Source organism: Hemitrygon akajei, chromosome 8 (assembly GCF_048418815.1).
Source record: "Hemitrygon akajei chromosome 8, sHemAka1.3, whole genome shotgun sequence".
Classification (NCBI taxonomy): Eukaryota; Metazoa; Chordata; class Chondrichthyes; order Myliobatiformes; family Dasyatidae; genus Hemitrygon; species Hemitrygon akajei.
This window is the reverse complement of record NC_133131.1, coordinates 106908154-107052332: the sequence shown is the minus strand read 5'-3', so window position 1 is coordinate 107052332 and position 144179 is coordinate 106908154.

Here is a 144179-nt window from a genome sequence, read left to right as displayed (position 1 = left end):
GAATAAATGTAGAACGTCACTGTCACTATAAAACTTCAGTAACTTGTCTTTCTGTTTCTTTAAGTCATATACAGTGGTAGTTCCAACACCATATTCTTCAGCAAGATGCCGCTCAGACACACCACGATCAAGCTTCTGCAATAACTCCACTTACTGCGTTATTGATAATGATAAATGCTTCCTTCTCTTTTTCTGATTGTTACCCATAGGGGTATCTGCAGCTCTTTTTGACATTTTCATAGTGAAATTAAACACAAAGTCAACAGTGAACACAAACTATCAGCAAACAGCAAATGTATGTGTAACCAGTACGAGCGTTGAGCCAAAACTGACGTCTGGCAGCCTCTGCTAGTGCTGCCACATCACACCTGAGTAACGTCAGCTTTTGGCAAAAAAAAACTTTGGTTTTTGGAGCTTTTTGGATTTCAGAATTTCGGATAAGGGATTGTGGACCTGTATATATATTAGTAGATAGTGGGATACGAAAGAATATTGATGAACAAGGGGAGAATTTTCCCAGAAAATTGCAACATACAAGGTAAATGGTAGGGCACTGAGGACTGCAGTAGAACAGAGGGATCTGGGAATACATAATTCCCTAAAAGAGATGTCACAAGTAGATAGGGATGTAAAGAGAGCTTTTGGTACATTGGTCCTGACGAAGGGTTTCGGCCCGAAACATCGACTGTGCTTCTCCTTATAGATGGTGCCTGGCCTGCTGTGTTCCACCAGCACTTTGTGTGTGTTGTTCGAATTTCCAGCATCTGCAGATTTCCTCGTGTTTTGGTACATTGGCCTTTATAAATCAAAGTATTGAGTATAAGAGTTGGAATGTAATAGTGAGGTTGTATAAGATATTGGTGAGACCGAATTTGGAGTATTGTGTGCAGTTTTGGTCACCTAATTACAGGAAGGATATTAATAAGGTTAAAAGAGTGCAGAGAAGGTTTACGAGGATGTTGCCGGCACTTGAGAAACTGAGTTACAGAGAAAGGTTGAATAGGTTAGGACTTTATTCCCTGGAGAGTAGAAGAATGAGGGGTGATTTGATAGAGGTGTATAAAATTAGTTTGGATGTTACATTGCAACTTTACATAACACTGTTTTGGCCACAGTTGCAGTTTTGTGTGTATTTTTGGTTGTCACATGATGGGAAGGATGTGATTGCACTGGAGAGAGTACAAGGGAAAATTACCAGCATGTTTCCTGGATTGGAGAATTTCAGTTAAGGAGAGACGTGGTATGGGTCCAGCTTTATTTTACCGGGATGAAGGAGGCTGAGGGGTGATATGATAAAGGTTGGTAAAACCATAAGTTTAAACTGCCTAGATAGTCAGAATCTTTTCCTCATGCTAGAAGTAGCAAAGGCAAGAGGGCATTGGTTTAAACTGAGCAGAAAGAAATTTAAAAGGGATCTGCGGGAAAAGATTTTATGCAGAAAGTGGCTGATATCTGGAACTTACTGACAGAGGGATGGGGATGGTAGGTACAATTATGACTTTTAAGAAATACTTAGACAGAGACTTTGGGTGTGAATGGGGGGGGGGGGGGAAAGAGAATTGAGGAATTGCCAAATATTTTGTGTCCAAATCAGGACATAGTGAGCAATTTATGTGTATCAGAAAAAAAGGCCAGAATGGGCATAGTAAACTGAAGGGCCCATCACAGAACTCAATATATAAAAATAGAGGAAAAAGATATTGCATTCCAAAGCTGAGTACTAAATATGTACTAGATTTAAAGTTGTATTAAAGCAAATGAAAAATATGCTGGAATTGGATCAGCAAGAAATCATGGTACATATAGGATTTAAAAAAGAAGGAATTGGGCATGAGCAGAAAGAGATGAGATCAGATCTTCAAGGGTTATAAGCTTTAATTGCTCCTAGCATCATGTAGGGTTTAGCATAGCAACAGCAAGGTAGTAGAGGCAGATGGAAAGACCATGTGGATGGAAAAAAATGTTTAGGAGTCACTTGAGGAAACATTTATGAGACATCGACTACAATGCTATCCTTGGTGTGAACATTATTAACTCCATCTCACAACAGTCAATTCATCCAGGTTTCCCATGGCTCCTGATACAATGGTTTGCTACAGTTACAGTCCAGATAAGATAGTGCAGAGTTGTGATATTTATTGAGGTCATGGCTGAGACATATTTGTATTTTTTAGATTAGTAGGGATGGTTTTGGGGACAGCTCAAAGGAGTCAGGTTAAGTCAATGATGAGGGGGAGCTAGAGGTCAGGAGCAGTAAGTGAAGAGTCAGTGGCAGTAGTCCAAATTGAAGAGTTCCACAGTCAAATACCAGTGATCTGTGGGGCTTGGGGGCTTGGGTTGGCAGGCACTGAGGACAACGACCAGCCATTCCCATGGTTGGTGGGTCCTGAGAATGAAGGACTGGTGGTGTCCTAGATTAGCAGAGGTCTGTGGGCCAGTGAACCCCTTCCCTGTTGGTGGGTCTCCATGTTGGAGGTCTATTGGAATCCAGAGGTTGAGGCTCAGAGATCAAAGTCTCGTGCTTGGTGAGTGCTAGGTTCAATACCAGAGGTTGAAGCCCAAAGTTGGCAAGTATGAAGGTAAGGACCCAGAGGTTGAAGCCTCTGGGTCAGCACATCTGGAAGCCAGAGGCCTGATAGCTGAAAGACCAGGCCAGGGACCGGTGTCACAACCATGGATTTGGCAGCGTAGCGGATTCAGAAATTGCACCCGTGAATATGCTTGTATCAGCTAATTATTATTTTATTGTGGTGGTATTTAACTCCATTCTTTTCACCTTAGCGCTTGTCAAGTCTTGAGCAAAGCACAGTAAAGTTATGCTACCTGTTTGTATTCAGCCTTGCCTGAGGACTTGGACTGTCGAGTCAACTGATGCTGAAGACTAGTGGTACTCGTTGAATATTTGGTTATTTCTTTCAGCCACAGTGTTGAAATCATTTTCCATTTGAGAGTTTTAGTTAACAGCCCTGTTTAGTGTTTTCCTTTCCCTATAAACACTATTCGCATTAAAGTCTGTGAAATATCTACCCGCTTCAGTGTTTCTCTCTCTCTCCTCACTTGGGCCATATCTGAACATAGTGGCAGCAAATACTGTCACAATGAAATAATAATTAGCTGACACGTGCATATTGACGAGTGGAATTGCTGAATCTGCTCCGCTGCCAAATCCGTGGTTGGGACAACTGGCGGTTGAAGGGCTGATACCTACAAGTCTGAGAGCTCAGGACCAAGGATTGGAGTTGGAGGCCTGTGACAGTCCGTCCTGGGATTGGAGGCATGTCTGTGTGCATGCCTGGGTGGGTGTGTGGGAGGGAAGGAAAGGGACTTACCTTTCTGTTGTTATTTTGCTTTATTACTGTTGCGGGAACTATCCTGGCTAAATCTAGCTGTAAAGATTTCACATACCAATCCATAATATCATCATCCAAATGGTCAGGAGGACCCCATAAATGCTGTAACTGTGACCACCAACAAGTCCAGCTGTGATAACAAGAGAGGAGTCCCCTTGCTGTTGACTACAGTTTATGTTATTGCCTGGGTCAAGGCTGTCCCATTTCATCTGCACTTTCCACACTCTTCCTTTCACAAGTTTGCATTTTGCTTCTGTGGGAGTTGAAATAACTAATGTGAGGCTGCTCAACACAATGCTCCATCACTTCTCAAAGCAGAAAATGAGATTTGGGGTTGATATAAAAATCTTAACTCTGTCCATTGGGAGAACATAAAAGCCCTATACAGGTGACAAAAATAATGCCCCACCTCACAAATTACCCACTCCTGTCTCGCCAAGACTACTCTGCCCCATCTCATCCCATGTGAATTCACCTTTCCCACACCCGAGTTTAAAAATGACAGTATTATCATCATTGAACAACACAGTATAGCAAAATGAAATGAATTAAAGTTAAAGAGCAATAAACTGACAGATAAATAAAATCATTGTTGAAGTTCTTACACTCTTGCTATTCACTAAAGCAAAACCTCCCACCTTCCTTGGCCTTCACATTCCAATGATCTCCCACTACTCAAACCAGACATCATTATGTTCTTTGTGTGTTTGATATGAAATATGTTGAAAGCCACCTGCATTTTCCTATATCCAGTCGCAAACATGTTGGACTGGTGTTTGGCTAAATGAATTACTTTCTGGAATTGGATGGAAAAATCGATACTATCAGCACTTTTTATGAATAAAATTAGCATAATAACAGAATGCTGGTTGTTGTACTTGCCCTAGTCCCCAGTTAAATTAGAAATCGATAATGCTCACAGTTATTTTTCAAAAGAAATTCAAACGTGTTTTGATTGAAGGAAAACAAGATTTTGAAGGTATGTCATCCAGATTTTTATAATGTGATTGCACATAAAGGATTAAACCCTTTTTGCTTCTATGTAGATAATACTGGCTTAAAATTTAGAAGAGCCTTCATCTGGATTAATGGGGAGAAAAAAAGCATTATTTCCTCCAGAAATAGTAACTGATACTGTAAAAGTTAATTGTTTTCAAGAAAAAAAATAAAGTTGGACAGGTATGTGGTTTGATATTTATGAACATAATTTGAGGCCTTGTTAAAATGCCATAAGAATCAGAACTGCTTCTGAAGGGGTTTGGGGTGGAAAAATATATTGTTGAAACATGTGATCAAGAAGATTGGTGAGCAGTTTTACTGATGTTTCTGTGGCTCTGTTGATGGATCTGTAATGCCCGTTATGATAGCACTGGATTGACCAGATGACTTCATCAACAGCTTAAGCCCTGAAACACCAGCCTAACAATATCAGAGCTACTCCCCGAGTCTCATCTATCCCTTCCCTGCTTTATCTGCCATTTAAAATAAACTTCTTTACTCTGTTTTCCTGGTTTGACAAAGTGTGTTTTATATGTACCATTAACTCTTACTCATTACACAGACGCTGCCTGATCTGCTGAATGGTTCCAGCATTTTCTGCTTTAATTTCAGATTCCTATCATCTGCAGTGCTTTTGATTTTCATTTCAGTTGGACTTTGTTGATATAGTCAATCACACACGCAGACATCATTAGCACAAGCAGCATTTACTCTCCATCTTTAACTGCAGGAAAGAGTAGGTATTTCAGAAGAGAACAAAACAAGAACACGTTTATTTCGGAATATGATTTTTGAGCCAGGATCATTAGTGAGCAGAAAATCATAAACTAGAGACAGGTTTCCTTTTCTAAAGGACATTATAAATAAGTGTACATTTATTCATATCCATTAAGTTAGATCAGCATTATCAAGACATTGTATTGACTTAGTAAGTTACTTTAATTACTTAAAATTAAATTCCCCAGCCAGGATTCAGGCTCCAGCATCAACAATCACAAGACATTAACAACCAGAAATCAAAGTCTGGATTTATACCCAAGGACCTTGGAATTGCAAAATGGTAATGTAGTTGTTGAGCTAAAAATAATGAAAACAACACTTCAAATTGCAAACAGAGCTACCTCAATCAAAATCTGACTGTGTCTCAGTACTGGGTTTATTACAAAATGGCATTTCATCAGGAACAAAAGTACAATTAGCTCAGAATTTCACAACAAACAAATGGAAAAGGGCAGAACAATCCAGAGGAAGAAAGAAGATAAAGTAACTTCTAGTGATTTTTATTTCCTATTTGAAATGTCACTCCTTTGGAATCAGCATTTTCCTATTTAATGAGCAAACCATATTGAATCCATGCAATATTGAAATTGAGAATATGTGTAGTTTGCAGAGAGATATAGTTCAGTTAAGTGAGTGGGCAAGATTCTGGCAGTTGGAACACAATGTTGATAAGTGCAAGGTCATCCACTTTAGATGACATATAGAAGGTCAGATTGTTGTTTAAATGGTAAAAGATTGCAGCATGCTGCTGTGAAGAGAAACTTCGTAGTGCTTTTGCATGAATGCATGAATTATAATGTCCTTGTGCAGGTGCAAAAGGTTATTAAGAAAGAAAATGGAATGTTGTCTTTATTGGTAGAGAAATTGAATTTAAGAGAAGGGAGGTTATGCAGCAACTGTACAGGGTACAGGTAAGGCCACATATGGAATACTGTGTACAGATGAGGTAGGATCTACCAGCAACACAGAGGAAGTTAACCAGGTTGATTCTGGAGTTGAGGGGTTGAGCCTATGAGGAGAGATTGAATTACTTTGGACTATACTTGCTGGAATTCTGAAGGATGGGCGAGGATCTTATGGAAACATATAAAATTATGAAAGGTTTAGATAACATAGAGGCAGGAAAGTTGTTTCCACTGGAAAGAAAGATGAGAACAAGGGCAATATTCTCAAAATTTAGGGGAATTCATTTAGAATGGAGATGAAGAGAAACTGCTTTTCACATAGTGTCAAAAAAAAACAGTAGAGTAGGGCTTCCCAAACAGGGGTCCATAGACCGTTTGCTTAACGGTATTGGTCCATCACATAAAAAAGGCTGGGAACCCCTTCAGTAGAGGCTTCCTCATTAAATATATTGAAGTCACAGTTAGATAGATGTTTGGACATCAAAGGAAATAAGGATTATGGAAAAGGCATGTAGGTGGGTCTGAGCCCACAACCAGATCTGTCATGGAAGAGCAGGATTGATGGACCAGATGTCTTTATTCTTAATGCTCTTTATTCTTAAGTTCTTAGGCTGCCTTCCTGTTCAGGCTAGGAGAGGTTAGAGTGATCAAAGGAAATCTGCCATTGCAATTGACAGTAGCAAGTGGGGCTTTACCTTAAACATTTGACTTCTCAGTCATGAGTGTGCTCACTATGGACGAGTGAATGGGCCAGGCACCTGCAGCAGCTTAGTGGATCATCAGTGCAAGGATAAATGGGAAACTCTAGTTCAACAGCAACACCTCCACTTCTGCAGGCTCTCTTTCAAATTGCCCACCATCTGACTTTTAAATACAGTACATCACTGTTCTTTCACTGCCAATGGGTTTACAACCTATCTAATAGCATTGTGGGAGTTGATCTTATCTAGCTAGACTGCAACAGTTCAAGAAGATGACTCAATTCCGCTTTCTCAAAATGGGCAATAATACAAAAAAATTAAAATTTATTCCAGATAATTTACTGATAATTTTAGGTTGATTGTTTATTCATTGATTTGTAATAGACGCACATCCATATTGACCCCACTGTGTTAAAAATGTGTATAGACAAGACTTACGTCACCTTCAACAGCATTGACCGATACACACTTCCAGATGTGTATAATTAGCAATATCAAATGCTCTTGGAAGCTCACCTATGGCACAAAAATGTTAAGAGTGTTAACATACTATTCCTTTGTCAGGAAATGAATGTTTTGGGTAGCTTTAATTGGACCATAAATTGGATATCATTAGACATGGCTGATTCTGAGATTCTTTAATTACTTCGGAAACCTGGAAGGCATCAAAAAATTCATACTGCAGGAACTTCACAGCTATTGTCAATTCAATTGGAATCAAGGAAGTATATGACTGATCCGTGTGTTGGTGAACAGATTACTTCTCAAGTATTGATGACATAATTTTCCTTGTTTTTCTAAAAAGTTGATTCTTTGCTGATTCGTAACAGAACAACTCTTCATTCATCAGATTGTCTTGCTACTGGTGTCAAAACAAAATCCACAATATTCAGCTGCAAGCAGATGAAGTCTTTATGAGTTTCAGTTAACTTTATAGTGACTATATTATGTACGTAGAACATACTGGTGCCTTATGAACCAAATAGCTGGCTACTTTCATTTAATCCAGGCAGTCCCTCAATGTAATTGGTATTCAATTATGATATACTTATGTATTCATGATCAGCTGTAGAAAATGTTTTCTTTTGGAAATTACATTAAGAATTAGGCTAGAACCAGAATATAGTTTCTCTTTTCCAGGAAATTGTATTGGTGAGCATGGATGTGTGTTGTCAAAAACTATTGAGGATCAAATAACTATTTCTCAGAACAAAAAACCTTTGATAGACAAATTTATTTGTCTAAGAATGTGAATCTAATTTACAGCAGACTATAAGAAAGTGCAATGAACAGAATTGGTCAAGACATTTCAATAGCTGATTATTCTGAATGCTCTATAGAATAAGTGCAGATCATGTAGCTGTTTGTTGCTGCCTTTTTCTGAACTGACTCTATAATTCTATGATTTGCAAAAATTTAAACAAATGCATTGAATGATTATACCAATTCACTTTACACATACAAGTGTTAACTTTTATTTATATTACTCACAGAGACTTTAAATCATACTTCGTATTTAGATTTTACACAACCTTTAGCTCTCTAGACATTAGACATTTAGTTCAGCCATTTCCTTCAGAATATTCTATTCAAAGTCTTTCCAGAAACTCATGTTATTTATTGAATATTGCTACAATGATGCATTTACCACTATGCATCTTGGTACTATTTTACATTTTGTAAATAAAATAGTTAAGTCAGATTCTGTTCAAATGAAGTCATATCCTTAGATTAGATTAGATAAAATTCAAATATGTGACAGTTTACTTTGCAGATCGCTTCATTGTATTGTTGTCTTCTATCACAATTGAAATTTGGTTTAAAATTCCACCCCAGTGGTCCTCCCAACAATGTTTCTTGTAAAAAGGTGTAAAAACATGTTGCTTTTACATCTTCCCTTATATCATGATGGATCAATGTTTTTTTAAAGTCTACACTCAGTGGCAACTTTATTAGATACCTCCTTTACTTCATAAAGTGGCCACTAAGTGTATGTTTGTGGTCCTCTGCTTGTAGCCCATCCACTTCAAAGTTCAATGTATTGTGCATTCAGAGATCCTGTTCTGCACACCACGGTTGTAACTTGAGATTATTTGAGTTACTGTCACCTTGAACTAGTCTGGCCATTCTCCTTTGACTTCTCTCACTAACAAGGCACTTTCGTCCACGGAACTGCAGGTCACTGGATGCTTTTTGTTTGTTGCGCCATTCTCTGTAAACTCCAGAGACTGTTGTGCATGAAAATACCAGGACATAAGCTGTCTCAGATACTCAAATCATCCATTTGGCACAAACAATCATTCTGCAGCCAATGTCACTTAAATCACATTTTATCCCCATTCTGAAGTTTGATCTAAACAACAAATGAATCCCTTGAACATGTCTGCAATATTTTATGCAATCATTAGCAAAAAGCAATAATTTTTCCAATCCCAACACAGCCAGGTATATCCATAGATCAAAAAAGTGTATCTCAGCAATTTAATAAGTGTTGATTATCAAATTTTCTCATGATTTGCTATGTGTTTTACCAGGAAGTAAACATGCAAAGTTCAGGTAACTGAACAACGTCAATATACATACTGATGACACAACATGAACACATTGCACATGTTCATATGTACATTACAGACATGACATCCATACTATGATAGATCAAACCCAGTTGTGCCCCATCCAGTGTCTCAATGAGTGGGGTTTCCACTGGATTGGATCTAAAAACTTTAAAATCTGAGCAGAAGTATTTTTTGTGTTCATTTCACACATAATAAGCCATATACTTATTATTAACTTGACTTCTACCAGGTCTAAAACTCATAAAGGGATATGACATACAACACCAATATAGCTACATGGATGCTCAGACTGGTTTGACCTTGGATCAAGTTCATAACCACTCTCAGCTTCCTTGCTTTAAGAACCTCTCAGGCTATATTTAATTCTTTCTGATACATCTCAGTGTTCTGCTCTCTTCTGCTTCCGAGAGCTAACCCAACTTCTATCCCAAAGCAGTTAAGACTACAGTTACACTTTTCTTTAACCCGCAAGAAAAATCAGACAGGACACAGGCAATTATCTCCATCCCCATCGAGTACGCATTGGTCCTCATACACAAAACATATATGATGGCTTGTTCTTCACTTGCAAGGATCAAAAGGGAAGAAGGCACGATCATAGGTGGCTGCAGAGGCCAATTCCGGATCTGTAGGATCTTGAGCAGTAGGGACACGGGAACAGCTGAGATGTGGGCACTTGGGTAGTAGGTTACTTCCTGTGTCTCCTCTTCTCTTCAGCAGTCGCCTTTCTGAATTCCTCAAAATTCTTAGATTTTCTTTATTTTCTTTATTAGCCTGTCCAGAATGCTGAAGGACTCTCCTACCCATCTCCCAAATGTCAGCATCCAAACATTGAGCAGCAACTCTCCTCAATAGCTGGAAGAGTGTTCCTTTAATTTTCTATATCCTTTTAAGAGCCAACTCCAGACATTACCCTACTTATTAGGCTAAATGCAAAAATCTTTTGAATGTGCAATACATCAATATAATCTTTCATGCCTAAACCAACAATACTGACTGTGAAAATCATTCTTCTGTCTCCTTCCCCATTCTGATAAAGGTTCATCAGTCTGAAGCATTAACTCCATCTCTCTTCCCACAGATGCAGCCTGATTTCCCAAATATTTCTGTCTTTTGTCAATGGTACCAATGAAATTTTTAACTCTTATCCTGATCAGTATTGGACAATGTGCCCTTTGTTATGGCAGTTCAGTTAATGGAAATTCACCCTTATGAAATTCACAAATCACAAATAGAAGTTGAGATATGGAAGAAGCATTCACTCTTACAGAATTTTATGTGAGAAAATTAAGCACATAATGTATACATAGAACTTAACCAGTTTATAGTTTATAGTTAAGGAAATGCAGGCTGCCACTTCACAGTCAGATTTGCTTCTGACATGACACAGCAATAGCTTCTATTGATATTTGTACTTGATACGTTATCAAACAATGTAGCACCCATCTCTAGTCAATTAAAGCAACCCTTTCACTTCTGGCTACAATTTATTCTTAATTCACTTAGCTATAGACCTGCAATGACTTCTCTGTTGTGAGAAGAACATCCAATAGCAATGTATCTACAACTAGAGATTCATTGTGAAAAAGACGTTTACGTTCTACAAAATTGTATGAACAATTGTTTTCTGAGGATGTAACCACTGAGGATGTAATGCAGAAGTACAGTCTATTCCAGTCAGATTAGTTTCTAGTGATATTGTACTCTAATTTTAGGTTTTCCAAACAGATTGTCTTGCTATCAAGCCTACTGATGTCATACAGTTTCGTTAATTCAGACACCACAAATAAGAAACATTACTGGGTTCAAAATAAAACTGATCTATTTATACTTTTTGGTTTACAGATGAAGAAGAATTTCTGTTTTTCATAAAGATTAAGAGAATAAAATGGTTAAAATCAAGTTTTGTCTTGAAGCAAGTACATCATAATCTTTAATGTTGTAAATGTTTAACTAAGACTGTCTAGTGTGGAGAACACTGTGGAGCAGGAATCAACTTGATCTGCATAACAATTAATTGTGATTTGCTTAATAATTGTACTACAAATCTGCAAAAATGTTGAGAAACATACCACTGAAGTTAAACATTAATACTGTAGAATTATCTATCAAATGAATTACCTTAAAAGTACTAATGCTAAGCTTGTTTGAATTCTGATAAAATGGAAGATTAGGTTGGGGGGGGGGAGGCTTGTAGAAATGAGGGGGAAGATTGTAACATCGGAACAGTAAGCTGCTGGTGTCCGCAGTCATTGATGCAAGAGCCATCTCTCTCTCCCTTGCAAGCCTGTCTGAGGTACTGAAGTGCTGGGTAATGGACTGTAGTTTTGATGGACCCTAGATCAAGATGTCTTTGGGAGCTTTTGCTATTGCTTTCATGGTGGGAGGGGGTGGGTCTTTGATGTTTCTGCTGTTGCAGGGGGAGGGGGCTTTGGGGGCTTTCTGATGTTTGTGTCATTCTTCCTATGGAATTTCTTGTTTCATAGATGTCCACGAAGATTAAGAATTTCAGGTTGTATACTGTATACAGTCTCTTATATTAAACTGGAACTATTTGAACCATTTTAAGTTTGGAGTTGGTACAAATAGCATGTACTCTGCATGCTACCGAATTCCTGAAAACAAATTCCTTCTTTTGTATGAAAGAACATTTAGATTTTCTAAATACTTGGATTTTGGTTATAAATCCCAACGAGTAATGAGTGGGATATTTAAAGAACAAATGTAATAACTTCACAGGAATGGAACATAACATAAAAGTTATGCAAGAGCCTTGATTTTTAGATCAATTTCACAGTTAAGACAAATCCTTTATATATACATTTATAGGCAAATATAGTCGTTTTAGGATTTCTGATGAATTGTTCCATTTTCTCACTTTCATCTTTTGGAGGTTGCAACCTTGTAAAGTTGGTCAATGCAAAAGTTATATGGTGAAAAAGAAACACATCATTACTGAGAAAGGAGAACTATGTTAATGTTATTAGTTGTGAAAGCCATGTGGATTTCTGCATTTAAGCTTAAAGAACGATCATGGTTAATGAAAAGATTAATTTATTAGCTTGATGTATTGCTTATCTGAAGGCCCAGGAAGGAACATCAAGAACATTTGCTTTACTGAGATTTACAGAGCAATGAGCTCTTCAGAACTGTCCTAGAAAAGTACAGCACAGAAACAAGCCCCTTAGCCCATCTAATCCATGCTGAAACCATTTAAACTGCCTAGTCCCATCGGCCTGCATTGGGACCCTCATGTACCTGTTATCCATGGAGCTATCAAAACTTTGGTTAAACATTGAAAGCAAGCTCGCATGCACTGCTTGTGCTGCCAATTCATTCCACACTCTCAACTCCCTCTGAGTGAAGAAGTCTCCCCACATGTTCCCCTTAAACTTTTCACCTTTCACCCTCCACCCATGATTGCTGGTTAATGTCCTACCCAACATCAGTGGAAAAAGCCTGCTTGCATTTACCTATTTACTCCCCTCATTATTTTGTATATCTCTGTCAAATCTCCTCGCAATCTAAGGAATAAAGTCCTACCCTATTCAATCTTTCCTTATAAGTCAGGTCCTCCAGACCCAGCAACATCTATCTAAAATCTATCTGTACACTTTCATCCTTGTTTACATCTTTCCTGTAGGTAGTTGATCAAAATTGTACACAATACTCCAAACTAGGCCTCACCAATGACTTGTACAATGTCAACATATCATTCCATCTCCTGTACTCATTACTTCGATTTATAAAATTTAGCATTTACCCTTGCTAAATGCTTTCTTTACAACCTTATGAAATTGTGATGCCACTTTCAATGAATTATGGACCTGTATTCACAGATCCCTTTGTTCTACCACACTCCTCAGTGCACTGTCCACTGTGTAGACCTATGCTGGTTGGTCCTACCAAAGTGCAATACCTCACACGTCTGCATTAAATTCCATCTGCCATTTTTCCAGCTAGTCTAGATTCATCTGCAAGCCATGATAGACTTCCTTACCTGCAACTTTGCTGATCCAGTTAACCACTTTATCATACAAATCATTGATATAGATGACAAACAACTATAGACCCAGCACTAATCCCTGCAGCACACCACAAGTCACAGGCTTCCAATCAGAGAGGCAACCATCTACTACCACTCTTCAGCTTCTTCCACAAAGCCAATGTCAAATCCAATTTACTACCTCCCATGTGTGACCTTGACAAATGCCTTGCAAAAGTCATGTAGACAATATCAACTGCCTTGTCTTCACTTTCCTGGTAACTTCCTTGAAAAACTCTACAAAATTGGTTACGCATGACCTACCACGCACAAAGACATACTGACTATCTTTAATCAGTCCATGTCTATCCAAAAACTTTATCCACCCTGATTTCCCTCAGGATAGCAACCACCTTCTCCTCTGTAATCTGTTAAGTTTTCCATGAAGTTGGTGCCACTTTGCCTCACTTCTATAGACTCTGTGTCTGTATGCTGAGTAAATACAGATGCAAAAATATTGTTTAAGAACTCCCCCATCTGTTTTGACTTCACACATGGATTACCATTCTGATCTTCCAGAGGACCAGTTTTGTCCGTTGCAATCTTTTTGCTCCTAACATAACGGTAGAATCCCTTTGAATACTCCATAACCTTGTCTGCTAGTGCAACTTCATGCCTTCTTTTAGTCCTCCTGGTTTCTTTCTTAAGTGTTTTCTGGCATTTCTTATACTCCATAAGCACCTCATTAGTCCCTACCTGTCTATACCTGCTATGCACCTCCTTTTTTCCCCTTAACCAGGGCCTCAATATCTCTTGAGAAACCTAGGTTCCCTACACTTGTAATCTTTACCTTTTATTCTGACATGCAGGGTGTCCATGAAGAGGAGGAGGGTTGAAGATAGGAGAAGGGGTCATTGGTGGGGGGGTGGGGGGGGAATGCTGAGAGAGTCCTTGCCAAAGAAGTAGGCTCAAAGATGGAGCCAGCGGAAGAAGAGTTCAGCATCATGGCGCACGCAGAACTCGCTGAGGTGTGGGTGAAGGGGGACAAAGGTAAGGCCCTTACTGAGGACAGAGAGATCTGATGCACCATCAATAACTCACGCCGAGACTTAGGAAGTGAGATATCGGCTTTTATTGACTGAAGAACACTACATCCTGGGGAAATGAGGGAGAGCAGCAGGCCACAGTCGCCTTTATACAGGGGTCTGTGGGAGGAGCCACAGGGGTAGTCAGCAGGGTCTTGGGAGGAGCCACAGGAGCAGTCAGACAGGTATATCTAGTTCACCACATTCACCCCTCCTTTGTTTAAAAAAAAAAATTCCCAAGTATATTTACAGGTTAAGTCGATCAGGTGGTCGAATCGTTCGCTGCGATCTACGGAGCTCCGGCTGCAATTGCACAGGAGCCGGAGGTGATGACGGCACAGGTGCCGGAGGTGGTGTTTGCTCCGGAGGCGGAGAGTGGGTTAATTCTGTCCCAACAGGAGGTGTCAGGGATCCCTCGCGTGTGAGCGAGGGCCCTGGAACAGACGCATACGGAGTCTGTGTGGGGCACGGTGCGCGCGGAGTCACTTCGGGTACAGGGTGCAAAGTTACCGTGGAGTGCTCGGGGTAGTGGTCTGCTGCTCCGGCGGGCGCCAGGTCGCGGACAGAGACCGTGTCCTCCCGCCCATCAGGCAAGACCACGTAGGCATACTGGGGATTAGCATGCAGGAGGTGAACCTTCTCGACCAGTGGTGAGTACTTATTACTCCTCGCATGTTTACGCAGCAGCACTGGCCCCGGGGACGTCAGCCAAACTGGCAGGGTGGTCCCAGTGACAGACTTCCTGGGAAAAGAGAATAAGCGTTCGTGAGGGGTGGCATTAGTGGACGTACACAACAGGGAGCGGATAGAGTGGAGTGCCTCAGGGAGGACCTCCTGCCATCGGGAGACCGGCAACCCTTGTGACTTAAGGGCTAAAAGTATGGCCTTCCACACCGTGGCATTCTCCCTCTCCACCTGGCCATTCCCCCGGGGATTATAACTCGTGGTGCGACTAGTAGCTATGCCCCTAGCAAGCAGGAACCGGCGCAACTCGTCACTCATAAAGGAGGACCCTCTATCACTGTGGACATAGCAGGGATATCCGAACAGTGTGAAGAGCTGGCGCAGGACTTTTATGACCGACGTGGTAGTAGTGTCGGGGCAGGGAACGGCAAAGGGGAATCGCGAGTACTCGTCAATAATACTGAGAAAGTAGACATTGCGGTCGGTGGAGGGAAGGGGGCCCTTAAAGTCAATACTCAGTCGCTCAAAAGGGCGGGTGGCCTTGACAAGCTGCGCAGTGTCAGGACGGTAGAAGTGCGGTTTGCACTCAGCGCAGATCTGGCAGTCCCTGGTCATCGTCCTGATGTCCTCCAGGGAGTACGGCAGGTTCCGGGCTTTAATGAAGTGATAAAACCGGGTGACCCCCGGGTGGCAAAGTTGGGCATGAAGGGCATACAGCTGGTCGAGCTGGGCACTAGCACACGGTCCCCGGGATAGGGCATCAGACGGTTCATTGAGCCTGCCAGGCCGGTACAGGATATCGTAAGTATAGGTGGAGAGTTCTATTCTCCATCGCAAAATTTTATCATTTTTGATTTTGCCCCGCTGTTGGCTGCTGAACATGAACGCAACCGAGCGCTGGTCGGTCAGCAAGGTGAACCTTCTGCCGGCGAGATAGTGCCTCCAGTGCCGAATAGCTTCCACTATGGCTTGGGCTTCTTTCTCCACCGTGGAGTGCCGAAGTTCAGAGCCTTGAAGGGTACGGGAAAAAAACGCCACTGGCCTGCCTTCCTGATTGAGGGTAGCAGCCAGCGCGACGTCAGAGGCGTCACTCTCTACTTGGAAGGGAATGGTCTCGTCTACCGCATGCATCGTTGCTTTGGCAATGTCCCCTTTAATGCAGCTGAAGGCCGCGCGGGCCTCGGCAGAGAGGGGAAAGGTGGTAGACTTGACCAGGGGGCGGGCCTTGTCTGCGTAATGGGGAACCCATTGGGCGTAATAGGAAAAAAAACCCAGGCACCGCCGGAGGGCCTTGAGAGTAGTGGGAAGAGGGAGTTCTAACAGGGGGCGCATACGGTCGGGGTCAGGGCCAATGACCCCGTTCTCCACGACATACCCAAGGATAGCGAGTCGTGTGGTTCTGAACACACACTTGTCCTTGTTATAAGTCAGGTTCAAAGCATCGGCCACCTGGAAAAAACGTTGGAGGTTGGCGTCATGGTCCGACCAGTCGCGACCACAGATGGTGATGTTATCTAGATAGGGAAATGTGGCCGTCAGTTTGTACTGGTCCACCATCCGGTCCATCTCCCTCTGGAAGACCGAGACCCCATTTGTGACACCAAACGGGACGCGCAGAAAGTGATAGAGCCTGCCACCCGCCTCGAAGGCGGTGTAGGGGCGGTCCTCTGGGCGGATGGGGAGCTGGTGATAAGCGGATTTCAGATCAATTGTCGAGTACACCTTGTACTGAGCTATCTGGTTGACCCTATCCGCGATGCGGGGTAGGGGGTACGCGTCAAGCTGCGTGAATCTATTGATGGTCTGGCTGTAGTCCACAACCATCCTATTTTTCTGCCCAGTCCGAACAACGACCACCTGGGACCGCCATGGGCTTGTGCTTGGCTCAATGATCCCCTCCCTGAGCAGCCGCTGCACCTCTGAATGAATAAAGGCCCTGTCCCCCGCACTGTACCTCCTACTTTTAGTTGCCACAGGTTTACAGTCGGGGGTCAGGTTGGTGAACAGCGATGGGGGAGGGATCTTGAGGGTGGAGAGGTTGCAAATAGTGTCAGCAGCACAGCTATCGACATGGTGCTGGGCGGGATGTGGGGTTCGGGGTGTATGTGCGTGTGGTAACGGAGTATATGGCGAAGTCCCACCAAACTGAGGATTCCTGACAGTGAGTGGCGGGTGGGGCCCGTCATATGCCATAGTCACACTTTCGAGATGGCTCTGGAAGTCCAGCCCCAATAGCACAGGTGCGCACAGTCGAGGCATGACCAGGAACGCAAAGTTCCGATATTCTGTGCCCTGCACCACCAATGTCGCTACACAACCCCCCCGGATGTCTGTGGAATGCGACCCTGAAGCCAAGGTGATCTTCCGACGGACCGGCCGTGTCACGAGTCCGCAGCGTTTCACTGTGGCCGGGTCAATAAAACTCTCAGTGCTGCCCGTGTCAAACAGGCAGCTAGTCCTGTGCCCCTCCACCAGGATGTCCATCATCGACCTTGCGAGCTGGTGCGGGGCGCTTTGATCGAGGGTCACGGAAGCCAGCGTTGAACGGGGCGTGTCGGGGGCGGGGCCTGGTGACGCCAGCAAAGATGGCCGCTCACATCCGGGCATGCAAGATGGCGGCTCCCAGGTCGCACACGGGTAGGTAGGGGCGGGGCCTGGTGACGCCGGCAAAGATGGTTGTCCACATCCGGTCATGCAAGATGGCGAGTCGGGGGCGGGGCCTGGTGACGTCGGCAAAGATGGTTGTCCACATCCGGTCATGCAAAATGGCGGCCCCCAGGTCTCAGACGCGGCGCTGCTCGACCCCGGGCGCGGTTTAGATTTACAGACCTTGGCGAAATGGCCCTTCTTCCCACAGCTGGAACACGTCGCTTCGCGCGCCGGACAGCTTACCCGGGCATGTTTCCGAAGCCCACAGAAGTAACAGAGTTTCGTACCTGGCGAATTCGTGGGGTTTGAGATACCGCGACTGGCAGCGGCGTTGGCGAATTCGCTCGGAACCGGGGAATGGCTCGGTTGGACTTCTTCGGCGTACAGTTTCGCAGCCTCTATCGAATCGGCCGTCTCTATCGCGGAGCGTAAGGTAAGATCAGCTTTTTCCAGCAGCCGCTGGCGGATACACACTGACCGAACCCCAGTCACAAAAGCGTCTCGGACCAAGTGTTCCTTATGCTGTTCCGCTGTGAGCGCTTTGCAGTCACAGTCCCGCGCTAGGGTCAGTAACTCGCGGAAAAATTCAGCAGTCGACTCCGTAGGCCGCTGTTTTCGCGTTGCCAAGCGGTGCCGTGCATAAACTGGATTTACTGGCCGCAGGTACTGTCTTTGGAGGGCGGCAAGCGCCTCCTCGTAGGTGGATATGTCCCTGATGAACGAATAAACTTTTGGGGCGACCCTCGAGAAGAGAAGTTTGTGCCGAACAGCCGAGTCGGTGGCACGAACCTCCTCTAAGTACGATTGGAAGCACACCAGCCAGTGTTCAAAGGCAAGAGCTGCTCCAGGGTCTCGGGGGTCCAAGTCTAGGCGTTCTGGGCGTAAAGCGGTTTCCATGTTGTAACTTTCAGTCAATAAAATTGATGCACCATCAATAACTCACGCCGAGACTTAGGAAGTGAGATATCGGCTTTTATTGACTGAAGAACACTACATCCTGGGGAAATGAGGGAGAGCAGCAGGCCACAGTCGCCTTTATACAGGGGTCTGTGGGAGGAGCCACAGGGGTAGTCAGCAGGGTCTTGGGAGGAGCCACAGGAGCAGTCAGACAGGTATATCTAGTTCACCACAAGATCTGCCTCAGAGAGTTGAAGGTTGGAGGGGATGGTAAAGACCTGGCATGGATGAGAGCTGGGATCAGAGGGGGGAGGGACGCTGGTAGTGTCAGTGGTGAGGGGAGGGTTGGAGTGAGAGGAAGATGGAGCCTCTGAGGGTCCAGGAGCTGATGATGGGATCTGAGGGAGATGGGGTTGCAGAGTGGTGGTGGGGGAAGGGGAAACGGGAGTCACAATCATAGCACATGAAGACCTGGCCTGGATTTTTGGATCTCCCCCTCCCCCTCCCACTTTCAAATCTTTTACTACCTCTTCTTTCAGTTAGTCCTGACGAAGGGTCTTGGCCCAAAACATCGACTGTATTTCTTCCTATAGATGCTGCCTAGCCTGCTGCATTCCACCAGCATCTTGAGTGTGAACCTTATGTTTCAGTCTCTTTACAAATTTGTTCCTCTAAATCCCTTGTACTGTCGGGTTGTCTGCAATATACCCTCATTAATGTGGTCATGCCTTTCTTATTTCTCAGTTCCACCCATAATGCCTCACTAGACGAGTTATCCAGTCCATCCCGATGGAGCCTTGCCATAACATGTTGCCTGACTAGTAACACCAGCCCTCCTCCTTCTGCCTACATCTTTTTTGTCTTCTCTGACTGAAGTCTCAAAGAGCTAAAGCCTCAGAATCTCCATTCTGACTCTGTGCACTCTGATGCTGGCCATTGAAACAATGGCCACTCTGCTTACCCCTGACTCACTTTAATTTGTTCTTACTAATGAATCCCAAACTCCAATTGGTTGCTGCTCAAAGCTGTAAAAAAGCTGCTGTGAGTCACTGCCTTTCATAACTGATCAGTGAACCTGAATGAAATACATCCTTTCAAGCTTCTGATCTCTCTGATTGGCCGCTGTTCAAGATTTGTTAAGTTTATTTTGATAAGCTTGGAAATTCCACGTTACTGCTTCTAATTAAGTGGATGCCGGATTAGCACTAATTCTGGGATATTGTTTTTGAGAACATTTTGAGACGCCTCATGTCTTAATAAGCTGGTAAGGAAGGCGGGCTCTGTCGTGGGCAAAGTACTGGAGAGTTTAACATCGGTAGCTGAGCGAAGGGCGCTGAGTAGGCTACGGTCAATTATGGATAACTCTGAACATCCTCTACATAGCACCATCCAGAGACAGAGAAGCAGTTTCAGTGACAGGTTACTATCGATGCAATGCTCCTCAGACAGGATGAAGAGGTCAATACTCCCCAATGCCATTAGGCTTTACAATTCTACCGCCAGGACTTAAGAACTTTTTAAAAGCTATTATTAATGCTTTTTGAGACGGTGATTTAGATGCATATCATATTTTTTTTTACTGAGTTAAGTATTGTATGTAATTAGTTTTGCTACAACAAGTGTATGGGACATTGGAAAAAAAGTTGAATTTCCCCATGGGGATGAATAAAGTATCTATCTATCTATCTATCTATCTATCTATCTATCTATCTATCTCATGGTGTCACTTGGCTGAGCCACCAATTTTCTGTTGGAAATGAATAAACCCTGGCGCCATCTCTACAGCAGAGTCTGACTTTTCTCTACACTTGGGTTCCAACATTACCAGCGTACTTCGTGGCAGACTAGTGGAACTCCGCAGGGTTTGATGGGATCGCTTGTTTTCACATAATATGTAAATGATTTAGATGATGGATTTGATGGTTTTGTGGCCAAGTTTGTGGATGATATGAAGATAGGTGAAGGGGCAAGCAGGGAATATGTAGAAAAGCTTAGATCAATTGGGAGGATAGCAAAGTGGCAGATGGAACATATTAGGAAGAATAAAAGCATAGGTTATATCCTAAGTGGGGAGAAAATTCAGAAATCAGAGGTGCAAAGAAACTTGGTAGACCTTGTGTAGGGTTCCCTTAAGGTTAACTTGTAGGCTGAGTCAGTGGTGTGGATGGCAAATGGAATGTTAGCACTTATTTTGAGAGTACGAGAGTATAAAAACAAGAATGTAATGCTGAGGCTTTATGAGGTATTGGTCAGGCCCCTCTTGAAGTACTGTGAGATGTTTTGAGCTCTTTATCTAAGAAAATAGCTGCATTAGAGTGTTTCCAGAGGGGTTTCAGGAGAATGTTTCTGGGAGTAAAAAGACTAACATGAGGAGCATTCCATTGAATTCTGAGTCTCAGCCAAGTCTTTATCTCCTTCAAATGGTCCCACATACTCACATCTATCTAAGTGGGAACCCAGCTTATTGTTTTACTTCAGGATTGGAATATCCATCGATGCATCACTTTCTCATAATGGTGAAGAATAGCCTAGATGATGCGACTAAGTAGTGAACCAGAACTTAATATCATAGCCTTCTCATTCAGAAGTTCAATGTACAAATATGATACTGAAACAATGTATTACTCTCTGAAGGAATTAGGTGAAGGTGGTATATATTTCATTTTTATTCAGTGATTTCTGTTTTATTGTCTTTTAGATAATAATTTATACACTTAACCATCATAAATTCAAAGACGCATTATTTATTTAATTTTCTGAAGGCCGTTTTTCTATTAACATGAATTGGGTTTACAAGTTCTATTTCCTTTCCATGCTTTTTTGTGGATTTTGTTTATGGAACTTCAGAACTAAAATATCTCAATACATTGCACTGTATAATGATTATTTTTAACAGATATTCTTCAGTGGCTTGTTAACAATGAAAGACAGTGGAAATTCAATTGAATTGCAGAAGTGCATAAATGGCAAAATCTTTGATGGCTCAAGGAATCAAATGGATTCAAGAAGTGGGAGAAGTAATGGTATTGTGCATTTGTTCTAGCTAGAGTTACTTAAGAAAACCAAGGTGAATATTCTCATTGGATTTCCAAAGATAAGTAATCAGGTAAAACGTAGTGAGTGATCACATGCTTGCAGTCTTTGCAGGCCTAGTGTTCCTGAGGTAAGATGCATCTGGTGTACCATGGGCCTCATTCCCTTTGTGGAGTCCATCCAAGCTTCTGTGACCAGCAAAAGGATAGAACGACACATAAAGTAGCAGAGGTGAAGAAATGGGACACGCAAGTGTAGCAACCAAATGGCAGCTCTCTCTGAGTAGTATTTTACTCTTTGGGGATTGTGAATAATTTTTATATTGGCTGTAAGCATTGATCACTTGAAGGATCACTGTACATTTTAGATTTAATTTTGAATATGAAAAGGTATTTGCACATTTCAATAACATTTTTTACCTCCACATGTATTTCATTCTTCCAATTTTCCTACAACCTTAAGTGTTTTGGTTTTCACCTTTGACATTGCATAATTACAAATTTTTAATAAATTTCTTTCTTTCCACAACCCTTGACGACTAGCTGTATAGATTTTGTGTTTATTTGAACTTGGGAAAGAATGGACGTACCATTAGTTCATGTTAAATCCAGAGGGAGGAAAAACAAAAGCAACTAGCTTTGTTTATACTGAGAGGCTACATTTTAGGATGATTTGAATACTATATAAAAATAAATTTGTTCATTCTACACTTTAATTTACAGAAGCAAGAGTGTACAGGTATGGTACCACACTCTAGTCCACGCATATACTCTTTGAGCTTATTGGTATCATGAACAGTCTCTGGTATCGGCCACAGTTCCTACAAGTTGAAATGTTAGAACTGGGGTTCCACGCTCTGCTTACTAATCTGCTAGAACCTTGTAAAAAATCCGGTGGTCAGACCAAGGCAATGTCATTGAAAAACAAGAAATTAGACATGCTGCTTTCATTATTTATGACCTTTTATACACTTTACACAGTTATATGAATTTGTAATCAGCTTGTTTGATGGGATTTGGATGGTAGCCATCAAGTCATTCTGAAAGAGCCAAAGACTTGAACTAAATGTTTCACTTGGAATCACTCCAAAAGACAGCAGTTCAAGTCATAAGATAGCTACCAAAGGCTGTATATGTGGACATTTATCCATAAAAGTAACAACTTATCATGAATACCTTGAAGATAAGTGCATGAAACAACTACATTGAAGCAAACTTACTGAACACAAGTTTGCAAAGCTGATTGAATCCTGTATCATTTCGAATCATAATCACGTTCATTGTCACTGACCTATGTCATGAAATATGTTGCTTTGTGGCAGCAGTACGGAGTAAGACATAAAAATTACTATAAATCATAAAATAAATAAATAAACAGTGTAAAAGACAAATAATGAGGCAGTGTTCAGAAATTCTATTTCTGAAGGTTCATGGACTGTTCAGAAATCTGATGGCAGAGAGGAAGAAGGTGCTCCTAAAACATTGAATATGGTTCTTCAAGCTCCTGTTCCTAATAGTAGTAATATGTCCCACTTAGTGATGGTTTTTAATGATAATGATGTGGAGAATTGCAAGAATCTTTAGTGACAAACCAATTCTCCTCAAACTTCCAATGGTGTGACTTCTTTATGGTTGCATCACTGATTTGGGGCTAAGGTAGTTCCTCTGAGATGCCCAGGAACATGAAGCTGTTCACCCTTTCCACCAGTGATTCCTCAATGAGTACTGGTGTGTCATCCCAAGTTCCCTTACTTGAAGTCTCCAACCAATTGCTTGATCTTGCTGATACTGAGTGAAACGTTGTTGTGACACCACTCAAGCAGCCAATCTATCTCACTCCTGTACACCTCCTCTTTGCAGCTAAGATTCTGCTAACAATAGTGTCATCAGCAAACTTACAAATAACATTTTAGTTGTGCTTATCACACTGTTGCAAGTGTTGAAAGAGTAGAACAGTGGGCTAAGCATACATCCTTGAGGTACAAGTATTCTGCCTGATGGTCGGTGACTAGTGGAGTGCCGCAAGGATCTGTCCTGGGACCCCGGCTCTTTGTGATTTTTATAAATGACCTGGATGAAAAGGCAGAAGGATGGGTGAATAAGTTTGCAGATGACACAAAGATTGGAGGAGTTGTGGATGGAGCTGTAGGTTGTCAAAGGTTACAAGAGGATATAGATAGGATGCAGAGTTGGGCAGAAAAGTGGCAGATGGAATTCAATCCGGATAAGTGTGAGGTGATGCATTTTGGAAGGACAAACCAGAAGGTTGAGTACAGGGTAATGGTCAGTTACCTAAGAGTGTGGATGAACACAGGGACCTTGGGGTTCAAATCCATACATCCCTCAAGGTTGCTGCACAGGTTGTTAGGACAGTTAAGAAGGCCTATGGGATGCTAAGCTTCATTAATAGGGGGATTGAGTTCAAGAGTAGAGAGGTCATGTTGCAACTCTATAAATCTCTGGTGAGACCACACTTAGAGTATTGTGCTCATTTCTGGTCACCTCATTATAAGAAGGATGTGGAAGCTATGGAGAGGGTGCAGAGGAGATTTACCAGGATGTTGCCTGGATTGGAAAACAAGTCTTATGAGGCAAGGTTAGCAGAGCTGGGACTTTTCTCTTTGGAGTGTAGAAGGATGAGAGGGGACTTGATAGAGATCTACAAGATTATGAGAGGCATAGATAGGGTGGATAGTCAGTACCTGTTTCCCAGGGCACCAATAGCAAACACCAGAGGACATATGTACATGGTTAAAGGAGGGAAGATTAGGGGAGACATCAGGGGTAAGTTTTTTATACAGAGGTTTGTGGGTGCCTGGAATGACTTGCCAGGGATGGTGGTGGAAGCTAAAACATTAGGGGTATTTAAGAGCCTCTTGGACAGGCACATGGATGAAAGAAAAATAAAGGGTTATGATTTATTGTGGGTTTAGTACTCTTTTTTTATGAAGATATGGGTTGGCACAACATTGAGGGCAGAAGGGCCTGTACTGTGCTGTAGTTGTCTAGTGTCTAGTACATCTGTGCTAATTGGCAATGAAAGAAAATGCTATTACTAAATCCGCACTGACTGTGGTCTCCTGATAAGGAAGCTAAGGATCCAGTTGCAGAAGAAGGTACACAGATGCAGGATATGAAGCTTGTTGATTAGTACTTAGGTAATGATGGTGTTAAACTGCAAAGTATAATCCATAAATATATATGTATTACAGTTGTCCAGGTGCTCCAAAGCCAAGAAGAGAGCCAATGTTATTACATCCACTGTAGACCCACTGTGGCAGCTGACAAGTTATAGGGGTACCAGATCTTTGTTCAAGCAGGAGTTAATTATAGCCACGACCAAAGTATCATAGAAACATGGAACCACAGAACGCTACAGCAGAGAAACACACCTTCAGCCCCTCTAGTTCATGCTGAACTATTATTCTGCCTAGTTCCATCGATTGTACATGGACCAGGGCCCTCCTACTGCTCCCATCCCTGTACTCAACTGTCACGTATCCCATGACAAGTTGAAAAGGACCAGCAGCAATGGAACACACCTGGAGATCTGGTTTACAGTAAATTAAGACTATTTTTTTTTTTTAAACCGGTTTGATCTTCCGAAATAATTTGGGGTTATACCTTCTCCAGCCTGGAAGCCAGTAACTTGGAAAAAATCTTAGAATCCACATTCAATAGAGATATTGGTCTATAAGATGCACAATCAGTAGGGTCTTTATCTTTCTTCAGTATTAAGGAAATGGAAGCTCTATAAAAAGATTGTGGCAAATTCCCCAATCTAATTGCTTCTTCAAAAACCTTGCATAGCCAAGGAGAGAGAGTAGCAGAAAAACATTTAAAAAATTCTACTGTGTACCCATCTGGACCTGGTGCTTTCCCAGAATTCATTGAGGAAATAACCCCTTTATTAAATTTATGAAGGAGCAGATCGATTTCTTCTTTTCAACTAATTCCACGGATGATATCTCTTGCGGAATACTTTGGGACACCTTTAAAGCGTATATACGTGGACAGATTATCTCTTATTCTGCTGGTCTGAGAAAACGCATTAAGAAGGAAACTCTTTTATTGGTTGATAAAATTAAAGAGATTGACAAGAAATATTCGAATTAAGACTATATTTATTACTACTACGAATTAATATCATTAAAACCGGATAATACGATACAGGTTATAAACTATTATACATATATCTCCGTAAATGTGTGTGTGGATACAAAGTTAATAGTCCCGGAGGTAGATATCAGTCTTACAGTGTCAAGTAAGTTTAAGCAGTTCAGTTCACTTTGTGTTGCGTCGAGTTGAATTGATGGAGAGAGAGAGAGAGAGAGAGAGAAAGAGTTAATTGAGTTGATGTTTACGTTGGCAGCTTTAGTTATTCTTGCTTCTGAAGTCTTTAGAGTCACTTTGTGTGAACCCCACACAGACACAGATGGGCAGAGCCCCTTCTAGGGAACGGTCTACTAACCCACGGCATGGGTTCACCACCAGCAGACCCCCACAGGCAAGCTCTTACCCGCACTGGTAATCACGGGTCGAAATTAATCGGTCTGTGGCCTCCACACTCGTGGTGGTCTTAAACTCCACCAGTGGTTTCTTGGGTAGCTTCCGCATTTCTCCCACACCGTGTCTCCTCTGCCGTTATCAGACCAAAGCCTCAACTTTTATATTCCATCCAAAATTCCACCCGTCCGTTAGCTCAACTGCTCTGAGCTGTTACCATGGCGACTTCCCAGCTCGTGTCTCAGCTGGCACCGTACTCTCTCTCTCAAGATCACAATTAAAAGTGTTAACAAAGCCAAGTCAGAGTCCTCTCTCTCTATTAATTGCCTCCTTGTTCATTAGACTGCTGAATTTTCTAGCAGTTTCTCACCTGCATGACATAACCAAATTTCTCTTAAATGTTGAAATTGAACCCACATCCACAATGTCCACTGGCAGCTTGCTCCACACTCTCACCACCTCATGTTGCCCTTAAATATTCTTTCCTTCACCCTTAACCCATGACCTCTAGCTTTAGTCTCATCCAACCTCAGTGGAAACACCTGTTTGCATTTACCTTTTCTATACCACTCATAATTTTGTATACCTTTATCAAATCTCCCTCATCTCCCAGTCTCCAGTGAGTAAAGCCCTAACCTATTCAACCTTTCCCTTTCAGTCAGGTCCTCAAGTCCCGGCACCAACCTTGTAAATATTTTCTGCACTTTGTCAATCTTACTGATCTTTCCTACAGATAGGTGACCAGAACTGTACACAACACTCCAAATTAGGCCTTGCCAATGTGTTATATATAACTTTAACATAATACCCCAACTTATGTACCTAATACTTTGATTTATGAAAGCCAATGTACCAAAAGTTTTTTACGATCTTATCTACCTGTGGCACCACTTTCAAGGAATTATGGATCTGTATTCCCGGATTTCTCTGTTCTACTGCACCCCTCAGTGACCTACTGTTCATCGTGTAAGTCCTACCCTAGATTGCTCTCTCAAAGTTTAAGACCTCATACTTGTCTGCATTAAATTCCATCAGTGACTTTTCATTCCATTTTTCCTGCTAGTCTAGATCCAACTGCATTGTCTTCTTTGCTGTCGACTATACCACCCCCCCCCCCCACCCCAATCTTGGTGTCATTCACAAATTTGCTGATCAGTTTACCACATTGTCATCCAGATCATTAATACAGATAATTCAGCCAGTTCCATCATGGAAACTAGCCTCCACTGCATTGAGGACATCTTCAAAAGGCAATGCCTCAAAAAGGCAGCATCCATCATTAAGGACCCCGTTCCCTGAGACATGCCTTCTTCTCATTGCTACAGTGAAGGAGGCGTTATAGTTTAAAGTCCAGACTTCAAATAAATTTGTCATATATATGTCACCATATACAAACCTAACAGCCAATTTGGTTAAATACAAGAAACAATAGAATCAATGAAAGACCATACCCAACAGGGTAGACAAAAATCAATGTGCAAAATAGAAATAATGTGCAAATACAAATGAAAGAGGAAAAAAATAAATAATAACAACACACAGCAACGCCATGTACACTTTGAAATTGTATGCTCCTTCATCAGTAATCCTGAAACAATTATTTCAAATACTGTAACAACTTTCTAAAGATATAAACATGAATTTCAGACTAGATAAATGCAGAATATTAAACATAAAAAAGGAGCAATAGAGCTAGTATAGTGAAAAACAAAGCAGCAGGATACAATACAACCAATGGATGAATGTGTAATATATATGTATCTGGGAAATCAACAAGCAAAGGAAATAGATAGTAGTATGATTAAGAGAAAACTGTATCAAACACAATTTACTTTAAAGCTTAAGAAAATCTGCCAAAGAGAGCTCAATAGTATAAATGCAACAAAGGCAATAAATACTTCCACTACACAAATATTAACATATTCTTTTTGTGTAATATGTTGGTCCAAAACAGATCTGGAAAATTTATAAAGATAAAAAAGAACTCAAATTACAAATTTTAGAAAACACTATGTATACTCTAATATATTTAGATTAACACTACTTAGGACAAAAGGAGGAGACAAATAACAGACATAAAAATTTAGACATAAAACTTCTAAGGATATACTTTCATCCATGAAGACAGGGTTGGGCACTCCACGCAAGCATATACAATTCTGATAAGAGGTACACACCACTAAACTTAAATGAAAGCATAACAGCAAAGTGAAGCAATTATCACTATAGAAGAAAGTGTTAACCAATGAAAGGGCATGACCCTCCATGGAAGACAACCCCACAATATGAGCAGACTAGATGTTGATAAGGAAATATCATATGCCTGGATCAGAGTTGGAGATCTCTTCCCAGAAACAGAGGGGTTCCAGGTGGTGCACACAAAAACTTAGCAAAGATACATAATAAAAGGCCAACTAATTCAAGACAATAAATGCAGAAAATGCAAGAGAAACCAGAAACAATCCAACATATTACAGGATCCTGCAGCAGTTTAACTCAATCTGATTATTTACACAGGCACAATCAGGCGGCAAACATTATCTACAAAAATCTTGCTTTAAATTACAAACTCATGGAAGACACCATACCTTCCTATAATACTGATCCAGATTTAGAGTCAGAGTCCTACAAATTATATTATGACTGATCCATTATTCCTGTAGGACAATCCATAATAACTGTTCAGATATAATATTACAGGATAAACAAGCAATAACAACTTTCTTAATAGATATAACCATTCCAAACACAAATAAAATCCAGAAATCAGTAAGTGAAAACATTAGAAATATGCTGAATTAAAAGAGGAAATTGAAAGTCTATGAAACATAAACAGGGTGTGCATTGTCCCAATAGTAATATCAGCAACTAGTATGTTCTCAAAGTCACTACAGAATAGTATTATACAATTGGACCGAAACAACAATATTTGCCTCAATACTAAACACCACTAGAATAATCAAAAGTTCCTAGCAATTGAGAAATGAGTGTGCTTGGCTGTGCCTTTCCTCAGGCTTTACCAGCTTAAGCTAAGAAAAGGTAAAATTAATAATAAAAATAAATAATGAGAAGATGAGATGAGTGGCCCTTGAAAGTGAGTCCATAAGTCGTAGGAACAGTTCAGTGACGAGGAAAGTGAAATTGAGTGAAGCTATCCACACTGGTTCAGTGCCTATTGGTTGAAGGGTAATAACTGTTCCTGAACCTGGCAGTGTGCATCCTGAAGCTCCTGTACCTTCTTCTTAATGGCAAAAGCAAGAAGAGAGCTGACCTGGATGGTAGGAGTCCTCAATGATGGATGTTGTTTCCCTGTGCTAACGCTCCATGTAGATGTGCTCAATGGTGGGGAACTTTACCCGTCATGAACTGGGCTGAATCCACTACTTTTTGTAGGCACTTCCAGTCAAGGGCATTGGTGTTTCCATACCAAGCTATGATGTAATACTCTGTACCACACATCTATAGAAGTTTGTCAAAGTTTTAGATGACATATCGAGTCTTCACAACTTTTAAGAAAGTAGAGGCGCTGTTGTGCTTCCTTTGTAATGGCAGTTACATGCAGAAGCCAGGACAGACCTTCTGAAACGATAACACTCAGGAATTTAAAGTTACTGACCCTCTCCAGCTCTGAGCCCCTCATGAACCTCTGATTTCCCTCTCCTGAAGTCAATAATCACCTCCTTGTTCTTGCTGATATTGATGCTGTGGCACCGCTCAGCCAGGTTTTCAATCTTCCTCCTATGGGAGATTTGTCACCACCTTTGATTCAGCCAGTGACAGTGTTGTTGTCGGCAAACGGAAATACGGCATTGAAACTGTACTTAGTCTCACAGTCATAAGCATTAAGTGAGTAGAGCAGGGGGCCTAAAGGTGTACACTCATTGTTTTAGGAACAGCTTCTTCCCTCTGTCATCAGATTTCTGAATGGACAATGAACACATGTAAACAAACTCACTTTTTTTAAAACTCTTTTTGTGCACTAATTATTTAATTTAATTTTAAAATATAGATTTCTTATTGTAATTTATGTATTGCTTTGTACTACTACCGCAACACAATAAGATTGTTTAAGATCTTGGATCTTAAACCAAGAGGGGGTCCCCTTCACCCAGAGAGTGGTGAGAATACAGTGCTGGTATTAGTGGAGATGTCAAAGTCACTGAGGTGTCTAGATGAACACTTAATTTGCTTGGATATAGAAAACTACTGCCTAAGTGCTGGAGGATAGGATTTATGCAGATGGCTGTCCATTGTTCAGCACAATGGCCTGAATGCTCTGTTTCCCTCTTGTATGACTCTATGATTCTATAACTAATCACCCCAGCTGTGAGTCTATGTCTATAATTGTCTATGATTTTTCACTCTCCTATACCTCAGTCTACCTGCTGGGCATAAAAAAGAGCCAAGCATTTTTGCAAATTATTACACTACTTTGTTTGTATTTTCACTCTATAAACATCCCCATCAAGATACTGACATTCTCACAGAAATACTGGTTTCAACTTTACACAGAAACCCCCATTAATTTTGCTCCTCCTTCTCTGCAAATTAAAAACTGTCTTTTCCTCTCATTCCAGTTCTGATGAAGAATCATCTACCTATATTATTAATCTGTTTCACTTTTACTGATATTGCCCGACCTTCTGAGTACATCCAGCAGATTTTGAGCATTTGCAGTTACAGTTGTAGTTTTCATATCAAAAGAAAGAAATGAGGACTTTAAGAACGTATATTGAATTTAAGCAACTGTACTATATTGGACAGTTATTCATTTGTTTGGTCCTGTTTGAATTTTGTTGAGACATTTAAATAGGTAAAGCATGTTGGAATATGGTCCTAATATAGGCAAATAGATTAGTATAGACTGGCACAAGGTTAGCATGGTTGTAGTTGGCATAAGGCCCATTCTGTATTTTACTGTGCTATGGATCGAAAGTGTTTCCAAACACTTAGCATTTAAAATAAGCTTTATAGGAATGCTCAACTCATTTACACTGAAGAAAATATAATTGAGTAGGAAATAAAATAGTCTTAAATGATGCTGAGGTCAATGTTAAGGTGGATGCCATAAGCTTAAATAGATGAGGGTGCAGAAATCACATGATTGCCTGTGCTATGAAAACTGGAAAGTTACTTGCCAAAGAAGAGGTAAAATAGGTTTATTTTGACATGTAACACAGATAAAGCACAATTCATTCCACATACATTTGTGTTTTGAGTTTCCTCATGTTTTCAAGCTATTTGCTTCTCTCTTCATAAGAGTAATACAATATTAATTATTCTGAAGTAAGATGTACATTCAACAAGAAGCCGTTCCCTTAGAAGTTGCAGATGTGTGCAATGTAATTTATTAAAAGCATTATGAAGGATTAATTAGAAATGGAGCTTAATCTTAAGGAAATAAGTAGAAAGAACATTATCTGTTTAATGAAGTGTTACAGTTAAAAAATCATTGGGATCATGGACATCCTCCAAGTTAGACAACATGCCTGAAATCTATTTGTGTGGCTATTAATACTTTGTCTGATCTTTGAAGAAGGCAAAAATAAGTAGCAGAAGCTGTCTTTAGGGTGAAAAGAATAGGTTGGAATCTTTGCTTGGGAGTCTAGGGACAAAGGGCTTTGATTCATCCAGTGTCTCTTATCCCACCTCTCTTCTTCTTCACAATTAATGGTGGCCATCTTTTTTATTGTACAATGTATAATTGGAATCAATATAAATTATCAATATGTTCTATCTGTTGTTGAAGTCTGCGCATTTTCTCAAGATATGAATGAAACATTCATATGACTGTGCAGATGATGCCTCCCTCCAAATGCGCTGAATAACTTCTATGTCTGGTTTGAGGCAGAAAATGACGTGGTGGCGAGGAAATCCACCCCTCCTACAAATGAACAGGTGCTGTGTCTCTCCGTGGCCGACGTGAGAAGAACCCTGTTCAGGGTCAACCCATGGAAGGCTGCTGGACCAGACAACATCCCTGGTAGAGTGCTCAGACGATGTGCAGACCAGCTAGCAGATGTTCTCACTGACATTTTCAACATCTCCCTGAGCAGAGCCACCATTCCAACGTGCTTCAAGGCCGCCACCATCGTCCCCGTGCCAAAGAAGTCTTCAGTGTCCTGCCTAAATGACTACCATCCTGTTGCACTTACATCCATCATCGTGAAGTGTTTCGAAAGGCTCGTCATGAGGCATATCAAGACCCTGCTGCCCCCCTCACTGGACCCCCTGCAGTTTGTGTACCATCCCAACTGCTCAACAGATGACGCCATTGCCACCACCCTCCACCTAGCCCTTACCCACCTGGACAAAAAAGACACATACGTTCGGATGCTGTTCAGAGACTTCAGTTCAGCATTCAACACAATCATCCCTCAGAAACTGATTGGAAAGCTGAGCCTACTGGGCCTGAACACCTCCCTCTGCAACTGGAGCCTAGACTTCCTGACTGGGAGACCTCAGTCAGTCCGGATCGGGAGCAGCATCTCCAACACCATCACACTGAGCACGGGGGTCCCTCAGGGCTGTGTGCTCAGTCCACTGCTGTTCACTCTGCTGACCCATGACTGTGCTGCAACACACAGCTCGAACCATATCATCAAGTTCGCCGATGACACGACTGTGGTGGGTCTCATCAGCAAGAACGACGAGTCAGCTTACAGAGAGGAGGTGCACCGGCTAACGGACTGGTGCAGAGCCAACAACCTGTCTCTTAATGTGAACAAAACAAAAGAGATGGTTGTTGACTTCAGGAGGGCACGGAGCGACCACTCCCCACTGAACATCGACGGCTCCTTGGTAGAGATCGTAAAGAGCACCAAATTTCTTGGTGTTCACCTGATGGAGAATCTCACCTGGTCCCTCAACACCAACTCCATAGCAAAGAAAGCCCAGCAGCATCTATACTTTTTGCGAAGGCTGAGGGAAGTCCATCTCCCACCCCCCATCCTCATCACATTCTGCAGGGGTTGTATTGAGAGCATCCTGAGCAGCTGCATCACTGCCTGGTTTGGAAATTGCACCATCTCGGATCGCAAGACCCTGCAGCGGATAGTGAGGTCAGCTGAGAAGATCATCTGGGTCTCTCTTCCTGCCATCACGGACATTTACACTACATGCTGCATCCGCAAAGGAAATAGCATTATGAAGGACCCCATGCACCCCTCATACAATCTCTTCTCCCTCCTACCGTCTGGGAAAAGGCTCCAAAGCATTCGGGCTCTCATGACCAGACTATGTAACAGTTTCTTCCCCCAAGCTATCAGACTCCTCAATACCCGAAGCCTGGACTGACACCTTGCCCTACTGTCCTGTTTATTATTTATTGTAATGCCTGCACTGTTTTGTGCACTTTATGCAGTCCAGTGTAGGTCTGTAGTCTAGTGTAGCTTTCTCTGTGTTTTTTTTATTACGTAGTTCAGTCTAGTTTTTTGTACTGTGTCATGTAACACCATGGTCCTGAAAAACATTGTCTCATTTTTACTATGCACTGTACCAGCAGTTATGATCAAAATGACAATAAAAGTTGACTTGACTTGACTTGACTTACTTGAAATACTTCTTCAGTGAGATTTAGTTTGATTGCCCAGGTTTTGTTTAAGTTTAGCCTATAAAAAAACAAATGTAAAACCAGTTAAACTGCCTCGACCCTTGGGTTTTCTATCTCTATTATGAAAACTACTGCTGATGAATATTAGCCCTGTCACTCACTGACTCAAAACATATCTCAGCAATTATTCCTCCTTAAAGAAATTAAAGATCAACCTTTAATCAACACTTTTCCAAAAATTTGACAGTTATTAGTACATTTGCATTAACTTGTTACTTTAATTAAATCAGATCGCTTCACTGATGTGTTTATAACTTAATATTGACTAAGGAACCTATCGCAGAACAGTAGTTACTGAAACTTTTACTTATCATTCCAAAAGACAGAAAACTCACATACCATAGTCCTACAATCATCAGTTTCTTTGACTGTTCAATCTGTAATTTGTTTAACTTATTTATTAAGTATTTTATTATTTTAATCAGAAATTAACAAGCAAATTTTCCTATGCCATCACATTTACCTGATTTAATGAATGTTTAACCAATCACTGAAGTGTAGTTCTATGAAAGAATCCTTTAAATAAAGAATGCTTTATTTTATATTACTGCTATGAAACTATTACTTCTTTTATCAGTTGCCTCTTTCTTCTCATTTTGTGCCAATTGTTTTCCTTCCATTGGTTGAAGAGTTACCTGCTTCTGCTTTACTTTTTAGATTTCTTCAAATATCCAGTCAGATGACCATCCCATTTAATCTGCTTGTTTACCTTCCAAGTCTATTATCTGTTTAATTTTGCAAACCTTTTATTAATAAGTGAAAATAGGGCATCTATGTTCCATAGTGAAGTAAATCCCAACGCTTAGAGTACTATTAACACATGTACCACACAGTGCAATGAAATGCAAGCACTCAACTCTAAAAATATAGCTTTTTAAGGAGTGTACATTATGTAATTCTGACTCATCCTAGCTAAAGATTGGCACCATCGAATATTGAGGATTTCTACTTCATTACCCGAGTCATACCATGAAAATGAAATATTGCCATTTAAAGACTACATAATGATGCCAAACATGCTGAAGGACTTACACAATGTTTGAGCTCTTTGAAAGTAAAAGAACTATTTAAGTTTATGAAATATTGCATATTTTGCCTCATTTTCTGTAAAATGTAATTATTTCATGGTGATCACAAGGCTACACCTAAATTCCTGACTTTTAATACTCTCGGAAGACTGTAATTTACAGTGTTCATAAAACTGTAGATGCTTGAGAATACAGGGCTGCAATACAATCCAAGGGATCAGATGACTTCTATGACTATTAATCATATAAGCTCTACACATGCCAGAATTAGCCCTCTTAGTGCACTGAAAGTGCCTTAAATTAAACTAAAATTTTAATCATTTTGGCAGCAATTTGAAACCTTACTCATGAGCTACTCCAAAAACTATTTACAACCAAGAAATGAGCCAAACTTTCAGTGCAGAATTATTGATTAGCTGGTATACAAAAGTCTACAACTCATTGAAATAATGCATGGTGTGCAGGTGTGAGGCAGCGGAGGGAGAACATAATGGCTCAGATTTTCCCACTGTTGCATCCAAATGTTGCTTGACTAATGTGTGCTAGAAAAAAAATGGGTAGAGAAGAACCAAACCTAATTTTCTATCCATTTTAGATTAAATCCATTTGGTTCAAATATAACCTACTTGATTTTCCTTTTTTTCATAATTTAACAAGATAAAAAAATGCTTAATAAAGATCAAATATATATATTCATGGAGTTATACTGATCATTTGACTGATCATTGGAGGATGTTATCAATCACTTAGGACTCTTGTATATAGATTTCCAAGCGGCATTCAGATGTGAGGTATAATTCTCCAAACAGATATACAAAATGAAAGCAATTCATCTGAAAGGAAATGTAAATGACTTCAGTATTAACTTACTTTCTCACTTACCATGGCAAATGCTAAAGAGTCAAAGGGGAGGGTGAAAAGTAAAATGTTCAGAAAGCCATTTTAATCTATGGCTCCAAAACAAGCACCAAACATGCAGACATTTTTACTCAGCAGTAAGAGATTTGTTAATGTACTTAAATTGGGTTCTTGAAGTACAATTGAGACCTTACTGAAAGTTGATGCCTGTGTGTTTCTCAGTGAAACAGGCTTCACAAAATAGGCAGTGAAACAGAATATGTCTGCAACCTCCTGCTGCAGTGTACTCTTGCATTCACTAGCCAGGCAGATCACTTAGCCAGCTGCCAGGAGACAGAGCTACAACTAGCTCTAGAGATCCTGTCATTATATTAATCAGGACCTCCTTGTCTCTGGCCTTGGCACACGTTCTGGAAAAAGTGTGGTGGCCTGGATGGTTTTACACAAGTTCATGTTTTAAAAATGAGCAGAATAATGATGTGTGGGAGAGATATTCAGAAGTTGTGTTCTTTCTGAATACTTACAGCTTATTTTGCACAGCAATTTCTCTAGCTACAAGCATTTTGTGCCAAGTGATAGTCCAGCAGAGATTTATGCTTCTAAACATCGAAAACGTCCATTGCCCCTGACATTTTAGATCTCAATATTAATCTAACACCTTTAAGAGATATGCTTAGAAACTCAGATCAGTTAAGAACATGTCCTCACCTTTGTTGGTTTGTACTGACGCTGGTGTGGATTAATATTTGCATGTTGATGCAACTTGCTCGGTTTTACACTTTAACTGCAAGTCATATGCAATGTAGCAGTCCCGAATTGTTACCGCTGTGGAAACGGCTAGGATCAATGGTTGTGAGAAGTGCTGATGTGTAGAGAGGAATGGGTACTCAACCTCTCCATTGATGTGGCAGGTGGCAGAGAAAGGTACCCAGGAATAAAATTAGAATGCTTGCCCTCCAACCTGCCAAAAAATTGCATAAAAACCCAAAACATAATAGTGATCAGAAACCTTGTGCATTGATGTCTCTGAACTGACTGACATTTCTTTAAAACACTCTCAAACAAAAAGAGAAGGTCATTCTTTTTACTTTAAATTTCCTGCCCATTGCACACAACACTTTTCCCTGCTCCGTTCTAACAGAAATAGCAAGAAAAGCAGTTGAACAATGATTGGCAAATATTTTCATGTACAGGGAAAAGATGCAGAAGCAAATATTCATATTAAGGATTCAACATGGCGTTTTTATCATAGAAACATAAAAAACATACAGCGCAACACAGGCCCTTTGGCCCACAAAGCTGTGCCGAGTATGTCCCTACCTTAGAACTACCTAGGCTTTCCCATAGCCCTCTATTTTTCTAAGCTCCATGTACCCATCCAGGAGTCTCTAAAAGACCCTATCGTTTCCACCTCCACCACCACCGCTGGCAGCCCATTCCACACACACACCGCTCTCTGTGTAAAAAACTTACCCCTGACATCTCCTCTGTACCTACTTCCAAACACCTTAAAACTATACCCTCTTGTGATAGCCATTTTAGCCCTGGGAAAAAGCCTCTGGTTATCCACACAATCAATGACTCTCATTATCTTCTACACCTCTATCAGGTCACCTCTCATCCTCCGTCGCTCCAAGGAGAAAATCCCAAGTTCACTCAACCTATTCTCATAAGGCATGCTCCCCAATCCAGGCAACATCCTTGTAAATCTCCTCTGCACCCTTTATATGGTTTCTACATCATTCCTGTAGTGAGCTGACCAGAATTGAGTACAGTACTCCAAGTGGGGTCAATACAGCTGCAACATTATCTCTTGGCTCTTAAATTCAATCCCATGATTGATGAAGGCTAATGCACCATATGCCTTCTTAACCACAGAGTCAACCTGTGCAGCAGCTTTGAATGTCCTATGGACTTGGACCCCAAGATCCTTCTGATTCTCCACACTGCCAAGAGTCTTACCATTAATGCTATATTCTGCCATCATATTTGACCTGCAAAAATGAACCACCTCATACTTAACTGGGTTGAAATCCATCTGCCACTTCTCAGCCCAGTTTTGCACCCTATCAATGTCCTGCTGCAACCTCTGACAACCCTCCACACTATCCACAACACCTGCAACCTTTGTGTCATCAGCAAACTTACTAACCCATCCCTCCACTTCCTCCTCCAGGTCTTTTATAAAAAATCACAAAGAGTAGAGGTCCCAGAACAGATCCCTGAAGCACACCAGTGGTCACCAACCTCCATGCAGAATATAACCCGTCTCCAACCACTCTTTGACTTCTGTGGGCAAGCCAGTTCTGGATCTACAAAGCAATTTCCCCTTGAATTCCATGCATCCTTACTTTCTCAATAAGCCTTGCATGAGGAACCCTATCAAATGCCTTGCTAAAATTTATATATGCTACGTCAACGGCTCTACCTTCATCAATGTGTTTAGTCACATCCTCAAAAAATTCAGTCAGGCTCGTAAGGCACAACTTGCCTTTGACAAAGCCCTGCTGACTATTCCTAATCATATTATGCCTCTCCAAATGTTCATAAATCCTACCTCTCAGGAACTTCTCCATCAACTAACCAACCACTGAAGTAAGACTCACTGATTTATAATTTCCTGGGCTATCCCTACTCCCTTTCTTGAATAAGGGAACAACATCCACAACCCTCCAATCCTCCAGAACCTTTCCTGTCCTCATTGATGATGCAAAGATCATCACCAGAGGTTCAGCAATCTCCTCCCTCGCTTCCCACAGTAGCCTGGGGTACATCCTGTTCAGTCCCGGTGACTTATCCAACTTGATGCTTTCCAAAAACTCTTGCACATCCTCTTCCTTAATATCTACATGCCCAAGTTTTTCAGTCCACTGCAAGTCATCCCTACGATCACCAAGATCCTTTTCTGTAGTGAATACAGAATTGTCCTATTCTCTCACGTCTTATCCTCTTGTTCTTCGCATACTTGTAGAATGCCTAGTGGTTTTTCTTAATCCTGTCCGCCAAGGCCTTCTCATGGCCCCTTCTGGGTCTCCTAATTTCATTCTTCTCCTTCCTGCTAGCCTTATAATCTTCTAGATCTCTGTCATTACCTAGTTTTTTGAACATTTCGTAAGTTCTTCTTTCCTTCTTCACTAGATTTACAATAGCCTTTGTACACCACAATTCCTGTACCCTACCATCCTTTCCCTGTCTCATTGGAACATACCTATGCAGAATCCCACGCAAATATCCCCTGAACATTTGCCACATTTCTTTCATATGTTTCCCTGAGAACATCTGTTTCCAATTTATGCTTCCAACTTCCTGCCTGATAGCCTCATATTTCCCCTTACTCCAAATAAACATTTCCCTAACTTGTCTGTTCCTATCCCTCTCCAATGCTATGGTAAAGGAGATAGAATTATGATCACTATCTCCAAAATGCTCTCCCACTGAGAGACCCAACAAACCAGGTTCATTTCCCAATACCAGAACAGCCTCTTCTCTTGTAGGCTTATCTGCATATTGTGTCAAGAAACCTTCTTGAACACACCTAACAAACTCCACCCACCTAAACTCCTCACTCTAGGGAGATGCCGATCAATATTTGGGAAATTAAAATCTCCCACCATAACAACCATGCTATTATTACTCCTTTCCAGAATCTGTCTCCCTATCTGCTCCTCAATGTCCCTGTTACTATTGCATGAAAACCCAAAACTAGCTCTGATCCAACTAGCTATGATCAACATTTAAAATTAACTTCTTATTTTACTCAAAATTCAATTCCATGGTGTATATAAAAAGATACAGTACATTACTGGATTAAATTGTGTATTTGAAGAAAAGTGATAGTGATTGGTTACAGGGATTCTCTTGATCTTGGCCATTTCAGCTGAACTGGTCACATCTGCTGCTGTTATGAGTTGTCCTGTTAACCTTCTGGCACATTTATTGATCCTTGGATAAAGATGTGTAATTGTCTTGAAGTCAACTGCATATGGGATTGTGTGAGAACAGAATCTATATAGTTTTAAAGTCTCCAAATCCCTGTCAGTAATGAGCAAGAATACACCATGAGGATGATACCTGCAATTGCATCTGTGTCAGAAGTCATGACACCTTTCTGAGGAGCCTGTCAGAGTTGCCACAAATGTTGTCATATGCTGCAGAGAAGACAGCAACATAAACACACCAGGGTGTGGTAACAATGGTTAAACTAACGGATTAATCTTAAGAACATTGATCCAGAGTCAAACACATAGTATTGATTCAGATGCATATATTCAAATCCTGCTACGAACTGTTGGGCAGTTAAAATCCAAGTTTAAGTAAAGTTGGAATTAAAAATCTGCCATCAGTGATGACAACCATGAATATCATTATATATTCTTGCAATCCCCCAACCCCCCCCCCCCCCCCACCTTCAGACAGTATGTACTTCATGGAACACAATCTGCTTTCCTTGTGTTTGTATATATTACGTTACTGTATATGTGACACAGTACATGCAGTTAAAACTTAAACACTTCCCTCTTTCGGGCCATGTAGGAAAGGACAATATGACTTGGCCTTCCCCGAGGAGTCTGTTATACTGGGGTGAATGACTACATTCTGTATATATAAGCATCAGTTCATGTGGTTAGGGAACCATTCTGTACAAATGTGAATCATGGGGTGCACTTAACATCTCTGATGTGAGCATTGTCTACTTGTTCTGACTCTCAGGTACCTGTACGAGAGAGTAGAATCAGCATTAGATACCACCTGGTCTCTCTAACAGTATGGTGCAGCTCAATGTGCTCAGATATTGAGTAAAACTGGCATTCGCCATTCAATAGTGTGGCAAATGCAGCTTTCTATAAGATGCCTTTTTAATTTATAACACTTATATGCTGGAGGACATTGCTAATAAACCAAGGTTCTTGCATGACTTCCAAAATTTGCTTTAGTTATTACATCTTTTCCCTTTAGCTTGAAAACACAAAAAATCCATATATTAATAACTAAAGTCTAAAGTTAATATGCCCCTATTAAAAAATTTGATCTATCTCTTGCGTTACTCAGTCACTGCAATGACATTTCTATGTTTGCACTGGAACATCACCAGTAGATGGTAGCATATCATTTCCAGGTATATCTTCCTTCACAATATTGGTTTTGGTAAAATGTCATTGTGGCAGATACTCAATAGTTTTGAAATGGCATTCACAAGGTCAGACATCGTGTTCTTCCTTTTGCTTCACTGGTCTGCAGTATAAATTTTACTGAGCTGTGGCTTCACCAAATCCAAATTCATTCTGGTACATCTGCTCATCAACAAATAGATTGCCCATCCTACTGTCAGATGTATGTAATACACTAATGAAATAACAAAACAACAATTCTTGTTTCAGTTTTAGTTGGTATCCTTGTTTTCAGTTCATCTTTCATAGCTTGAACTATTTCTTACACCAAACTATTTTAGGCGTGGTGGTGTAGACCCTATATATCTACTTGTCTTCTGAGATATTTGACAATTCATTGGCAGTGGAGTTGCAGAAAAGGCCAACTCTGTGACTCCATTACCTGTTGCAAATAACTTTGTAAGGCTCTTTATAATGACAATAAAACACAACCTTGAAATTGTCACCAGAAGCATTGAAATATCAATAATAATGATATTCATTTTGTCTGTTCAATCATTTTTTTCGTGAATGGTTCAATATTTTTTATGAATGGTTCTGTGAGCTGCTGGAGGAAGGAGCATGCATTTCAATAGCCTCTCTCTTGCTCTCATTCACTGCTCCCAGAGGAAGGTGTTGTATCTCTCTCTCTCTCTCTCCCCCCCCCCCCACCCCCTCATTTGTGCTGGAGTATGGTGCTGGAGTATGGTGCTGGAGTTTTGGGTCTTGGGTGAGGTTTAATTGAGATAGTCTATGGGTTGGACTTCATAGTTCATGTTATGATGTGTTTCTGTTTCTGGTCACTCTCTTTTTTGTTGCTATTTTGTGCAATTTTTGAACATGGTGGACTGGTTCTGCAGCCTGCAGTTAACAAACAACACAGCACTATATTGAACTGAACATTCCTGGACTGTTTTCATGACTTTGTAGTTTGATGTTTTGTATTCTGTGTGTGTTTTTGCTCATTTTTGCTGTTAACATGATTTGTTCTTTTCATGGTTTGCCTTGTTTTGTAGCTGTCTATGAGACAAAATATCTCAGGGATTATACTGCATACCTACTTTGATAATAAATGTACTTTGAATTTTACAACATTTGTTTGCCCAGGCTCAGGGGTTGAAGAAGCTACTAGTGGATTTTTTTGTTGTTTTAAAGCTGTGATTTAAAATGGCATTGGCATAATCAAGTTGAATCTCACTTTTTTCTCTTTTGAGATGCCAATGCCACTTAAATTCTTGCTGACCCGTCATTGATGCTGCAGCACCAATGCCAGTTTCCATTGCTTCTCTTTCATTCAGTATATATTGATAAGGTTTGTATGCTTTCATTATAACAATCCATTAAGATAATTTTGGTTATTTTGACTTTTCTACAGCACTAAAGACAGAAAACAGTGAAATTCAACTTCATCTCTGTCGAAAACTTTACTCCGTGTGTCCAAAGGAGGAAACCCAAAGTCTAGCAAAAAGCAAGCAACAGTTGTGACTGAAAAAAATCCTGATTAATTTTTGTTAGTCCTTTTTGCCAATTCTCATTACAGCACTCTTCAAGGTATTCAAATTACAAGTGAATACTAAGCTCACATTTCTTTTAGTTTAACAAAAGCCATTTTATTTGTGGCATTGACAACATGGTTTTACAGCAGAAGAGCTCATGTATTGGTCTTGAAGTCTGCTTTGTTATTATTCTTTTTGGCAAGGAAATTTAGTTTTCCTTCTAAACATATGCACATAGTTATAGTGGGAGAGTGTCATGGAACAGAAGGTACTGTGAGAGGACTGGATTTCTCTACAGGCCAGTAAGACCACTTCCCAAAAGAAGTAGAGGTGAAGTATGAGTCAACATAATCTCTGAAATAATTACCTTCAAGCTAAAATTTCATTGAATGATGTTCACTTTAATTGAAAGGGCAGACTAACACAGAGCAATAAACTGAGTAGAACATTGTTATTTCCTTGCTTCCCTGAACTTTACTGGTCTTTCTCACCAATGATGCTTAAAATAAATATATGCTTCCTCTGAAAAGTAGGGATTTTTTTTCTCTGCTATCGTACCATTGAGAACGAAAGTTTCCTCATTCTCCAAGACTTCCACAATTCTAAATCACAGCTATTACAGTGGTCAAATGAATCACAAAGAGAATTACAGAGCTGTGGCTTTTTGAGGAATGGTTCTCACAAGAAGCCTGTCCTGCAAGGCTCAAAGATTTTTATTTTACCATTCCATTATGTTAATCTAAGGATGGTTCTGGCAACCCTATAACCTTTGTCTTGGAGGGTGATGCCAGAACATCCCCCAAGAGGGTAAACCTTCGCAAGGTGTCAAGACCTGATGGTGTATATGGCTGGATATTAAAATCCTGTGCCAACCAATTATTTGAATTGTTCAAGGATCTGAGGTTCCCACCTGCTTCTAAAGGGCAGAAATCATAGAGGTGCCCAAAGTGAGCAGGGTGAATGGCCTCAATATCTATAGACTGCGAGCATTCAGATCTACCGTAACAAGGTGCTTTGAGAGTTTAGTTATGGCTTGTATTAAGTATTGTCTGAGCAAGGACCTGAGCCTGATATAATTCGAGGACTGCCATAACAGGTCCACGGCAAACACTGCCTCACTAGCTCTCCATCTGCTTTGGTGCACCCAGACAACAGAGAAACATATATCAGGCTGCTGTTTACCGATTACAGCTCAGCATTCCCTACCATCATTCCTTCAGTATTAATCACCAAGCTTCTAAACCTCCCTCTGCAACTGGACTTTTTTTTTACTGTCTCATTGAGAGACCACAGTCAGTACAGGTTAGTGATAACATCTCCTCTTGTCTTACAGAAACACCTCAAGGGTGCATACTTACCCAATTGCTCTGCACTCCCTATATTCATGATTAAGCACAGCTCATATGCCAGTTATAAATTTGCAGATGATACCACTGTAGTTGGTAAAATCTCAGATGGCAAGAGGAGCTGTACAGGAATGAGGTAGATTGGCTGGTTGAGTTGTGTTGCAATACCAACTTCGTACTCAGTGTCATCAGGAATTGATTGTGGACTTCAGGAAGGGGGAGTCAGGAGAACACACCCCAAAAGGGTGGGCAGCTTTAAGTTCCTGGCCATTAACATCTCAGAGGCCTATCACATTGATGCAATCATGAATAATGCATGCCAGTGACTCTATTTCATTTGGAGTTTGAGGAGATTTGGTATGTCACCAAAGACTCTAGCAAATTTCTATGGATTTATGGTGGAGAGCATTCTGGCTGGTTGCATTGCAACCTGGTAAGGATGTTCCAATGCAGAGGATTGTAAACTTAGCCAATTCCATCATAGTCACAATCCTCCCAACCATCAAGGTTATCTACAAGAGGTGGTGCCTGAAGAAGTCAGCATGCATCTTGAGACATGCCCACTGTTTATGACTACCATTGGGAATGAGCTACAGGGGCCTGAAGGCCCACACTCACCGATTCAGGAACAGCTTTTCCCTCTGTCATCAGATTTCTGAACACTTCTTGAACCCATGAACACTATCCATTGGTTTTTTTTCTCCACCATTGACTTATTTTGTAACTCAAAGTAATTTATGCCTTGGTAATATACTGCTGCTGCAAAACAAATTCCATATCATGGTAATAAAAACTATGATAATAAATCCGATTCTGATCCTGATCCCTTACATTTAACCTTCAATTAAACTTTAATTAGTTCGGCATTTTTATAGAGACCAACATGTAGCTGTCAAATGGTTAAAGTGCATTACATAAAGAAACAGTGTTCTTATTCAAATATATCAATGAATTACATCTAAACAATGATAAGCTTTTACACGGCAGGATTCCTTTTCAGCAACTCACCTTATCTCATGCTGTCATTTTTTTTCTATTTTATTAAATTCTGGCATAACTGCATACATGTATTCTTACCAACTTAGTTTCTCAATGGAAGATCTGATCTTCTGAGATTAACTGCAGAATAAAATTTAAATTCCTCAGTACTCTCTGTGAGAATGACCACAATGAACTCAAGAAAATAATGGAAAATTGAAATCCATAATCCATTAAAATTAATCATTTATTTCACTGAAAAAAAGTAAGCTGAGATTTTCCTCTGGACCATGGTAGCAGATTTACTGCTAGCTTTCCTTGGATAAAATCCAAATTTGTTCTTTGAAGTGGAAATTAAAAAAAATCATACCCCTTAGCATTAATCAAGTTCCACAAACAAATGGTCATTTTCCAAAACAGCTGCAATAGAAGTCTATAAATCCATAAGCATTAATTTCACCCACACAGCAATCATACTGACATTAGTGCTGTGTGGCTCAAACAGCCCAACACTATTGCATTCTATTTTAACTTCACACAACATTCATGCAGGTATCTGGTGGGTCATTAGTTACTTTGGTTTTCAGATGGGCTGTTTTTATTGTGAGGTCTCATTTGGCATTTGAACGTCATTCAGAGTTGTCCCTATAATCTGATGAATGAAAGGCAATACTTCTAAGTGAGTTCAGCAGCATAATCCTGTGAGAACACAACCCTGAAAGTAATCTTGTTATTGCAGAGAACTAACCCTGAAAGTAATTTTATTACTGCAGAGAATTAATGCTGAAAGTAATTTTGTTTTTGCAGAAAACTGAAAAGTTTGAAAAGGCTCAGACTAGAATGCATTGGTCTTCTGACATAATGATTATGCTGTTTGTAAAGCAGGTAAAGATATATGAAGACGTATTCTCTCAATTATATGAAGCAATAGTATATCAAGGCAACTGGACTTGCTGTGTTGTCTAGAAGCCATTTCACCACTCATCCAAGAGGTTTCTTCAGTTCTAAACCATAGTGGATAGTTTTCTGCTTTAAAAACTCTGCGAATTGTTTAAAGGTATAGCAATCACATGAGGGCCGTTAAGAGTCATAGAGGTAATGAGAAAGTTGTTAGTTTTATCTTTGCATGAGTGAAGGTGTGAACTGGATGACAGGTGGTTAGAAAGAGGGGTTAAAGAAGCCATCTTTGTCAAGCTGGAACACTTATTCCTGAACAGAGGAGGTGGGGTATGACACCACCTATCAGCTACTTACAATGTAGTTTTAACATCTCTACCCTGGTGTCTCTTCAGCAGTGCCCAGCCACGCCTACATTTCCATGGCCTTCAAGAAGGTGAGTTTATCATCCTGTGCACCAGTATGGTAGGCATAGGTACAATGAAAGACTTACTTGCCATAGCATCATTGGCACATAAGTACAGATAAGACAGAAAATATAAATTGACAGCAAAAAAAAGAGAGAGAAAAAGAATTTTGAGATGGGTGGAGATGTGGGGTGGTAGACAGTGGCAATGTAGAAGAATGGTGGCTGCTGGATTACTGACATGGAATGAAAATATTGCAATAACTGACTGGGGTGAAAAACTTCTATCTGATTTTACAGTTTCAATGTAGACACTTATAATGGATTTATGGGAAGACAGCTTTTGCATAATTCCCAGCAAAGTACAGAAGGAGTTGGAGCTCACTTTGATTGTGGTTTTTAGGTTTTTTTTTCAGACCTAGTGCAGATGTTTGAAAGAGTTTCCAAAGAAGTGATGTGCTGCTCCTCAAACTGGTCCTGGATTATCACCTCAAGTTCACTGCTGTACAGTTAACTCCATAAGTACTCCTTTTGGACAGAAGAGAAAGTTACAATCATTCCTATTGCACCACTGAATAGATGGGAATAGATGGGCCAGATCTTGTACATGCCTTATTACACCTCCTGAGGTTTTGCTTTTGCCTTTGCGGGGAGACAATGAATGAAATTTAATGTTGTTGAAAACACCAGAAATGTCTAGAAATAATAGAAAAGTCGATTAGCTTGGGCTGAATCCGCACATAAGGAAGAAACAAATTTTAAGGCATCTTAAAGAGATTGCTACATAACAAGGAGCAAATAAGTCTGCAGATGATACTAGAATTGGTGGAGTTGTTGATAGAGAGGAGGATTGTCTTAGACTACAGGCTGATAATGATTAGCTGGTAAAATGGGCGGAGGACTGACAAATGGAGACAGAATAGACTGCAGATCCTGCAGTCTGGAGCATAAAACAAGCCTTTGGAGGAATTCATGGGTTAGACAGGGTCTAGAAATATAGAAAACCTACAGCACAATACAGGCTTTTCGGCCCACAAAGTTATGCCGAACATGTCCCTACCTTAGAAATTACTGGGGTTACCCATAGCCCTCTATTTTTCTAAGCTCCATGTACCTATCCAAAAGTCTCTTAAAAGACCCTATCGCATCCGCCTCCACCACCAGCAGCCCATTCCACGCACTCACCACTCTCTGCGTGTAAAAAAAAAAGCTTACCTCTGACATCTCCTCTGTCCCTACTCCCCATCACCATAAACCTGTGCCCTCTTGAGGCAGCCATTTCAGCCCTGGGATAGCCTCTGACTATACACATGATCAATTCCTCTCATCATCTTATACACCTCTATCAGGTCACCTCTCATCCTCCGTCTCTCCAAAGAGAAAAGGCCGAGTTCATTCAACCTGTCTTCATTAGGCATGCTTCCCCAATCCAGGCAACATTCTTGTAAATCTCCTCTGCACCCTTTCTATGGTTTCCACATCCTTCCTGTAGTGAGGCGACCGGAACTGAGCACAGTACTCCAAGTGGGGTCTGACCAGGGTCCTATATAGCTGCAACATTACCTCTCTGCTCATAAATTCAATTCCACAATTGATGAAGGTCAATACACCGTATGCCTTCTTAACCACAGAGTCAACCTGTGCAGCTACTTTGAGCATCCTATGGACTCGGACCCCAAGATCCCTCTGATCCTCCACACTGCCAAGAATCTTACCATTAATACTATTTTCTGCCATCATATTCGACATACCAAAATGAACCACCTCACACTTATCTGGGTTGAACTCCATCTGCCACTTCTCAGTTCACAAAAGGAACTCTAAATGATTAATCTCTTTCACTAAACAACAATTAAGGAATTCAGGTGCTTAAAAAACCTCAGACCGCAATGCTCTCTGGTACCCCAAACAAGCGTGAAGAGCTCCTTACACAGGCATTCTGCATTAAAGAAAGTCACCCTTAATGTGTGGAATCCAAATTGTCTTCTGCCACCATCTGAGGATCCAACAGCGGACAGCCCTTTCAGAGAACATCAAACTCGACTCGAGTGATTTCACTTTACTATCAATACAAGATTAATCATGAGGGACATAGAATGTGCATGTAATGCAAATCTTTTTCACCATAACAAAGGTTTTTAAATCTAAATAATATAGATTAATAGGATAGGATGAAAGGTTTAGTGAAGATTTACGATTTTAGTCACTCAAGAAGTTGATTGCTATCAGGAATGCCCTATCTGGATAGGTGATAGAAGCAGGTCCTTACACAACATTTCAGAAGTATCTAGGTGAGCACTTAAATTGTTGTTGTTTATTACTTCCTAAAATTGTGTTGGCGAGGGGCAGTCAACATCTGTCTTGTGGAGGATCCTCAGCACAATCTGACTTGGCATCATGTATTTTAAGTATGCTGTCTACCTTCTCAGTGTGGGAAACTTCCTCTGGTTTCTGGTAAATTTCATCTGTTTATCCTGGATTCACATCTGAAGAAAGAAACATCTAACATAGAAGGTGGATGAAACATTTTTGTAATAAACTATTTAAATTAAAAATATATGCAGTATAACAAAAATGTTATTTTATTCTAACTGAAAATAGAGAATTGTGTCCAAAAGCAGAAAAAAAAATTTGTCTGTTGGCAGCACACGCTGATTTTCTGTCACTCTAGACAGTGAAAGATTCCCATGAATCTCTTGTGTGTCTGACTCACTGGGCCACCTCAGAGAGTCACTGACGTTGGATTCAACTGATATCCACAGTTTCCTAGATTCATGAGAGACCATGATGATTTAGTGAATAATTTCTAGTCTTTTGCAGTCTTGATGCTTATTTTTTTGTAACCCACTCAAGAAGTAACGTAACTGACGAAAGCTTTCTGACTTAGAGCTGACTGGAAAGGCAAAGTCACCTGCTTTCTGTATTGCTAGGGTGCAAACTTTGCTAACATGTAGGCCAATAATTTGTTAACACATTTTTAATTCTGCAATTGCAAGTTTAATATGTTTTAATCCTAAATAGGTGACCTTTTGTGTTATTACATTTGAAGAATGTACATTGCTAACAGAAGAAAAAATATATACATAATTTATAATTTCGTTAGGGTTAATCACCTTTGGGAATTATTGAGTCTGTATGTGCTGTTGAACTCACCAAACAACACACCTACAGAGGTAATTTAACAAATATCTGAAAATAGCTTACTTCCAATCTCCTTTAGAATCATGTATTGGTGAAAACTGGATATGCCAAAAAAATGAGCAGTTACTGTATTGTCCATCCCTTGTTGTTCTTTAGAAGGTGATTATAAGTCTTTTTGCTGTATTTGGTTAAGATTATCTCAAAATGCATTTAAGTCAGAAGTTTTATGTCACAATAAATGAAATTTGTCCTAGTTATGATGAGTGATAGGGAAGAACATGAAGTGCTGATATCTGAAAAATCATTTGTTACCCTTTGGTAATTTAGGACAACAGGATCGATAACTTCAGAGAAATCAGTGAAGCAACTTTGTTATACTGCAGCAAGTTATCCACAGAATGGTGTACTTTGCAGTGATATTCTGCAGTAATGCTGGATATGGACATCTAGGTTGATGGCCAAAATGGCTGCTTTGTCCTGGATTGTTTGATTGTTGTGGCTATGTCTATAAGGGCAACCAGAGAATATTTGATCACATTACCGCATATAATAGTTCTGTTTCTTCTCAGATGGCGTTATATCAATGCTTTATGGAATAGTCATTTTCACTATATAGCTTACTATATTAGGGATAGTAAATACAGTAATTTTACGAGTAATGCAAACATTAAAGTAGGCATGTCCAGATTTTGGTTTGAGCAGAATTTTGTAGGTTGTGATTTTTACAGCATTTTATTAAATGTGCTATTGTACAGAGACTACTGGACTTGATCAGTAATATCAAAGTGCACAGAACACTAAATTCATCCCTCCCTCTCCCAGTTCACCTATCACCTTCTCTCTCCCCTCCCCCACCTTTTAAATCTACTTCTCACCTTTTTTTCTCCAGTCCTGCTGAAGGGCCTCGGCCCAACTGTACTTTTTCCCCATAGATGCTGCCTGACCTGCTGAGTTCCTCCAGCATTTGTGTGTGTTGCTGATACTAAGTTCAGAATCAGGTTTAATATCATTGGCATATGTCATGAAATTTGGGGTTCTGAGGCAGCGATATATTGTAATACATAATTATTTATCTTAAATAAGTAGTGCAGAAAGAGAGCAAAAAAAGAAGAAAAAAAAGTGAGGTAGTGTACATGGGTTCGTTGTCCATTCAGAAATCTGATGACAGTGGGAAAGAAGCTGTTCCTAAGATGTTAAGTGTGTGTCTTCAGGTTCCTCTACCTGGGTGTAGAGAGAGTAGAATAGTGGGCTAAGCACACTTCCTCAAAGTGTGCCATTGTTGATTGTCAAAGGGGAGGAGATGTTATTTCCATTCCACACTAACGTGGTCTCCTGGTTAGGAAGTCAAGGATCCGGTTGCTGAGGAAGGTACAGAGGCCCAGGTTCTGGAGCTTGTTGATTAATTCTGATGGTGTTGCCTTCACTTATGCAAATTTCTACAACTGATATGAGCCTCAGGAGTTAAACTTAGACCATAAGAAATAAGAGCAGAATTATTCATTCGACCCATTGTGTCTGTTCCACCATTCAATCATGGCTGATTTATGTTCCCTCTCTACCCATCCTCCTGCCTTCTCCCCATGACCTTTGGTACCCTTACTAATCAAGAACTTATCAACCTCTGCTTTAAATATACCCAATAATGTGGCCTCCATAGGCATCTGTGGCAATGACTTACACAGATTCAACAACCTCTGGCTAAAGAAATTCCTCTTCATTTCTCTTCTAAAGGGGTGTCCTATATTTTGAAGTTGTACCCTCTCTCACTCTTTGAAACTTACTCTCCACATCCACTCTGAATACTTTCAGTATTCAGTAGATTTCAAGGTGACCTCCCTCCCATTCTTCTAAACTCCAGCAAATACAGGCCCAAAGCCAGCAAATGCTCCTTGTATGTTAACCCTTTAATTCCTGGAATCATTCCTGAGAACCTCCTCTGGATCCTCTCCAATGCCAGCACATCCTTTCTTAGATAAGAGGTGCAAGACTGCTCAGAAAACTCCAAATGCAGTATAAACAATGTCTCATAAAGCTTCAGCATTACATGTTTGTTTTTACGTATATTGCAGTACTCTCAGAATGAACACTAACTTTGCATTTGCCTTCCTTATTTCGACTCAACCTACAAGGTAACCTTTAGGGAATCTTGAACTTAGGCCCAAAAGGACTTTGAAGTCTCCAATTTCTGAATGAAATTCCCATTTAGAAAATAGTTTATGCCTTTATTCCTTCTGCCAAAGTGCATGACCAAACAAATCCCGACACTGTATTCCATCTGCCACTTCATTGTCCATTTGCCTAATTTGTCCAACTCCTTCTATGGACTCCCAGTTCCCTCAAAACTATCTGCTCTTCCATCTATCTTTGTATCATCTGCCAACTTGGCCTCAAAGCCACCAATTTGGTCACATAGATCATTAACATATAATGAGAAGATTACCAGACCCAACACCACCAATCACTGCCAGTCAACAAAAAAAGGCGCATTCTATGTAAATTGAAAAGCTCCATTACGTGTGCCAGATTAGACAAATCAGCCATTGATGCCTTCTCCAACTTACCTCCTCTCCAAACACACCTACACATGCACACCAATTCAATCTGTTTGTAGTCACTGCAGTGCCATAGTATATCACAAGAAAGGCCTCTTCAAACATGAGTTTCCATGTACTGGAGAACATTGGAAGCCCTTTAGTAGGTTGATTCAAGGCTTGCTGTGGCTAACTAGTTTGGTTCACTGTCCCTTTTTTAAACTTGCGGTCTTCAATTCAGAACTACTGTTTTCCAGATGGGTTATAAGTTTGAGGAAGTGAAAAGAACAGAATAGTTGATGTAGTGGTATGCCACGTGGAATCAGAGAAGGACCTTTGTTATTTTTCATTCACTAAATAAATCTATAGTTACTCTTTATATGCATTGTGCAGAACAGTGAATCTGTCTTGCAGCTGGCTTACTGTGAATGGCTTACGTTGTTCTCATTGGAGGTGGCTTTAATCTGTTCCAGTTCATTTTCCTAACCGAATTCATGCCTCATTGTTTCCTATATAAAACCAAGCTTTCTCATGTGCAGCAGGAAATGTAATGTACTGTATATTGAGAGGATTTTCAATGGAAGTGAGTAAAATGTGGAATACATTGAAATCAAAGAAATCACAGGTGACATATATACAAAACCTTCCTTGAATTTCAGACATAATACTTGTTCCCAATAGAATTTCTGTTTACACTAGCAACATTACATAATAACACAGGGACCGATTCAATAAGTGGAAGACCTACTGTCCACGAGCATACCTTTGAACAAAATTTTATCGGACCATCTCTAATTACTCTGAAACTTTGCTGACAAGAAGCCTTTGAGTTCAGATCTGAAAGCCATTAAGTTTTCATGTTGTTTCACCCACACTGGAAATATGTACTCATCACACTTTCTATAAAACTGTCCCTCCTTTATTTCCTATTTTCATTTTGAGTCTTTAGGTTTGTAAATGTGACCTCTTTGTGTTGAAATTTCACAGAGCTCACATGGATCCAATATTTTACCAATCCTCATCGTCCACATTTCTATCATATATTTTCTGTCTTCCCTTGATCACCCAAGGTGGTCAAGCATTCTGCGTTCATTATTCTCATATGTTCTGGATCAATCATTGTTCTCCTCTCCCACACACTCTCAAAACCGAAGATACATTTCACAGCAAGAAGATCAAAATTACACCCACACTCCAGATGAATTTTTACCAGAGCTAAGTGCATTCTCAAACTGTCCTCTCTGGATTTATGTAAACATCTTGTTATACATTTGTTCTTATTATTAATGTGCTTTATTTTTAAATAAGCTGGTCGGCTGGTGGCGCAGTGACATCAGTGCTGGACTCCAGAATGGAGGTTCCCGGGTCGAATCCAGTCGGGCCGTTCCCGAGTACACTTTCCATCCATGCCAGGTTGAGTGTTAAGCTCACAACCGGACCTTGTAAAATAAAGAAAACCACTGCAAGATGTCTGTGTGAGGAGTGGCGCACCACACAGTCTTTCATTCTGCTCCTTGTAGGGCATGAGAATGCCCGACGCTAGCCTCTCAGGCCTGAGTCGACATCGTCATCATCATTATCATTATTTTTAATATTTGCAATTTCCTGTTAGCCTACCACAACTACATTTGCAATATACATTAACTGCTGATACTGTGATTCTAAAATTGTGTAATTATTTTGAAATACATCCATGGTCCTTCCCTTCCCTAACTCTGTAACCTAAGCCTGGCCTATTGATCATTCCTACATTTAATTGCTCTACCATTGACCAACATGCACTTACTCCTGGCATTTACCCCTGAACTCTCCCCCTCTTTTTCTTAACTTTAGGCAGTGCCTTAAAACATAGCTTTTGTTTTAAACAAAGATTACTGTCAAATATCACCTCAACACCAATTACTTTCAGATAGACCTGTCATTACAGTATTCAGTTCTTTCTCCTCTTCTTGTTTTCAGAAGTTCTGATATAGGGTGTAAACCCAAAACATTGACCATCCTTTTGTCTCCACAGTCACTGTTTCATCTCCTGAGTTCCTTCAGCAGTCTGTTTTATTGCTTCAAGTTTCAGCAGCTGCAGTCTCCTACATCTTCAAGTGCAGGTTAGAGGTGTTGCAGCAGTTGGAAACCAAAAGGTGAATACCGGAGATGCCCAACAGGTCAGCCGTGTCTCTGAAGACAGGAAACACAGAATTAATATTACAGAAAGAAAATTTTCAAGCAGATCTGACCATTTTTGGGAAAAAAAACAGATAAAGCCAGTTACCAAAAAAAGCTAAATACAATATTGTGTCCCGTGGGATACCCTGACAGAAGAGGATGTGATACTGTTGTTATGCCTTAATGGAGCAATGCAGGAGGACACAGACAGATCTGTTAGATTGGGAATGGGATGGAGAATTAAAGTGCCAGACACATGGAAGCTCAGAATCGCTCCTGGGGACTCAATAGAAGTGCAATCTCCCAATCAGCATTGATTTCTCGAATGCAGAGGGGACCAAATTGTAAGCATTGTACGCAATATTCTAGATTGGAACTTGGACAACTGAATGACAATGTCACCTGAAGTTTAAGTAAGTGATAATTAATCAAAATGTAAAATATGCTGAGGGTCCTTATTTGCAGCACTTTATTTGTTGTTTACAATCCTGGTAATTCTTCACAATTTTTCAACATTCCAGTAACAGTTTAGTTTGCCATCTGAACTGCTTCCAAAACATTCACATCTTTGCTTAAGTAAGGAGGATAATAATATACAGCAACTCCATTGCACACTCCTCATCACATCTTGCCTACCACAAAAAGACTTGTGTATCTATTTTCTGTTTCTTGTTAGTTGGATTATCTTCTACCCATTCTAATATTTTACTTTCCACTCCACAAGCTTTTATTTTCCATAATAATCTCTAATTCAGCATCTTATCAAATACCTTCCAGAAATTTAAGCATGGCAATCTACTGAGTTCCTTGTATCCAAATATTACTTCTTCAAAGAACTTCAATAAATTGGTCAAACATAATTTCCATTTTGCCAAATCATGTTGACTTTGCCTGATTGTTTTATTTTCCCAAAGTGCTCTGTTATGCCACCTTTAATATTTTCCCAAAGATAGATGTTAAACAAACTGGCTTGTAGTTTCTTGTATTCTATTTTCTTCTCTTTTTGAATAAAGGAGTTCTATTTTGACTTTTTCAATTTAATAGAACTTTCTTGGTGTCTGAGGAATTTTGGGAAACTTCAAACAGATTCATCAACTATCTCATTAGCTTCCACTTTTATGATCCTAGGATGAACTTCTCGTGAAAGTTAACCACCCTGAAATGTTAGCTCTATTCTCTCTTCAGGTGTAGCTTCACCCAGTGAACACTTCCAACATTTTCTGCTCTGTATCTTGTGTTGTGAACCAAAAGTTTCTTATTCAAACATTCTCTAATATTCAATAGGAATTAGGAAAGCTTATAAAATGTTTGTCCCACTCCCATTAGGGAAGAAGCTATGCAGCGTCCACACCAGGTCCATTAGACTCAAAAACAGTTAATTCCCTCAAAGTGTCAGCCTGATCAACACGTCCACTTATTAATCCACCTCCACCACCACTCCATACACATTAGCTAGTGTCACTTTGTGACTCAGTCTATTATATAGTAGTTACTTGTGCACTGTGCTTTCTAGAATTGCTTTTATATTTATATTTATTGTGTTTTTTATTTTTAGTTTTTAATCATGTTCTTTAAGCTTATTGTATGTTTTTGTTATGCTGCTTCAGATCCAGAATAGCAATTATTTCATTCTCCTTTAAATTTGTGTACTGAAGAACAACAATAAATAACCCTGAAACTTAAATCTTGAATGTAGAGAAATCACAGATTTGTATAAGAATAATAGCATTGTAACAGAAGAAGCATTTAATTCCCCTAATATTTTCTGGGAGTTAATGGATTAGAGGGAGCAGAATTTGTTCAATACTGTATGTCCAGCAAAGTTTTCTGGAGGAATACATACCAAATTAGGGCCCTGCCAGAGAGGAACTACACTTGTTAGCCAAATGAGCATAACCAAGTAGCTGATGAGTCAGTGGGAAAGCACTTTAGGGAAGTGACTAAAATTCCCATTATTTCAAGCAGTGAAAAGAAATAGCACTAGTCCTCAAATTAAAATGCTAAATTGGGGGAAGGCCAATATTAGTGTTGTTAGACAGGACCATACAAAGGTTGGTTGTGAGAAGCTGTCACCAGGGAAAGGGATTTCAGGCAAGTGTGAGGTTTTTAAAGGTAAGTTGGGAACAGTACATAGCGGGAAATATTCCCGTTAGAGTGAAGGTCAGGGCTTGCAGTTTTGAGGAACCCTGGGTCAGGGAAAAGTAAGAGGCACTTGTCAGGTATAGGTAGCTTAAGTCAAACCAATCCCTTGGAAGCAAAAGAGATGTAAAAGTACACAAGAAAAAAAATTAATAGAAAATGTAGCCATGACTTACGTCTGGTAGATAAGTTAAAGAAATATCCAAAAAGATTCTATATTAGCAGCAAAATAGTAACTGATAAGAGAATACATCCTTGAAGGTATGGTAATCTATGAATGGAGCCATGGGAAATGTGTAAGATCTCAAATGAATATTTCAAATCTGTATTTATTGTGGAACCTGTCATGGAAGCTTATGAAGAAAATAAACTATTGGTGGAACTCAATGTGTCTAACAACATCCAGAGAGATAATAGGATTGTTGAATTTGGCCCTAGCAGAGATTTTTATATTTTGTTTGCCACAGATGAAGTACCAGAAAACTAGAGGATAGCTAAAATGACCTTATTCAAGAAGGGCTACAAGGACCGATTAGGAAATTATAGCTACATCAGAGAAAAGTAAGTTAATGGAAAGAATTCTAAGGGCCTATTTATATTTGGAAAGGCAAGGACTGCTTAGGATAGGTAGCATGGATTTGTGTGTGGGAAATCATGTTTCACAAATTGTCTATATGGACTTATGGATTTTAGCATGGACCCACATGGACCCACATGGTTGGCCAGAAAAGTAGCACACATGATCTTGAGTGAGAGAGCAAATTGAGATGGAACTGATTTGGTCATAGAATTGGTTTCCAGACTGGAGAACTATAACAAGTGGCATGTTGCCAGGATTAGCGATGAGTCCATTATTGTTCATTATATATTTTAGTGATTTAGAGGGAAATGTAGGCGGCAGGATTAGTAAGTTTGCAGTTGAAAATACCTGTGGTATAGTGGGCAGTGAAGATGTTTTTCTAAAGTTACCACAGGATATAGATCAATGAGGTGAATGGACAAGTGTATGGCTGATGGTATTTGACTCAGAAAATTGTGAAGTGGTTGATTTTAGGGAGTGAAACAAGGCCAGATCATACACAGTTGATTAACAGGGCCCTAGGAAGTGTTACTAAACGGTGTGATCTTGGGGTACAAGTACACAATTCCCTAAAAGTCATGACAAAATGTGTGGAGATGACAGCATATGGTCTGCATGCCTTCATTGGTCAAGCCATTGATTTTTAAAAGACATCTTGACAGATAAGTAAGAGGGATATAGGCCGAATGAAGGCAGATTTTGGTCAGTATGAATGAGTTTGGCCAAAAGGTCTGTTGCTCTGGTTAAGCTTAGCACAGCCTTAGCAACATTTCCTCATTAGAGTACCGCAATCCCTGACATTAAAGGACAGCTTGCTATTTACATGCTACATACCAATCCTAGACAATTTATCCTCTCGTGTATACTTATAGAAATTACTTGCTTTATCGTATGTTAGAGTCATTATACAAATATTGTAGATAAGATACTTTTTGGCAACAGATGCTTTAACACACAAAATTTTGTAGGAACTCAGCAGGTCAGACAGCATCTATGTGTAACAATTATTTTAGTTTCAACTCTGAGTTTTAGTTATGACCTGAAAAAAATAACAATGGAAACTTGAACCCAGTCTGGCAAAAGTTATTCTTCTTTAAGGATCTTATCCTGACCTATTCTAACTCAGATAATTTTATGAATCTAGCTTAGTGGGAATGCAATAGAAAGTAAAAACATCGACTGCATAGGAATTTCTTGTACCTCTGTTTCAATGGTATTCAAATATTTTCTCTGCTTTTCAGCATTAGGATGGTATTGAGCATTTGTTTACTTAATTTAAAAGGAACGTCCTTTTACCACTTCCACTTGCTTTATTTCAGATCTTATGAAGAAGTAAACAATGCTTGTGTGGTTTCCATTGATCTTGTTTCCAGTGCTGGCTGGGGTGGCTGATTGTTGGAGCTCTATCATTGACACAGTAAATTGAAAAGTCTTTTTCTCTCTTTTAGAACCTTGATTAGCATATTCTTTGCTTCTTGGCTCTCTTTTTGAAGTAATGAACAGCTGTAAAAAACCGTTTCCATCTGTTGTTGTGGTTCCCCTGCATGTTCTGTCTGTGTCTTCTCAATAATACAGTAATGGTAATGATTCCAAAATACTTCAGCTGCTGCTTGGCAAATAAAAGCAATTGAATGGATTGATAAATTCTTAACTAGTGCAATGATAAAGGAAGATTGGCATTATGTTTTCTTTCATTTATATTTTCAGATAAACGTTGCATGTCAGGTTGAATCGATTTATAAACAATTTCATGTCTGCACTCTGCATAATATATTCTCCTAAGTGGAATATAAACACACAATTCAAGAACTATGCTGCAGTGTGCACCATCCACAAATGCACTGGAGTTAGACCTGCAAGTTAGAGTTATTGAGACATATCTCTTTAAACCTTTTCTGTCCGTGCAACTGTCCAACCATCCTGGAAAGGAAAGACGGCTACATATGGCAACACTGCTACCTGTCACTTCCACCAAGTTACAGAAACAGCCTGACTTGAAATATGGTGTTGATCCCTCATTCTCAGTGGATCTAAATCCTGGAACTTACCAGCATAGTATTGTGGGTATATTTTCACAAGAAGAATGCCAGTGATTCCAGAAAGTGTTTTGTCACCACCTTCTCAAAGGAAATCATGAATGAACAATAACTGGTGGCCTTGCTGGCAATGCCACATCCTGAAGATAAATACATTTTGAAGAAATATCACACTCTATCTGAAGAACCCTAGAAGATTGTAGTTTGGGTTTCTTCAATAATTTCATATGTTTTTGATTAAATAGGAATTACTTTCACCAGGCAATGGTCAACAAAGTGTTCTATTATTTTCTTCATTATTTTCATTATCAATGGAGCCTTTCCTTAATTCATTGCTTATTTCCTTGGAATATTCATCATGTGATTTTGCTTTTCTATTTTTAAAGTTGATGCAATGTAATTATGTATCAGAATTCATTTTCATTTGTAATATAGCTATTAATATTGTTGAAGAGGTCCAAATTGTTCCTGCCAACCCTCTTTTACTGAATACAAATTGCCATTTTGTTGAGCCGTAATTTTTCATTGCCCTTTCTGTAACTTTTGCTATATGATGCCTTGGCTTTTAGTGATCCTTGTACCTTTCACCAGGGTCAGTGGTATTTTGTGCTGTTTCTTTAATTTTATGTTACCCTGTGTTTAATGTCATACAGCGTTTCCTCCCTTTAGGGTGAGATCTTGATACAGTATCGTGTTTAAAAATTTTTGAATTCCTTCCATTTAGTGTTAACTTATTCATCAGATGATTTATTAGATTCATTCAGTCTAAATCATCACACATACAAGGCTCACCTAAATCAAGTAGCTTTCTAGCTGTTTTAGATTTCACCCTATCAAACACAAGATTGAACTTAATCATATTAGGATAATTCTGAAACAATTGTTTAGTCCCTGAAGTTGTGACCTTCAAAATAACCTTCTCTTCAAGACATGGTTAGAATCTGCTTCAGATGGAACACATCCCAGGGCAGCAATTGCTTCTTGTCCCCAGAACTGGTGCCAGTGCTTCATGAAATAGAATTCCTTCTCATACCACTCCTTCAGCCAGATGTGCACCTCCATAATCCTCTAAACCCCATGCCAGATCACAGATATCTCAGGCAATAATCTAGAGATTATAACCCTTGAGATCTTGCTTTGAATTTCGCTCCCGTATCTCCATACTCTTTGCCTGAGTAAGGATAGCCATTCCACTGTTGTGTAATAACCTAACAAAATCACACAAAAAAATCATACCTTGCAGCCAATGTCAGGTAGGTTGCTTCATAAGAACAAAATAAATGGGAACAGGAATAGGCGGTACATCCACTTGTGCCCACTCTGCCAACAAGTCAAGTATAACTGATCTAATCTTGGCCTCACCACCACTTTCCAACTTTCCATTCTCTCCTTTACAGCCTTGATTATTTCATAGTCCAAAATATCTGTTCGTCTCAGCCTCAATATAAGATTATTCATTAACAAGCAACACAAATTACAACATATGTCAGTGATAATAAATCTGATTCTAATTCTGAGATGACTTTCTTTTCTCTCACACATAGAAAACAGAAGAGTACAACACAGTAAAAGACCCTTTGTGCCACAATGTTGTACCAAAATAATTAAGATAATAGCACCTCATTACTTCTATCTGCACGTGGCCTATATCTTTCCTTCTCTGCTTATTCAATTTACCTATCTCAGTACCTCTTAAACATCGTCATATCTGTCTCCCATGACAGCATGGTCCAGGCACCCACCACTCTCTGTATAAAAGTGCTTGCCCTGCACATCTCCTTTGAACTTTTCCCCTCTCACCTTAAATCCTAATATTAAACAGTTTGACCCCAGGATAAAGATATCAGCTGTCTTACTTATCTCTGCCTCTGATAATTTTATAAACTTCTGTCAGATCTCCCCTCAGCCACCGCTGCTCCAGGGCAGGAGACACAGACACACCTACATTGTTTCTTGTTACCTCTGCTACCCATGGTCTAAGGAGAATTAAATGACTCAACAGCACACCTGAACATGATATCTATAATCCATTTAACATCCTGGTGACAATTGATTCTCTGACATGAATGCTGTAACAGGAGTCTGTTTGTGAGTATATGTTACTTTTGCACCTACAAGACAAAGACCACAGTGAAATCAGGTTGTGAGTCTGATTCTGTCAGCTGGCCCTCCTGACGAGGGGAAAATAGGGTTTATAAAATACCATTTTTAGTGACAGTTCCAGATAATTTCTTTATGATTAATTAACTCCATGGCATAAATATCTGCTGGTCAGCTGCTCTCTTCACGTATCCTAACACAGCCTTCTAGCTTCTCTCTTGGCCTTAGGCATACCCCTTTCACTCAGAAACTGTTAATTCCCAAATGGAAATCCATCATTTATTGTTTAAAATTTTGAATAAACTTCAATCCTTAACTTTGACACTCTTTGTGTGTGGATGGGTGGGTGGGATGGAGGAAAGGATCTGTCTGGTTACCATTCTGTTGCTTCTTTGTACTCTGTTTTGGGTTTTTGTGTTATCTGCTAAACATTATGGCATGCTACATTGATGCTGGAATGTGTGACACTACTTGTGATCTGTCCCCAGCTCATCCTTAGGTGTGGTTGTTGTTATCACAAATAACATATCTCACGTATGTTTTCATGCACAATACTGTGCAAAAGTCTTAGGCACAAATATAGATAGCGTGCCTAGAACTTTTGCACAGTACTGTAGCAATTTTATGTATTACACTGTACTGCTGCCACAAAACAAACAAATTTCATGGCATGTATGAGTGATGATAAAGCTGATTCTGATATGGGTCTATATTTGTGGACTGAGAGTGGGAAGGGGGCAAGAGGAGAAAAGGGGAAGGGAGAGCAGAGGGAGCTGGAAGCACCAGAGAGACACACTGTAATGATCAACAAACCAATTGTTTGAAATCAGATTACCTTGCCTAATGTTTCAGGGCTTGGTGTGTCTGCACCCCTAGCACCACCCGACCCTTGCACTGCTTCACTGCCAGCTGTCCCATATTCATAGAAAACCTTCAGCACAATACAGGCCCTTCAGCCCACAAAGCTGTGCCAAACATGTCCTTACCTTAGAACTACCTAGGCTTACGCATAGCCCTAATTTTTCTAAACTCCATGTATCCATCCAGGAGCCTCTTAAAAGACCCTATCGTATCCGCCTCCACTACCATGGCTGGCAGCCCATTCCATGCACTCACCATTCTCTGCGTTTTAAAAAAAAACTTAAACTTGACATCTCCTCTGTGCCTACTTCCAAGCACCTTAATACTATGCTCTCTCGTGCTAGCCATTTAAACCCTGGGAAAAAGCCTCTGACAATCCACACGATCAATGTCTCTCATTATCTTGTACACCTCTATCAGGTCACCTCTCATCCTCTGTCACTCCAAGGAGAAAAGGCCAAGTTCACTCAACCTATTCTCATAAGGCATGCTCGCCAATCCAGGCAACATCTTTGTAAGTCTCCTCTGCACCCTTTCTATGGTTTCCACATCTGTCCTGTAGTGAGGCGACCAGAATTGAGCACAGTACTCCACGTGGGGTCTGACCAAAGTCTTATATAGCTGCAACATTACCTCTCGGCTCTTAAACTCTATCCCACGATTGATGAAAGCCAATGCACCGTATGCCTTCTTAACCACAGAGTTAACTTGCATAGCAGCTTTGAGTGTCCTGTGGACATGGACCCCAAGATCCCTCTGATCCTGCACACTAACAGGAGTCTTGCCATTAATACTATATTCTGCCATCATATTTGTCCTACCAAAATGAACCACTTCGCACTTATCTGGGTATTCCTCCTGCAGTGCTCCTCCCTTGACATACCCAACAAGCTTTGCTCCCTCCAGATGAACAAACTTGCTCTCCCCTCCATGTTCACAAACACAACTGTGCAAAAGTTTTAGGCGCTCTTGCTCTCTCTTTCTCTCTCTTTCTCTCTGTATAAGTCTTTTACATGCTACTCTAGCACCTTTATGTGACGGTGAAGGGAAATCAGAGGGCCATTTCATTGAAATGCTACTGGGTGTACTGTATTTCCAATGGGTGAAGTGGAGTTTTGGCAGGGCTTCTTTCTTCTGTGTTATTTTCCAGGTCACTTGAATTTGGCATATTACAAGAAATATTCAGTCTGCAAGAAGAATTCCTGGAAGGGTTGTCCCACTATAACTTCACTCTGTTATCCTCAGAGCAGACGAAGAATGCAAGAATCTGCATAATTACATAACTGGCAGACCTTAGATCTCCTAACTCCGACAATCTATGTTAGTCTAACCTCCAGCACATCGTTTAAAGTTCAGACATGAATAACAAAATCACAAAAACACACTATTTGATCACAGATCTGTTGAAATTACAGACATCAAAGGACAATTTAAGATGAATTTCCCCTTGGATTCTCCCATGTGTCCACTGTAATTTCAGTGGAAAAGCTGTCAAGTTTCCACAAAATAAATTTTTTGCCATTTACTCAATCTTCCCAGTTTTTACTAAATTCTCCATTGAAGTTTCAGTGGACATGCAGGGAAATCCCAGTAAAATTTCCAATCACATCTTAAGAAGCATGATTGCAAAGCATCTAATGGTCAGCATTAGGTTACAGGCCTAAGCAGAAATGTATGCTTTGATGTGCTTATTCTTGGCAGTGGAACCAGAAAATCAACTCTTATTATATCCCAAATAGCTCAGTTTTATATGAAAACTAACTATTTTCCAAAAATTTTAATGGCTTATATAATTGATTATTGAATACACAAATGTAGGTTTGAGGTGTATACAAAGAATATTATTTTGAAGAGTTATTTGTCCTTCTAGTAGCCCATGTTTATAAAAGTGTTGGAGCAAACTGAAAGATCACACAGAATTGTTGTTCTAAATAAGCAGCAATTTATTAAAAACTGGTACGCACCAGGGCACCAGACAGAGCTGATCTACCTGAGCAGGAATTTGTTAGAGCTTTTACATTTTCAGTTAATGAGATTACCAATAAAACTACATTTTGATAACAGAATTTTAGCTACAGAAAAACATAATTAAGTAATGGACTGGGTCCTGATGATAGGGTAAAAGGATTGTCCACAGGTCTAATGATAAATCCAATCTTCTACTACAAAAATGGGTGCATGCTATAATTGATGAAGTTCCTGAACCTTGGACCCATCACATGGTCTAGTTCTAGGCTTTGTCTGCTGTTCCCTGTTACCACATTAACACAATCCACATTCCTTTTTAACCGTTACTAGCCCTCACTATACTTTCCACTGCACCAGTCCTCCCTCTTTAGGCCCTTGGCATAAAATTCAGATTCAGATTCAGTTTATTGTCATTTAAAAACCACAAATGCAATGCAGTTAAAAAATGAGACAACGTTCCTCCAGAATGATATCAACAAAGCACATGACAAAATAGACTACACCAGAAAATCCACATAACATTTGGCAATCCCCAATCCAGAGTCCAGAGAGGCTGCTGTGTATTAATATCGCGCTACCGTCTTAGCGCGTTTCCCGGAAAGGAGGTCCAAATCCACCAGACAAAAACAAGACCAAAAACTAAAGCTACAAGACCTGCACAAAACCATATAGTTACAACAGTGCAAACAATACCATAATTTGATTAAAAAAAACAGACCATGGGCACGGTAAAAATAGTCTAAAGATGTTAAAAGGCTATAAGTTCAAAAGAAACCACCACACAGTTTCCACAAGTCCTCAGGGTCCCGATAGATTCGTCATCCCACACAGGCGGCAGAAGGGACTTCCACGGTGCTGCCCGACTCAGCCTCGCAGATGCAGCACACAATGAAAATGACCTGACCGCAGCGGACTCCGAGTCCATCGAACCTCCAACCATCCCCTCCGGTACAACTTCTCCAAGCACCATCCTTTGCCGAGCGTATTAAGACGCCCCCACCAGTGGCCACCAGCAACGCCACCCCGAGGACTGGGGGCCTGTTCTTCTCAGCAGAGATCCGGACCTCACAGCAGCAGCAGCAATGAAGAAGGCCTTCCTGGAGATGTCCAGATGTTCCTCTGTGCTCCCACGTCCGTTTTTCATCAGATTGGGATTGCACATGGCACCCCGCTTAACAAATAACATATAACAAATAGCATATCAGCTCTGGAGCAATAGGGCCTGAAGATGAAATCCCTAACAGTACCCTTTTTGGCTGACAATGATAATTCCCCCTAATGCCAACACTTCTCCTGCATTGTAGTACATACAGAAAAAATAGTAACAGTCATGAAAACAATCAGCTATAAAAGCAATGATAAAATCAGAGATAAGTTAAATCTAGGGGTGGATTTGTACATTCAAACCCCAATTCCAAAGAGTCTCCTGAAAGGAGGGGCTCTCTAGAGTTACCTTGGCTTCATTCTCATGATCTGTTATCCTTTTTGACAGTACGTCCCATTTCTTAATAAATTCCTCATCCTCTCGGATGATCTTTTCCCAATCAGCAGTAAAGTGTGGAATGGGTAGTAGATCTGTGGCTACATACTTGTGCAATGCTTTGTCTCTGTCACTACCATAAATGTTAAGCTGACGCTACAGTGTTCCCTCTGCAGCTGGCTCAGGCAAGTTCTGCCCTGCAAGCATTAATTTGCTTGAGATATCACTGATAGCCACATTATAGCCAGTTAGACTGCTTTGCAGCCACCTCTCATAAGATGCCTTTGCTGATGTTATGATGTAGTAAATTTATTCTCCAAAGTATACCTCAGGAAGGTTTCATTATTAATTGGCAGTATGGACATGCGTAGCAAAACCACATTCAGTCGGGCTGCTTCATATGGCCTCCTTTGGACGTGCCCAATGACTCCCCCTTTGGTGACATTGCATCAAGTTCACAACACCCCACCCCCATCTTTTGGAGTTGTGTAACTCGAATGCATAGGTTGGCAGGTTGTTTAGAGAGGTCCAAGTTCCCTTATGATGTTTTAAGACCATATGTACTCTCATAAGAGAGTACGTATGAATGTCACCATGTCAAGGATTGGGGAGGACTGCTGCAAAATTCAATAGACTCCTCTTACTTTTGAAGCTTCCCAGGACATGATTGTTCAGAGAGAGATCTCAAATGTGGTGTGCTGAAGCACCTTCACCCATCAATTCATTCAGCTGGATATCCGGTCTTGGACTCTGTTAACACGAGGAATTCTGCAGATGCTGGAAATTCAAGCAACACACACAAAATGCTGGTGGAATGCAACAGGCCAGGCAGCATCTATAGGAAGAAGCACTGTCGACGTTTCGGGCTAAGACCCTTCGTCAGGACCCTTCTGTTATCTTCTAACAGCCGAGTGTTTGACCCAACTACAGACAAAAGCCAGAGAGCATGTATTGTACCAACTGCAGTTTTATCATGGGGTTGGGTGTCATTGTTCACTCTATTAATAATCTCATACATTATATCCTGTCATGGCTGCAATAACTACATAGTTTCCAACGCCACTTCTGCCCCTTGCTTCCCTATTCTACTGGCTTGTCCCAAGTCACCAGAATTTTATGGTGACTTGGGACAAGCCAGTAGAATAGTAGAACTAACTTTTATGGTTGTGCTGTGGAAAGCATTCTGACAGGCTGCATCACTGTCTGGTATGGAGAGGCTACTGTACAGGACCAAAAGAAGCTGCAGAGGATTGTAAATCTGGTCAGCTCCATCTTGGGTACTAGCTTACAAAGTACCCAGGATATCTTTGGGGAGCGGTGTCCCAGAAAGGCAGTGTCCATTATTAAGGACCTCCAGCACCCAGGACATGCCCTTTTCTCACTGTTACCATCAGGTAGGAGGTACTGAAGCCTGAAGGCACATATTCAGCAATTCACAAACAGTTTCTTCCCCTCTGCCATCCAATTTCTAAATGGACATTGAATCTTTGGAGACTACCTCATTTTTTTCAATATACATTATTTCTGTTTTTGCAGGTTCTTTTAAATCTGTTCAATATATGTAATTGATTTACCTGTTAATTATTATTATTATTTTTATTTTATTTATTATAATTTTTTTTTTTCCTGCTAGATTATGTATTGCATTGAACTGCTCCTGCTAAGTTAACAAATTTCACGTCACATGCTGATGATAATAAACCTGATTCCAATTCTGATTTTTTGTTTATACTCCCCTTCAGCTTCCACCAGAAGGAAATAATTTGCATTATTATTTCCACCATATCTAAAGTATTGACTGTGGAGACCTCCACACCTCAACTCTATCGAGCTCCTTTTCCCTCTCTGCTTTTCAGTCCTAAACTCATTATGAGTAATGTGCCTGTAGTGTCAATGTTGGACAAGGTGGCTCATAAAGACTGCAAAAACTAGGGAGTCATAAAGCAGTCAGGTTAAAGGCAACCTGCACATGTTTGTAGCCTGGTACTAGAATAACCCATTTCATCCATATCTTCTGATACTGACCCTATACCCCCAGTGTCACTACACTGTGGTGCTTTTGTGGTATGATGGTGATTGATTCCCAAATGGCGTAGCCCTATGCGTTACTGTACAAGCTCATTTATTGTCAATGGTTCATTCGTCCAGTGTCTCGGCATGACAAATATAAACATGGGAATCCCCTCTCATGCATTCCCACTCCCCACTGGATGTCCCCTGAGCACCATGCAGTTTTAAGATATCCATTCCATTGGTACACCCCACAGCTGCTTGCCCCTGGTTACTCACTCGGTTCACAGTCTGCACTTTACTTGCTCTCGACAGACAGCTCAAGAGTGACGCATTCAATTATCCAAATTCTTTTGAGCATAGTTTTGTTGTGTCTGTGCACAACTACATGTATATTAAATAACAGCACGCATGCAGGAGATGGCTTTAACTGGTGTGGTAACAGTGCAGTGAGAGAGAGAGAGAACAATGCACATGCATAGGCATCAGCACATGAGCAGACAGCAGATCAATATGGGGTGGGTCATTGTTCTGAAAGAAATAAATCCATACATTACACTTCCTCCCCTTTAGATAAATGTAACATATAAAATTTCCCTTTCACAACCCATATTCCAAATAATCGTGCTTTCACAATAACAGTCCATAACTAACTTCAAAGTTCTAAAGTTTCAGTCTTTTGGGTGGTGTTCTGCTTCTTTCAGGATAGTGCTTCTGGACCTGTGGAATGGCATTAGGTTTGGTTGGTGTCTTGCCTAAGACAGCATTTTTGGTTTTTGGTGTCATGTTGCTGTCAGTGACATGATCATCACTGAGAGATAAGGCTGGTAATGTGTTCATCCTGTTGGATACAGTCGACTCAGGTGTGCTCTTCTGTTGAGCATCCAGTATCTGGTCCACATGACGTCTCCATGTCTGATCTCCAACATCCACTCTACATCAGTGGTCCAGTTCTTGTAGCTATCCTATCGAGAATCCACTTGTCTTCTTGGTAGTCACACACTTGGACTTACTGTTCAATCTCGAAGCTCCTTGCTGCTTCACTTGGCAACTGGCTGAACTGTTTATTCTGCGCTTCCATCCAGAGGTCTATGCGAGCATTGCAGGTGTTTGATTTGCATTGCATGAACAGAGTTCCAATACACAAAAAGGAAGTTGTACTGTAGAGAAATGTCCTGCTGGTCCATTGCTTTAATGGATTTATTGACGGTCTGGCTAAACCTTTCAGCTAACCCATTCATTGAGAAGCTGGCTTGCAATGTTGATGCCACTTTTCTTCATAAACAGTCAGAGTTTTTCTGAAGTTAATTGTGGTCCATTGTCACAATTTCTTCTAGTAAGTGTTTCTTAAAGTAGTCCTCGGAGCAGAAACAGTCTTTGCTGAGGTGGTTGAATTCATTGGTATAACCTCCGGCCAATTCAAATGATCATCCACAGCAATCAGAAACATAGAGTCCATGAATGGCCCAGCAAAGTCAATATACACTCTTTGCCATGGTGATGGCCACTCCCATGGAGGTAATGGTGCCTGTGGGGGTGCATTTTGAACTTTCTAGCATCTCAAACAGATATTGACCAAGTCTTCGATCTGTTTATCTATTCCTTTCTCAGACACCTTCTCATTAGCATTATGCAGCCGTGACAGCCTCTGGTTAGTGCTATCATTTAGACTGCAGTTGCCTGTTGATGCCATACTGAGAGCTTTGACTAAGTGCCAGTCTAGTTGGATTTTTCTCAACCATTCATGTCTGTAAAGTGCTGGCCCTCCACTTTTCAATACATAAAGCTGTAACTGCTGTGTTTGGCGTCCATACATTACATTTACCTTCAGTTTGCCTTTGCGAGACACTTTTTCATCAGTGTAGGTCTTTAGCATCACTGAAGTCTTCTCTAATAGTATCTTAGAAAACAGTCTGTTGTAATCAGCCTCTGGAATTATGGACAAAGCCTACACTGTATCCAGCTCCATTTTCAGTTTTACACCAGACACATCAATTGTGATCCAGATGATTTTGTGATCTGCTTCAGTAATACTATGCAATTTTAGGCAGACAGCTCACCACCTTCAGAATCTGTGTTGTCTGTTTCACATTCGGTCACTTTATGCATTTTCTTAGTGTTGTGTGTCAAACCCTTCAATCGGTGTGGTTTTTCTCTTTGGTTATGCTTTTTGTCCGCCTTGCGCACACTCTCTAGGTGACCTTCTCTGTGACACTTTCTGCACACATCTTTCAATCAACAGTTATTTTCATCATGACAGGATTTCCCACATTAATAACATATTTGGCTTTTTGCAACATTCAAGAACATTTGGAGCATTTCACATTCTGACCTCCTTTTCTCTGGTTCTGCTGCATCCTTTTCTGCAGTCTCTAATGATATTGCAATGGTCAATGCCCATTCTAAGGTTAGGTCTCTATCGGACAGTAGTCTCTTTTGAATACTTTGACTACGTATGCCACGTCCAAGCCTGGCCCTTATTGCATCAGAAGGTCCATCTGTAAAGTCACATTACTGGGGAAGTTTGTGAACTTCTGCAATGTATTCAGAAAGGCTTTCATCTTGTGACGGGCTCCTTTTGAAATCTGAATCCCTCAGCTATTACCACCAGTCTAGGGCTCAAGTAATCTTGTAAAATTGTAACAATTTCATCAAAGGTTTTGCTGCTGGCTTTTCAGGGGTTATTAGGTTGTGAAAGAGACTGTGCATCCTTGCACTTATTAAGCTAAGCAGTGTAAGGGGTTTCCTACACTTCTCCATGTTCTTTGCATTATAATACAGTTCCACCCCCTCAATATATGATTTCAAGCTTTCATTAGCACTATCAAATTTGTCAACTTTTCCGAATGAAGCCCTCGTCACATTATTTTCACTTTAAATTCAGCACGTCTTTCACTGTTACTATGCTGTACTCACACGTTTGTTAGCATCTGTGACTATACACCCTGACTCATGAAAGCTGAATTTTAATCTTGCTCATTTCCTGTGACAGGAGTGCTACTTTGGCTTTGAGATGTGTTAAGATTCTGTTCCAAAAGATAAACAAGTATAGTCTTCAACTGTTTCATTCAACCCCTTTCCTCTTATTCCTGGCACACGTCTACTTGTCAATGACTTTTTCAGCTCAAGGGGCTTCACTGCCTTGTCCCTTAATAATACTTCAGATTTGTGTTTTAATTAGAGAAAAATAGTAAAATAAGCAAAAGGGAAATGCTAATTAGGATCAGCTGGGCTGCACACTTCAGGCCAGAATGAAGGCTTCAATCAAATTAATAATTCAAGCTTCAACAAAAATTGCAGAGGAATTATGTTTCAGAATGAGGTACTGTAATTATCTAATTAAAAAACTAGGTTACAAAGAAAGAGAAAGACAGAAAGAAAATGTAAATAAAAGGGAAAGAGATGAAAAGAAAAGGAAGAAAGTGGGCAAGGAAGTAAGTTCACAAACAAAAGAAAATCTGCAGATGCTGGAAATCCAAGCAACACACACACAAAAATGCTGGAGGAACTCAGCAGGCCAGGCAGCATCTATGGGGAAAAAGTACAGTTGATGTTATGGGCCGAAACCCTTCAGCAGCACTGGAGAAAAAAAACCGAGGAGTAGATTTGAAAGGTGAGGGGAGTGGAGAGAGAAACAGCAGGCAATAGGTGAAACTTGGAGGGGTGGGGGGAATAAAGCAAAGAGCTAGGAAGTTGAGTGGTGAAAGACAGAAAGCTATGGAAGAAATAGAAAAGGGGGGTTGTAGGGAGGAGCACCAGAGGGAGGTGATGGGCGGGAAAGGAGATAACATAAGAGAGGGACAAGGGGATGGGAAATGATGAAGGGGGTGGTGGATGCTTTACTGGCAGTTGGAAGCTACCCAAACGGAATATAAGATGTTGGGTAAATGTGGCTTTATTCTGACAGTGGAGGAGGCCATGAATGGACATGTCATAATGGGAATAGGAAGTGGAATTAAAATGGGTGGCCACTGGGAGATCCCTCTTTTTCTGGTGGACAGAGCGTAGATCTTGGCGAAGCTGTGTCCCAATCAATGTTGGGTCTCACCGATTGTACAAGAGGCCACACCGGGAGCACCGGACACAGTATATGACCCCAACAGACTTACAGCTGAAGTGTCGCCTCACCTGGAAGGGCTGTTTGGGGCCCTGAATAGTTGTGAGTGAGAAGGTGAAGGGGCAAATGTACCACTTGTTCTGCTGGCAAGGGTGAGTGCCAGGAGGGAGATCAGTGGGGTGGGACGAATGGGTAAGGGAGTCGCGTAGGGAGTGATCCCTGTGGGGGAGGGAAAGGTGTGTTTGGTGGTGGGATACAGCTTGAGGTGACATAAGTTTCAAAGAATTATGTGCTGGACACAGAGGCTGGTGGACAAGAGGAACCCTATCCCTGGCATCATGGCGGGATACCAGCCTCCATGGATGTTGTGTCCCACTTGTCTACAAGCCAGTGCAGTACGATACAGAACATGCTGTTGCTTTTGTAACAGGTTCCCCCTCTCCACACAACTGAGTAATCGAAAGGAATGGCAGAGCACCAGCGGCATTGCAGGAGTTGCCAGTCAGCATTGAACTCAACATAGGGCTGCCTTAGGGACTCCAGCTCTGGATTTTTCCTCAGAGTTTACTTCCGAAGACTTCTATGACTGGATATATCTGCAAGGCAGCAGAGGTTTGAGATCAGAGTTCTCCTTCTGCTAGATGAGCTGCCAACCACGGCTGGTGAGCCCCATCTGCCTGAAGCAATTGGTTTTAAGGCACCAGTAACCCACCGTTGCTGCTGCTCACATCAGAAGAAATGGTTCCACCGGCTTAGTAGCTGAACCACACATGAAGCCCTGGAGCCAGACTTGGCTGTCAGAGGCTATTTGAGATGCACTCCATTGGGAGCATTTAATAGGTAGTGGGAGCTCATCCCCATTACTACCCCTGGATTAAAAATCCTTAATGAACCTATCAATACAATATTATTTATACTAATTAGATGAATTCTAATAAATCACTATTGTATTAACAAATCATGAAACTACTGTGGCAATTTAGTTTTGAGATTTTCATCTTTTAACTTAAAGTTCTAAGTCATTGAAATGTGTTTTACCAATTATTATTTATGTCACATCAATACAGTAAGAATGAAGTAATACCATCAATTTTATTAAAATAAAATCAAACTTCATAATAATTTTAAATTACATTGACTATTCTCCTAGGGTAATGTGTCCTTTCTTAACATTTTCAGGGTCAAATGCCATAAAATGTGTTGAACATTCAGAGTTTATTTTGGGACTGTTATATTTTTCACGGCTTTAAACTGGATACCATTATCTAATGTCAGTTAAAAGTTTCCATCCACAGTAACGGATAAATATTTTGCTGTCTCCAATCATCTGACAATAGCATTTTCAGAGTGTTACCATTGTCACTCATTTCATTAACTAACAGAGATTGAGAATGTGTGCAACCTCCCACAGATGTCAACGCAGAACAAAACCATCTGACTAAAGCTGGTCTTTTTTTCTGAGGAGGCAGCACTGGCACAGAGCCCAGTGGCCATACTGCATGTCCTCTTATTTAGATCAGCAAAGAGTTTCGCTGTTCTTTGAGGCTCATACATTAATGTTGGACTGGTATAGCATGTTCAAGAAGTCTGTTCTTAGAATATTTTCGGCTGACCTACGCTAATGAACAATTTACAGTAATTAGTTAACCTAGAAACATTCTCCTGGGATGTAAGAGGACCAGGAGTAGTGGATTAAAGCCCTAACAGTCACAGGGGATTATGCAATCTTCATACAGAGAGTACCTGATTATACTATTTGCGTGTATCTTCCTACAGTCCAAACCTTTCCGTATCACTCAAGATGCTGGAGGAACTCGGCTGGTCAGACAGCATCTGTGAAAAGGAATAAACAGTGAATGTTTTGGGACAAGATGCTACATTAGGACTGTGTGGTGAACTACATATATCTGTCTGGACACCCCCCCCCCCCCCACTGACTGCTCCTGTGGCTCCTCCCACAGACCCCTGTATAAAAGCGATTGGAGCCTGGGCCCTGCCCTCATTCTCCAGGATGTAGTATGGTGGTCAATTGCTGCTTGTTCTTTCTTCCAGCCAATAAAAGCCTATATCTCGCCTCACATCTCAGAGAGTTATTGATGGTGCATCAGACTGGAAAGGAGGAGAGAAGGCAGAATAAAATATAGTGAGAGGCGGAGTAGTGCAAGCTGTCAGGTCGTAAGTGAAACCAGGTGAGATGGAAGATGAGTGAGTGGGGAGAGGGGACATAAAATAGGTGGAAGAGGTAAAGAGTTGAAGAAGGAGTCTGATAGGAGAGAACAAAGAACTCTGGAATAAATGGAAGGAGTAGTGGTACCAGAGGGAGGTGTTGTGCAGGTGAAGAAAAGAGAAGAAGTGAAATGAGAACAGGAATGGGGAATGGAAATACCCTCCAGGCACTTATCCCTGCAAGCGGGACACAGCTACCCCTATACCTCCTCCTTCACCACCAATTCAGGGCCCCAAACAGTCCTTCCAGGTGGGGCAACACTTCTGTCGGGTTCATCTCCCGAAATAAGACTTAGACCTAGAATTAGGCCTTTCAGTCCATCGTCTGCTCCACCATTTCATTTTGGCTGATTTAATACCCTCTCAACCTCTTTTGCCTACCTTCTCCCTGCAACCAAGAACCTATCAACCTCTGCCTTATATATACCCAATGACTTGGCCTGCACAGCCATCTGTAGTAATGGATTCCAGCACCCTCTATCCAAAGAAATTTTTTTCTCATTTCTGTTGTAAATGAACATCCTTCATTCTGAGACTGTGCCCTCTGGTCCTAGACTCCCCTCTATAGGAAACATCCTTTCCACATCCACTCATCCAGATCTTTCAATGTTCGATAAGTAACGATGAGATCAATCTCCCATACCCGCCCCTCCCCTCATTCTTCTAAGCTCCAGTGAGTACAGGCCCAGAGCCATCAAATTCTCCTCATATATCAACCCTTTCATTCCTGGGATCTCTCTCATAAACTTCCTCTGGACTTTCTCCAATGTCAGTTTATGGCCTTGTATGTTGTCACAATGTAGCTAGCCACTCTCAGGTTGGAGGAGCAACAACTCATATTCTGTCTTGGTAGCCTGCAACTTAAAAGCATGAACATCAATTTCTTTAACTGTTGGTAATTTCTTCCCCTCCACCTCTTTATTTTTCCATTCATCATTCTAACTCCCCTTGTGCCCCTTCTCTTCTCCTCTCCATAGAGCCATAGAACATTACAGCACAGAAACAGGCCTTCTGGCCCTTCTTGGCTGTGCCGAACCATTCTTCTGCCTAGTCACACTGACCTGCACCTGGGCCATATCCCTCCAAACTCCTCTCACCCATATATCTGTCCAAGTTTTTCTTAAATGTCAAAAGTGAGCCCGCATTCACCACTTCAGCTGGCAGCTCATTCCACACTCCCACCACTCTCTGTGTGAAGAAGCCCCCTTAATATTCCCTTTAAACTTTTCCCCCTTCACCCTTAACCCATGACCTCTGGTTCTTCCACTCTCAGCCTCTTGCTTTGATTGAAAAAACCGTTGAAAGTTTTTCTCCTCCTTTTAAACCTTGGCACCCTACATCATGCGCCTACGCAGTCTAGCCTCTTTAGCCTTATCAGTTAAAGAAAAGAAAAATGAGCATCCCCCTGTGATGCGTCAGTCTTCCACTCTCAGCTTCGATTGAAGCAAGGCACTCTCCTGCCCATCAACTCCCTCTGTTGCCCCCTCCTCCTTCCCATCCTCCCATGGTCCTCTCTCCTCTCCTGTCAGATTCTTTTCTCTTCAGCCTTTCAGCTCTTCCACCCATCAACTCCCAGTCTCTTACTTTATTTCCTCCCTCCTCCACTCACCCACCTTCCCCCTCACTTGCCTTCACCTATCATCTGCCAGCTTGTACACCTTCCCCTTCTTCCCCCTTTCATTCCAGTTCTGATGACAGGTCTTGACCTGAAATGGTGACAGTTTATTCCTCCTTATAGATGCTGCCTGACCTGCTGAATTCCTCCAGTATCTTGTGTGTTTGCTTTGGATTTCCACCATCTGAAGAATCTCTTGTGTTTATGGTTTTCTTATCACTGTCAACTATATGGACAAGTTTTGCCCCATCAGCAGAGTTCTCTATTTTCCCCTATGTTTAAATATTACCATCAGTTTATGCAACAAAAGAAAAAGATCAAGTTCTGAGGCTTGTGGAGTCCCTCTGGTTACAGCACTGCAATTTTGAAAATACTTGTCACTCAATAACTTCTGTTTCCTGCCACTGAGACAATTTTAGATCTAAGGTTCCATTCTCCCTTGTATTCCATGGGCTTTTACTTTTTTCAACAGTCTGTCAAGTGTGACCGTCAAAAGACTCACTAAAATCTACATAAACTACATCAATTATAGTGCCCCCATTGATCCTCCATGCTGTCTCCTCAAAGAATAAAAGCCAGAGATGACCTTTCCTTAAGAAATACATGCTGCTGTTGTTTAGTCTAGCCTTTCCAAAGAAATTGACTGCAGCAATCTTCCCACCAGCCAACTTCACTAATCATCATAGACTAACTTGGTTTATCCCTTCCAATTTTTTTGGAACATTGAGATCATTTTTACAGTCCTCAAATTTGCTGTTGTCATTCCTGTCATTGAGAGGATTGAAAAAAAAATCTGCAGTAAAAACCTTTGTAAATTCATCCCATGCTTGATTTAACAGCTTTGTTTATATTTAATCCAGGAATAGGTTTTACCTAGTGTGGGTTGTGAAAAGGTGCAGAGTGTTTGGGGGGATATAAATAGACTACGTGAACAGCAGTTGGTCAAGAAGGCAGCTCACTTCTCAAGGGCAGTTTCGGGGTGGATAATGCTGGGTGTCCTGGTAATGCCAGATCTCAAAGTATGAATAGATATAAAAAATATGTAAGCACATAGCAAATAGAATATAATCTGTAAATGTTTGGGTGATCCAGTAAAAATAAATATTAAAAACAAAATAATTTTTATTGGTGAGATTGAAATGCACAGGTGTTCAGAGGAATTAGTGTGAATCGCTGAAAGTTAATTTGCAAATATATCAGGCAATTAGGGAAGTAAACCATTTGTTGGTCTTTACTGAAAACATTTACAGTATGTACATGCATAAAGTTTCCTACTTTCATAGAGTTTTGATATGACTGCACCCAGAATATTGAGTCTCCCTAATGAAAGGATACAAATGCAATAGAGGTGAAACTGAAGTTCATCAGATGGATGCATGGGTTGCGATATTTGATTCTGAGGAGATAAGATGATCAGGCACATATTTTCATGGGTTGAGAAAAGTCAAGGATGATGTCACTGAAGCTTACAAAATTCCTATTGGATTTGACAGGGTAGATTTTGAGGTGATGTTCCCCCTCGCTGGAGTGATTATTACTGCAAATGAAGAGTTGGCCATTCAGAGTTGAGTCAAGAAGAAGTTTCATCATCCAGAGGCTAGTGAAACATTGAAATTCTCTTGGCAAGATAATTGTGAGGCTCTGTCACTGGGCTAGCATAGGTAAGTTGTGTTGAGGTATAAAATCAACAATGAACATTGAAGCAAGAAAATGGGCCTGAGGGTCACTCCTGCTTCTGGCTCCTGTGTTCTTATATATACCTGGCGATTTATCAGTTTTCAAAGGTAATGTCTCTTAATATGTTGTCCTTTGCTACATTTATATCATGTAATATTTCACACTCATTTGCTTTTAACTACTACGTTGAGATCAACACCATTACCATTTCTGCTATGGCAGTAACAAAATATCATTTAAGAATCTTTATATCCTCTACCTCCAAACACAGGTTCATGGTTTTATTCCTAACAGGTCCTATTTTTTTCATTGTTATTTCTCTTAAGGTTAATGTACATAACAAATAGGAAAAAATGGCTTTTCTTTGATCTTACTTGGCAAAATATTTTCATGTCTTCTCTTTGCCTTCCTATGTTCACTGTTAATTGCAGACATACTTTACACAAGCTTTCATTTTCCAACATAACCTTTCCTTTCTTCCTTTACCTTATGCGCCTTTACACTGAGGAGATTCTTGATTTGGAAAGGTGATCCTTTTTCAACTGGAATCAAAGAGACAGTATCATACAGCATGTAAACACCATTTTACATTAATCTCATTTTACATTCTCCCTGTACTTCCATCAACTTTACCCAAATTCTACCACTTAACTACTACACTAGGGCCAAGTTACAATTGGCAAAGAACTAACAAACCAGCACGTCTCTGGGCTTTCGAAAGAAGCAAGAGTGGTTGAAAGAAACCCTGACGGTCTCAGGGAGAATTTCACTTGGACAGCACTGGTGGCCATGATTGAATGGAGGTTTGTGAGGCAGTGGCTGTACTGGTTCTACAACTGTGTTACAGAATTCGGAACATGTTTATCTTGAACCTCTTGAATCTCCTTCTTAAGTGGCTCCCATTGCACCGATACGTACTCACCTTCAAGTATCCATTTAATGTACTTTTGCCAAATAATTTCCCCACCAGTTAAAATTGACCAGATCTCAATCTAGATCCTTTCCTCCGATTTTACATGAGTAATTTTATATATTGTAACTATGCTAAGTTAACTGGATTGTTGTCACTACCACACTAATATACTCTCAATGATACTCCTTCCATGGGCCCTGAATTGCATCCAGTCATGTTGAATTTGCCGCAGACTGACTAAAAGAGTTATAAATGCACTTCATGAATTCTGTACCCTCTCCACCATCTACATTGACTGGATGCTTGCTACTGTTAGGGTAATTGAGATCCCCAGCTGCTTGAATCTCTTCTATCTGAAATGCTTACAACTTTGATCTTCTACCTCTGTTGGACTGCAAGGTATGAGCTGTCCGGAGGGCCTGTTTTCATCCTGTGCTACTCTACGACTGCTTGCCGGTAACATAGGACCCGCCTCTCAGCCGCCTGCTAAGAATTTATCAAAAGCTGTTGTCATTACGCCAGGAATCTACAACCTTTTTCCTGCCCCATTTCTCCATCTATGCTTTTTATCCACGGTGCCCTCCATTTCTATAATCGTGTCATGTGAAACCAGGAGTACTCCAAAGAATTCCTCCTGTCCCATGATCCTTTCCCTCCTGCAGCTCTGTATCCCTTTTGTCAATCACCTTTCCAGCTCTCAGCTTCAACCCATCCCCTCCGGTCTTCTCCTATCATTTCGCGTTTCCCCCTCCCCATCCTACTTTCAAATCTCTTACTATCTTTCCTTTCAGTTAGTCCTGACGAAGGGTCTCGGCCTGAAACGTCGACAGCGCTTCTTTCTATAGATGCTGCATGGCCTGCTGTGTTCCACCAACATTTTCTGTGTGTTGCTTGAATTTCCAGCATCTGCAGATTTCCTCATGTTGTACTCCAAAGAATGCTACCTTTAAGTTCCTGCTCCTTAATCTGTTTTCTTTGTCCTGATAATTGGCCTGCAAGACCTCATTTTTTTTCTATCTGTTTGTATTGTAAAGTACCATCCAGGAACCATGTCTAATACTGCAGAAGTGCCTGTGAGCTCTGCAAATCATAGGCTTTTTATGATACTGTGGTGGGATGTAGTTTGGGATCCTAATGAAGGGTCTCAGCCCGAAACATTGACTGTTTATTCCTTTCCATAGATGCTGTCTGATCTGTTGATTTCCTCTGGCATTTTGTGTGTGTTGCTCTCATTTTATTGTTTGCTTGACATTTCTGTTTCTTCCAAAACCTGGGTTACATTTCATGGAATACAAAAGGTGATATGAAAACAAAAGTCACGATGTCTGAGGAATCTGTTAGTGGGAATAGAGCTTTTCCTCCACGGATGAAAAGACTGCAATTCTTAAAAATACGAAGTTAGCAAGAGGCCATTTGGGGTGAAGTAAGAAAGTACTTCCATGGGCACACCAGGTAATCCAGGAAGAGCAGATCCCATTCCCATCTGCATCCTCAACTCCATCAATTCACTTGTTTCCCTTCCTGGGAATGATGAATGTGCATGACTGGATTCTTCTACATCCCACCGTAGTATTGTCACACTTGAGTTTTATGGAAATATTTGCAATATTCCATAATTGGCTTCACAATGAATGATATGAATCTGTCAAGATCACCTCCAACTCTGCAAACACCAAGACAACACAAGATTCTACACAATCGGTCCTTATAACCATCAACCTCAAGATAACTCATATATGCCCCACATCTGACTGTTCCTTCCCTAAGGCCATACTCTAAGCCTGCCAACCAAGCTAGATTATATACCCAACTCTACTTAGAGTCATAGAGAACTACAACAAACAAATAGGCCCTTTGGTCTATCTAGTCCATGCTGGCCCGGTTTTCTGCTTAGTCTCATCTACCTGGCATCCATACCTCTTTCATCCATGTACCTACAAAAACTTAAATGTAACAACTGAACCTGCATCTGACACTTCTTCTAGCAGTTCATTTCATTCTCACACTGCCCACTGGGTCAAGTAGCTCCCCACCAGATTCCACCTATATTTTCACCTTTCACCGTAATTCAATGACCTGTAGATCTAGTCTCACCCAACCTGAGGGAAGTAATTCTGCATGCATTCACCCTATCTATACTTCTCTTAATTCTGTATACCTCTATTAAAATGTCCCTCATTCTCCTGCACTTTAAAGTCCTTACCTACACTACTCTATTCCATCTATTCCTGTAACTCAGATCCTCAAGTCTTAGCAACATACTTGTGAATTTCTTCTGCACTCTTTCAAGCTTATTGTTATCTTTCCTGTAGGTACAGTATTTAATCATAATTGTACACAATACTCCAAATTTGACCTCAATAGTCTCTTGTACATCTTTAATACAATATCCTAAATGCTGTGCTCTGTACCCGATTTATGAAGGCCAATGTGATGCCACCTCTAGGAATTATGGATCTGTATTTCCAGATCCCTTTGTTCTTCTGCACTTCTCAATGTCTTACCATTCACTGTGTAAATCATACCCTGGTTTGTCATCCCAAAGTTCAACACCTCACATGCGTCTGCATTAAATTCCATCTGCCCATTTTCAGCCATTTTCCTTAATGGTCCAGATCTGCCTGGAAGCTTTGATAGACTTCCTCTTGTGACCTCTTTCTGTTACTTAAGGACAGTCTTTCTACTAGGACCGGTTACTCAGATAGGGTTTCTATCTTAAACATTAAAGATTCAGATCATGGAGTTAAAACTCTGAGATATTTGGCCTGAATTCTTCTCAATTCACGTATAGAAATCTCAGCCCAGTAAAGATTAGGATCAGTGTTTTTGTATGTTTGTATTTTTGACATTGCTACTCTGATATACTTCAGCTGTGGAGTTTTTTTTTGGATATGTAGTTTCATTATAATACTGGAGGGACAGAGAGTGTGTGTGTGTTGTCTGGCAAAATCAAAAAAAATATAGGTATGATTTTGTGATAGTTACTTCAAGAAGAACACTTCTGTACTTTAGGAGGAAAGAAAATGGCATGCATTATTTTATTTATTTATATATATATATATATATATATATATATATATATATATATCAAAAATTACATTTAGCATTTGGCTCACCAGTATTGTTGACAAGCTCATATTAAGCCATTCTCAATTAGTGAATGCTTTTGCAGCTCAACATCTACTAAAATAGTTTAGTTTAATGAAGAATGTTTGCTATTCATCAATTGACATGAAACATTGGCAAAAACTATGCCTGAGAATTTACTGATTTAAGAAACAAAATATTCAACAGGGAGGCTGTGCACTGTCCAACGACATTTTTGTAGCACTGGTTGCAGTTTTGCCCAGGCCAAAAAATACTTATATGACAGCTTGGAACAAAAAAGAACTGAAAATTCTGGAGCATGAAATAAAAACAGAAATTTTGGAAGTAGCAAGCCATTTCTTTTTTGCAAAAGAGAAAAAAGGGATATTTTGATGGGTGCCCTTCATACAAGCATGCTGATTTTTCTTTTTATGGTCAGTGAAAGGTTGTATTCTCTGCATATTCTTAAAGAAAGTATTACTACTTTGGTTCATTTTTCCAGATCTGTCTTTTTTTTTAACAACTGTTCTTTTCAGCCTTAGTTTCTTGGCAATTCCCTGTTCAGTCTTATTTCCCTACACTATTAATTTCTGGGAAAAGTCCTTCAAAACTGTGTCATAAACTAAAGTGCTTTTACAATTCATGATTTATATCTGTGAAATTTTACTTTCATATGTTTATCAGCTATGAAATGTGACATTAATATATGGTTAATATTTAATATCCAAGCATAATTTTGCTTGAAAGAATGGTAGTCAAATACCACTGTGATCTGCATGATGAAAGTTGTCTTGTAATGTTCTTGGATAAGGATTTCCAGGATTTTGACCCAGGATATTGAAGAGGTGGTAAATACAGTTCTCCAGGTTTGGGAAATGGGTTGATATGAAGGCGAGTCTATAAGTGGTACGATGATACTATTGACGTCCTCCTTCTATGTTACAAAGGTTTTGACTTAGACTGAAGCAAGTTGCCCAGGCTTCATTACAATTTTGTAGACAGTACACGCTACAGTCCTAATGTACTTGTGATGGAAGAAGTGAGCATTAGATGTACTGGCTGAAATGGCAATAAACATTATCTAGGATCACGCCAAGTTTCTCAGGTTTTCGTAGAGCTGTACTGGTGAATATTGAAGTGTAATCATATGCATCAAGTAAGATGTTCTCCTAAGGGGTTGTGGAGAATCCCCATATTCTAGTGCAGTATGGGCAAGGGTAAGTGATGGCTGTAATTGGTGTTTTCGTTGTTCATTCTCTCCTTTCACAGCTGTCACTGGTTCTCTGCGGCACAGCAGAGGTCAATCTCATGTTGAATGGATTTCCTCTCTGTGTGTCTATGAAGTGCAATATCTTCCCAGTTTTTACATGTAATGTTGAATTTCTTCAGGCTGATTTCTGATGTTATCTTTGCTACCAGGGGCTTACTGACCTTTCTTCAAGTAGGAGAAAACTATTTGTTTGGCGCAACGTGAATGAGGCATCCAGATGACATGCCCTGTCCATCAGAGTTGGTGTTGCTTTGGTAATGTATGGATCCATTTCTTTTAGAGCAAAGACTCCCCTTAGCACTACATGTAGACTGTTGTCTATGCATGCGTGTTGATCTGTTGTCTGCACGTGGTTCCTCCACCCCCCTCACTGCAATGTGAACAAACCAGTTAAAGCCATATCCTGCACACATGCTTTTGTTTAATTGATATGTGGTTGCAATGATACAACAGCTTTATCATGGTAAAGATGTTGTCCATGTTGGCCTCCTCCAGTACAATGGTGTTTGTGCATCTGTCCTTCCAGTAGCTGATCCTCAAAGTCTTTTGTAAGGTTCTTTGGTGATATTGTTCCAGGGCTTTCAAGTGTCTACAGTTGGTGGTCCATTTTTTCAGTTCCATACAGTAAAGTAGAAAGGATGACTGTTCTATCGACCAGAAGTTCTGTTTGGACCTGTACATCACAGTCTTCAAAGACTCTTTTCCTTAATCTTGCATAGACATCACTTGCACTGCTCAGGCAGTGGTTGACCTATGAGTCAATGTCTGCTTTTGAGGAGAGACAGTAGAGAAAGTGGTCTAAGTTTTCAAGGGAGGTATTACCAACTTTTATGGAGGGCTGGATAAATGACTGGATTTAAGCAGACCCCAGTGTTCATCAATATCTTCTGGATATTCCTGGAGGAGGTTTTTTCTCTAGACAAGGCCCAAAGGTTCTGTTGGGCAGCAGCATCAAACAGGTTCTCAAGTTTTTGTCTTGGCCTGGTCTACTTCTTATGAACTCTTCTCTTTTTGTAAGTCTGATGGACATGGTGGATGGATCAGGTAGTGATTTGCCCAGCAGTCAATCATAGCCCTTTTGATATTCACATCACATATATCCTGAGCTCAGACAATGGCATAGTCAATGAGATGCCACTGTTTAGATTGGGGAGACTGGCAATGCCTTGAATTTGCTTTTTTTCTAGCAGAAGTGTTCATAATGATAACATTCTGCTCAGCACATATGGTGAGAATTAGTACTCCATCTGAGTTGATGTTGCCAGTACCTTCCTTGCAGCAACTGAAGGGCCTTACTTGTCTTGCACTCCAAACCACTGGATCCTGACCCCAATCTGCCAAGCCCTGTGTAGTGGCTGCATCCTGACTGCATTACTGCATCCAGAGAGATCACATATGTGGACAGAAACAAAGAAACATACCTTCGGAGCCTGGAATGTGCACACCAGAGAACTGAGGAGATGCCCGATTGGCTTAGCTGTTCTTTCTGAAACCCATCTGACAGATGAAGGACAACTGAAGGAGGAAAAGGGTGGTTACACTTTCTTCTGGAAAGGGAAGGTAGATGAAAAGCCCAGGACCCATGGTGTTGTCAGTCAACTCTCTGAACTTCCCGAGGGGATCAGTGAATGTCTCCTGATGATCCAGTTGGTAGCTTTCCTGAGTGATTATGCACCAAGTCTGGACTCATACGAGTATGGAAAAAAAGTCTTCTAGGCTTGACTAAATGTGACACCGTCAAGCATCCCCAAGGAGGATAAAATAATTCTCTCGGGAGTTCAATGCCAGGGATGATCAGGCATTTTTGGAAGAGGAGAATACTGTGTCATGCCATGACTTGCACGTTGTAAATGGAGGAAATAATTTAGTGAGTGTGAAAATCTGGAGCAACACATAAACTGCTGGAGGAACACAGTCAGTCAGGCAGCAGCTTCGAAGGGAAATGGACTGTTGATGTCTAGGGTTGAGGCCCTTCTTCAGGGTCTTTCAGAAAGAAAGAGAGCAGAAGGTAGAATAGAAGGGTGGAGGAAGGGGGAGGAACAAGAGCTGGTGGGTGATAGGTGAATCCAAATGAGGCGAAAGGGGTGAGATGCTGGGCCCTCTTCTAATGAATGTAGCAATAAGGAGCACTGGTTTCACGTAAAAATCACGTAAAATTACAGGCAACCTGTGGTGAACTAGATATACCTGTCTGACTGCTCCTGTGGCTCCTCCCACAGACCCTGCTGACTGCTCCTGTGGCTCCTCCCACAGACCCCTGTATAAAGGCGACTGTGGGCTGCTGCTCTCCCTCATTTTCCCCAGGATGTAGTGCTGTTTATTCTTCCAGTCAATAAAAGCCGATATCTCGCTTCCTAAGTCTCAGCGTGAGTTATTGATGGTGCATCACAACCGTTCTAGGAATGTTCCACATTAATCATGTACTACAATTGCTACATATATATATCTTTTAAGGAATTAGCCAATTTAATCTTAGATTTATTAACGTAAGAAACACAGAAGTAATACTGTAGGTTTGTAATGACAGGGATTTTAAATACCCCTAATACTTACAATGTTGTACAAACATCTTATTTTTTAATTTGTAAGTTGGTGTAAACTTTTAATTGCCTTGTATAAGGAAACACATGGCCAAGTAAATGAACACAATGTAAACTAACATGTAAACTAGGCATGTGCTGGTACTAACTGCATGAATGATCTTTGGTTTTGTGATTACATGAGGTGATGTTGCAGAACTAAAACAAGATGTAAATCTCTCTTTGCTGAAGTCTGTTCTTTTTCTGTAAAAGGTTAGTGCATCCTGTTACTTTGAAAGATTGTGAACAAAGGTGAGCTAGACCAAACCTGTTGGATCTTTACATCAGTGGGAACAAGAGGAAGTGAACAATTATTCATGAAGTTGGATACTTGAATGAAGAATGGATTAATACTGGTTGTGAATGATTTCTGTGATAGAGTTAAAGATAAACCCAAGCAATTTCATGGAGAGCTTACAAACTCCAGGCAGACTAATCTTGACTAATGATTGACTAAACTTCTGGAGTTTTTGAGGATGTAACTATAAAAATGGACAAGGGAGAGCCAGTGGATGTAGTGTACCTGGACTTCCAGAAAGCTTCTGATAAAGTCCCACATAGGAGATTAGTGGGCAAAATTAGGGCACATGGTGTTGGGGGCAGAGTACTGACATGGATTGAAAATTGGCTGGCTGACAGGAAACAAAGATTAGTGATTAATGGGTCCCTTTCGGAATGGCAGGCTGTGACCAGTGGGGTACCGCAAGGTTCGGTGCTGGGACCACAGCTGTTTACAATATACATGAATGATTTAGATGAAGGGATTAAAAGTAACATTAGCAAATTTGCTGATGACACAAAGCTGAGTGGCAGTGTGAAATGTCAGGAGGATGTTATGAGAATGCAGGGTGACTTGGACAGGTTGGGTGAGTGGGCAAATGTATGGCAGATGCAGTTTAATGTGGATAAACGTGAGGTTATCCACTTTGGTGGCAAGAACTGGAAGGCAGATTACTATTTAAATGGAGTCAAGTTAGGAAAAGGGGAAGTACAATGAGATCTAGGTGTTCTTGTACATCAGTCAATGAAAGCAAGCATGCAGGTACAGCAGGCAGTGAAGTAAGCTAATGGCATGCTGGCTTTTATAACAAGACGAATTGAGTATAGGAGTAAAGAGGTCCTTCTGCAGCTGTCCAGGGCCCTGGTGAGACCCCACCTGGAGTATTGTGTGCAGTTTTGGTCTCCAAATTTGAGGAAGGACATTCTTGCTATTGAGGGAGTGTAGCGTAGGTTCACAAGGTTAATTCCCGGAATGGCGGGACTGTCATATGTTGAAAGATTGGAGCGACTGGGCTTGTATACACTGGAATTTAGAAGGATGAGAGGGGATCTGATTGAAATATATAAGATTATTAAGGGATTGGACACACTGGAGGCAGGAAGCATGTTCCCGCTGATGGGTGAGTCCAGAACTAGAGGCTACAGTTTAAGAATAAGGGGTAGGCCATTTAGAACAGAGATGCGGAAAAACTTTTTCACCCAGAGAGTGATGGATATGTGGAATGCTCTGCCCCAGAAGGCAGAGGAGGCCAAGTCTCTGGCCAAGAGAGAGTTAGATAGAGCTCTTATAGATAGCGGGGTCAAGGGATATGGGGAGAGGGCAGGAACGGGGGGTACTGATTGTGTATGATCAGCCATGATCACAGTGAATGGTGGTGCTGGCTAGAAGGGCCGAATGGCCTACTCCTGCACCTACTGTCTATTGTCTATTGTCTATTGAGACAGCGCCAGTGGTCAAGAGTGATTCAAGTTTCAAGTTTATTGTCATTCAACTATACACACGTATACAGCTAAATGAAACATTGTTCCTCTGGGGCCATAGTGAGAAACACAGTACATACAGTCTCACACAGCATATATAGTTACAATCCAGCACATACAGTTACAAAATAATAAATTAGCACAAGTACTTCAGGGGCATGGCTTCAAGATTAATACGTTGACATAAAGTATGAGGTGCATATTTATGTAATGTTTCCGGTGCTTTCATAATAAAACAAACAATCATATAAATATGTGAAATAGCAGCAATAAGAGATGGAAAGTGATCAGTGCAGGATGAGACCATGCCTGTGAGTTTGGGAGTGGAGACCGGGGTGGTGGGGCAGCAGGACATGTATGTGTGCTGGATGGCAGCAGGTATTAAGAAGTCTGACAGCATTCTGGGTAAAGAATGGCTGAACTACTGCTGGTTGCTAAGATGGGTGGAGTTAAAGGGTCATGGTGTGTTTTCAGTGGCTGGGACACCTCTGACCACTAAAAACAATGACATTGTGGACTCAGTGTAAAACACATAGGGACATTGGCTGAGAGATCCTTGTCTGTGGTTTGAATGATAGAGCAAAGCACTCGAAAGGAAAATTCGCATAGTGTCATGGATCATTCCAAGGAAGAAAAAAGTGAAGGCAGCATTCCCTGTGTCTGAAGGGTTCCAGAAACTAAGGGCTGTGAACTGTTTACCAAACATTGCCCATTGTTAAACACTCAGTTTAAAATTTAATAAACTTTCAACTTCTTATGTGAACTACTTGCCGCCGTATATCATGTCTAGTGCAAATCAATGGTAGGCAACCCAGTAAGGAAAAGATGAAGCAGCCAATACTGTATTAAACTGGGGGTGGCTACTTGATCAAATCAACACTCAGAGGTGGATAACAGAGGAGTGTGAGACAGAATCTTGCTCACTAATAATTTTGACATTCAAGGTCTGTTTAAAAAAAAATTGTGGGATATCAAATTGAAGTATTTTGGATGCAAATAAGGATGTATCAAGCAAGACTTGTACAGCAATAGTATGGATAATATTGGTAGAGTACCTCAGTAAAGGAGACTTGCCCTCTTCAAAGGGGTAGTAAATTTTATTCAGGAAAGAATAGATCAGAAAAAGAATGGGCTTTCAAACTATGAGCCTGTGCAGTGTTCACAGTATATCAAAAGACAACAGGAAGAAACTGAAGATCTTAAAGAGCAAGTCCACTCTCAAGAACAGTAGACGGAAGGATCAACGGGCACCTTGCAGCAACAGAGGTGTAATCACTTTGCCACTTTTCAAAAATGGCAAGATATGAGAAGTATGTTAGGAAAGAGCCTTGGTCCTTTAATGAGAGGTAGAGGTCATGAGAGGAGTAATTAGGGGAACTATCAATCAACCCTTGTGTGAGAGGGACTATTAGTGTGGCTGATAGAGGTTAGACAAACATCAGGCTGTAGTAGGGGCAATGAAAATACATTGTAGTGTAGTGGAGATGTATGCAGTTATAATGGTTTTGTGGATGGCTAAGCTTCTTCAACGTTCCTTTGAGAGGTCACTCAGTACCGGTAAATGTAATAATTAGTCACAGAGCTTTTGGAAATCCTGCTGAGATTATAATGTCTCCTGTACATATCTGAACCTCCTAAGAGACCATGCTCAAGACCAAACAAAGCCTATGACTCAGATAACATGCAGAAGACAAGGAGGACAAGTCTCCACCAATGGGATCAGAGAGATGGTGCAGTTCTGCATTTTTTCAATGATTCAAGTTCAGATTCGAGTTTAAGCGTCATTCAACCAAACACATGAATACAACTAAACAAAACAGTGTTCCTCTGGGGCCAAGGTGCAAAACATAGAACCAACAGTCACACATATAAATATGATAGGAGAAAACACAAAGTTACAAAAAAAACTATATCCCAGTGCCCCGATTGTCATGGCCTGTGGATTGATGATGCACGGGATGTTGTCCTGAAGCCACGTTTCTGCAAGAACGATTGCAGCAGTTCCTTATACTTGTCAGTGCTGCTGCAGATGAAAGCGATCCAGCATCTCTCCCACTGAACGAATGCTGGAGGGCAGCACCGATGAGAGGAGCCGGTCTCCAACTCATCGACACACAGCCAGCTCCAGCATCCCCTAACTCAGTGGCTGCAACCGATATCCCCAAGGCAAGAATGAGGCCTGGTCTGTGACACAGCTGAGGCCACACAGCTCCCCAACTGTCGAAAGGAGGTGATTCATTGTAGCAGAACCAAGGCATGGTGAGGAAGAACCTGGAGCACCAGGCTGAATTGGAATGTTCAGGTACAGGCCAAATCATGGAGCTGGGGCCCAGGCCCAAAAACATATCATAGTAACAAGGCCTAGGTCCAAAAGTGAGAAACAACTGGATGTTTGGTCGATTTAAGTGCCAGGCAGATTAAAAAGGTCAGGATATTGGGACCAGAGGAGAGGGCGGGCCAGTTCAGTTCACCAGTCCAGGACATTTACCCATCTCTGCACTGAATTGAGTCTCTAATAGGTCCCTGAATCTGCTGCAGTGATGATGGGCTTTGTCGCAGTCGGACTCACTTCCATGAACTTCAGTTCTGTATGTTATTTGCTTACTTTTATTGTTTGCATAAGTTGTTTTTTTTACCTGCACATCCGGTGTTTGATGCTCTTTTTATTAATGGGTTCAATTGGGTTTCTTTGTTTTGTAGCTGCCTATAAAGAGACAAATCTCAAGGTCGTATATCGTATACATACTTCAAAAATAATGTAATTTGAACTTTGAATTGGGTCTTACAACAAGAATGAAAACATCCAAGACAATCACATTGTCCATTGAATAGTGCTCCACGCACAGCTTCTGATGACTTCTTCCCTGGGTTGCTGAAGTAGTCTGCAACATGATGCCCAACAGGTACAGCTCCTTCATTATTGAGTAGTTTATTAATGGGACAGACCTGCGGTATTTTCAGAACACAGTGCCTCTATAGGTGAAGGCTGACACATATTCCACATATAAATGGAAGCAAGGAAGATTTGGAATGAGGAGGTTTCTAGAAGAGTGTGCTTTAGTTATGGCAAGACTACACAGACTGTTTAGCAAACAGTCTTAGAATATGAATCCTTGTTTTTTTTCTTGCTGTTATCCTTAAATTCAGTCAATAGCTCAGCACTATTGCACTAAAAGAATCTGATTCTGAAATTATATCTAAAAGATTGTTAAGAACAAAGCTAGTTCAGTATTTATTGTTCCCAAAAACTTTCTTAAAAACAAAAACTGAAGTGCATATCTGCTATACACTCGGGTATAGTACCTCCTGTACTTAATGAAGAGTATGTTTATGGTCCTCTGCTGCTGAAGCCCCTCCACATCAGGTTTTAGTATGTTGTCCATTAAGAGATGCTGTTCTGCACACCAATGTTGGAACGCACATAGAGTTACTGTTGCCTTCCTGTTAGCTTGAACCAATCAAGCTATTCTCCTCTGACCTCTCTTATTAACAGGACATTTGCACCCACAAAACTGTCATTCACTGGCTTTGTTTTTTTGGCATCTCGCACCATTCTCTGTAAACTCAAGAGACTGTTGTGCATGAAAATTCCAGGAGTTTGCTGTTTCCGAGATACTCAAACTACCCCATCTGGCACCAACGATCATCCCACAGTCAAAGTCAGTTAAGTCACATTTATTCTCCATTCTGATGTTTGCTCTGAACAACAACTGAATCTGTTGACCATGTCCACATGCTTTTATACATTGAGTTACTGCCATATGTTCAGCTGATTGTATATTTGCAATAATGAGCAGCTGTACAGGTGTACTTAATAAAGTGGCCACTGAGTAGAGCTGCCTACAAAATGTTGCACTGCCCTCCAAAGGGAAAGAAAGTGAAGATATGAGAACACAACTGAGAGCAAGAAGGATTACTCTGCCCATTGTTCAATACATTATTTGCTCTTATATTTTATCACGAGGAAATACCAGCATCTCTCTGATTTTACAAGCTTAAAAGATTCCCATTCATGGGTGGCATGTTATTAGAGTTTTGTACAGGTCTTTCAGAAAGGACATGCAGAATTAAAAAGGAAAGAACAATGTATGATTAAACATAAAATGCACACTGCTAACAGAAGTAAATTTAGTAAGATTATGTACTGCATGATCTTTGGCTGAGGATGCTGATTAAGGAACCCTATGACTACATAGAGCTGTCCTGTGAATGCACTATTGCTGCAGCACCTTGTCTTATTAGATGTCATACTGCATGGAGCATTCTAGAATGTGTATCTGCGCTCCCCTTCCTGATTAGACAATTGATGCACCATCAATAACTCTCGGAGACTGGAAGTGAACGATAGGCTTTTATTAGCAGCGAAAGGGACTACGACATCTCGTAGACTGAGGGAGGAGCAGTGCCTCCAATCGCCTTTATACAGGGGTCTGTGGGAGGAGCCACAGGAGTAGTCAGCAGAGGGGTGTGTCCAGACAGGTATACATAGTTTACCACAACAATGAAAACTTTTTCTATATTGAATCCAGATCTGTGGTGGAATGGAAGATTCCCACATAGACCACCATCAAATTGCACCAAGTGATATCACAAACCTCTGAAAGTATACCTCTATATATTCCTCAAATCACCTTAATGTTATGTCCACCTGTTTTAGCAATATTTACCCTGGGGGAAAAATCTAGCTGTGTACTCTAAGTAAGCCTCTTATCATACTTCACACCTCTATCAAGTCACCTCTTTTCCTCCTTCACTTCAAAGAGAAAAGTGCTTGCTCACTTAATCTACCTTCATAAGACATACCCTCTCATGTGAGCACCATCCTGGAATGTTTCTTGTACTCTCCCTGACTGGTCCTCCCATCACTCTGGTCATCCTCCTGTTCGTCCCATCTTGGGATTTTCCTTAATCATGCTCTTGAAGGACAACTACTTATCCTTCCTCGTGGACTCTACACACTGCATCTACTTCTATACCAACTGCTCTATTCTCTGACCTATCAATTAGCTTCCCACCTCCTGCCAAACTAGTTTAAGCCCTCCTCAACAGCTTGGGCAAATGCTTGCAAGAATTTTGGTTCCCCTTGAAGTTCACATGTAACCTGACATTTTTGTGCAGATCGTACCTTCCCCAGAAGAGATCCCAAAGATCCAGAAATCTGAAACCCTGCCCCATGCATCAATTCCACAGCCACACATTTATCTGGCAATCAGACTATTCTTACCCTCACTGACACATGGCAATCTAGAGATTACTATCATTGAAATTGTGCTTTTCAGCTTTCTACCCAACTCCCTGTATTCTCTCTTCTGGATCTTATCTCTGCGGCCTTTACTTCCTATGCCATTGGCACCAATATGTACGACAACTTCTGGCTGCTCACCCTTCCCCTTTAGAATGCTGTTCCCGACAATATCACCGAGGAGGAAGCATACCACCCGGGTGTCTCTCTCACATCCAAAGAACCTCTGTTCCACTTCCTAACCATTGAATCTCCTATCACAACTGCACTCCTCTTCTCCCCCCTTTCCCTTCTGAACCACAGAGCCAGAGACTTGAATGATATGGCTTTCCCATGGTAGGTTGCTCCCCATCAACAGTATTCAAAGTGGTATACTTGTTATTGAAGGGTACTCTGCATTGACAAGGTACCGCACGGTAGGCTTATTCAGAAAGGCAGAAGGCATGGGATCCAGGGAAGTTTGGCCAGGTGATTCAGAATTGGCTTTCCTGCAGAAAGCAGAGGGTCGTGGCGGAGGGAGTACATTCTGATTGGAGGGTTGTGACTAGTGATGTCCCACAAGGATCGGTTCTGGGACCTCTACTTTTCATGATTTTTATTAACGACCTGAATGTGGTGGTAGAAGGGTGGGTTGGCAAGTTTGTAGATGACACAAAGGTTGGTGGTGTTGTGGATAGTGTAGAGGATTGTCAAAGATCGCAGAGAGACATTGATAGGAGGCAGAAGTGGGCTGAGAAGTGGCAGATGGAGTTCAACTCAGAAATGTGAGGTGATACACTTTGGGAGGACAAACTCCAAGGCAGAGTACAAAGTAAATGGCAAGATTCTTGGAAGCGTGGAGGAGCAGAGGGATCTGGGGGTACATGTCCACAGATCTCTGGAAGTTGCCTCACAGGTAGATAGGGTAATTAAGAAAGCTTATGGAGTGTTAGCTTTCATAAGTCGAGAGATAGAGTTTAAGAGTCGCAGATGCAGCTCTATAAAACTCTGGTTAGGCCACACTTGGAGTACTGTGTCCAGTTCTGGTCACCTCACTATAGGAAGGATGTGGAAGCATTGGAGAGGGTACAGAGGAGTTTTACCAGGATGCTGCCTGGTTTAGAGAGTATGCATTATGATCAGAGATTAAGAGAGCTAGGGCTTTACTCTTTGGAGAGAAGGAGGATGAGAGGAGACATGATAGAGGTATACAAGAAATTAAGAGGAATAGACAGAGTGGACAGCCAGTGCCTCTTCCCCAGGGCACCACTGCTCAATACAAGAGGACATGGTTTTAAGGTAAGGGGAGGAAAGTTCAAGGGGGATATTAGAGGAAGGTTTTTTACTCAGAGGGTGGTTGGTGCGTGGAATGCACTGCCTGTGTCAGTGGTGGAGGCAGATACACTAGTGAAATTTAAGAGACTACTAGACAGATATATGGAGGAATTTAAGGTGGGGGGGGTTATATGGGAGGCAGGGTTTAAGGATCGGCACAACATTGTGGGCCAAAAGGCCTGTACTGTGCTGTATTGTTCTATGTTCTATGTATCCCTATATCCTTTCCCTCTCCTGACAATCACCCAGCTAGATAGATAGAGAAATAGATATTTTATTGATCCCAGAGGAAATTACAGTGTCACAGTAGCATTACAATTGTGCCGATATACAAATATTAAAAGAGAAGTAAGAAAGAATAAAAAATTAAGTTACCTCAACCAGTCTGACAGGATGGAGTCATCACTTCTCCTGCTCTAGGTTGAATAATTATAAACCCTAATGGCCAAGGATAAGAATGACCTCATATAGCGCTCTTTGAAATAGCACAGTTGTCTTAGTCTATTACTAAACGTGCTCCTCTGATCAGCCAAGGTGGCATGCAAAGGGTGAGAAACATTATCCAGAATTACCAGGATTTTCCATAGAGTCCTTTGTTCTACCACAACCTCTAGTGTGTCCAGTTGACTCCTATAACAGATCCAGCCTTTCTAATCAGTTTATTGAGTCTGTTGGCATCATCCATGTTGATGCCATTGCCCCAGTGCACCGCCGCATAGAAGATTATAATGGCAACAACAGACTGGTAGAGCATGTGAAGGAGATGCTTGCATACTCCAAAGGACCTCAGTCTCCTCAAGAAATAGAGGCAACTCTGGCCCTTCTGGTACACAGGCTCTGTGTTGGTGCTCCACTCAAGTCTGTTATCCAGGTACTTGTAGGTCCTCACCTCATCCACGACCACACCATCAATAGTACCAGGGAGCAGTGCAGGCTTAGTCTTCCTAAAGTCCATCACCATCTCCTTTGTCTTACTGATGTTGAGCTGCAGCTGATACAGCTTGCACCATTTGACAAAGTCCTCCACCAGGGTCTGTATTCATCCTCCCATCCTCCCTTTATACATCCAACTATTGCTGAGTCATCAGAGAATTTCTGCAGATGACATGACTCAGTGTTGTATCTAAAGTCCGAGGTATACAGGGTAACAGGAAAGAAGCCAATACTGTACACTGTGGGGCCCCAGTTCTGCTTATAGCCATGTCTGACACACAGCTCTGAAGCCGCACATACTGTGGTCTGCCACTCAGGTAGTCCATTATCCAGGATACAAGGGAAGTGCCAAACTGCATTCAACAGAGCTTCTCCCCCAGCAATGAAGTTTGTATGGTATTGAAGGCACTTGAGAAATAATTTTTAAAAATGATCCCACTACCTACTACCTTCAACTCTGGGATGACTACCTTGCTGTAGATCTTATCTACCTCTTCCTCACTCTGTAGTTATCTGGAAGACTGAATGTTTCCAAGAATTCCCACATGTATCATGACAAAGACAGCATTGACGCTGGACCCATTCTCACTGCACTAGCTGTGCACTAATAGATAATTAAAGAAACTTACTAGAGACTTAACTTAGCCTTCACCTTTTTGAGCCAAAGCCTCAAATACTTCACTCTAATACTGGCCCACCCACTCAATGGCCACTCTACATTAACCTAGCTTCTTTTTATTGGTCTTTGCTATTTGTTTAATAAATTGTGATAAATGTAGCTGCTGAAAAGTTCGGAAAGGTCCCTTTTGCTGTGTATTTAATACTTCAATAATGTTTAAGTAATCTTGTATATATACTTTTTAATTAAGCATTCTTGTTCATTTAAATAACAGGTTATATGTAAAAATATATGCATAAATCCTCACACTACCATGTGATATATGTACACCACACTGAAAGTAAGTTCAAAGTTACACCCACATTTCAGATTCCCATATCTTCCTTTCAGTTAATTTAATGTTTTGCAGTTACAAGATATAACATTGAAGATGAGGTGTTTTTAAAATGAACATGAGATGGCTAGCAACCTGTTAAAGTGCAGCAAAATTTTCAAAATTAAAAAAAAACCTGAGAGATAGAAAAGTTACAAAAAGTGCGTCTTCCTTGGAAGGGAAGGTACAATCAAGATTTTTTAAAAAGCATTAAACTGGGTTTATAAAGAGTGAGTACTGGGTGATAGAAATCATTTGAAATAAAGAGATCAGAAATGACTGGCTACATTGGAAAGATAGACAATTTAGGTAAACACATTGGGTAATTGGCACATGTTTTCCTGGCTATTGTAACAGTGGTTTAAAGTAAATGAAATATTCAACAAGAAGCAAGTGCCAATTTTGCTGCAACACACAAAATTTTGCTATGAGCATTGCGTTTAAAGGCATACAGTTTGGTTTGGAGTTTCACTGCTATAACCAGACCAGCAGAAATGAGCTTCCTGATATTGTAAAAGTGATGCTGGACACTTAGAGCCAAAGCCATTGTTGAATGCAATGGCTTTGGCTCTAAGTGGGAATCAAAAGGAAGGGAAGTTCAATTCAGTGTACATGGGTGAATTGAAGACAATGTCTGATATTGTCTGTTCAGTAATGATCTTCATGATACACTGAGAGGTTATTTATTTGTAAAATCTCAAAAGAAAACATTTAAAGATGGCTCCTAACTGAAGTACAGCTCACATTGAAAAGAGCATTGGAAAATACTGTTTCAATGGAAACCACAGACAGAGATGTAAATTGAGTTGCAGTCAGAAATGAAAGCGAGCCCAAACAAGATTTTTGCATCTAAGCAGATGCTAGCCTGGTCAAACAAATTGTGTTGCCATTGTGGTAGGGGCCCACATACACCAAATGCAGATTTAACAGAATCAGGTTTATTATCACCGGCATGTGACATGAAATTTGTTAACTTAGCAGCAACAGTTCAATGCAATACATAATATAGAAGAGAAAAAAATAATAAATAAAATAAAAATAATATCAACAATAAATAAATAAGTAAATCAATTACAGTATATGTATATTGAATAGATTAAAATTGTGCAAAAAAACAGAAACATTGCTTATTAAAAAAGTGAGGTAGTATCCAAGGTTTTAATATCCATTTAGGAATCAGATGGCAGAGGGAAAGAAGCTGTTCCTGAATCACTGAGTGTGTGCCTTCAGGCTTCTGTATCCCCTACCTGGGAGTAACAGAGAGAAAAGAGCATGCCCTGGGTGCTGGAGGTCCTTAATAATGAACGCTGCCTTTCTGAGACACCGCTCCTTGAAGATGTCCTAGGTACTTTGTAGGCTAGTACCCAAGATGGAGCTGACTAGATATACAACCCTGTGCAGTTTCTTTCAGTCCTGTGCAGTAGCCCCTCCATACCAGACAGTGATGCAGCCTGTCAGAATACTCTCCACAGTACAACTATAGAAGTTTTTGAGTGTATTTATTGACATACCAAATCTCTTCAAACTCCTAATGAAGTATAGCCACTGTCTTGCTTTCTTTATAACTACATCAATATGTTGGGACAGGGTTAGATCCTCAGAGATCTTGACACCCAGGAACTTGAAGCTGCTCATTCTCTCCACTTCTGATCCTTCTATGAGGATTGGTATGTGTTCTTTCATCTTGCCCTTCCTGAAGTCCACAGTCAGCTCTTTCCTGTTACTGACGCTGAGTGCCAGGTTGTTGCTGTGGCACCATTCCATAAGTTGGCATATTTCACTCCTGTACACACTCATCACCACCTGAGATTCTATCAACAATATTTGTATCATCAGCAAATTTATAGATGGTATTTGAGCTATACCTAGCCACACAGTCACATGTATACAGAGAGTAGAGCAGTGGGCTAAGCACACACCTCTGAAGTGTGCCAGTATCGATCGTCAGCAAGGAAGATTCAAATGTTATCACCAATCGCAACAGATTGTGGTCTTCCGGTTAGGAGGTTGAGGATCCAATTGCAGAGGGAGGTACAGAGGCCCAGGTTCTGCTACTTCTCAATCAGGATTGTGGGTTTGATGGTATTAAATGCTGAGCTATGGTTGATGAACAGCATCCTGACATCGGTGTTTGTGTTGTCCAGGTGGTCTAAAGCCATGCGGAGAGCCATTGAGATTGCATCTGCCATTGACCTATTGTGGCGATAGGCAAATTGCAATTGGTGCAGGTCCTTGTTGAGACAAGAGTTCAGTCTAGACATGACCAGCCTCTCAAAGTATTTCATCACTGTCGATGTGTGTGTGCTACCGGGTGATAGTCATTAAGGCAGCTCACATTATCCTGCTTAGGTACTGGTATAATTGTTGCCTTTTTGAAGCAAGTGGGATCTTCCACCTGTAACAGTGAGAGGTTGAAGATGTCCTTGAATACTCCTGCTAGTTGTTTGGCACAGGTTTTCAGAGCCTTACCAGGTACTCCATAGGGACCCTACACCTTGCAAGGGTTCACTCTCTTTAAAGACAGCCTAAAATAGGCTTCTGAGACAGAGATCACAGGGTCATCAGGTGCAGCAGGGATCATCAAAGCTGTAGTTGTGTTCTCCCTTTCAAAGCATGCATAGAAGGCATTGACAACACGAGTTAATCTGCAGATGCTGGAAATAAATAAATAAATCCTCCTGATGAAGGGTTTCGGCCCGAAATGACGTCACTACCTCCTCCCATAGATGCTGTCTGGCCTGCTGAGTTCTGCCAGCATTTTGTGTTTTTATAGAAGGCATTGAGTTCATCTGGTAGTGAAGCATCACTGCCATTCATGCTATTGGGTTTCACTTTGTAGGATGCAATGTCATGCAACCCTGCCAGAGTTGCTGTGCGTCCGATGTTTGCTCCAACCTTGTTTGAAATTGTCTCTTCACCCTTGAAATAGTCCTTCACAAATCATACCTGGTTTTCTGATAAAGGCCTAGGTCACCATACTTGAATGCCACAGATCTAGCCTTCAGCAGACTTCATACCTCCTGGTACATCCATGGGTTTTTGTTTGGGAATGTACAGTAAGTCTTTGTGGGCACACACTCATCCACACAGGCTTTAATGAAGTCAGTAACAAAGGTAGCATGCTCATCCAGTTTCAAAGATGAAGATGAATCCTTGAATACAGTCCAGTCCACCGATTCAAAGCAGTCCTGTAGGCACTCCTGTGCTTCCCTTGTCCATACCTTCTTGGTCCTCACTACTGGTGCGGCAGTCTTCTGTCTCTGCTTGTACTCAGGGAGTAGAATCTAATACAGCCAGGTGATCAGACTTCCTGAAGTGAGGGCATGGAATAGCACTGTAGGCATTCAGTGAAACTTGCAAAAATGCAACAAAGTAGGACACATACAGAGAGCGTGTTGGGCACACAAAAACAAATGGACCTGCACAGGGCAGAAAAAATGCTAAGAAGTCAAGTTGCAGTTTCAAAAAGAGCACTAATCTGCGCTGTTGATGAAAAATCTGATAATGATGAGGGTGACACAGGATTGTGTAGCCTTGAGATTACCTGTGTGAAATTTAACGATAGACAAGCCATATGGCTTATGCCAGAAGTGAATTTCAAATTATTCAAAATGGAAATGGAATTGAACACTGGCTCTGCTGCTTTGGTTTTTCCACAAAGTGAGTTTGAATGGCATTTCTAAGATACCAGACTAAACCTGCAGATATTCAGGTAAAAACTAATATTGGAGAAAAGATAACTCATTTGGGAATGACATCCGGAACTGCCAAATATAACAACCAACAAGCCACATTGAGCATGTATGTGGTATAAACAGGAGGACCAGCATTGTGGGGAGGTGATTGGCTGAGACAACTACAATTTGACTGGAGATCCATCTACCATTCTGCATCCCCTGTAGTAAAGCCAACTAAAAGTGAATTAAGGAATGTCATCACTGTCCCCATACTGTACACCGTAAATCATTACCTAACAGAGGGCAAACAGGTGTTCGTGTCAATCTCTGTGCCTCTGGTTGGAAAACATATTGGACCCAGGAAGGGCCAGGCTGCTCAGAGTAAGCATGAAAGTGACAAAAACACTGGTCAAACTACAACAGTTTTTGTAGGCAACATATCTGAAAAATCTTCTGATATGTTAATCAGACAATTATGTGCAAAATGTGGCTTGGTTTTAATGTAGCCTGGTAGAGAGTTCAAGGAGCTCTTGGAAAGTTGCAAGCATTTGGATTTTGTGAGTATGAAGAATCAGAATCTATTGAACATGCATTAAAGTTATTGCATGAACTTCAAGAAGGAGACAAAAAGCTGCTTTTAAAAGTAGATGCAAAGACCAAAGCCCTGCTGGATGAATGGAAGGCCAAAAAGAAAGGTGTCAATAGAGGTACAAAAACGGAGGATTTGTCAGATGAGGTAACCAAGAGGAGAGATCAGATCGTAAAGAGAGCATTAGAAGGATTAATGAGGGAATACTCCAGTGAACTAAATGTTCCTGTCCAAGATCAAAATGCACAAACTAGAAAAAAGATAAAGAAGGGAAGAGATGGAGAGAAATAATATGAATGAGAAGGAGAAAGATGTGAAAGTGAGAGGGAATGTGAAAAGGAAAAAGAAAGGGATCGAAATAGATCAGGAGAGAGAAAAGGAGAAGAAGGGTGTCAATAAGTGTCAGAACCGTTTCCTAAAGTCTCAGACTCAACTCCAAGTACCACCACGGTGGAGGCCCCGAATCTGAGATTGTTTCACAGCCACAAGTCTCTCCTGCCCAGCAGAGTTATCTGCCTTGTCAGGAAAGATTTTATCCTATGAGTAAGAAAGCCTCCACAGTGATGAAATCTTTTGACCTGAATGGGACAACTAAAAAAATTACAATGCTGTGGACATCTGTATATAGTAGTTGTCTTATATAATATGCTTTGTATAGTGTTGAGGTGCATTCTCTGTTGAGCTGGAGTTCTTGATCCCTCAACATAACAGGCCAGGACAGTGAGGACATTCATTAGGTGAGGTGATTTTAAAATATGCACCAACATCACACCCTCCTTATGGGAGGGTAGGGTGAAGAATGGCTGCACCTTCAGCATTCAACGGAATCTGACTCCCATTCTCCTGGACATCTTATAGCATCTACCGCCATCCCTCTGGGTGCTTCTATGAATATAATGTCAAAGGATGCATTTCCTGAGCAGTCCTAAAGGCAATAGATTTCCTTTGCCTCAAACTTGCAGCATTCCAGCAGGACATTGTAGATGAAGAAATTAAAGATTAGATCTCCTATTGGGTAAATAGAACAGGTGACAGAAGGGTTTTTTTTATTTATTTAGAGACACAGTGTGGATAATGTACATTCTTTCTTACTGCATGAGCTTCCTCTGAGTGTTGCAGTATCCAAAGCCATGCTGGTACTTTAATTGGCTTCTGTAAATGCCCCTTATTTCTTGATAAGTGGCAGAAAATATTGTAAGAGAGTTTATGGATATGTTATAACAATAAGTTCCAGGACTATAGACAACTATGGAGACTGAAATGGAATTGAAGGGTTATTCTGATGAATCCTAGAATAAACATGAAGGACCAAATAACCTCCTACATCATAAGTAATCTAACTTTGGCCTTACCACACATTTACATTTATAAACCAGATGACTGTCTGATTTTCTCTTTCTAATTTTCAGCTTCTGAACCTTTAATAGAATCCCCAGTCCTATGTAGACCTTACACAAATGAACATTTCAATTAATTTTTGCCTAGAAATTTGAAGGTGATAATGATTTTCAAAGATAAAATTGATATAAAATTCAAATATAAAATTGATAATCCTTTAAAGGCTATGAAGAGTAAACAGATTTTTTTAATCTCTGAAGTATTTCTTTCAACACACCTCCTGATTAGACCACCGGAGCTCTTGGACCTTCTCCCTCAAAACTCCAGGCACTGGGAGCTGAAACAGGCGGTTTTCACAAAGCATTTTATTTTAGAGGTCGAGTAAAATTGCAGCTCTGTAATTGTAGATGTCTGGCACTCATGAATGATGGGAACAAGTGGAATTTGAAGGAAAAGCTGTGAATTCCAAAGGTTAGTGCTATGGTTTTATTTACTGAACAGGCGGCTTTTCTCTACCTATCTGACCATATATTATGGACTGATTTCACCAAAGTGCCATGTCTTCCTTCATAAATTTCCCAGTCACATTTCCTGAATTACATCCATTAACCTCTGACCCATTTATCTCTTTACATTTCTCTCTCAAGTTAATGCAAAGCTGAAAAAATGAACAATCATTAAAATCAACAGCAGGAAAATTCAAGCAGGAAAACAATATAGAGGGAACTCACGCAAGACTACTATGAAATTAAATGTTGGTAAACATGTGTCTTAAAGATTACAAAGAAACTATTTAGGATGTGTCTATGCTAATTTTTGCCATTTTGAAACCCCTCTTTCAGCAGCAGTGATAGCATAGTCCTTGCTGCTGATGCATGTTCAGCCACCAAAATGAGAATATATATATATGTGTGCATATATGTGTGTGTGTGTATATATATATATATGTGTGTGTGTGTGTGTGTGTGTATATATGTATGCATATATATATATATATATATTTGTGTGTGTGTGTGCATATATATGTATATATAGGAGGAGTAAACAGGGAAATTTTTCTGTGTAATGGATTTGTTCACTGACTTTTATGAATACTGCAATGGGGGCCATCAACTCACAAGTAGGAGGGGTTATCCCCCACAGCTAGACATTTCCTCTAGCTCAATGCAGGATCATTTACTAGAGACCTCAGCCTTGGAATCACACATTCGGTGCCATTTTTGTTATTATTTGAGTTTCTTGGTTCTTATTTATTCAGGGAGTAGATTGATTAAGTTTTATTCTAATTTCAGTGATACATTGACAGATAAATACAGATGACTAAGGACAAGGTAAAATACATTTCTTTTAATGTAAATGGGCTATTAAATCCAATCAAACGTAAGAGAATTTTATCCAAAATGAAAAAAGAACAAGCCCGTATAGTATGTTTACAGGAAACTCATTTAAGTGATAATGAGCATAAAAAACTAAAGAGAATGGGCTTCACTAATCTGTTTTTTTCCCTCATATAAATCAGGACATAGGAGAGGAGTTGCTATTCTTATCTCAAGTAAGCTAAATTTTGAAAAAATATTCGAAATGGGAGATAAAGAAGGCAGATATATTCTGGTAAGGGGGAATATAGACAGCAATTCAGTTACACACCCCCAGAAAGTGATATTGGTTTCTTTCAGAAAATTACTGATATTATGGTAACGGAAACAGAAGGTCTGATATGTGGGGGAGACTTAAATTTACAATTACGACCAAACTTGGACTCTTCCAATAGAAAAACCTATGAAACAAAATCTTTACATAAGAAAGTTAATGCACCTTCTGAGGATGTTGGTTTAATTGATAAATGGAGGGACCTTTTCCCTGACAGAAGGGATTACACTCATTGTTCTGCTCCACATTCTGTATATACAAGAATAGACTATTTCATAACATTTGCAAAAGACAAAGACAAAATAAACACCTGTGGAATTGGGACAATAGATGTAAGTGAACATGCACCTATATATTTATCTGTTGATTTTGACCTACAACCAAAGAATACTATTTGGAAACTAAATTCAAGTCTATTCAATGATCCGTACTTTAAGGAACAAATTAAAAAAGAAATTGGTCTCTACTTAGAATTTAATGATAATGGAGAGGTTTCACTTCCCATTTTATGGGATACTCTGAAGGCGGTCTTAAGAGGGAAAATTATAGCGATATCTTCATATAAGAAAAAATAAGGAATAAAACATTAGAGGAATTACAAAATAGGCTGAAGGAACTAGAGAAAAAACACAAATTGAATTTGGCACAGGATACATTAGGGGAAATTAAAAGAATTAGGAAAGAAATTCATAATTTGGCTACGCAAGAAATCAGAAAAAACTTAATGTTTCCGAAACAGAGACATTATGAAAGTGAATCGAAATCTATGAAAATACTGGTGTGGAAACTGAAAAAAAAGATAGCAGAAAATACAATTCATAGAATTAGGGACCCAAGAACGAAAATGATAAAAAATAAGCTAAGTGAAATTCAAGAAGCTTTTGAAGTGTTTTACAAAACACTATATTCCAAAGTTCCAGGGGGAAGCATAACCCAAATTGACACCTTCTTGAATTCTCTAGAGTTAACCACTTTAAGCGAAGAACAAAATAGAAGGATGACTGCTGACATAACTGAAGTTGAATTAAAAGCTGCAATTAGTAGGCTTAAATTAAGCAAGTCACCAGGATCAGATGGGTATACGGCAGAGTGGTACAAAGAATTTTAAAATGAGTTAATTCCTGTTTTACTCCCCATACTGAACTGGGCTCAATTTCATTTCTTAATCTCCTGCCATTTCAGAGTTCTCATTTCATTACTCAGTTTTGGGGTTTCTATTAATGAAAGCCTTGATTTTGCAGCCATTGCACTGCACTGTTTTTAATGTTGTGCAGTATGTTATTCAAATGTTTCAAGTTTTCCTAAATATTGTGGTAATATAATATTGTTGAGAGTATTGATGAGTTTTGTTTTGGTTTGTTCAGTGCCCATGTACTCTGTTACTGTGGTGTTAAATATTAGGATTTTTTTTCTGTCCTCAGCTTTGTCATCAGCATTCTGTGGAGCCTCTACTTCTGTGTTGTTGCTATTACCCTCAGGTTGTGGAGCAGTTGCTGAAGTAATTCTATTTTCATCATCACTTTGGGAGGGGGTGTCATCTTCATTATTTTCTTGAATTGCGTTGTTGTGGTCTTTGGGTTGGTTTCTTTGTAGCACTTGTGCTACTTAATATCTTATTTGGTTTGACATGTCTGAAGTGATTACATTTATTTAATTATCACTCTATATTGAAGACCATGTCTGTCTTGATCCCTTCTAGACTAGGGTAGGGATTATGTTCCTTACCATCCAATATACTCTCGGTACTGGTATCAACAAATATGCATAACTGAAGCACACTGATGTAAAGTGAGCTATTAATGGTAGGTGTGATGATTTCTCTATAATTTGGAGCCAAAGGCCAAGAAACTGAAGCATGCCTAATCACCTTATTTGTCAGGCAATGAGCAGCAAAGAAGGTTTCTTGACCCCATGGTGAAATGAAGAGCACACACACAATTAATCCCTGCGCAAACCACGCACAGAGTATGTTTTGCACTGGATTGAATGTTTTCAGGATATAGTGAAACACTTATCGTCTCTTCAACAGTCCCTAACTGCACAATTAAAGATTGTGATCAAAATAATAGGTTTATTTTAATGTATTGAGCTGGCATAAATCCAATTGACTTGCTCACATAACCCCTTCAATATTTTCCAGTTTGGCTACACCTGCTCCCCATTGCACATTCACTCCTGTTCACATTTCCCCATCCCCCAGTCACTGTTTTCTCCTAATCATTGCAACCACACCCAGCCACCCTGTGCTTCATGGTTATTGGCTCTTGCCCCTCTCCTATCATGCTTTGACAGTACTTGCTCTCTCAGCCATCCATACCCTTACTTATTTTTAGATCAACTTACAATGACCTCTTCACCCATCTAATCACCTTTTCTCTTGCCTGCTGCCATACTGCCAATCCCACTCTCCAACTCCATCCACCCTTTTACCATATTCACACTTCAAACAGGTTGCAATAGACTGGATGCAGAGAGGTGGTTCCCCCTGCCTGAAGAAGCTATGATCTGATGTCTCAAAATGAGAGGCAGGCTATTTAGGCCTGAGATATGGAGACATATCTTCACTCAGAAGGTGATGAATCTTCGCCATTCTCCACTCTAGCGTGTGTGGAGACGTTCATGGAGTTCATTCAAACAAAGGTGATGGAAACCTGGATATGAATGGAATGAGACCATTGCAGTATAGGACAGAAAAGTGGCAAGGTTGTAGATCAACCACAATCTTGATGAATAATGAAGGAGGCTCAAAGTGCCAGATAGCCTACTTCTGCTGCTAAATCCTATATTCCTCCCTGCAATAAAAACTTCCTTATGCCCCTTTTCCCTGGCCTACCTGCCAAATTAAAATCAACTTCACAGGTATTTAAAGCACAGCAGGCATTCACAGCATGATAATCTTATATAAATATAAACTTATTTATCCTGATATCCTGATCCATTTCTTGATTGGTCAGGGCATCAAAAGATATCAGAATCAGAATCAGAATCAGAATCAGACTTTAATCGCCAAGTACCTATGCACATACAAGGAATTTACTTCTGGCAGATGTTGTCTCTCTGCTCATAACAATAATAATGATAAATATAAATGAAAATATAGATTATACATACAGGTAGTGCAATCCAAGTAATAGTTAGCCGACAGTTAACCAGCAGTTAACTGTTCAGCAAAGTGACCGCAGTAGGGAAAAAACCTCTCCAGTGCCTCTTAGTCTTAGTCTGGAGGGATCTGAAGTGCCTAGAATGGCAGAGCAGACTCAATGGGCTGAATGGACTAATCTGTTCCTCTGTCTTATTGGGGGACATCTTTAATCTTGAATTACTCTAGACATCCTACGAGGATTTTCGTTCGTTTCTCAAACTCTAAATTGCTGGAATATTGCAGCAAAATGCTATGTTGCTACAAGCAGTCAACAACTCCTTACAGTTAGTTTACCATTTATGTCTAGTTGTGATGAGCTATTGGGCAGCTCTTACTGCTGGCAACAATCAATGTCTTGAAACACAGCAAATCCTTCTAGAACATGTTTAATGAAGTTTAAAACAGTTTATTTAACCAGATCAAGATCATGATAAAAAAAACCCATGAACTGAAGAACATCATACAATTTCAGCAAGCAGCTCTGTGTTAATTGGCACAAGCTAACATTTTTGTAAGAGTCTTCATCTAAACAGCATGTAAAAAATTAACATCAGTTTGGATTCCAACATAACATCTTGGCATTAACAAAATTATCAACAATATTTGAATAAGCCTACTGTTTAAAATGTTCCATCAATGTCAGCATGGCAAGCTGGAAATTTATTTTTCCGTATTCTCAAACAAGGATAAGTCAAAGTCATTTTTTGAACAAATCTTATTTTAAATAGTTACCTTTGTCTAATTACATGGCCCAATAATTAGACAATGAGAAACGTTGACAGGTGAACATACTCATTGTGGGGTTGCTGTGTGCCTTGTAATTCCAAACTAAAATAACTCTTTTGACTGATAATAATCATCTGGATGACAGAACATATGAAATATAACCACAACAGGTGTGGAACGGATATCCATAATTCCCACATTGCTTTCACAGTTTTAAACATGGTACATATTACTTCATTTATTCCTTGGTATCCATGTTGTTGTTTACCATGGCATCTGCAGCTCATTCCAAGCATTACTGTTGTTGCTCCCAATAGGACATAGCTATTGCGAGAATTAAAATAAAAGAGCTGAAAGCTTATATTCATATTGTTTGTGGTTTTCCTGACAGAAATAGTCAGATGCCTTTTCAGAAGTGTGGTTCTTTGCAAGCTGTTCCTGTAATTCATACTTGGTGCCAATAAGCAAGTTCAGGTGAAGTGCTAAACTAAACTGAAATAACCAAACATTATTCCATCTCTCAAAAGAATTCTCATTTTCAATTTAAAATTTTATTCTGGTAAGTACAGTTTTGCAGGAAATACATTTATACGAAGGGATTTTGTTCAGTCTTGTATAGTTAATGTGAGTGCTACAATAAACTTTTTAGATTAAGTATTATTTATCTATTCAAGGGTGTGTGTAGGTAAATTGGTGTAAGTAATAAATTTACATCACTATTTTAACAAAACTTTAAATATAATTTATTTCCCATCTGCCCTGTTCTTCCAAGTTGTGAAAGCTGAAGGTTTCAACTCATTTTAATAACACAAGCACAAATACAAAGATGGGGAGACCTGAAGCAATAGGAGTTTCAACATAGGTGGAGATGGTTTGAGCTTGGGTAAGTAGAAGGAGCAAGTATTAATGATAGCAGAAGTATTAATACATTGAGAAGATGCCTTTGAAAACCTGACATCTGATTTACCAGGATATGTTAAGTTACTTTCATGCAGCCTCCTTAGGACTGGTAGTATACAAATCGTGATTTGCAAACGATTCAACTAGATTGATATTTACCTAATGTTTTGCTCTTGATGTCGGGTTCTTGGGTTTACCCAATATTACAGAACTTTTCACTGAAAGGCAAGGCAAGTACTATTCAACTACTAAGGGTATAAATCAATCTTAGAGTTAATAGCAGTGCATGCTCAGTACACAGCTGTGACTTTTTGAACTGTGACTTAACAGATCATGATGGATGCTTTTTATGCTGCTTTAGACACAAACTGAGATTGAGGTCATCTGGCCAACAAAACACAAGCAGCAGCCGGCTAATCCCAGGACTGTGTGTGAGACAGCCATAGCAGCAAGGTGTAGCTCACAGAAAATGGTACGCAACATCTGGCATGTACAACTGGAAGATAAACTTCTCCAACATGACTAAACTGATTTCAAATTCAATTTATTTCTCATTTACCTCCATTTTCATGTTCAGCATGTTATGTCAGATGATGGTAGATATTTTCCACCTACTGGAACAAGATCAATGGCCATCAGGACTTGTTGGCCACATTTGCCATTGAGACATCACCATCCTTAATGGTTTTTTGCAAGTTTATAGTATACTTGTGAATAAGGCAAGTGATTGACGGTTGACAATCAGAACAAGTATGTCTGTAATGATCGCTGCAACTTATTTTTGCAAGTCTGGCTGGCTTATCCCGTGTGCAGAGCATATTTGATTTCTCCCTGATTCAATCTGAGGTTCTCGCCAGCTTTCAGAAGACAACTATCACCCTGGTATCTAAGAAAAACAAGGTAATGTGCCTTAAGGACTATCGCTCACTGGCTCTAACATCGTCCATCATGAAGTCCTTTGAGAGGCTGGTCATGACACAGTTTAACTCAGCCTCCAAAAAAACCTCAGCCACTGTAATTCATCTACTGCTGAAAACCTCCCTAGGGTAACACTCATCTCTGGAGCATCTGGACAGTAGAGACGCTTATTGTTCATTGACATCAGCTCTACCTTTAATAAAACAGTACAAGCAAACTCATCTCTAAATGGATAGATCTGGCAGTTACCCACTCCCTTTGCAACTGCAATCAGTACGGATATGCAGCAACCCCCCTCCACCACAATTATCCTCATTACTAATGCCACACAACATGCATCCTCAGCTCTCAATTTTATTTCTCGTGCAGTTATGTCTGTGTAGCCAGATGCTGCTCAAGTTTACAGATGGTGGCATAGTAGTGCTGAATCTGAAATACTGATGAGTGAGGAGACAGAGAGCCTACTGTCATACCAGAACAAATGTCAGCAAAACAAAAGAGCTGGAGCACTACACGAAGGGGACAATGCGAAGCTCCCAGTTACATCAATGCTGCTGAGGTTGAGAGGGTTTGGAGCTTCACGTTCCTATGAGTGAACATCACCAATAGCCTTGTCCTGGTCCAACCACATTAACATCCACGGACAAGAAAGCTCTGCAACATCTCCACTTCCTCTAGAGGCTGCTCCGGTTGTACATTGAGTCTGCTCCGGTTCAGACCTGCATCTATTGAAATGGATTTTAGATCTCTGAAACATTAATTGAGGATTAATCACCCATTTATTAATGTCAGATGGGCTATTTATACATTCTAAATAGATCTGTGGTTCAAAATTTGGTATAGACACTTGTTATGAGGCGATTCTTGGGCTGGGTCAAAATTGACCCAGACCATACTGCGAAGGTATAGAATATGAACAGGTTGCCTGGGTTAAGGTTGTTGTAGTCCGGGGCAGTAGTGGGGACAAGCTCCCACTACCTATTAAATGTTCCCAATGAAGTGTGTTTCAAATTGCCTTTGACAACCAAGTCCAGCTGCTACCCTTCATGTGCAGCTTAGCTACTAATCCCTTTCTACCGACAAGAGAAGGGGCAAAGTCGGTTTACTGGCAACTTAAGACCAGTGGCTCGCTAATATGGGGCTCGTCAGCCGACGCTGGCAGCTCATCTAGGAGAAGGAAAACCCAGATCTCAGACTTCAGCTGCCGTGAAGTTGTACCTACTCATGAGTTAGGTTCCAGGAATAAACCCTGAGGAGAACTCCGCAGCTGGAGTCCCTACGTTGAGCTCAATTTAGCCTCACTGAAGCCTCACTTATATGACAGAACTGCCTACTTGGACCCTTTAGTGCTTTTTGAACTGATGCTTTCAGAACATTATCAAACACAATTCTCCCAAATATTATTACTATGGAGTTTCTTCCAAAATCACCATATGTGGCTTATATAATCCTAATTAATCATGTCTATCTTTGCATTTATTAGAGGAAATCTATCATTTATTTGACCAGTTCTTCAAATTTTTAGCAGTAAGTTAGTCTGTTTTACAATGCATCTCAGTCCGATTTAATCTCCAAACCTGGAGTTTCATTTCTGAACTCCTTTCCAAGTCATTTATTTATATCAACAGCTCCAGCTGTGATTCCTAAGACATTCTCTTCATTCCTGAATTAATGTTATGTACAGCTATGCTTTCCATCAACTGTGCTTTATTTCAGAGGCACTTTATAGTTCACTTTTATGGACTAATCTACTATCAAAATCTTTGCAAAAATGCATTGCAGATTATCTCTTTCAAGATCCCCAAAACATTCACTAAGCACGATGTGTTCCTATTAAGCTTGTATTTGTTTATTGTATGTCATATTCTGCAGACACTTTACAGCACTGTGCTATCAGTGACCTACTGTGAAACTGGAACATAATGAGAATTTAGACATAGCTAAATGCATGATCGATCAGCTACTCGATTTATGGTGTGCAGATAAAAAAGGGGAAATATTGGTCAAACCAATTCCACGTACCCTCCAAATAAGCACAAAGGATAATTTTATATTTGTGAGAACCCAGATGAAGCAAGCAGAAAAGGAATTTAACTCAGACAAGTGCAAAATGATACTTTTGGAAAATTAAAAAGGCCAGGACATACACAGTGAATTGCAGGGTGTGGAGAATATTATTGAACAGTAAGACCTTAGCCTACAAGTACATAGATACATGAACACGGCAGCACATGCAGACAAAGCGCTGCGGAAGACGTAGAGTATGTTTGCTTATATTGGATGAGTCATTGAGTATAGGAGTTGGAATGCCATGTGACAGTTGCACAACTCCTTGGTTAATTTTTATTTGGTGTAATCTGTGCAGTTCTTGTCATCATGCCATAGGAAGGATGTGATTAAGCTCAAGAAGGTGTGGATAATGTTTTAATATGAGTACAAGAAAAAAGATCAGAATTAGGCCATTTGGCCCATTGAGTCTGCAATGGCTGATCCATTTTCTTCTCAACCCCATTCTCCTGTATCCCCCCTGTAACCTTTTGCACCCTGGGTAATCAAGAACCTATCAACCTCTACCTAAATACACCCAATGATCTGACCTCCACAGCCTCCTATGGCAATGGATACCACAGATTTACCACCCTTTGGCTAAAGTAATTACTCCTTATCTCTATTTTAAATGGATGTCCCTCTATTCTGATGCTATATCCTTTGGTTCTATATGCCCCCACTATAGAAAACATCTTTTCATATCCACTCTATCTAGGCCTTTCAACATGTGATAGGTTTCAATGAGTTACCCCTTCATTAATCTAATTCTATTGGGTACAGGCTCAGAGCGGTAAAACACTCCTCATACAATGACCCTTTCGTTCCCAGAATCATTCTTGTGAACCTCCTCTGAACCCTCGCCAATATCAGCACATCCTTTCATATATAAGTGTTCGAAAAATTGTCTCAAACTCCAAGTGAGGCCTCACCAATGCCTTAGAAAGCCTCAGCATTACATCCTTGCTTTTATATTCTAGTCCTCTTAAAATGAATGCTAACATTGTATTTTCATTCCTCATCACTGAGTCAACCTGCAAGTTAACCTTTAGGAAATCCTGCACAAGGACTCCCTAGTTCCTTTGCACCTCAGAATTCTGTACTGCCCATTTAGAAAATTCTCTATGCTTTTGTTCCTTTTACCAAAGTGCTTGACCATACACTTCCAACACTGTATTACATCTGCCACTTCTTTGCCCATTCTCCTAATCTGTGTAAGTCCCTCTGTGGCCTCCCTGCTTCCTCAACACTGCCTGCCCTTCCACCTACCTTCATATCATTCGCAAACGTAGCCACAGAACCATCAAATTTGACATCTAAATCAATGACATACAGCGTACAATGAAGCGATCCCAACACTGACCGCTACAGAACACCATTAGTCACTGACAGCCAACCTGAAAAGGCTCCCTTTATTCCTACTCTTGGCCGCCTGTCAATCAACCACTTCTTTATCCATGCTACTAACCTCCTTATAATACCAAGGGCACTTATTTTGTTAAGCAGCTTTATGTGCAGCACCTTATCAAAGTACTTCTGAAAATCCAGGAATACAACATCCAATGATTCTCCGTTGACTATCCTGCTTGTTATTTCCTTAAAGAATTCTAATGGATTTATCAGGTAAGAAGTTATCTTAAGGAAACCATACCGACTGTGGCCTATTTTATCATATGTTTCTAAGTATCCTAAAACCTCAACCTTATGAATCAATTCCAACATTTCCCACTGAGGTCAGACCACCTGGCCTATCTGTAAATTTTCTCTTGTCTATAATTTCCCTACTTCTACTTTTTTTGAAGAGTCAAGTGACATTTACAACTTTCCAGTCCTCCGGAACCATGCCAAATTCTAATGATTATTGAAAGATTATTAATAACGCCTCCACGCTCTCTTCAGCAACTTCTTTCAGAACCCTGGGGTGTAATCTATCTGACCAAATGACTTACCTACCCTCAGACCTTTTAGCTTCCTAAACACATTCTCCCTAGTAATAGAAATTGCACTCACATCTGCCTCCAGACACTCTAGAAATTCTAGCATTCTGTTTGCATCTTCTGCAGTGAAGACAGATGCAAAATACTTATTTAGTTAGTTTACCTAATATTTCATCCTTTCTCTCCTTATAACTTTTTTAGTTGCATTCTGTTGGGTTTTAAAAGTTCCCCAATCTTCTGACTTCTCACTAAACTTTTTGCCCTTTTTTGTTTTGATGTTGTTTTGACTTCTCTTATTAGTCACGGTTGTGTCATCTTACCTTCAGAACACTTCTTCTTTGAGATGTATCTATCCTGTGCCTTCTGATTTTCTCCCAGAAACTCCAGCCATTGTTATTCTGCCATTATCCCTGCTAATGTTCCCTTCCAGTCAACTTTGGCTAGCTTCTTTCTCATGCTTCTCTAATTCCTAAAACTGATATATCTGACTTTAGCTTCTACCTTTCAAGTTTCAGTATGATGTCTATCATATTATAATCATAGTCTCCTAAGGGTTCCTTTACCAAAAGCTCTCTAATCAAATCTGGTTCACAACACCCAGTCTAGAATTGCCTTTCACTAGCTGCTCTAAAAAGCCACCTCACTGGCATTCTACTAACTTTCTCTCTTGCAGTTCAGCACCAACCTGATTTTCCCAATCAACCTGCATTTTGAAATCCCTTGGACTATCTTAAAATTGCCCTTTTGACATGTGCTTTCATTATAAGCTGTAGTTCACATCCTGGGTTCGAAGGCCAGTATATAACTCCTATCAAGAGATAAGTTTCTTGTCCCGACCTGTGTGTAGCCTCTTCTCTCAATTCGATTAGGCCGTCAGAAAAAAATTTGCAAGTATTTTGCCTGGACTCAAGGACTTGAGATATAAGAAGAGTTTGGATAGGCTGGGACTAGGCAAAGGAAACTGAAGGGTACCTTCTAGATGAGAATATTTTGAATCTTCTCCACTCCAGATTCCTTTCCATGGTCAAGGACCTTCCAATCTGCTCAGTGCTTAATTCCCAAACAACAGTTTTTATGTTTCTCCAGCAACATACTAATCAGCTACCAATTTGGACTCTCATCACCAACAGCGACATTAATTCTTCTTGCTTTAGATAAGAAAAATTACAAATAATATGTATGTAAATTCCCTCATGCGATAATGTGATTATTTTGTTCTCAGATTGAACAATACGTTAATTCTCAGTTAAATGTCAACACTTCCAACAGCGCAGAATTCCCTTGGAGTGTTAGTCCAGACTTGTGCACTCAGATCTCTGAAGCGGGTATTGAAACCTTCACGAGGAAATCTGCAGACAACAACACACACAAAATGCTGGTGGAACACAGCAGGCCAGGCAGCATCTATAGGGAGAAGCGCTGTCGACATTTCGGGCCGAGACCCTTCGCCAGGACTAACCGAAAGGAAAGATAGTAAGAGATTTGAAAGTAGTGGGGGAGGGGGAAATGCAAAATGATAGGAGAAGACCGGAGGGGGTGGGATGAAGCGAAGAGCTGGAAAGGTGATTGGCGAAAGTGATACAGAGCTGGAGAAGGGAAAGGATCATGGGACGAGAGGCCTCAGGAGAAAGAAAGGAGGGGGGGAGCACCAGAGGGAGATGGAGAACAGGCAAACAACTAAATATGTCAGGGATGGGGTAAGAAGAGGAGGAGGGGCATTAACGGAAGTTAGAGAAGTCAATGTTCATGCCATCAGGTTGGAGGCTACCCAGCCGGTATATAAGGTGTTGTTCCTCCAAACTGAGTTTGGATTCATTGGAACCTTCTCTGAGTCTTTTGCTTCTGAGATGACATGTTGTCAACTACATTAAAAGATGTCACAGATGATGGACTGAATAACAAAGTGTAAACAAGGCCCAAGTGCTCCCAGGTTTTGTTCTATTTGAAAAATTCAGTGTTATATTTGGTGGTATTAATTAGAAAAGGAACACTGTTCAGGACAAGTTAGTTCTCTCCTTCAAATAAAATTTTGTTATCATTTTTATACAACAGATGATGCAGATCCACAATTGTTTTTATCGAATTGATAAGTTACTGTTGAGAGAGTGGAATTTACCTTTATATGAATGCTTTAATCTTTGGAGGTCAGCCACACACTGGTACAGCTGACTTAACAGAGGAAGGTATTGGTTTAATACCAAAGATCTCCGTGTTGATTGGCAGCAATCTCTAATGTATCAGGTCAGTACATATGTTGGAAGAAATGCTTACAATGCCTATTCACACTCTAGTTACACACAAGGTCATTGTTTAAACACACACACACACACACACACACACACACACACGAGTTAGGTGCATAGTATACATTTGTCTGCACCCTCACAAAGTCCTACTGCCTAGTACTTTTGCGAATCCATTATTCTCCTTCTGCTAATTATATACATCTCCTCCTACTAGTCACTCCTCCAACTTCTCCTTACCCTCACTCACCCCTCACCTTTCCCTTTCCCCCTCCTTTCTATTCTGTTTTTACTTTTTTAACTTTTATCTTCATCAGCCTTCTTCCACTTTGCTCACCTTCTTTGTTTTTCCATTAATTTCTCCTTAATCCTGGCTTCCCAAACTCATCCCCTGCTCTTTGCTCTTCTCTACTTGCTGGTCAATCACACTCTCTCTCTCTCCCTCTCTCTTCCTTTACATGAGGCTGTTCTCCATTACAACTGTGTCACCCAAATTCCCTTGATCATCAAAGCAACCTTGCAAAGGAAACTAGTGGGAGTCCAAAACCCTGCCCATGTCACCTGCTGTTGGCAGGTCAGCCACCCAGTGTACCGTGCTCACTGACCCAAAGGTGGAGATTCTCCTCACCTCGCTGTCACCTGTCAGCTTTTTAACTTCCATGTAGTAGCTGCAAAATACCACAATCCCTGATCAATTGTGAAGCTAACATTGTCAGAAAACATTAGCAACTTAGCAGGTCTGGCATTGTCTATGGAGAGAAATGTTCAATCAACTTTTCAGGTGAAGACCCTTAATTTGGGCTCAGTATATGATTTCAATCTTCTCCATCATAGTTTATTCTTTCTCAAAGTGTATGCAAAGTATAACCTTAACCCTAACCATTGCACTGTACAAGGTGTCCATTAACACATACTGCCAATATCATCCTGCTTTTCAATGAATTAACTGCTTTGCATGAGTGACCACAAGATGTTGTACAGGAATCAGATCAATTTGCTATGATTAGAAAATGACACATTGCAATATTTACTCAGTGGCCGTTTCATTAGGTACCTCCTGTACTGAGAACACATTCATAGTCTTCTACTGGTGTAGCCTACCCACCTAAAGGATTGACATGATGTGTTTTCAGAGATGCTCTTCTACACACCACTGTTGTAACATGTGGTTAAGTGAGTACTATTTCCTTCCTGTCAGCTTGAACTGGTCTGCCCATTCTCCTCTAACGTGTCTCATTAACAAGGCATTTTTGGCCACAGAACTGCAGCTCACTGGATGTTTTTTTTATCGTACCATTCTGTGTAAACTCTAGAGACTTGTGCATGAAAATCCCAGGAGACAATAGTTTCTGAGATACTCAAACCCACCCCATCTGGCACCAACAATCATTCCATGATCATAGTCACTCAGATCATATATCTTCTCCATTCCAATGTTCGGTCTGAACACCAACTCAGCCTCTTGACCTTGCTTGCATGCATTGAGCTACTGCTACATGATCTGCTGATTAGACATTTGCATTAACAAGCATGTGTACAGGTGTAATGGATAAAATGGCTACTGAGTGTAGAAGGCAATGAAGAATGAACCACTTAATATATAACCACGGGGGTGCTTCTAATAAGGTCCTGTGTTGGGATTACACATTTTGGGATTTTTAAAAGATCTTCTTGAAGCAGAAATGTTTCCTGGAATGATGCTTTGGGGAAAAGTGACCCAGTGATTGTTTGGGCCAAATTGTACACTGTGGCTATTAAGATGGTAAATGCTCACAGTATCTTAGAAGCAGCAATGTAAACAAGAAAAGTAGCAGAAACTTAGTTTATGCATAAGATCCAATGAAGCTATGACACCAGAAAGATAACTCAGCCAATATAATGAATTATTACAAATAAATTTAAAGCTTTATATATATATCTGCCACAAAGCAGTGCCCCACTTTTTAAGCACCTTCAAATAATTTCTCTTATATTAATTTGCGAGGAAAATTATACTTTTTAGACTGTGCAATTCTTGCCACTGAATATAGTGTGCCTATACTGATATGCAAGGTCCAGTCAAGCCAACTTTGAAGCAGGAAAGTATTTGCAGACCAAAAATAGATTAAATTGCATCATTAGACTTAATTCTATTTAATGCAAGGTCTAATGTCCCAGAAGAGGTTTCATATTAAAGTAGGCTTAATGGACACCAATCTAATATATGCTTTGTACTTCTGAAAGTCACATTTTTAATTCAGCAATTAAATTTTGAACTTCTAAGTTACTGCAAACACTTTATTTAAGTTTATCTAAATTCTATGATGTAATTTAATATGCCTTGGCTTAGAGAAACTCTGCTTGTTCAAACTGGTTCGGAATAAACACTGACTGAAGAATATTTGTGCTATATGAAGCTTCCCCCCCCCCCCCCAACCCCAACTAAAACATTATGTTCAGTCAGTCAGTCCCTTAGATTAAAGGCTGAGGCATGCTGGAGCATGACACACAATAGATTCAACTTCACCCGGAAAAATTTGAGCAGAGGGTTTGGTTGAAAGTTAGTGCAGGAGGGGTACTTGGCATTGATTATGGCTAGGCAGCAAGTGCAAGAAGCTCTCAGTAGTTTAAAAGTTGAGGGCTGGGCTATTTTAACTTCTTGGCTCGACTTAAATGTCATCAGATTATTTCCCACATAGATCAATTGAAAAAAGAGTGCCAAGCCGCTGCCAGCAGATGAAAGTGGCAGGCCAATGCTACTCACTCATTTGTAAATCATAGGATTCAGTTCTGTTTCACTGGAGAGAACAAATCTGTCTTATGTTTGATCTTTCTAATGGGACTGGTAGGACCACTCACCTTCACCATGGCTGCAGAATGGAACATTTCTGACTTAACTGGAGGACTCTTCTAATTTCAAGCTAAATACAGATTGGGGGTCAGCATGGTAAAATAAAATGACATGATCAACGCACACAAAATGCTGGTGGAACGCAGCAGGCCAGGCAGCGTCTATAGGAGGAAGCACTGTTGACGTTTCGGGCCGAGACCTCTCGTCAGGACTCCTGAGCATCATGGGAGGATTTACCGCATTTGTAACATCTTTGGCTTTTTGCAGTACTCTGGGACATTTTGTGCATTTCTAAATGGATGTCCTTCAATCCTGAAGTTGTGCCCTCTTGTCCTGGACTCCCCTACCATGGGAAATAACTTTGCCATATCTAATCTGTTCAGGCCTTTTAACATAAAGAATGTTTCTATGAGATCCCCCCTCATTCTCCTGAACTCCAGGGAATACAGTCCAAGAGCTGCCAGACGTTCCTCATCCAGTAACTCTTTCATTCCTGGAAACATTCTTGTGAATCTTCTCTGAACCCTCTCCAATGTCAGATATCCATTCTAAAATAAGGACCCCAAAACTGCACATAATACTCCAAGTGTTGTCTCACGAGTGCCTTATAGAGCCTGAACATCAAGTTCCTGCTCTTATATTCTATACTTCTAGAAATGAATGCCAACAATGGCATTCCCGCCTCTCACCTTCTTCACCACTGTCACAAACTGGAGGTTAACTTTTAGGGTATCTTGCATTCTCTCTCCACCTAAATAATAGTCTGCCTGTTTATTTCTTCCACCAAAGTGCATGACCATATACTTTCCAACATTGTATTTCATTTGCCACCTCTTTGCCCATTCCCCTAAACCAGGGGTGTCAAACTCATTTTAGGTCACAGGCCGGATTGAGCAAAATGCAGCTTCATGCGGGCCGGATCAGTCGGACGCGTGCGAACGCAGCTTTCGTTGCCTCCGTTTTTTTAGCCTGCTCTCATGTGTCTCAGTCTCTGCTATAACTACAAAGTGTTTCACTTTACAAATTCCATTTCTTATGAAGAAGACTGCCGAATAAACACTAAAAACCCTGAAAACCTGGTACCTGAATAAACTCAGCATTAGCCATATCATACGCCATAGGCGCTTCGATTACTGGGGCCAGCTTTAATAGTAATTAGATATTATCTCATGGGCCAAAGATAATTCCACCGTGGGCCGGATTTGGCCCGCGGGCCTTGAGTTTGACATATATGCCCTAAACTATTTAAGTCTCTCTGCAGGCTTCCTTGGTTTTCAACACTACCCACTCCTCCACCTAGCTTTGTATCATCGGCAAATTTAGCCATAAATCCATTAATCCCATGGTCCAAATAATTGGCATACATTGTAAAAAAAACTGCAGTCCCAACACCGACCCCTGTGGAACGCCACTGGTAACCGGCAGCCAGCCAGAATAGGATTCCTTTATTCCCAATCTCTGTTTTCTGCTGATCAACCAATGCTCCACCCATGCTAGTAACTCCCCTGTAATTCCATGAGCTCTTATCTTGCTAAGCAGCCTCATGTGCAGCACCTTGTCAAAGGTCTTCTGAAAATCCAAGTACACCACATCTACTGCATCTCCTTTGTCTACCCTGCTTGTAATTTCCTCAAAAAATTGCAGTAGGTTAGTCAGGCAGGATTTTCCTTTCAGGAAACCATACTGGCTTTGGCCTTTCTTGTCATGTGCCTCCAGGTACTCCATAATCGCATCCCTAGCAATGGATTCCAACAACTTCCTAACCACTGATGTAAGGCTAACAGGTCTACAGTTTCATTTCTGCTGCCTCCCATCCTTCTTAAATAGCAGAGTAACATTTGCAATTTGCCAGTCATCCGATACAATGCCAGAATCTATCGATTCTTGAAAGATCATTGTTAATGCCTTCATAGTCTCTCCAGCTACTTCCTTCAGAACCCAAGGGTGCATTCCATCAGGTCCAAGTGATTTATCCACCCTCAGACCATTAAGCTTCCTAAGCACCTTCTCAGTCGTAATTTTCAACGCACATACTTCACATCCCTGAAACTCTCGAATGTCCGTTATACTGCATATGAATTCTACTGTGAAGACTGAGGCAAAATCCACTTTCAGTTCCTCTGCCATCTCTGTGTCTCTCATTACAATATCCCCAGTGTCATTTTCTATTTGTCCTATATCTATCCTCAACTCTCCTTTACCCTTTATATGCTTAAAAAAGCTTTTAGTATCTTCTTTGATATTATTCGTCAGCTTCCTTTCATAATTCATCTTTTCCTTCCTAATGACCTTCTTAGTTTCATTCTGCAAGTTTTTTTAAAAGATTCTCAATCCTTTACCTTGCCACCAGCTTTGGCTTCCTTATATGACCTCTCTTTTGCTTTTACTTTGACTCTGACTTCATTTAGGAGCCGTGGTAGTGTCCTTCTTCCATTTGAAAATTTCTTCTTATTTGGAATATATCTATCTTGTAACCTCCCTCATTTTTTGCAGAAACTCCAGCCATTGCTGCTCTGCTGTCCTTCCTGCTAATGTCCCTTTCCAGTCAACCTTGGCCAGTTCCCCTCTCATGCTATTCTAATTTCCTTTATTCCACAGAAGTACTGACACATTGGAATTTAGTTTCTCCTTCTCAAATTTCAAAGTGAACTCAGTCATATTGTGATCACTGTTCCTAAGGATTCCTTAAACTTTAGCTCTGTTATCACCTCCGATCATTGCACAGCACCCAATCCAGCACAGCCGATCCTCTAGTGGGCTCAATAACAAGCTGTTTTAAAAAGCTATCCCTTAGATATTCTACAAATTCTCTCTCTTGAGGTCCAGTACTGGCCTGCCCAATCCACTTTCATGTTAAAATCCCCAACAACTATCATGGCATTGCCCTTCTGACACGCCTTTTCTATCTCCCGCTGTAATTTGTAATCCACATCCTGGCTGCTGTTTGAAGACCTGTATACAACTGCCATTAGGGTCCTTTTACCCTTGCCATTTTTTAACTCAGCCCGAAGAGACTCTACACCTTCCGATCCTATATCATCCCTTTCTAATGATTTAATATTATTTCTTATACACAGGGCCACACCACCCCCTCTGCCTACTAACCTACCTTTTCAATACACCATATATCCTTGGACGTTCATCTCCCAATGGCAGACATCCTTTAGCCAAGTTTCAGAGATGGCCACAACGTCATACTTGCCAATCTGTAGCTGCATTTTAAGATCATCCATTTTATTTCTTAAGTTGCGTGCATTCAAATATAACTTTATCAGTCCAGTATTTGTTTCTTTCTGTTTTAACTGCACCACTCCTCTATTGCCCTGTAACTCATCTCACTGGCAGTGATTATGCCTCATCTCCAGCCTGTTCTTTCTATAATCTCTGTTGCATGCTATCTTTGATTTATTTCTGTTTTCCCCTTCCTCAGCCCTATCACTCCGGTTCCCATCACCCTGCCAAATTAGTTTAAACCCTCACTAACAGCTCTATTAAACCTGCCTGCTAGGATATTGGACCACTTTGGATTCAGGTGTAACCTATCCTTTCTGTACAGGTTGTACCTCCCCGAGAAGAGGCCCCAGTAATCCAGGAACCCAAAGCCCTGCCCCCTACACCAGTTTCTCAGCCACACATTAATACACCTGATCATGCCATTCTTGCACTTGCTAGCACGTGGCACAGGCAGCAATCCTGAGATTACTACCCTGGAAATTTGCCTTTCAGCTTCCTACCTAACTCCCTGAATTCTCTCTTCAGGACCTCCTCCCTTTTTCTACCTATGCTATTGGTACCAACCTAAATCAAGACTTCTGGCTGTTCACCCTCTCCCTTCAGAATACTCTGCACCCGATCCAAGATGTCCCATACCATGGCACCTGGGAGGCAACACACCATGTTGTATCTCTATCAGGCAGACAGAACCTCCTGTCTGTTCCCCTCACTATGGAATCCCCTATGACTACCGCATGCCTCATCTTATTCTCTTCCTCCTGCACCATGGAGCCAGGCCCAGTGCCAAAGACCCAGTCACCATGGTTGTCCTCTGCCAGATCAGCCCCCTTAACAGCATCCAAAACGAGATAATGATTACTGAGGGGGAGGGCCACAGGGTTGCTCTCTACTGTCTGAGCTCTTCCCATCCCCTCCCTGACAGTCACCCAGTTGTCTAACTCCTGTAGCCACGGGGTGACTAGCTCCTTGTAGCTCCTATCTATCTCCAGGTCACTTTCCCTAATAAGCTGTAGGTCATCAAGCCACAGCTCCAGATCCCTAACATGATCTCTCAGAAGATGCATCTCAATGCACCTGGCACAGATGTGGCCATCTGGGAGACTGGAAGATTCCCAGGATTCCGACATCTGACACCCAGAGCAAAGTACTAACCCTACAGTTAGTAACCATACAGTACTCTATTCCTCTGAAAAAAAAACCAAAGTCCACCTACCCACTTACCTCGCCAGAGCCTGAATGAGCCAAAGCCCTACCACGCTGCCTCAGACCACTCTGTCGACCACTCCTTCGATGATGCTCTGTTAGGCAGTGTCTCACTTTTATGCCTGAACCTTCCCTGCACCCCAACTCACTATTGGTGCTCTGGTTATGGCCGAGTTCCACGAAGCTTTCTCCTTTTAAACTTCGCTCCCGGACCCGTGCCCCGCCTCCTCTCTTGTAGCTCTCCAACTCACTGTTGGTATGCCAGTTATTGCCATCAGTTTAGGACTCAAGTGATTTTGTAAAAAGTGTAACAATTTAGTCAAACATCTTATTTGTTGGCTTTGCTGCGGTTAAGAGACTGTATGTCCTTGGGCCCAGGAGCTTTCTTTTACTCCTCCATGTTGTTTGTGTTACAATTCAGTTCAACTCTCTCAGAATACGACTCCAAGTCATCATTAACAGTATCAAATTCGTCCGCTTTCCCGACAGAAGCCACTGCCACATTGTTTTCACTTCAAATTCAGCATCTTTCACTGCTACTCACATGTCCTTTGGTTTTCTCATGATCCTTAATTCTCACAGTTTCGTCCCGTAACTATCAGCGCAGATTGTGGTATTTTCTGACATTCAAGTTCATATTCATTATCAATTTGTTGTGTCTATGCACAACGACAGATATATTAAATTAAAGCACAAATGCACGAGGTGGCTTTAACTGGTGCATTCACATTGCAGCGAGAACAATTTGTATGTGTAGACAACAGCACATGTGCAGACAACGGATCAATACGAAGTGCTGAGGAGAGGTGGTGCATCATTGCTCTGAAAGGAATAGATCCATACGTTACAGCTCCATTGCCAGCCCTGCTTCACCACATCAGGCTATGGACAATTGATTGCTGTGTGTGTGCTCAAGTGGAGAACAAGGTTTTGCAACATTTTCTCAGCACAGCAGTAGTATCAGGTATAAGGTATGCCTATAAAAAGTATTCAACCCCTCCCCCTCGGATGTTTTCATGTTTTATTGTTTTACAACATTAAATCACAGTGGATTTAATTTGACTTTTTTGACACTGATCAACAGAAAAAGACTCTTCTGTGTCAAAGTGAAAACAAATCTCTACAAAGTGATCAACATTAATTACAAATATAAAACACAAAACAATTGATTGTGTAAGTATTCACCCCCTTCAAGCCAGTATTTTTCAGATGCACCTTTGGCAGCAATTACAGCCTATCCACAGTCTGTCTGGATAGGTTTCTATCAGCTCTGCGCATCTGGACACAGTAATTTTTCCCCATTCTTCTTTACAAAACTGCTTAAGCTCTTAGATTGAATGGGGATCGTGAGTGAACAGCCCTTTTCAAGTCCAGCCACAAATTCTCAATTGGATTGAGGTCTGGACTCTTACTTGGCCACTCCAGGACATTAACTGTTGTTTTTAAGCCACTCCTGTGTAGCTTTGGCTTTATGCTTGGGACCATAGTCTTGCTGGAAAACAAATCTTTTCCCAAGTCTCAGTTCTCTTGCAGACTGCACTGTTTTTTTTTCAGGATTTCCCTGTATTTTGCCGCATTCATTTTACCCTCTACCTTCACAAGCCTTCCAGGGCCTGCTGCAGTGAAGCATCCCCACAGCGTGATGCAGTCACCACCATGCTTCATGGTCGGGACGGTGTGTTTTTTTTCAAGCTATGTGATGTTTGGCTTACACCAAACATAGCATTTAGTCTGATGGCCAAAATGTTCAATTTTGCTTTCATCAGACTATAGAACCTTCTTCCAGCTGACTTCAGAGTCTCTCACATGTCCTCTGGCAAACTCTAGCTGAAATTGCTTGTAAGTTTTTTCAACAGTGACTTTCTCTTTGCCACTCTCCCATAAAGCTGTGACTGGTGAAGCACATGGGCAACAATTGTTGTATGTGCAGTCTCTTCCCTCTCAACCTCTGAAGCTTGTAACTCCTCCAGATTTGTCTTAGGTCTCTTGGTGACCTCCCTCACTAGTCGCCGTCTTGCATGGTCACAAGTTCTGAGGATGGTCTGCTTTATGTAGATTTACAGCTGTGCCATATTCTTTCCATTTCTTGATGATTGACTTAACTGTACTCCAAGGGATATTCAGTAACTTGGAAATTTTCTTGTATTCATCTCCTGACCTGTGCTTTTTAATAACATTTTTGTGGAGCCACTTGGAGTGCTCTTTGTCTTCATGGTGTAGTTTTTGTCAGGATAATGACTCACCAGCAGTTGGACCTTCCAGATACAGGTGTATTTTCAATAGAATCATTTGAAACACCTTGACTGCACACAGGTCTCCAAAAACTGAACCGCATTTAACTAATTATGTGACTTCTAAAACCTGTGATAATTTGGTGTGAGGTGTTAAAGGGGGACACATTCAATTATTTTGTGTTTTACATTTGTAATTAATTTAGACCACTTTGTAGAGATTTGCTTTCACTTTGACACAAAGGTTTTTTTCCCGTTGATTAATGTCAAAATGCCAAATCCATTCTGATTCAATGTTGTAAAACAATAAAACATGAAAACTTCCAGAGGGAGTAAATACTTTATTTAGGCACTGCATATAAAATTCATTTTGGCAATGCATCCTAAACACTAAGTTTATGAAAGGAGAATAGTAAACAATAGATCACTGGAGAGACAGAGTAGGTGAAAAGTCTGTTATATTTGGGTCTGTTTTTGGGGAAGGTGGGAGCTGTGCAGGCCAAGCACATTGCACCTCAATAAGAGCTGGAACAAAATCTTCACAGGAGGTTTTTTGCTGCTATAGGTGAGGATTGAAATTTCTCGGTCGGAGTTAGAGTCAGAATTTTACAGCACAGAAACTTGCCCTTGAGCCCAACTCTCTACACAATGGGAAGTGTGGGAAGTAAATAAAATCAGAACTGGAACACAGAAAATTAATTAGAAAAAGTTTGAAGTCAGGACAAATAAAGGTTAGGAAATAAACAAGAAGTGAATCTATGCATCTTTTTCTTTATTACTTCTGATTTCTGTGTTGTAGTTTTACACTCTTAATGATTCTATGTTGGTTCATCGCTCAGCTGCTGGTCTCCAAAAGCAGTACATTGGGTTTCCCCAATATTATACTGAAGAATTTGCTCCTGCAGAGAATCAGAATCCCCAGTTATATTTCACATCATCACAGAACCAAGAAAGATCAGGTATATTTTTAGAGTAATTTGTGAACCAGTTAAAACTGAAGTGGGAAGGAATTGCTGCCTGGTGTTACATACAACTGAAAATGTACTTAAAAGCTATATGTTTAACATGTGGCACCATTTACATCACTATAATCAATTGGCAACATTTAAAAATCATATGATCACATTTGAAATGTCAACTGCTGGCTTACAAATAAAACTGAACAACTATTCAGACAACAAAAACCTTCTGATTTTTTTTCCCCTAGTATTTTAACATCCAGAGTTGCACCCCCCAGAGAAATTGCTCCCACATCACAAACATACTGAAGTAAGATCAGAATTATCCAGACTTGATTGTTGTGAGTACTAGCAGCTGCCTTCAGTGTGTTTAGCTGGAGTCCTGAAATCTAGATGAATGCTTATGCAGCATATGACTGCATAATGACTGGCCCTTCAACTCTCAGTCTAACACACTGAACATCAGAAATACTTATACTTGCTTAATTATGCTTTAGTGATACAGAGACAGGACATCTAGTCCAATGAATTCATGTTGGCATCCAAGTAACAATCCCATTAGCATAATTCCCCTTCTCATTTCTCTATATTCCTGCAGCTCCATCTCTCATGTATTTGCCCACTACATTGAACAATAATTTGTGTTGGCCCATTTCCCTAGCAACATGCCTTTGGGAAATATCAGAAAACTGGAGCACTCATAGTAGAGCAACTTCTTCACAGAGAACACTGGAGGTCAGTCTTGGTACTAGATCTCTGGAGTCGTGAAATAGCAGCACTGACTGCTGCACCATCTTGCTGAGCATGATGGATGGCTTCTGATAACTGTGGAGCTGCATGTCTGAATCTGAATCTGGATCAGATTAAATTTTGCTGACTTAGATGGTATAAATTTTATTGTTTTGTCCAGCAATACTGTGTAAAGACATAAAGTTACTGTAAAATGCAAAAATAAATAAGTATTGATTAAAAAACAAGAACAAGGTAATGTTCATGGACCATTCAGAAATCTGATTTGGAGGGGATGAAGTTGTTCCTGAATCACTGACTATTGGTCTTCAGTCTCCTATATCTCCTTCACAACGTTAGTAATAAGAAGAGGGTATGCCCTCAATGGTGAGGGACCTTCGAGATGGATGCCACCTGCTTGAGATGCAGCTTCTTGAAGATGTCCTTGATGGTGGGGAAGATTGTGCTTGTGATGGGTCTGGTTTAGTCTATAACTTTCTGCAGCCTCCTGCAATTATAAGCATTAGAGCCTCCGTACCTAGCTGTAATGCAACTAGTCCAGATAATCTCCACGGTCCATCTGTAGACCTTTGTAAGAGTCTTTGATGATATACTAAATCCGCTGCACCTCCGAATTAAGTAGAGCCAATGAGGTGCTTTCTTCATTGCATCAGTGAGTTGTGTCCAGGAGCGATCTTCTGAGAATTTGACCCCAAGTAGCTTAAAGCTGCTCACCCTTTCCATCACTAACTTCTCATTGAGGACTGATGTGTGTTCTCCTGACTTTCCCTTCCTGAAGTTCACAAACAATTCCTTGGCTTTATAGATGTTGAGTACTTTGTTGTTTTCGCAACACCACTCAACCAGCCAATCATTTGCACTCTCGTATGCCTCCTTCTTGCTGAATGAGATTCTGTCAACAACAGTTCTTCTGTTAGTGTTTTAGAGCACTGAAACATAGAAAATTATGTAATTAGATTACAAAATCATGTAATCATGACAAAAATGGTTAAATAATAAGAACAGTTGTGTTAAGCACTGCCAGAATTCCCAGTCCGTTCTATCATGCAGTATTAATCCACATCAAGGACCATATTGGATTTCCTTAAAAAACAATGCTGCTCAATGCAGTGTGAACATTGCCTTCCTTCATTGGACTGTGAATCTCATCAGTTTTCAACTACACAATATTTTCTGATGGGTCGGTGAATATCTTCAAGACTAAGCATCATAGATTTTTTGAACTAGAAGGGAACACAGGGCTATGGACATAGTACAGAAACACTGATCTCATTGGAGAGCAAAACAGACCTAAATACTCCCCTTTGTCTCAGTTCTTGTGTTATAATGATGCTTTTGTTACCAATTTACACAAGTGTTTGCTTTGAGTTAAGGTGTTCACTGTGCTTTACAATTTTCCAAATGAATTTTTCAAAGAAAGAAGATTGATGTAAAAATAATATACTTTCCTCACTTCTTCAAAATTGCAAATGTCATTCTACAGTTTAAGAAGGGAGGGAGGCAGAAAAAAATGGAAATTACGGGCCAGTTAGCCTGAGTTTAGTGTTTGAAAAGATTTTGGAGTCCACTAATGAGAAAGAGATTTCAGGGTACTTGGAGGCACACGTTAAAGTAGGCAGAAGTCAGCGTGGTTTCCATAAGGGGTAATCTTGCCTGATATATCTATTGGAACCTTATGAGGAAATAGCAGGAAAGATTGACAAAGGACAGTCAGTGGATGTTGTTTACTTGGATTTTCAGAAGATCTTTGACATGGTGCTGCACATGAGGCTGCTTAACAAGGTAACGGTCCATCTTATTACAGGAAAGAAACTAGCATGACAGAAGATTGGCTGACTGACAAGAGCTAAAGAGTTATAATAAATCGGCCTTTTCTCATTGGCAGTTGGTGACTAATTGTATTCTGCAGAAGTTGGTGTTGAGACATATTCTTTTCACATTATATGTTAATGTTTTGGATGACGGAATTGATGGATTTGTGGCCAAGTTTGCAGGCAATGCAAAGATAGGTGAAGGGACAAATAGTGTTGAGGAAGCAGGGAGTCAGCAAAAGGACTGACAGAAATTAGGAAAATGGACAAAAAATGGCATATGGAATCTAGTGTAAGTTAAGTGTATGATCATGCACTTTGATAGAAAGAATAAAGTTGAAGAAATTTTCTAAACGGGAAGAAATAAAAAATCAGATGTGTAAAGAGACCTGGGAGTCCTTGTGCAGGATTCCCTGAAGGTTAACTTGTAAATTGAATCAGTGGTAAGGAATGCAAATGCAATGTTGGCGTTCATTTCAAGTGGTTTAGAATATAAAAGTGAGGATGTAATGCTGAGGCTTTATAAGGCATTGGTCAGACTGTACTCAGAGAATTGTGAACAATTTTGGGCCCCTTACCTAAGAAGGAATATTCTGGCAATGGAGAGGGTCTAGAGGAGGTACATGAGAGAGATTCCGCCAATGAAAGGTTTGACATATGAGGAGCTCCTGATGCCTCTAGGCCTGTACTCACGGAAGTATAATGGATTGAGTAGGGTTTTCATTGAAACCTATTGAGTACCTAGATGAAGTCAATGTGGAGAAGATATTTCCTATAGCGGGGAGTCTAGGACGAGAGGGCACAGCCTTAGCATAGAGGGATGTCCATTTAAGACATCAGTGAGGAGGAATTTCTCAAACCAGAGTGAGGTGAACCTGTAATATTCATTACCACAATTATCCGTGGAGACCAATTCATTTGGTATTTTTAAAGTGGCGGTTGATAGGTTCTTGTTTATTCAGGTTGTCAAAGGTTACAGAGAGAAGGCAGGAGAATGTGGTTGAGTGAGATAATAAATCAGCCAAGATGGAATGATGCAACAGATTTTGATAGACTGAATGACCCAATTCTGTCTCTAGATCTTAGGTCTTATGGTCTTCATCAAGTTCAAGTTCGTTTATTGTCTTTTTAGCAATATACTGGATATTGTATACCCTCAAACAAAAAGAGTTCCTCTGGACCAAGGTGCACAACACAGTGAGTAGACCTCATACACAACCTAGTAATATTACCATGAATAAATTAACAAATAATAAAGTTCATTTATGTCTCAAGTTAAAAAGTAAATAGTATAACACTACTGGTGCTTCATTTATGTTGAAATCTAGATAATGGCAGAGAGTTCATTGGTCTCATGGCTTGGGGAAGAAACTGTTTTACATCCTAGTATTCTTTGACCTAATGCTATGGTACCTCCTTCCTGATAGCAGTGGGTTAAAAAATTGTTGGACAGATGAGAGGAATCATTGACAATGCTGAAGGCCCTACACACACTGCGCTCCTGGTATGTTTCTCAGGTGAGTGGAAGAGAGACTGTGAAGGTCTCTTCAGCAGTCCTCACAATCCACTGCAGGATCTTGCAGTCAGACTTGCTATTCTCATACCAGACGGTGAGGCAGCTGGTTGGTACACTCTCAATTGTACAGTAAAAGAATTGGTTAAATGTGGTGAGAGAGGAGAGGGAAGCCTCTTTTGGCTCAACCTCCTCAGGAAGTAGAGATACTGCTTTGTTTTCTTCACCAAAGGTGTAGTGTTGAGGGACCAGGTCAGATCATCTGTTATGTACCCTCCCAGAAACTTGGCGCACCTAAATGTCTCCACATAGGACCCATTTATGTGCTGTGCGGAGAGGTCCGACTGCCCTTTCCTAAAGTCCACAATCATCTCTTTAGTCTTGTCCACATTGAGACTCAAGTTGTTAGGTTTACACCATTCTACCAGCCACTCTTCCTCCTCTCTGTATTCCGTTTTGTTGCTGATGAGGCTAACCACTATTGTGTCATTGGCAAGTTTAATGATTTAGTTGGAACAGAGTCTAACAATACAGTCATATATCAACAGTGTGAACAGCAGTGGGCTTCAGCATGCTACCCTAGGGGTTGCCAGTGCTCAGCACAATGGAGCTAGTGATGATGCTGCCAACATGGACTGACTGTGGTCTTTTTGTCAAGAGGTCCAAGATTTTAGATTATAAAATATAGGAGCAGAATTAGACTATTTGTCCCATTGAGACTGCTCCACAATTTCATCATGGCTAATCCAATTTTCCTCTGAGCTCCAATCTCCTGGCTTGTACCCGCATCCCTTCATGTCCTGACCAATCAAGAATCTATAAACCTCTGCATTCAATATACATAAAGACTTGGCCTCTACATCTGCTTGTGGCAAAGAATTCTTCAGATTCACTACCCTCTGATTAAGGAAATTCCTCCTCATCTCCATCCTAAATAGCCTCTCTATTTTGAAGCAGTGTCCTCTGGTCTTGACTCTCCCACCATAGGAAACAACTTTTCCACATCCACTCTATCAAAGCCTTTCACAATTCGATAGATTTCAATTAGGGCACCCTACATTGTTCTAAATTCCAGTGAATACAGGCCCATAGCCAACAAATGTTCTTCATATGACAACCGTTTAATCCTGGAATTATTTTCGTGAACCTCCTTCGAACCCCCTCCAATTTCAGCACATCCTTTCTAAGATAAGGGGCCCAAAACTGCTCACAATACTCCAAGTGAGGCCTCACCAGTACTTTATAAAGTCTCAATGTTACATCCATGCTTCTATATTTTAGTCCTCTTGAAATGAATGCTAACTTTGCATTTGTCTTCCTCACCACAGACTCAACCTGCAAATAAACCATTAGGGAGTCCTGCACAAGGACTCCCAAGTCCCTTTGCATCTCGGTTTTTGTACTTTCTCTCCATTTAGAAAATAGTCAACCCCTTCATTTCTTCTACCAATTTGCATGACCATACACTTCCTGACATTGTATTCCATCTGCCATTTCTTTGTCCATTTTCCTAATCTGTCCTCCTGTAGCCTCTCTGCTTCCTCAAAACTACCTGCCCCTCTTCCTATTTTCATAACATTTGCAAACTTTGCAGAAAAGCCATCAATTCCATCATCCAAGTAATCAACATATAATGTTAAAAGAATTGGTCCCAACACAGATCCCTGTAGAACACCACGAGCCATCAGCAGCCAGACAGAAATGGCTCCCTTTATTCTGACTTTTTGCCTTCAGCCAATCACCCACTGCTTTATTCATGCTAGAATCTTTCCTGTAATACCATGGGTTTGTAGCTTGTTAAGCAGCCTCATGTGTGGTACCTTGTCAAAGGCCTTCTGAAAATCCAAGTACACAACATCAACCAATTCTCCATTGTCTATCCTGTTTGTTACTTCTTCAAAGAGCTCCAATGAATTGTTCAGGCAATGTTTTCCCTTGAAGAAACCATGATAACTACAACCTATTTTATCATGACTCCAAGTACCCTAAGGTCTCATCCTCAATAGTCGACTCCAACATCTTCCCAACCACTGAGTTCAGACTAGCTATCCTATAGTTTCCTTTCTTCTGCCTCCCTCCGTTATTAAACACTAGAGTGACATTGCAATTCTTTAGTGTTCCGGAACCATTCCAGGGTCTAATGATTCTTGAAGGATCATTGCTAATGCCTCCACGAAATCTTCAGCCACCACTTTCAGAACTCTGGGGTGTACACCATCTGGTCCAGGTGACTTATCTACCTTCAGACCTTTCATTTTCCCAAGTACCTTCCCTCTAGTTATGGTAACTTCACACACTTCATGCCCCGCTGACACCTGGAACTTTGACCTTACAGTTAATGTATTCCAATGTGAAGTCTGATGCACAATACTTACTCAGTTCATCTACTATTTTGTTGTCCCCCATTACTACCTTCGCTGCATCATTTTCCAGCAGTCAATATCCACTCTTGCCCCTCTTTTACACTTTATATATCTGAGGAACCATTGGTATTCTCTTTATTATTATTTGTTAACTTACTTTCATATTCCATACTTACCTTCTTAATGATTTTTAGTTGCTTTTTGTTGGTTTTTAAAAGCTTCACAATAATCTTTGTTCTATTATATGCCTACTCTTTGGCTTTTATGTTAGCTTTGACTTCTCTTGTTAGCCATGATTGTGTCATCTTCCCTTTAGAATATTACTTCCTCTTTGAGATGCATTTATCCTGTGCCTTCCAAATTGCTTCCAAAAATTCCAGCCATTGCTGCTTGGCCATCACCCCTGCCAGTCAATTCAGGCCAACTCCCCTCTCATGCTTCTAAAATTCCCTTTACTCCACTGTAATCTTTTCACTCATGTGCGTGTTTCAGAACTCTCAAGCTAATACAGAATGGCCTCACTATGGCTGCAGCCAGGAGAATGGAAAGCCAAGCTATTTCCATGTGGCAAACATCAGCTGACCATGTTGGTTACCCACAAGTATCTCTTTCCCTGCAAGGGCTGGCTTTAAACAACTCAGTCTCCCGGAGACTGGGTGCAGTCCAGGAATGCTCACTAGGAAATAGATACGTGGACATAAAGTGATACACAGAGCGGTAGATGCCTAGAATGCACTGGCAGGGGAAGTGCTGGAAACAGATATGATCACAACATTCCTCAGACATTTAGCCAGGCAGGGAATGGAAGGAGACCTACCATGTGCAAGCAAAGGGGCTAAGTTAAATTGGTATCATGTTCTCCACATTGGCTAAAGGGCCTGTCTTGTACTCTACTGTTTTATAGTCTATGTTCTACAATGTAACGAGAACGAGATCTGTGTGAGAGAAGGAACCATTAGAAACAGCATGTCTCATTGCGAATAAATTTCAATTTGGAGGAGCAAGGGGAAGAACTGTGCCAGAATGGGAACCATTAAAAACAGCATGACTCATTACAAGTGAGTTTCACTTGAGCTAATGAAAAGAAGCAAGGTTTAAGCTCATTGGTAATTGTGGAGCGACCATTGCGTGATTGGGCCAGTGCTAGAGTGGGAAACTTAGGCTTTGACAGGACGAGGCAGAGACCTCACTGATCACCCATTGTGTGAGTGGGCCTAAGGAAGAGTATCTGACGCAGAAACAAAAGGGTAATAATCTCTGAACTGTTACATGAACAACCTGCAAATTGGTTAATATAATCAGCGAACTAAATGCAAGGCTCAGAAGACTGGTGTGGGAGAAATGAGTCTGAATTCATCAGACAATGGCACCAGTACTGAGGAAGGAAAGAGCTGTTCTGATGGAATTGGTTCCACTTGAACCAAGCTGGGACCATGGTCCTGGAGAATTGCACGACCCAGGAGATGGATAGGACTTTAAACTACCTAATAAGGGCATGGATTCAACAGCTTGGAAAAGTACGGTAAAGTAAAAGGGAAGGAGAATGCAGGAGAGATTATGGAAGTCTCCAGAGGTAAAAAGAAATTCAGAAAGGGATCAGAAATTTACATCCAGTAACATAAAGGCAAAATTGAAAAGCTGAACACAGAACTAAGTGAGTGAGATTTGTATGTGTTGCATAATGCATGCAGTATAATTGAAATAAGGTAGGTGATCTTGTAGTGCAATTAGAAATTAGCAGGTACGACTTTACATGGGCATCACTGAGTCATGGCAGAAAAAATAACACATTTCGGAAATGTCAAGGGGGCACATATGAGGCCGCTAAAAAGATAAGCACTCATAGTATTGCAGGAAAAATATTAACATGGACGTAGGATCTGGCAGGGGAAAGAGTGGGAATAAAGGGCTGCCAGTGACTAGTGGTGTTCCACAGGGGTCAATGTTCAGTCTGCTTCTTTTCACATTATATATCAATCATGTGGATGAAGGAGGTTATGGCTTTGTGGCCAGGTTTGTGGATGATACAAAAACAGGTGGAGGATCAGGCAGTGTTGAGGAAGCAGGAAACAGAAGGACTTGGACAGATGAAATGAATGAACAAAGTAGCAGCAGATGGAATATAGTGTATAATCATGCAATGTAGAAGGAATAAGTATGTAGACTATTTTCTGACCAGGGAGCAAGTTCAGAAATAGAAGGCCCAAAATGGTGTGGAGCCCTAGTGCAGAATTCCCTTAAGATTAGTTTGCAGGTTCATTTGGTAGCAAGGGAGGGAAATGCAATGTTAGCATTTGTTTGGGAAGACTAGAATATAAAAGCAAGGCAATAATGTTGAGTTTTTATAAGACTTTGGTCAGACTGCATTTGGAGTAGTATGAGCAGTTTTGGGCCCATATCTAAGAATGGATGTACTGACATAGTGAGGGTCCAGAGGAGGCTCCTGACAATGATCTCTGGAATTAAATGATTAATCTATGAGGAGCATTTGATGGCTCTGGGCCTGCACTCACTGAGGTTTAGAAAAATAAAGGGAGATCTCATTGAAATCTATTGAATATCAGGACTGATAAAGGGTCTCAGCCTGAAACACCGACTCTTTACTCTGTTCCATAGATGTTGCCTGGCCTGCTGTGTTCCTCCAGGATCTTCTATGTGTTGCTTAGATTTCCAGCATCTGCAGATTTTCTCTTGCTTGTGAATATTTAAAGGCTTAGATAAGGTGGAATTAGGCACCCTCTGGCTAAAGAAAATCTGCCAGCATGTATCCCACTCAACAAACAATCTGGTGAAGCAAATCAGTGGGCCAAGCAGCATCAAATATAGTACAGTAGACTGTGAAGAATATTGTTTGAGGTTACAAAATTATCTAAGTTAACTGGAACAGTTGGCTAAAGATGGCTGAGAGAATTTAGTTAAGACAAGTGCAAAATGAAGTTTCAGAAGTTAAACCAAGTCAGAAAGTGCATAGTCAATGACACAGCCCAAGGTAGTGTTGTAGAACATATGGATACAAGTTCAGAGTTCCCTGAACACAGCGGCACATTTAGACAAGTGTGCTGTAGAATGCATAAGGCATGCTTGCCTTCATCAGTCAAGGCATAGAGTAAAAAAGTTGGGATGTTACATTACAGCTCTGCAAGACATTGGTGAAAATATACTTGAAGTATTGTGTGTAGTTCTGGATGTCATGTTATAGGGAAGGTGTGTTTAAACTGAAGAGGATGCAGTGAAAATTTACAAGAATGTTGCCAGTTCTAGAGGCTTGCCTTACAAGGGAATATTGGATCGTGTGGGAATGTTCTCCCTTTGGTGAAGGAGGCTGAGGTGTGGCCTTATAGAAGTTTATAAATTAATGAGACATGTAGTAGGTAAGGTGAACAATAACTGTCTTTTTCTCAAGGTAAAAGAGGCTAAAATTAGAGGGCATAGGTTTAAGGTGAGTGGAGCAAGATTTAAAGGGGATCTGAGGGGTGACTTTTTCACACATAGGCATGTAGGTATACGAAATGAGCTGTCAGAGGAAATGGTAGAGGCAGGAACAATTATAATGTTCGAAAGACATGTGGACCTGCATATGGAAAAGAAAGGTTTATAAAGGTAGGGTCATCTGCAAGCAAGTAGGACTAGTTTGAGTAGGCTAAGTGGTTGGCACCAATGAGTTGGCTGAAGATCCTGTTTCAGTGCTACATTGTTCATAAATCTATGATCCTGATACTTTGTATTAGAGGGTGGGGGTCTGAGCCAGGGCAGAAAGCAGAGAACAGAACACTACAGTAAAATAAAGCTTGAACTTTCAGAAAAATTGATATACATTTGTTTTTGACTGAGTTTCAACAAAGGAAAGAAGACCATCTCCGAACTGTAAGGATTCCACCTCACACCACATGAAGAGATTAAGAGGTATTATTGCACCTATCACATCAAGCACTCCTTTCTTAAAAATTGAAGGAAGTAGGAACAGAGAAATGAGCAGACAAATTAGCCTCCATCCTTTTCCGCAAGATCGTGACAAATTTATAGGCTTCCATACTCATTGCATGAATTTCTGAACTATCGAAGATCATTAACTTTAAGATTAACTATTTATTTCATACCAGTTGCCATTTTCAGAAGAGAATTCCATATTTTTGTCTCTGGATGTAAAAATATTTCCTAATTTCCCCACTGAATGGGAAATGCTAAGTTTTAATCTAAGACCTCGAGATCCATGAATTGCTGTTGATCCATGAATAGCTTTCCATTTCAGCATCCAATGATTACATTATTCACATTAGACCTTAAAGTATGACAGTAACCATAAAATGTTGATTAGAGTACAGTACCTATCCATTATCCCTGCTGGTGAACAAATTTCCAACCAGGTACTGTAGATAACTTGCCTCCAATCTCATGATTCTCAAATTTAGTTGAGGTTCTCATGTGAGGAATGTGATCGAATGACTTCTTCAAGTTCATATCAGTAGATATTCCTTTTTATCCATTTTTGTACCTCCCCCTTAAAAAATTGATTTTCTTAAGTTATAACCTATCCATTAGAAATCCATGTTCTCGTTGATCAGCTGAAACTTTCATATTCTCAGATGTGATGGGTTTCATCATGGTTTGCCACAGCAATTAAAATGAGGAGAGTAAGAAGCAATTAGTCTCAGCCCAATAAATCATGGGCACATCCCTCCAACCTTTGGTAGTATCCATAAGAGGCACTGCCTCAAGAATGTAACATTCACCATCAAAGATCCCCACCAACCAGACAGGAGGTACGAAAAATGAAGCCCCACACCACAGGTTCAAGAAGTTACTTCCCATCAACCATTCTGTTTTTTGAAACAATCAACACAAACCTAATCACTAGAGATTAGGAACATTATGACCACTTTGATCAATATGAACAAAAATAGATTTTTTTGTATTCTGATTGTGTTCTTTCTTCTAAAGGTTGTGTTTTATTTATGTTTGATTTATGTTTTTCTTTTGAATGCATTTTAGGTAATGTTGTGTGCCTGTGATTCTAGTAACTTCCAAATAACAGATATTATACTAACTGCTCCATTTTTTTTGTTATTTGTCCTTCCTCTCTTCCTTCAACAATTGATCAATGTGCATAATGTTGCAATCTGAAAAATAGTGAGAACTTTAGAACATTAAATATGCAATATTTTTAGTTCAAGTTCTTTGTCATCTGTCTATACTTATATATAACCAAACGAAACAAAGCTCCTCTGGGCCAAAGGGCACCCACACAACATACCTCACACACAGCACATAAACCAAAATATTATACTATAAATAAGTTAAATAGTAGTCAAAGTGCATGTAGTAAGACACAGCACAGGTAAATGGTAAAAAAAATAAACAGTACAGTAAATGGCTCACAGTCCTAGTGACGAGACCTCAGTGGTGGCAGGGTACTCATTGCCTGAGGAAAGAAGCTATTATCCAGCCTGGCAGTCATAGTCATGATGCTTCTATGCCTCCTGCCTGATGGTAATGAGTCAAAGAGATTGTAGGATGAGTGATAGGGATCCTTAAGAATACTTTGGGTCCTTTGTCTGCAATGCTCCCAGAATCTATTGCCTGTTTTATTTCATGGGGTATCCAGGAGGATTAACATAGCAACCTAACATTAATGGTGACTTGATCACAGAAAACATATCAGTATGGCAAAACTTTCAAATGCTTTTCCATCAGCAATAACAAGCAGAAGAGGAGATTAATCTGGGGAACAGAAGCTCAATCAAAGATGTTCATTCTTGAAGGAGGTATTGGAAGTGGAGGCAAAAAAAACATTCAGAAGGGAATTCTAGAAAGGAGGCTTTGAGTTGAGAAGGCCCAGCTCCCAAAAATGGCATGATCAAGAGAAGATAATACTTTGAGGAAGTGTTTTGCTCTATACATAGGAATTTGATTCCGATAGGTTATGCCAACTTAATGAATCTATACTTGTCCTTGTCATGGCATTTGAGTGAAGCAGCTCACGGCCTTGGTTCTTGATATTAATCTCTCCTTTCCTCATGTTAAGATAATATTTTTACACAACCGTGAATTTTTCAGAAAATTATTACAGATGTAGGCAGCAACATATTAAATTCTTCTGTATTTCCTTTAAATCTGTCTTGTTTCTTGAATCATATAGCTCTGCTCCCTTTAACTGCCTGACAAATGCACTCATTCACCTTATCAGCTGTACCATGGTGTCCTATCAGGTGTTTTCAGAGTACTTCTTTATTCTACATTTCTCAGTTTTATTTTGAAATGAGTAATGAACATGAGGGAACCTTATCTGTGGTTCTGAGTGATAGCTGTGTCCGTGTTATTAAGTATGAAACTGCTGAGCTGGTAGTTGCTGATGCAAGGTATGTATCTAAACAGGGTAACGGCTTCCTTCTAAAAATAATTCTTAGCATGAAGAGGATTGGTGCCAGAATTTTAGCATTTATTTGCTCACCAAAGACATTCTTGAAACTGCTCCATGTCAGATTGCAAATGCAGACATGATAAAAAATTCCAGTTGAAAAAAGTTTGGAGACACCAGACCATCAAAAAATATCACTACATATGACTTAACGACAAAACCAAAATACTTTATTTAATGGTACATTTGGAAAAATTTTAATATTTAGGAAATTGCATGTTAAATAATGCTCCCATTATACTGTTATATTTATAGTGCATTTCACAGGCACTAGTGATGTCTGTGATTTGTTTATGTTTGCCAATCTATTTTAAAGTTTGTGGCGTCCTCAAGTCATATTTCTACTGATCATTTGGAATAGGTGCATATTTCGAGCAAAAATAAATTAATAAATGATGAAAAGATGCCAGCTCAATTTTTCCCCCTCTGGTTTTAGTAAAAATGCCACATTTACAACTAACAGCAGGAGGCAGAAAGGTTGCGTTGTACGTTGTAGATTTATGAACTGAAATGCAATTAAATTTCTCAGACAGTGCAGACTTTGATTTTACCATCAACAGAACTATTTATCCAATGATTTATATAGCAACTGAACCTGGGCAGAGCTTCAGCACTCAATTTTTATGTAACACTGAATACAATTAGCTCTATATTTATTTATTTTAATCAATGTTGGTCTTCTTAGCTGCTATTTTTTTCTCAAAGCAGTCTCCAGCTCAACGTGGGTACAAACTTGCTGCCCTATACTCAACAGTTGCTCAGTTTAAAGAGTGAAGTTTCAGTCTGCTATCCATGGTTTCACACAATTGAAACCTTTCAACAAGGGCATTTTCACTTGTCATTGTAATTCAATGTTGTTGGTAGTTACTGCTAAGAATCTTCAGATTTGGGATGTGGAGGAAGGCTGCATCAGAAAGGGCAAGTGCAGTGTTGTGCTGTGTTAATATCAGAATAAATTCCAGGTGCAGCATATTTCAAAAGATATTGATAAGGTTTTTAATTTTGAAAATAATATTTTTAATTAATCATATCAGAATCAGGTTAATTATCACTGACATGTGACATAAAATGTGTTAACTTAGCAGCAGTACAATGCAAAACATACTACAGAAGAAAAAGAAACAAAATAACATAATAGTAAATAAATAACAGTATGAGTACATTGAAAAGAATAAAAATTGTGCAAAAAACAGAAATACTATGTATTAAAACGTGAGGTAGTGTCAAAGGGTTCAATGTCCATTTAGGAATTGGATGGCAGAGGGGAAGAAGCTATTCCTGAATCGCTGAGTGTGTGCCTTCAGGCTTCTGTACCTCCTCCCTGATGGTAACAGTGAGAAAATAACATGCCCTAGGTGTTGGAGGTACTTAACAATGGACGCTGCCTTTCTGAGACACTGCTTCTTGAAGATATCCTGGGTACTTTGTAGGCTAGTATCCAAGATGAAGCGGACTAAATTTGTAATCCTCTGCAGCTTCTTTCGGTCCTGTGCAGTAGCCCCTCCATACCAGACAGTGATGCAGCCTGTCAGAATGCTCTCCACATTACATCTATAGATGTTTTTGAGCATACTTGTTGACATACCAAATCTCTTCAAACTCCTGATGATGTATAGCCATTGTCTTGACTTCTTTATAACTACATCAGTATGTTGAGTCCAGGTTAGATCCTCAGAGATCTTGACACCCAGGAACTTGAAGCTGCTCACTCTCTCCACTTCTGATCCCTCTATGAGGAACGGTATGTGTTCCTTTGTCTTACCCTTCCTGAAATCCACAATCAGCTCTTTCGTCTTACTGACATTGAGCGCCAGGTTGTTGCTGCGACACCACTCCGCTAGTTGGCATATCTCACTCCATACGCCCTCCCATCACCACCTGGGATTCAACCAACAACTGTTGTATCATCAGCAAATTTACAGATGGTATTTGAGCTATGCTTAGCCACACAGTCATGGGTATATAGAGAGTAGAGCAGTGGGCTAAGCACACACCACTGAGGTGCACTAGTGCTAATTGTCAGTGAGGAGGAGATGTTATGACCAATCCATACATATTGTGGTCTTCTGGTTAGGAAGTCGAGGATCCAATTGCAGAGAGAGATACAGAGACCGAGGTCCTGCAATTTCTTAATCAGGATTGTGGGAATGATGGTATTAAGTGCTAAGCTATAGTCAAGGAACAGCATCCTGACATAGGTGTTTGTGTTGTCCAGGTGGTCTAAAGCGGTGTGAAGAGCCATTGAGATTGCATTTGCCGTTGACCTATTGTGGCGATAGACAAATTATAATGGGTCCAGGTCCTTGCTGAGGCAGGAGTTCATTCTAGTCATGATCAACCTCTCAAAGCTTTTCATCACTGTAGATGTGAGTGCTACCGGGCAATAGTCATTAAGGCAGCTCACATTATTCTTATTAGGCACTGGTATAATTGTTGCCTTTTTGAAGCAGGTGAGAACTTTCTGCCCATGAGAGGTTGAAAATGTCCTTGAATACTCCCACTAGTTGGTTAGCACAGGTTTTCAGAGCCTTACCAGGTATTCCATCAGGAATTTCCACCTTGCGAGGGTTCACTCTCTTTAAAGACAGCCTAATGTTGGCTTCTGAGACACAGATCACAGGGTCGTCTGGTGCAGCAGAGATCTTCACAGCTGTAGTTGTGTTCTCCCTTTCAAAGAGGCATAGAAGGCGTTGGGTTCATCTGGTAGTGAAGCATCGCTGCCATTCATTCTATTGGGTTCTGGTTTGTAAGAAGTAATGTCTTGCAAACCCTGCTAGAGTTGTCGTGCACCCAATGTCGCCTCCAACCTCATTCGAAGTTGTCTCTTCGCCCTTGAAATGGCCCTCCACAAATCATACCTGGTTTTCTGGTACAGGTCTGGGTCACCAGACTTGAATGCCACAGATCTAGCCTTCAGCAGACGACATGCCCCCTGGTTCATCCATGGCTTTTGGTCTGGGAATGTACAGTAAGTCTTTGTAGGCACACACTCATTCACACAGGTTTTAATGAAGTCAGTAACGACAGCAGCATACTCATCCAGATTCAGAGATGAATCCCTGAGTACAGTCTAGTCCACCAATTCAAAGCAGTCCTGTAGGCACTCCTGTGCTTCCCTTGTCCATACTTTCTCGGTCCTCACTACTGATGCTGCAGTCTTCAGTCTCTGCCTATACTCAAGGAATAGAAGTACAGCTGGTTGATCAGACTTCCCGAAGTGAGGGCGTGGAATGGCACAGTAGGCATTCTTGATGGTCCTGTATCAATGGTCCAGTGTGTTGTTTCCTCTGGTATTGCAAATAATCTGTTGATGGTAATTGCTTAGTGATTTTTTCAGACTGGCCTGGTTAAAATCTCCCAAAATGGTGGTGAAGGTGTTAGGATGCACTGTTTCATGCGTGTTGATCCCATTGCTCAGATCTAATTGACATTGGCCTGAGATGAAATGTATACTGCTACCAAAATGACCCCAGAGAACTCTTGTTGTAGGTAAAAAGGATGACACTTAACTGTTAGATATTCCAGGTCTGGTGAGCAGAATTGAGACAGCATTGATATATGTGTGCACCAAGAAGAGTTGATTATGAGGCATACTCCTCCACTTCTGCATGGAAGAAATTCCTCCTTATCTCTGTTCTAGAGGGATATCCTTCTATTCCAAGGCTAAGTCTTTTGGTTCTGGACTCATCCGCTATTGGAAACATCGTCTCTATAGCAATTCTATCTAGGCCCTTCAATATTCGATAGGTTTCAACGAGATCCCCCTTTATTCTTCTAAATTCCAGTGACCAAGGCCCCAGAACCATCAAACATTCTTATACATTAACCCTTCAATTCCTGCAATAATTCTTGAGCCGCACATTTAAACTGGATCTATTAACCCTGTGCCAATTTACACGTGGCTCTGGTAACAATACAGAGATTATTACTTTTCATGGTTCTATGTGTTAACTTAGTCTTTAGCTTCTTAAGTTCCCTGAACATGACCTTTACCTTTGTTCTCCTTATATCATTGAATCCTGCATGGATTATCAGACTGGAACTTTCCTCTCCCAGTCCAAATTCATCTAGAGGTCAAATATTGGCACCAGTCATGCAACACAGCCGGTGGAACACTCGATCCTTATAACAGCGAATTGTGTCTATTCCCCAATCACAAGTATATTTCTCATCTCTCTCCTCTCTTGATTGACTTCCTGGGATGACAGTTTGGTTGTTCATCAATCCTCAGTCCCCATTCTCAACTTCACAGGGAGCAACAATCACAGACTCGTTGGGTATCTTTTAGGGTAGAGCTTCCTCCGGCACTATGTCTTGGATCTCCCTACCTGTTCGCTCATAGTCCCACCCTCTTTTCCCTGGCCACTGACCAAACTAGATGGTTGAGAACTTCTAGTTGCAAGGTGTAAACAATATCAATCACGTGTATCGGTTTAACCATGTTGATACCATGGTCAAGAACGCACACCAATGCCTGTACTTCTTGGAAGACTAAAACGCTTCGCTATATTCTGCATTCTGTCATTATCTTCCCTTGTACTGCCATGATGTAGTGACGCTGCAGAATGAACTGTGGGGATGGCATGCAAAACAATTTCTCACTGTACCGCAGTAGATATGACAGGAATAAACCAATTACCAATTACTCATCTGAACTCCTGAACAGAAAAGCCTATTGCCATTCCATTCACACAGACAGACCGAAATGAAGGGTACCACACTCAGTGAAACATTCCACTTCTGTCCTTTGTAAAATTTCCCTAGACATGTCATGAGATCTAAGATACTCATTTGTTTAACAAAACTGCAAGGGAAGTTCATTTTATAATTATTATTACAGTCCAGTACTGATGCTATAGGTGAAAATCAAGTGAAAGAAGTGCTAAACATCTTAACTACTTGTCCAGAGTAAAAATTACAATATCCGGGATGCATTCCAATGGGTGAGTGGGGAGAACTCAAAAATTCTTAGCATATTACCCACCCAACATCTGCTGGGCAGGTAGGGTTAAAATTGCAATCATATTTTCAGGTCTATTTCTATGATAATATCAACAGTACAAAATTGGCCTCAGTTACATTTAATCAGGAGCAAAACAGACAAAAAAGTCTAGAATTAGATTGGCAGCTCATCTTATTGGCACAAGACGATGTATATAGCATTAAGAGAAAGGGAAGAAAAATACTATAGATCAAAGGGGAAAATTTCTTAAACTCTAGAATTGACCTAGCCATTTTGTTCCCCTGTGCCAGACAAAATCACATACTTCTATCACACAATGCACATTCAGACATTCCCTCACATTTCTATGTTCAGTCCTTTGAAGTCATATGTTTTTAAAGATGTTTTTCTTTTAGGATTGCTTTGAATATTATTTTTTCTGACAACTGGAGGAATTTGATATGTCAAAAATGGAGTCTTATTTTAGCTGTTTTAAATGCAGTATAGAATTTATAACAAAGTTATAGACAGCACATCTATGGGCGGCATAGTAGCGTAAAGGTTAGGAAAACACTATTACAGCGCCAGCAAGCCACGTTCAGTCCTCACCGCTATCAGTAAGGAGGCTGAATGTTCACTCTGTGTCCATGTGGGTTTCCTCCAGGTGCTCCAGTTTCCTCCCACATTCCAAAGGCGTAAGGGTTAGTAGGTTAATTGGTCACATGGGTGCAATTGGATGGAGTGGGCTCATTGGGGCATTAACTCCTGTTACAATGCTGAACCTCGAAAATATTGACTACACTTAGTGTACTAAATGGATCTGTTTCTTTTTCATCTCCCTGGTACGTCCTATTCACAAAACTAACAACAGGTCTAAATTACCGCCATTAGTCGAACATTGGTCATTGCTTAAGAGAAGGAAGTCGATGTTGTCATTCATTTTCTTTGTTCATCGACGTTCAGCATGTGGCTGCAGCAGTACAATGCATTTTCAAACCTAATCAAAGCCTAGTTCCAAACAAGAACCAAAGAGTGAATTCCAGAGGTAAAGTGCTCTTGACAGCGAAGCTGCACATGACTAGGTGTGGTATTAAGGAACCCTGGTAAAGCTGAAGTCAATTGGCATCAAAGAGATAATGCTCCAGTGATAAGGATCATATCTGATAGAAAGAAAGGTGATTATGTTTATTCAGGTTTTGTCAGCCCAACTCAGTACAGTATCCCAGCCTGTCCATCTTCTGTTATTTCATAAGGTCCACAGGGAAAATGTTGCCAATGATAATCTCAACAGGCAGCACAGCGGCATAAAGCAGCTGCTTCCCAGATTCAGGAGCTTATCCCATCCTCTGGTGCTGTCTGTGTGGAGTTTGCATGTTCTCCCTAGATTTCCTCCAGCACTCCAGTATTCACTCACATTGTAAGGTCAAGTCAAGTCACTTTTATTGTCATTTCGACCATAACTGTTATGTACAGTGCCTAGTAAAACTGAGACAACATTTTTCAGGACCATGGTGTTACTTGACACAGTATAAAAACTAGACTGAACTACGTAAAAAACAACACAGAGAAAAAAAAACTACACTAGACTACAGACCTACCCAGGACTGCATAAAGTGCACAAAACAGTGCAGGCATTACAATAAATAATAAACAGTAATAATAATTAAACAGTAATAATAAATTATAAATAAATAATAAACTTGCTTCTTATGAAGCAAGGTTAGCAGAGCTGGGACTTTTCTCTTTGGAGCGTAGAAGAATGAGAGGGGACTTGATAGAGGTCTACAAGATTATGAGAGGCATAGATAGGGTGGATAGTCAGTACCCCTGTTTCCCAGGGCACCAATAGCAAACACAAGAGGGCATATGTACAAAATTAGGGGAAGGAAGTTCAGGGGATACATCAGGGGTAAGTTTTTTACACAAAGAGTTGTGAGTGCCTGGAATGACTTGCCAGGGATGGTGGTGGAGGCTAAAACATTAGGGGTATTTAAGAACCTCTTGGACAGGCACATGAATGAAAGAAAAATAGAGGGTTATGGGGTAGTGTGGGTTTAGTACTTTTTTAAGGATTATATGGGTCGGCACAACATGGAGGGCTGAAGAGCCTGGACTGTGCTGGAGTGTTCTATGGTTCCAGGACAATAGGGCAGTAAGGTGTCAGTCCAGGCTC